General features: G+C 49.8%; 2 protein-coding genes, 1 long non-coding RNA gene and 1 pseudogene across 7 annotated transcripts in view; 2 read left to right on the top strand and 2 right to left on the bottom strand.

Moving 5' to 3' along the window:
- Nucleotides 1-4899: 4899 nt before the first annotated feature.
- Dkk3 (dickkopf WNT signaling pathway inhibitor 3) lies at nt 4900-46209 on the bottom strand. Its single transcript, XM_021627961.2, has 8 exons — nt 46075-46209; nt 45302-45537; nt 38031-38168; nt 35794-35877; nt 10363-10455; nt 9093-9237; nt 8090-8246; nt 4900-7297 (listed from the first exon to the last, which is right to left on the bottom strand). Exons 2-8 carry the CDS (start codon nt 45512-45514, stop codon nt 7084-7086), a joined length of 1044 nt encoding a protein of 347 aa, XP_021483636.1. The 5' UTR covers nt 45515-45537; nt 46075-46209; the 3' UTR covers nt 4900-7083.
- A 204-nt stretch (nt 46210-46413) lies between these two features.
- On the top strand, nt 46414-53148 carry LOC132647182 (uncharacterized). Its single transcript, XR_009585490.1, has 4 exons — nt 46414-46732; nt 49202-49287; nt 49869-50111; nt 50694-53148. It is a non-coding gene; the product is annotated as an uncharacterized LOC132647182 (long non-coding RNA).
- Nucleotides 53149-78845: 25697 nt separating this feature from the next.
- On the bottom strand, nt 78846-79456 carry LOC110540962 (small ribosomal subunit protein eS8-like; annotated as a pseudogene).
- Nucleotides 79457-111700: 32244 nt separating this feature from the next.
- The window catches only part of Mical2 (microtubule associated monooxygenase, calponin and LIM domain containing 2), a 179683-nt gene continuing 165116 nt past the window's right edge, over nt 111701-126267 (top strand). For 2 of the 5 annotated variants that reach the window (XM_060367023.1, XM_060367024.1), the window contains exons 1-2: nt 111710-111864; nt 121372-121449. The gene's annotated coding sequence lies outside the window, so the exon portion shown is untranslated. Of the gene's footprint in view, nt 111865-121371; nt 121450-126267 lie in introns of all 5 variants that reach the window. The other 3 variants (XM_060367025.1, XM_021627847.2, XM_060367022.1) reach the window with 3 other exon arrangements.

Below are 126267 nucleotides of genomic sequence, written 5' to 3'. Positions count from 1 at the left end.
GGACAATGAGTCTGGGTATAAAATGGATTTGTCATCTCTAAGTATGGCCCTTTGTTACCTATGTGGAATAAGTATTTCATTGTATGATAAAGTGTTTATAGTAGAGTTCTCAGATCAAAAGATGTTACTGTCTTACTTCCTGATAGTATTTCAGAATCAGATTTTTACCTTTTTTTTTTTTTTTTAAGAAATACTTAATGAGAATATTAGCAAATGTTGACTCTGATGTGAATATAATTAAGAATTCTATGTCTTAAAAGTCTGTTGTGTCTGGTCTAGGCCTGCTTCCTTGGGACTTGGGCATCAATCTGCTCCCTGAGACTGGCTTCCTGGCAAACAGAGGAAGCCAGCCTACCAGCAGAATGGACTCGGTGGCCTGTGGACTTGGTTGCCTTTGCTCTGGTTTGGCATAGTGTCCCTCAGTGACTGGCACAATTCTTTCCATCTGCCTGCCCCTTCTTGTGCCGCCTGTGTTGGGTGTGTTGCTGCTGTGCATGAGTCATTGCAGGCATGTTGCACATATCAGAAACAGAGGAGATGCTCCATAGAGAAGTAAGCTTAAAACTCGCCTCTCAGTGCATGGGAGTGAAAGCAAAGCTCAAGGATCTTTTCACAGTGAAGTGAGAAGTGGGAGGCTGCTGTGGTTCAGCCCCTCTAGGCTTTCAAGAATGGGTAGAGTCTGAAGCCAATGGCAAGCTGTCTCCTGAGCCTGAGGCAGGCCACATACATTGAGTTATGACTATTCTCTGGGGTCACAGAAGTTTTGAAGAGCCTTTATGTAGGGCACATGAATTGTGTCAACCAGGCATACACAGAGCTGCATGGCTGTGCTTCTGAAGCCCTGACTAAGGTGAAGGGCATTCTTGAAGGAATCCATAGCTCTGCTTTCACAGCTGTGCACCATTTAGCAGGCCTACAGAGGCATGCTTGCTCAAGGTCCACTTCTCAAACCAAGGGAATATATGTAAGGGATAGTTGTGACAAAGTTAAAGAGCCTACGCTAGAGCATTAGCACTTTGTAATGAAAAGTATGCTGCAACTAGAAAAACGGATGAACCAGGCCCCAGCTACAAAGTAAACAGGAGAGCCACTCATTGTCAGCCATGCTGTAGAGTGTGTGGCACACCCATAGTTGAAATAGGAGACAGCCTGATAGTCTGAGCCACTTGAGAGCCCAACATCATAGCAATGCAGTGGTTAGTAAATCTACACGTGACCTGTGACTGGGATACACAGATCCTCCCTGCTGGGTCATCCTAGGATTTCCTTTCAGTTGGGTATTGTCATTCTCCCACTGGGCTCCACCTCTGCTCAGCAACAAAGACCTCGCAATTCCCCAGCCTTGTAAATTAGTCTTGTAAATCAGTCTAGTATCTAATTATGTGGATCCTTATTCTATCTGAACAGTTCTGTATAATTTTGGAAACCAAAACTGTACTTCGGTTGCTAATAGCCTTATAAAAAGGCCATAAATCCTGAAATCAAATGCAAAATGGTATGCATGTAATTTTCTAAGGGCCTTACTAGATGGCCTGTGTCCCATTTGCAGCTCAAAAGAGGTTCTTAGACACCTCAGTTGAGTGGACATGAAGTCCTTCAGGGCAGCCAGTGTGAGAGGAGCCCTCATTCCTAGCTCTACGCCATTTTTCACAAGTTGGCTTTCGGGAGCTACCAAAAACCATTAGATAAACTCAAATTCAATGATGTGTGTGATCGTTTAGGAACTGCAGGAATCACCATGGTCAAGGTAGGAAGGCAAAGGGGGCTTCAGAGTTGTGTTGTCGCTGCTCCCCACCCAACCTCCCGCCCCTGCCACTACTAACCATCCCAGATAAGTTGGTCATGATTGGTTGGAACTGGGAATTCACTGGTGCACCCCCACCCCCAAATTACACTTTTGCCTACTCCCAGCCTCCTGCTGAAGCATACTGTGTTCAAGGCCACACTGCTCAGGTAGCCTAGAGCCAGTTTATGGAGACAGAAGAAATGTTTTTTCTAGTAAATGGACTGCCTGTTGGGTGGCCCTTCCCACTGGGAAGCCTGTTCTCAGTGCAGTCTGTAACTTGCATTGCTTTGCATTATTGCAACAAACTGATCTTAAATTTGTGTCATGTGATCAAAATAGTGTGCTTCTTCAGCAAACTGCAGTCTATTGTGCTCCCAGAAGCAGAATGGGGAGGAGAGATATGGTCACTTACCTGTCCGCTCTTCCGGTACCACTGCTAGTGGCAGGTGGGAAAGAGAGAACTATGTTCATGAGCAGCCATCTGCAGCGAGGTCATTGTCCCCTCTTAGAGACTTAATGGTAGATGCCTGTAGGTCCTATCAGCCAATGGCACAACTATTCAAGCTTGACCTCATCTTTTGCGTCCATATGTGTGCGTGCACATCGATGCATACATCCATATGAACACTTGCGTACACATACTATTGATAGTTGTGACCAGAATTGCTTTTGTTCTCAACTTCTAGGCCTCAAATTTTTCTGGGCTAGACAGTGTAACTCTCCCAGAGATGCCCAGGGCCCAAACAGTCCCAGGAACCTGGTGCAGCCGTACAGAGGCCGAGGATGTGATAATGGTTAGGAGACTTTTTCAGGGTAAAGGTTATCCTGTCCATGTGGGTTACATTCACATAAGCCCTTGAAAGAACTTTTCCGTGCACAAACCCAGAGCATCCCATTATCACTGCCTTTAAAGAAAGGACCCGCTGTGGTAGTTTGAATGTAAAATACCACCTGTATTTATTACTTTTCCGTTCCTGTAATAAAAAAGCAGGACCAAAGGCAACTAAAGAGGAGTTTATTTTGGCTTACAGCTTCACAGCCCATGTTGGCAGAGTGGCATGACATCAGGAACAGGAAGCTGGGAGCTCACAACTTTGTTTTTTGTTTGTTTGTTTGTTTGTTTTGAGACAGGGTTTCTCTGCCCTGGCTGTCCTAAAACTCGCTGTGTAGTCCAGGCTGGCCTCAAACTCACAGAGATCCGCCTACCTCTGTCTCCTGAGTGCTGGGATTAAAGGCGTGCACCACCATCCCCGACAGCTCATGTTTTTGAACCAAAAACATGAGGCAGAGAGTGACAGACAAAGCTGTACAATCTCAAAGGCTGCCTCCCAGTGACCCGCTTCCTACAAGGCTGCATTGCCTAAACCTCCCCAAACATGATCACCCACTGGGGACCAAGTATTCAAATGTCTTAAGACTGTAGAGGACATTGCTTGCTCGTTCAAACACCCACCACCTGTTTGTCTTTAAGCAGTTGGTCCTCGGCTTGCAGCCCTGTCTTGGAAGGTTGTAGAACATCAGGGAAGTGGAGCCTTGCTGGCAGAAATGGGTCACTGGAGGCAGACCTTTAGGTTTGCTCCACTTCCCGTTCACCCTGCTTCCTGATAGGAAAGTCATGTGACCAGTCATTTCCACACCTCCAAATTCTAAACCCTTCCTCTCTAAGTTGCTCTTGTCAGATAGTAATAGCCACAGAAATAAGCAAAGATGGGTCAAGGAATGCCTGCCAGCTTAAAGACTAACATCACCTAAGAAGTGAGCACCTGAGAAGCTTTCTGCAGGCTCACGGAGGAAGGTAACCTGGCAGTCACTTCCCCAGGGGCTGTGAAGCCGAATATCACATCCTGAGCACCTGTCCTAGAAACCATGAACGGGGCTGGGGTCAGAAAGCGGGAGCTCTTCACGTTCTGCTTGTCAGGCAAAGGGGAAAATCCCTCCTTGGCAGCTTGGGTTTTACCTGGGATTACTGCTAAGGCGCCAGACCTATAGTTCCTGCCACCTATTCCATGGCATAAACTGGATCCAAGAAAAGAGCAGGCATAAAGTTGAGAGCCACACTCTCTTCAGCTCTTCCCATGGTCGGTTAACAATGGTGGGGTGTGGTCTCAGCTGGGCATGCAGGCCTCTCACAGGGTCCTTATATTTTGGTGGTTAGGCCCAGGAAAGGACCCTAGTTATCCCTCATTCACAACTCACTCTGGCTCTCGAGACAGGGCCTGATACATGATGGCTACCCAACAAGGCTATTTGTTTACTATTTTTGTTTGATAAAACAATTTTCAGCCTCATCTCTAAACATTTCCTCAAGCTCGCCTCGGCTTCCAGTCACCCTATCCATTGAAAATCCTGTCCATTTCCCCTCTGCATCCCCCTTCTGGCTTCCTGGTAAGCCTGCCATCTCTCAGCCCATTTCTATGCCGGCCCTCCAAGCTATATACTTTGCTGGGCTCTAACACTCCATACTGGATTAACTGTTAGTCATTGCTTGGTCTAGCTGTGTCCTGCCTTCTACTGCGATGATTTCAGAGCTGTGACTCTCATCTGGGGCACGTCACAACCCCTGGCTCTGAGGGGTTCCTTGGCACATAGCTGTCAGGCGATCCATGAGATAGAGTGGCTCTGGTAAGTTTTCACACTGAATCCAGAACCACCTCTGTGTCTGATAGTAAAATAATCAGTGTACCCCGGATGCCATTTCATCTGATTTCTACCTCAATCCATCTCTTTGAAGCGCCACTTCTTCATCTGTTAATATCTCATGGAATGCAGAGACGTCATAAATAAGTGTCCGCTGCCCTGCTAACCTAAATACACAATGACCTCATTAATCTAGTCCTTAAAGAGCTTAATGTGTCACAACTCTGTTACAGGCCAGGTAAAGTGTCCCCTGGCCAAAGACCTACTTGTTAAAGGCTCGGTCCCCGTGGCACTATTGGGAGGCTACAATAATCTTCTATATCAACCTGAGTGTATTTTTTAATATGTTGTTCAGTTATTCAGAATCATAACATTTATTAGAAAAACCAGAGGATTTCGCCATAGCAGATAAAAAAAAATACAGCAAATCCCAACCAGGACAGGTTTTAATGACAAATGGACCCATACCATGAACATAGGTGATCTCATCAATTACATTTATTGTTTTGCTAAACGTTTACATCTCTTTACTGTGGTATCTTCAGATTAGATTTACAGGCTTTTAAGAAGTGCACAGTGCTATGTGGAAGTTTGTACATAGCACTTGCATATCTTAGAACCAAATGGATTTTGAGTCGTTCAGGGGACACACCTCTTTGCATGTCTATGAGGCAAGGAGTTTCTGGAGAGTTCTAACCAAGGAAGGAAAACTCATCTTGATCATGGGAGGCACCATCCCATGCCATGGGCTGGGGTCCAGGATAAAGAAAAAGGGAAAATGGAGAAAGCTGAGTCCTGCTTTGCTGTTTCTCTGCTTCCTGGTCCTCCATACTGCCGGAAGCAGACCCAAACTCTCCCACCATACCTTCCCTGCCACAATGGACTCTGACCCCTGAACCAGGACCAAAATAAGCCCTCACCCCTCCGATTGCTTCTTGTCAGGTATTTGGCCACAACACCCAGAAAAGCAGCTAAAACCAATGTGGCAGAGCTTTCCACCTTTAAGGGCTGGGGCCTTGTAGAGGGCCCACATCCTGAGGGGAAGTGTGTGTCCTGGACAGGACTGCACCATGCCCTCTCTCCTCTAAGCCAGGAAAGGAGCTTGACCCTGCCAAGCCCTCCCCATGTGGTGCTACCTCTCCGCAGTTTCAAAGCAGTGGGATCATGACCGAAACCTGAAATGGTGAACCCACATACGCCCTCTTTTTAAATGTATAAGTTAATTACTTCAGAAATTTTGTTTGAGTAATAATGCTAACACGGGCCCAGAACTGCATTTGATTACAGAGAGCCTCCAAGAGAAGACTCATATATTCCATTTGCTCTTTCAGGAGACGGCAAAGTATTTTCTCTCTCAGAACTAATACCCATCCAGACAAGAATAAGAGTTACAACATTTTCCGATTCTAAAAGAGGTGAACTGCAGATGCCTGGAAAATCTGCTTCTATGGAAATTTTTTTTTGTCTTTACACTACAGATTGTTTTATTTTATTTTATTTTGCATGAAGGGGGTTATGTTTATTGAAAGTAAAAAAAAAAAAAAAAAGCCCAAGAATTACCAAAGAGTAGCCGAAGTGATTCATGCATGATCTTTGACTATAACACATGTGTGTATACATAATTTAAAACTCGAAAGAAAGCATGCATATACATCGTGTGCAACTTTAAAATTTAATGACCCTGGATGAAAACAATTCCTGGCACCTGAGACCGTCATCTGAGGCCTGACATTGAGCCCGGCCTTCTGTCTGGATGTCACAGCCATAGTTTACACAGCCTGGCTTGGTTTTCATTTCTCTGTGTGATTGATAAAGGCCTTCCATTGTTGCTAAGCAACTTTGCAAATTTCATTTACAATCCTGGCCCTACAATCACCCAAGTATCTTTCTTGCAAATTAATTTACACAAACTGCACTCCAAACACTGACTTTCAGAGTTACCAAAGCAGATGGTGTGGGGACAGTGTCTATCACCAGCCTCCACACTGCTGCTAACCTTGGAGGGCATGCAGACTTGCTGACCTTAGCTCCAGGCATACCTCAGAGAAGTGAAAAAATAAAAATAAAAGGATTTCACACCCCTTCTTCTGGAAGCACTGTTGGTGGCCTTGAGGCTGGTGTGGGTTTGAGCAAGAGAGCATGGGGCTTAGAGAGGAACCATTCCCAAGCTGGGGTGACAGTGAGGTAGGAACTGGGAGGGCTGAGGGACGAATGTGTGGGAGGCCACAAGACCAGTATAGCTCCTGTGTAGCCACTGCCTCAGCCCGTGGGAAGGTCACAAGGCAAAGGCGAGGGCTACATTTTTGCCAGGTCCATTTTGCAAGGCAGGCACCCTCCTCCCTGTGTCCCCCAACCTCATCATGGACAGACATCACCTCTTCCCATCCTCTCCCTTCAAACAAATCCAGTCCATGAAGGAAAGAACCGCGTGTCTGGCAACAGAGCTGGGCGGCTCGTTGCTGCCCTCACCCACCAAGCCTGTCTTCCCCAAGCCAGAGAAGTGGGGCAGCTGGAAGAGATTTACTGCACTGCACCTTGTCAAGCCAGAGGAAAAGCTACCAGGAAAGAGCTGTGGCCACGCCACACCTAGGGGACACTCCTGGGAAAATAAATTAGCCGTTTCTATTGCACATCTACCAGACCAGTGGCTGGGGCTGGGTCTAAATCTCTCCACCCAGTGGTTCCACGGGGGCGGGCTCCTCAAATGCCATCTTCTGGGCCAGGCTCCTCTCTAGGTCTTCCAGCTCCTGGCGCACCTCTCTGATGAAGCCACCATCTTCATACTCATCGGGGACCTCCCTGGGCACCAGGCTCTCCTCATTTGGGTCATGGCTGCCAACGAAGGCTGGTTTGCACACGTACACCAGACTGTGGCTGGGGAAGAGGGGTGAAGTTTGGTCAGCGTTCTTTCCATCACCCTTGAGAGCGAAGCCAGGCTTGGAGCGTGTCAGCCTTGGGCCATGTTCTCCGTGGGCCTGTGGGCCTCACTAACCACTACTTCCTATTAGGGTGCTTCCTGTCAACATCTTACTGAGGAGTCAGCCGGCAGAATGTCCTTAAAGGGCACTCACAGGCCTGCTTATCTGTGTGACTAAGTATTGGCTTGTCTGCCTTGGAGCAAGCCCCGATGATGGGGATTTGGAAGCTCACCGCCACATGGGGTTCCCTCACGCTCTCCCCCATTTGGGTTCTAAGCAGGTGGCACACTGCAACCCCACATCTGCTGTACACATGGCGACCCCGGGCCTCTGTGGGGGAGGGGAAGGAAGTCTGTCTATCTTCCCTGTGACCCTGGATTCTGGTAGAATGGAAGGCTCAGTAGAATTTGTGGGCAGGACAGAAAGATGTAGAGAACAGTCCTGTCAGCCCTGAAGCTTCAGGGCTCCGACCCTAACCTACGGGTGCCTTTCCCCTCCTGCCTGTCTGTAGCCTCTCCCACCATGATGGTATGCTCTGCACTCATTCCTTCCACACCCTCCCCCTAGAGCACCCACTGGAAGCTTCAATCATCTAACAGAACCCCAACCTACAGATCTCATGCTGCCTGGACCCCCTTCGTCCTAGTGACCTGGGGACACCTCCTAGCCAAACCTGCTCCTGAGCCCCCCTGGATGACATTTTGACTGCTCTCAGCCCCCAGTACAATCAATAAGGAAGGGACCTCACCTGTGGGGCTGGCAGAGGAGGCCACTGGCACAGGGGCATCGGTCCAAAGCACCTTCAGGTTCCAGTTCCCAGGTGATGAGGTCCAGCATCTGGCTGGTGGGGTCATGGCAGAGCTCCCCCTCCACGGGCAGAGGTGTGCACACAGGGAACAACAGGCCTGGAGCCGGCCAAGAGTCACCATGAGGGTGGGCAGGAAAGCAGATTCGGCCTTGCCCTCCGCCCTCAGCCTCAGGTGAGGTTAGAATTGAAGGAGTGGAAAGAATAAGAATGGCAGAACACACTCAGGGTGGCCTGAGGACTGCAGCAGCTACGTGGTCTGCTGGAAGAGGGGAGCTAGTTTTCCAGGCCAAACCACCAGAAGAAATGAAGTGTGAAACCAAGGCCCCTTCAGCAGGGGCAGAGTGCCAATAAAAGGCCTGGGTCAGCGTAGTGGGAAGAGCCAGGCCGAGGAGTAGAGATAAAGAGGGCAGAGCACTGGGTGGATAAGGCCTTACGGGTGGGAGATTATGGTGGGGGGGTCCTAGAGGAGCAACTTCTAGATTGTTGTCCTCCAAGCAAATCACTGAGGTGGTAGGCCCCTGCAGGTGGGTCTGGGAAAGCGGAGCTGGGAGGCAGCTGAGAGCATTCAGACACACTCCTGCCAAAGGAGAGGGCTGTCCCAGCCCACAGGGGGAGGCACTGAGGACAGAAGCTGGGAACTGAAGAGAGAATCCACACAAAGAACCCAGGCCAATGGCGCCTGGAAGGGATGGAGGAGAGGCTTCTGGAACCCCCACCCATCTAGGGTGCATGCATCCTGAAAGAACTTAACTCAAAGGGTCAACACCTGGAACGAAACCAAAGCAGGTGCTTATCTCCCGGCTCTGGTAGGAGGCTGTGGGGCTGGGACACACCGTGAAAGCAGCGGAGGTGAGAAGGTTTGGGTAGTGTTCTGGGGCTGAGAAGGCCGTTGCCTTTGAGATTGGGACACATTTTCCCAACAGCCACCAGAGATCCAACATACCTCTTTGGAAGGCACAGCACAGGCCAGGTTGGCAATCCCTCTGGTTGTCACAGATGGTCCCATTGCTACCTTTGGTGGCCTTTTTGGTGCAGTGTCCCCAGACACACAGCTGGTCTCCACAGCACTCGCTGTCTCTGGTGCATTGCTGCAGAGAAGGGAGGAAAACATAAGGCCCAGGTTCTTACTAGCCTACAAGCCTGGACAGCCTGGCATGCTGCTCTAGCCTGCTCAGACCAACCAAAGGCGGCTCACCCCTTCCCCTGTGGAAAGAAGAGACAGGCCCAAGGTGGGTGGGGCATTAGCGGAAACTAAAGGAACTATCAGAGAAATGTGGCTCTTGGTACAAGAAGAGTCAAAACTCTGGGAAGACGGCACCTGAGAGGTGGATTCTAAGTCTTTTCCACCCAGATCAAGACTTCACAACAAACACCTATATATCTTTGGCGCCTCCATCCCACAACTTTCATCTTTCATCCTTTTAACTTGCCCCAGTCAGAAGGGAAGGCAGCTCAGGCCACCGGTGGAGGCAGGGGGATTTTAAAAAGCTGCTCAGTCAAGGCAGAGCCAGGAAGGCCCAGGCTGAGGACACCATGCTGGGAGCAGGAACTCAGAGCCCCCCAGGGTCCCTGGGACTATGCTCTATGGTGTGGCAGTGGCCTGCTTTATGATGGACTGAGCAAAGTCACAGGGATCCTTTATTTCCTGAACTTATTGTGGTTTTTTGTTTGTTTGTTTGTTTGTTTTCCTGTCAAAATAAGGAAACTGCCAAGAGTTCATGAGCTTTGTCCAAAAGGCCCTGCTGGGTGGGTGGGCTGGAGGGTTTCCTTTGCTTAGGCTCCACACTGGGGGAGCACTCCAGCCTCCTCCTTCCACACACTTATTAATCCAACTGGAAGCTCAAGGGATCTGAGAAGCAGCCCAGGAGGAAAAAGGTGGCCCTCTCCCTTGCCTGGGACTGCGTGTGTGCGCACTGCTGTCTGATGCTGTTCTTGTTCCAGAGGAAGGGACCAGCGCAGGCCTCCCATTCTCTCCTCCCTCCCCTTTGCTACCTGTGAGCCACACAATGTGGGGTGGGGTGGAATGGGGTGGGGTGGGGTGGAGTGGGGTGGCTGCAGCTCTGCCGGAATGCTATCCTGATTATTCCAGGAATAAGGCCCTCTGGGACTCCTCCCCATCACTGAAAGGCTCTTGCAAGCAGCCTAGCTGAAAACCCCTGGGACTTCTAATCCTGTCCCCCTGGCACAACAATGGAGACCACTGGGATCTTTACCGTCTGCTGGTCCCGGCATGGCTGGCAGGTGTACTTGAAGCTCGAGAACTGGCAGTACCTGGTGGGCCCGCAGTCTTCATCAATGATACATTCCTGGGAGAGTGAAGGGGAGGGAACAGCTTGGTCTGTAAAACTCAGAAGTAGGTAGATCTGCAGAATCTAGGTCCATCCCAGTCCTGAGTGAAGCACCAGGCAGAAGTGTCTGCTGGCTCCAGCCACCCCAGAGCCTGACCCCGCTGGTGCCTTTGACCTACCCCTCAGCTGCAGTTCCCATGGGGGTCTATCTTCTCAAGACTCCCAGGAGCCTTGAGCCTCGTACAGCCACCACACAATCACCGTCTGTGTTTAGTGTCCTCCCACCCCCTCCCCACCCAGGGCAGGGAAGATGGGGACTCAAAGTTGCTCATACATAGAGCAGATGGTTTTAATAAAAGGTGTTAATGAGTTCCAGGCCCTGTGTGACTGCACAGGAAGGGCTGGAGGCCAGGCCCAACAGCCCCTGCTGCCTAAGCAGATACTGGAGACCTCCTCCTTTGGCACTGGCCCTGGAAGCTACAGGCCTGCCTGAAGAGGGCCCTCCAACAGCTCCGAGGTTCTAAAGAGCAGCCAAGAGGCAAGGTGAGCTGGAAAGTGAAAATGGGGTGACTGGAATCCTGCCCTCCCAGCCCAGGGGACTTCTCATGGCTGTCAGCTCCACTCAGCTGAGACCATCTGTCTGTCAGTGAGTCAGACCCATGGTCAAGCTCAACCCTAGGAAATGGGGGCAGGAGAAGACAAAAGACAGGCAATGACACCATTCATTATCCGCTTCTCTAGGATAGAAACTCTCAGCAAGAGGCAGCTGGCAGCACGGGGGCCGGGGGGGCACTTTTATGTTGCCAACTGGAAATCATGGCACAGAAAGATTATGGCATCCTGCAAGATATGGCCAAAGCAGGGTTGAGGGGTTATTTTCCACCACAGCCCTTGAGTGGATGGGCTCCAGGCCCCAAATCCCCAAATACAATAAGTAGAGATGAGGCAGGCTCTTGGAGACCTGGTGTCCTGGCAAACATTCTAGAAGGGTCTCTGTGAAGAACAGGGCCTGCCTTGCCTCATCTGTGGGTGTCTCCCATCCTAAGACCCAGTGAGGAGCCCTACATACATACAAAAGCATGCTGTGTCAGGCAGAGACCTCAGTGCCTAGAGACGGTCCTCAGTGCCACCCTGTGAGCTGAGGCAACTGTGCCAGTAGGTACAGAGTGTGTCTGGCCCTGAGCATGCCCAAGCTGGGTCTCAGCAAACAGGCCCTGGGTCTCTTACTATTATTGAGTGCTATGACTGAGAAGTAGCTGGTGTCCTTACCCAAGTCATACTGAGTGTCCCCTGGCCAACCCCTCAGGTCTCGGGAGATGGGTGTTTGGTTCAGAGCAGCCGCAGTGCCCACCAGGGGGAGCTCGGACTGTGCTCTGCACACCAAGCAGGGCTCCCTAGCCAGTCACCTACATCATCTCCCAGCCCTTTCTGAAGGCTGACAGAGAGACCTGTCACACACCGAGCTAAGCTGTGGCTCAACAGTGGCCCAGACCAGGAAATCATCAACTGCAATTTCTCAACAAAATGCCAAAGGAGACCCCACCACCCTACACCCCCAAAACAACCTCATCTCACTCTCCTGCGCATGGCCAGGAGTCCTGTTCAGCTGGCTCGGAAGCTGCAGGTGCCCGCCCCTCTCCCACCAGTGGGCCGAGCGCTGTAGGAGCCGACGGTGCAGCCTAGGTCTCACCCAGCATGGCGTGCTCTCCTCACTCGCTCAGCACAGCAGCGCAGAAATGGCGGGAGGGCCACATTTTGCCTTATACCAGGAAAAAGGCGGACTATCTCATGTTAGGAGCTGAGCCTGTAGCTGCTGGATCCAGGACCCCATAGTGGCAAGAGAGATACATGAGGATGCGAGATGACCCTGTATCCCTGGGGGATTGCATCCAACCTTTCCCCTGACCACCCCTCAGCACCACCACCCACCCACACATGTGCTCACACCCTACAAATGTTCAAGTCCCTTATATAAAAGGACATAGGATTTGCATCTAACTCACACATATCCTACTACATACTGTATCATCTCTGGATTTAATACAATGCGATATGAATACTGCGGAAATCACGGTTATGTTGTACTGTCTAGGGGAAAATGACAAAGGGTTTGGTACAGATGCTATTTAAAACGGGTTGGCTGTGGTGGATGTGGCTCCTGGGGTACTGAGGCTGGCTCTAAATCACAAGGTGTCCTTCCTGGCACGCCACCAACCCTCTCACACACAGGCAGCTTGGGAGGCACAACAGGATGCTCCTGGTATTCTTCCAAAACCCAAGATCAAGAGAACATAATGGGAGGAGTGACACTTGGGAAGGAGGGAGAACCAGCAGGCTCAGGGGCAGACATGACTGTGAGGGGGTCCTTTGCCTTTAAGACATTTTTAATTCAAGTCGGGCTATGATGGTACATGTTTGTAATCCCAGCACTCAGGGAGACAGAGGCAGGTGGATCTCTGTGGAGTTTGAGGCCAGTCTGGTCTACAGAGGACAGCCAAGGCTACACAGGAAAACCCTGTCCCGAAAAACAACAACAAAAGAAAAAAGAAAAAAAGAAAAATAAAAGAAAGAAGAAAAGGAAGGAAGGAAGGAAGGAAGGAAGGAAGGAAGGAAGGAAGGAAGGAAGGAAGGAAGGAAGAACGGAAGGAAGGAATAATTCAACCATGAGAAAGAACAAAAGAAAAGAATCCAATCCGGAGGTCCCACATGAGGAGGCCAGGGCCTCTAACCTAAGTAGAACTGACAAGGGAGGGTTGACACAGCCCAGAAATCCAGCTTTTCATTCCTCTTCAGCTTCTTTCCTGTGTGATTATATCTACATTAGAGCCCACCCTACAACGTCCTAGGAACCCAGCTGTGCCTAGGCCGCCAGAGCGGCTGTGATCTGAGGTAAAAGGGCAGGATGCTGGGAGCCTGTGCCGCTTCCTGTCTAGGCCATGAACTCTGGGTGCTTTGATTTCTGAGGGCTGAGGACCTCACTGGCCTCCTACTGCTTAGATTTCAGAACTGAAGGTGAAGTGCTGTTCAAAACAGAGCCAGGGCTGAAGACCAAGGTCAGAGCCAGGGAGGGCACTGGCCTCATCAAGCTGCCCAGCAGGAGGCATGTGATACCAAGTTGCCCAGCAGCAGTCTCCGGGGCCAGCCATCTCAGCACCACACACGGCTCTACCACAGCAAGCTGAGTGCCCACCCAACAGCACGGGCTCCCTGTAATCCCCTCAACACAGTTAAGATCCTGGTGAGCTGAAGTTCTCAGAACAAAACCGTTCAAAAACAAAACAGCCACACCAGTGAAGAGGGTTCTGCAGGATAGATTCTCTGACCAGACCTTAAGTGACTGCGGGGAGTCAGAACATTGCAAATGCAGAGCCAAATTGTCCCAGGCTATTTTTAGTCCTATACCTTTCGGTCCATTCCCACTTCTATTATTTGACCCATCCCTGTGACTGTTAGCGAAATCTCTCTGTAATGTATGGACTGACCTTTAGCCTCCAATAACCCACAGGCTGTTTTCATCAGGTAACAACTGAGGCCTACAGCAGATTTTTTCCCCACTTTGCTGTAACTCACCTATGTGTTATACCTCCCAATGTATTTTAAGGAGCCTTGATTTATGACTGTCTTTTTTTCCCTGCTACTACAAAAAAAGATAAAATGATGTTCATGAAACCATCACCACATTAGAACATGAGATAACCTGAACTCGTGTTCCTGGGGCCATGGTCCCTCATATCTGGCTGCCAAAAAGCTTCTACTCCCTCTGAGGTGTTGGCTGGTTTTGTTGCTGTTTGTTTGTTTGTTTGATGTCAACATCTCCATCTCAGTTTTAAGGGCTCGAAGGATCTGCCCAGGGTCACCCTGGGCACAGGCGTCTCCTTACCTCTGTGTACATCTCAGCTAGGCCCTCCTCAGTCCCAGCCCGTCTCCTCTACCTGAGCTGCAGCCGATCAACACCCGCCTGCACCAGGGCTGAGAACAAAACCAAGGCTAAAGGCTCCGGGCACCTGGGATGGCAAAGGTGGCATAGGCCTTCCAGGCTTCTGTGCGGCTGTAGCCAAGCCCTGTCTGTCTGTCCTGCTCCTCCCTCAGCCTGACAGAAAGCCCAAAAGCTGGTTGTGAGCTACAGCCATTCCACGGAGTTTTTTTTCCCCTGCTGTCTGGAGCTATATTTAGAAAGCCAGGCAGGAAGCCTGAAAGTGGAACTGAAATCAGTGTAGCCTGGGCCAGGACTGCCTAGAAACTGGTCCAGTGCCTTGATACGACCCTGAAAGGGTGAGAAACAACACGGGGTCACTTGGCATCACTGTTAAGCACACAGTTTATCAACAAGGAGATTCTGGGAAACAGTGGTCAAAGCCTGGGAGTTGGAGGACAGCAATGGGTCCCTACAGAGCCTCTAAGGCATCCATATGGAGCCATTGGCAGGCTCCCTCAGCTTGGGCTTCCTTTACAAAAAAGAAAACTGAGCCTCAGGTCCTGGTGGGAGGCAAAGTGGAGATTTAAACACAGGTCCCTCAGACCCTCAGGGGATCACTCTGCCTGCTGTTTTCAATAGTCTCTAGATGTCCCATGTGGGTCAGCAAGATGGTTCGGCCCATAGAGGCACTTGCCACACAAGCCTGATGATGACCTCTGGTTCTATCCTGAGGATCTGTGCAAAGGTGGGAGCAGAGAACACTCCAAAAGCTGTCCTCTGACCTCCGTGCTCATGCCATGATCAGTGCACTCTCTCCCTGCAACCATAACCAATAAATAGTCAATGCCTCATTTCCCATCTGCTCCCCCACCCAAAATTCCTATGTTGACACCCTAGCTGCTGAATACTTTAAAACGTGTCCTGCTCTGGCGATAAGGTCATTGCAGGCCAAGTTAATTCAAATGAGGCCTTGAACTGGACTCCCTAGGAAGGGCCTCCCCTCTGTTAAAGATGCTACAAGGTTGACGAATTAGAACTTCCGGGTGGCGGGGTGTGGGAATATTGCATGCCTAAAGGCACATTCTCTCAGACTGTCTTTCGCTCCCTTTAGCATCCACTGGCCACCTCTGTGTCTAAATAAACACCCTTGTGACCCACGGCCCCCCACCTCTGCCCTCCAGGACCCACACCTCAGGGCAGGAGCACCACTGACACCTCAGGAGGACTCCAGCAACCTGAGTCACGTCGGTTTGGGCTGGTGGGCCTCGTTCTCGTAAGTGGGAACTTTTTTTTTTTATGGAATGACCAGTAACATGGGGCCAGGTTTCTGCCTAGTATCAAAACTCAACTTCTCAGAGCCCTCTGTGAGCAGACAGGGACACAGAGCAGACAGGACCCAAGACTGCTCAGCTCACCGGAGACTAAGGCACGCCATGGACAGCAGAAAGTATAAACCAACCAAGCAGTGCTGCAGGCCTACCCCCGCCTCTCACCTCCTATCACCACCCGTCACTCGCCACCCATCACTCGCCTCCCACACACCACCTTCTCTCCCACACTGAACACAGAAGCCCTGCTTTACACACAAGGAAACTGAGGCAATGAGATCATCAGTCCTTTGTCAAGGGTCACCAGGGAGTGGCAGGGCTCTAACTTGACCCTAGGCTGGGGCTTTGGACATGAGGGCCAAGGACAATCAGGGGGCAGGAGGTGACAGTGTGAGGCAGTGAGTGTTCTAGAGCTCTCGAGGAAGGGGCACCCTCCCTGCTGGCTGTAAGAGGGCAGGCTCTTTCAGGCTGGTCATGGTTCAAGGTACCCAGGAGAATGGTGGGTGGCCTCTTTCTTCAGTTGATTTCCACATTGGCAAATTCTGAAGTGTGAGTGTTCGTGCGAGTATGCGCACGTGTGTGTGTGTGTGTGTGTGTGTGTGTGTGTGTGTGTGTGTGTGTGTATGCAGAGGCCTCCAGTTCAGTCTTCACCCACTGCTGAGAGTCCTTTATTCTGAGAGCACAGAATAAAGCCAGTTGCAGGAGCCTGTAACGGAAACCTGCACATCTGTCTCCAACAAAATGAGGCCTGCAGCCTTTCCCAGCGATGGGGCTGCAAGCTGTTTGCCAGCTCAGGGCTTTGGGGCAACTTCACTCAGGGCTCCAGCCTGGCCCCTGCTGTAGAGACAGCCCTGTGGAAAATTCTGGGCAGGAGCTGGGGGTCAATGCCAGCCCTTATTCTCCTTCAATGCTAGCATCAGCAAAAGTCTGGGTGGGTGGCCTGTTCCTGCCAATTCGCCCTCCCCCACATTCTGCAACCCAGGGAAGAGGAGGGTAATGATCTATGCCCACCCTGGTGAGACACACCCACCACCCTGGACTTGGCTTATCACCCTGAAGTAAGGGGTGCACCCTGACCCTAACCCACATCCTGCACCTGGACTCCTCTCACAGCCTCCTTTGCGTCAGCCACAGGTCCTTAGGTAAGGAAGCACGTCCTGTATACAACAGCTAGCATGCATCAGGACCTGGTCCCAGTGTCTGGCTTCCCAGAACATTCCTTGAGCCTGAGTCCTCCAGTCAGCACTTCCTCTGGAGAACTATGCCAAGATTTGCTTTAACCAAAGCCTCTTTCTCGCCCTCCATTTAGTCAACAGATTGCTTTCCTTCTCTCCCTATGTTTTACCTTTCCTCCCTCTCTTTCTTCTCTCCCTCCTTCCACTTCTCCTTCCCTCACTTTTCCCTTCTCTCTTTCTCTTCCTGCTTTCCCCTGGCCATGATGTGAGTAGTCCTATGCTATCATGTATGTGTTTCTCGCCATGCAGTTCTGCTCCTTCACAGTCCCTAAAAAAGCTCACTAGACACTGAAACCGTGAGCCAAAATACACTTCCTCCTTTACAATTGATTTCACAGGGACAGCCAACTGATACCCTGACAAAAGGGCAAATGATGCCAAAAAGAACCCCTTACCTCCCCAGCCTCTTGTGTCTTCACCCCACTTCTGCCATGCTTCCCCACCCACAGCAAGGCCCACTCATGCTCCCTTAGTCCAGCAGAGGTGACCTGGGTCAGGCCTTCTCAGGCTCTCTCCCATGCCATTGCCTCTGCTCAGCCCCTGTCTGAGAGTCAGTGCTACAAACCCTAGACTGTAGGCCCAGCAAATCTCAGAGCCATGTGATCAGGTAGGTCTAGAAATGGCCAACAGTCAGGTTCTTGCCAGGTTCCCAGTAACTAAATCCAGACCTGGGTCCCTAGAGAAGGTGTGGAATACCAGAGAGAAACAGGAAAGGGAAACTTCTGCTCACCTGACCCTCCCAAAGGGGCTCTTTGATGGCCAGGTCCTCCCAAGAATGGCATTTGGGAGAGGGGCTCTGATTATGGTTCTCGGATTCAGACATAAAAGGAGGTTTCCATACATATAGCAGACGGAGTGTTCTGAGACCTCACGTATCCCAGACTTACTAGCTAGCCAAGAATAAACTTGAACTTCTGATGTTCCTGCCTCTACCTCCCTGAGTGCTGGCATTGCAGAACTGCATCACTGTAAAAGGCCCCCAGACCTTAGCACAACTGACGTCATGACGGAGGTACCATTCAGGCTTTGGAACCCAGCAAGTAGGCAGCAACACCCACCAACAACAAGAACAAAGACCTAATCCACCAAAGTCAATAAGTCTGCAAAAGTCCCTAAATGTACTCACCTTCTTTTTGGCCTCTGTAGTTCTGCTTCTGGCTAAGCGTTCTTGCTAACTGAGGTTTGTGACCCTAGGATGTGATTTTTGTGCTTAAAAGCTCACCCTGAGAAACACTTGGGCCTCTGCTTAGCTCCAGAACATCCAGTGCAGTCACTGGAAAGCTGGTAAAGACTTTCTATCGTGATGAACCTGTGTCTGGATGGTCTTCTCCAGTGGATGCCTCACAGTGCACCAAGGTCACCAGGCCTAGTTCACATGGTGCTGGGAATGGAACCGGGGCATAGACTCTACCGACTCTGCTCAACTTACCCATAGCTTCAGCTCAGTGGTGAGGTTTCCTGTCCTCAGAGAGGGTTCTCAGTCCCCTCCGCTCATATTTAGTTCTCCACATAAATCAGCAACAAAAATGCTGACCTCCAGCCACTAGCCACCCCCTTACCCACAATGCCAGAGTCATCCTCTAAAAAGACAAACCTAATTATGCATATCCCTGATCATAATTGTTCTGAAGGTGGAGGGTTGGGGGCCCTGGAGAAGGCAGAGGCTGAACTGATTTCAATCAACACGTAATTGGAGGAGACAGCCGTCTTCCTGGCCTCAGGAACAGCTGCATCTGAAATGTTGTGTAAGAAATTGATGTGACAAGGAGGACCAGAGTGGAAAAAGAAAAAAACAAAAAAAATCACTTCCCCCCAGTGACCAGGAAGTGGGAGGCTGCAGTTCTACAGTTGAGGAGCTATCTACCCTAATAATTCGAAGTCCTGAAACCCACAATGTGTGGGTCAATCTTTTGACCCCCTGTGGCTTTAATCCTCACTCACCCAACCTGCAGAGGGACAACCTTGTATCCTTACCACTAACATCAGACAGGGGGCATGTGGGAGAGACCCTCACAGTCCTGTCACTCAAAAAGGGAGCTCCTTGCCTCTGCAAACTGGTTGCATGTAAGGTCTGAGTTTAGTTAAACAGAGGACTGGGGATATGCAAGGTTTGGGTCTGCCCAGCTCAGGGGACCTGTCTAATAAAGTTCATCAAGGCAGAGCCTCGGCAAACCCTCCATTCTGAGGGTACCACCTACCTTCCCCAGCAGGCACAGCCTGGAATCCAAACTCTGTGCTCTTGGCATAGCTTCGAGGGTCAGTTCCCAACCTTCTGCCCTACCCGATTATCTGACCTCCCTAGGATCCAGATTCCGGCTCACACATCTAGAATCCTTCACTTGCCTGTTCTGCAGTTCCCCTCAAAGACTAGCACAAAGAACAAGGCATGGTAACATGTGTCTGTAATCCCAGCTCTTGGAGAGCTGAGGCAGGAGGACCACTGAGAGTTTGAGGCCAAACAAAACAAAAGGAGACTCCATTAGGTATGGTTCCTAATACTTGCTATATCAGTTGTTTGGTGGCCAAGTGGGGAGGATGTTTGAGACTGTCCTGGGCTACATAGCAAGACCCTATCTCAACAACAACAACCAGAGGAGGAGAAGAAAACCTCTTTGGCAGCTGGCTGAAGCCTCAGGACACTCTCAGAATACTGCATTTAGATAGATAATGGGGCATGATAAGGGTTAGGTAGGTCATTCTTACAAGCAAGAATGACCCCAACCTAACTAGAGTTAACAGAGTTAATTTTTCAGTGTTTGTTTGTTTGTTTAATTGGTTGGTTGGTTTGGTTTGGTTTAGTTTGGTTTGGTTTGGTTTGGTTTGATTTGATTTGGCTTTTTGAGACAGGGTTTCTCTCTGTAGCCTTGGCTGTCCTAATTTCACTTTGTAGACTAGGCTGGCCTCAAACTCACAGAGATCTGACTGCCTCTGCCTTCTGAGTGCTGGTTGTGCCATCACTCCCAGTCAGAGTTAGTGCTTTATGGCTTATTTGAATCCCAGATGGTAAGGTGCAATGGCAGCTTTTCTTTTTGAGGTAGGGCTGAGCACAAATGCTGTTTGAAAGTGGCTGCAGGGGGCTGGAGTGCTGGCTCAGTGATTAAGAGCACCAGCTGTTCTTCCGGGGATCTGGGCTCAAGTCCCAGCACTCCCACAGCTGTGACAACAGAGGATCAGACACCCTTACACAGACAGACATGCAGGGAAAACACCAATGCACAAGGAAAAATAAATAAATCCCAGCACTCAGGGAAGTAGAAGCAACTGGATCACTGTGAGTTCCGGCCAGCCGAGTCTACCAGGCGAGTCCAGGGTAGCCAAAGCTACACAGAGAAACCCTACCTCAGAAAACAAAAACAAAAAAAGTGGAGACAAGCTCCAGGAAGGGGCATGTCAGAGGATTGGAAGTTTAAAAGATTCTATCCTTGCATACGTAACCTGGTTCAAGGCTAGCCTATGAATAGGGGGATTCTACCTCAAAAAACAGAACAGACACAAGAAAGCGCTAAAGGGTTTGTGATGACATCAGTACCTGATAATACACAGCTGGTGGGCTCCCTTTAAGACATTCAAGATTGGAGGAAATAATTTAAAAACTAGGGAGGCCGAGGAGATGGCTCAGTGGGGGAAGCGTTTGCTGTGTGAGAACACAAGAACATAAGCTGGATCGCCAGCACACACACATAAAACAGGTCTTAGTGAGGCACACCTGTGAGGCCGGGGCTGGCGAGACAGACGGATCCCCGCAACTCAGTGGCCGACCGGCTGAGCAGAACTGCTTCCGATTCAGTGAGAAACCGTCTCAAAAGCACATGTGCGGAGAACAAATAAAAAGTGGGTGGAAACAGAGACATGTTCTTTCTCTGAGGAGATAGGGAGGCTGGTGGGCACCCATGATTAAGAACCCCTCCGTATAAGTCACCAAGATGTCACCCTCCTTTGAAAAATATTCCACAGGGAAGGATGGCTCTGCAGGTTAAAGGTGCTTTGCTGACCTGAGTTCAATCCCAGGACCCACAAGAATGAACTTCAGTAAATTGTTCTCTGATTACGCACGCACGCGCGCACACATACACATACCCTGGCATGTCCCCCATATACACATAAAAAAGAAACAAATGTTTAAAAACTACATCACAAAGAATTTCCTCAGCTTCCTTGAGAAGAAAAGTAGGAAAAGATGAATAAAATTCAAAGCTACTCAGAACAAAAGCAAATTGCTTAGCTCTGTACGGAAGAAAGTATGTCCCCAGGCCCCTCGTGTGCTTGAAAGCTCTCCAGCTTTCCTCTGCACCGTGATTTTTTCCTCTCCCAGCCTCTACCCACAAAATTCTTCCACAGCAAGGCGCATAGGGGCTCCTGGAATTTCTAGACTTTTCCACGTAAGCCACATATGTTAATGAGCCTGGAAAAGGTTTTAATTTGCTTCTGTGGTGGAAAATAAAACCGTGCCTGACTTCATTTTTCTCAGAAGTGGTTGAGTCCTTTTCACCCTCAGGGGCTGGTAGAGAACACGGGAGCTTTGCCTCAAAGGAGAAAGCCACGTGCAGGTGGCCCAGGGCACACCCAGGAGCCTGGCCCGTTCTCACATGCCTGATTTACTTTACCACTTAGGCATTGGCAGGAGTGAGGGAAAACAGCCTGGCACATAGTTGGTGCCTGGGAAAATGAGTTCTCCTCTCCCCTCACCTTAGAAATCCCAGCACGTTGTAGGGGGCAGAGAAAGTGTTCTACACGAGGTGGCACTGAACTGACTGGACTTGGCCCTTCTGCTACAAGATGCATGTCCTCCCTGGCGAAGGAGGTCTCCAAAGACAGGGACCCTGGAAACAGTGGAAGAAGCAAAGGCTGCTGGGAACTGACCTGAGCATATGGCCTTCTGCTGCCAGGCCGGAGAAAGACAGGTTTACGCCTAGTTTCAGGCCCAGGGACCCTGCGTGTGGGACGTAGCTTGCTTCAATCTTTGAACTTAGATGTCCCTCCATTCTGAGAAGTCTTCTCTCTGCCCCCTGGACCTGACACCTCTCTTCTCAGAGGTCCTAACTGATGAAACAGGAAAATCCAGGCTGACCTCCTGTGGCGGTGTTTTCCATATCCCACTGTTGCAATGCTGTCAGTGGCCAGAGTCTTCTGACACTGACAGCACTCTCGGAAAATTCCCTGCCTCAGTGGCTGAGAATGTCCCTCGGCAGCAAGAGTTAAAGAGAGACAGAAGAAGGCAGTGAAGCACTCACTCTCCAAGCATTTGGACCTGAACCTGAATTTGGATCCTCACACTGTTGGGACAGAGACACAAAGAGTCCTGGGAGCTCACCGCAATCTGTGAGTTGCCAGTTGGGTGAGAAACCTGTCTCAGAAAATGAGTAAGTGGGGAGTGACTGAGGAAAACACCCAGTATTGACTTCTACATGCCCCCACATGTATATACACACATGTGCGTGTGCACACCCAGGAACAGTATACGCATACACAAAGAACAGCAGCAGTATGAGAGAGACCATCGTTTGTCTTCTGTGATCCACAGGGCTTTGCCACCCTGGGAAGGGGGTGACACGGTGATGTTGTTTCTGGCTATCCTTCGTGAATTTGTCTCCTTTTTCCAGAAGAGGAGAGAACTGGCGACCGGCGGAGCTTGAGCTAAGTGACGCCCATTGCAATCAGGCGGTAGAAGTTCTGATAACCCTTCCAAGGTTACCCAAAAGTACAGCGGCAAGTGCCGTGACAGTTTCTATCAGAAATACACACTTTTAATTAAGATGGCCAAAATTTACAGTTTTTTAAAATTCTAGTTCTACCATTTAACACTGTGTTGTAGCTTTTGATACTTAACTTCACCAAACTCCTGTTTCCTCTCCCCAGAACAATACCTGCGGAGGATTTCAGGGATTGAAAATAGAATATGCCACAGCCCGCAGGGACACCGCTCAGCGAACAGTGATGCCAAGGAACAAAGAAGTGAGTGAGTCCAGGAAAACAATCCCTCAGAGTGGACGGTTTTCTAATAGGTGAAACCCCTCCGCAAAGCCGGAGAGGCGCTTGGCGTGTAAAGTGCTTGCGACGCAAGCAAGGTGAACTGGGTTTGCCTCCCCAGCACCCACATCAAGGCCAGGGTGCTGGTGCACACCTGCAGCCCCAGAGCTGGGCAGGCAGGGAAGGTGGGCGCGGGGGCTCTCTGGCCAGCCAATCTAGCTGCACAGGCAAACTCCAGGTCCAGTGAGAGACCAATGTCTCAAAAGTAAGAGGGAGAATGAGAGAAAAGAGAGCTGATGCCAATATCTGGCCTCCACACGCACACACACACACCTTTTCAAATACTCTCTCTTGGCTGTCGTTTTCAAGAATTCTCCTGTTTACATTTCCCAATTCATCTACTAAAAGTGTCCCCTCAACTGCTGCATGCCCACTTCATTCTAAGCATAGACTGAGAGGAGCCTCCTGATTTCCTGGGATTCGAAACTATTCGGAAAATTCTCTCACCTGTACTTCACGAAACGCCCATTCTCCCTAGCCAGAACTCCCCAAAAGTCTCCTTCCTCGGCCACAATATCTCCTGTATTATCAGGAACCCCATTTTCCTTGTCACTAATCCTCAGTGACAACCCTAGACTCACCCTCTGTGTCAGGGAACTCCAGGCTTAGCAAACCCTGAACTAACCTGAAATGAGGTTCCATGTCTGATCACTGATCACTCCTGAAGAAAACTCACACCCCTCAGCTCTGTACCTCATCTACAAATGGGGCGTTTGCCCTCAAAGAGGGATGAGAGGTGAGTCACAAATAGAATTTCTTCAGCTCCCTGTCAGCAACTGCTTATAGTGTTATCTTAGTTCAAATACTGATATATCTGCACTCATAAGGGAATGACTCTGAAATGTATTAGTGATGTCTGCCATGGTGTGGGGCATTTCAGAGTTCTGTCTGAAGTGCTTCCATTACATCTTCTTTTGTTTGCTTTGTTTTGGGGCAGGGTCACGAATAGCAGAGGCTGCCCTCAAAATCACCATGTAGCCAAGGATGGCCTTGAATCCCTGAGCCTTCTCCCAGACCTCCAGAATGCTAGATCGCATCACCTCCCGGGGTTCTTACAGCACTGGGGACTGAACCTGGGGCTCTGTGCATACCTGGTAAACAGTCTACCACTGGGCCACACCCCAGCCCCTGGTTCCTTAAAGAACTTGAAGTGAGGCCAGGAGGCCCTGTGGGTTCTCCAGCGTATACCTGCCAGATCCTGTGAGAGACTCCATTTTCTTTGGCACAGGGCCTGTCTGCACACATAGTTTTTCATCTGTTTGTTCTGGCACCTTGGCCACTGTCACCTCGTAGAAATTCATAATCACTGCATTAGAAGCAACCTTACAGGAAAATAAACACCATTCCTGATTTATCACACTCATCCTCTGTAGTCTACTGCCTTCCTACCCTGAGGGGCCGAGAATTAAGTCATAGGTGGAAATTCACACCATATCTTATTGTGTGTGTATGCTACATAGCCCAGGATGCCCCTTAACTCCTGACCCTTCGCCTCAAGCTCCCCAACTCCTAATCCTCATGTCTCAGGCTCCCCAGTGCTGGGATTACAGGTGTGTGCGCTCTGCCAGCTCATGGCTTCCCTCTCTTCTCAGGCTGTCAGAAAATGGTCTTCTCCTCGAAGCAGGCCTGACACGCAGAGGTGAGGGATATTGGCCACCCAACAGGGCTTCTTCTATGCACGGTCGTTCACGTTCCAAATGCCAGCGCACTGTGCCGCGTACGTGAACGACTGTGCCACTCTGAGATGCACCCAAGTGTCGTATCCCTTCTCAGTGCTGTAGAAGTGAAGATGGCAGTGACAGCAAGTCTAGAGAGAGCAGTGAGAGCTGTGACTTCATCTCCATCCATCACTTCCCTTCCCTTGCTGGGAGGTGACCAGAGTAGCAGCATTCTGTCTGACGTGGGATACCAGCTAGCCTTGTCCAACCATGACACCATGGCCACTCCTCAAGGGCATGAAATATGGCCTCTGTCCTGTCCACCCCATCCCAGCCATCCCCTTCCACTGACCCTTCGTCCTACTCTGAGGGAAGAATGGACATGACTGAGGCCTCAATTGCTTCTGTTTGGGCCCATTTTCTAAGAAGCCTCTGCTGACAGGAGTCAAAACTTCATTGGCACCACAAAATCTTCCCAGGGACCCAAAGCCCCTGGGGTCTGGCATCCTTGGCAGAAAAATAGGTGCGGGGTGGGGGGAGTGTGTTCTTTCAGGAGGCTGGAAAGTGGGTGAGGGGCCTCACATGGAGAGGTTGGGGGAGTAGATTCCTAGAAAGCTACCAAAAGTTCGTCTTGGTATTCCAGAGCTCAAGTCATGGACCTGCGTATAAGACAGAGTCTTGAACACACCAGCCAGAGACCCCAGTGCCGGCTCAGAATGCAGGGACTGCAGTGCTGCTCGGTTCTCCTGGGCTGCCACAGTGGAGAGGCAACCTCCAGAGCCAGAACTAGAAAGCACTGCCAAGGGCTAAAGAGATCAGGAGTTATTTGGGGTTTGGATTTTTTTTTTTTTGCTTTGTTTTGCTTTGTGTTTTGTTTTGTTTTGTTTGTTTTGAAGAAGCTAAAAAGCAAACGAACAAACAAAAAAAAAACCCCACTAAAGAAAAATACATGTTTTAGAAGTTTTTGGGGTGAATAAGACCTCAGTTCTTTATCCCTCCTGTTAGTACTGCCATCTGTAAAATGGGGTCAGTGGGTGCCCTCCTTGGATGGCTGTCATGCAGATGGTGGGACGGGTACCAGAGACCCCTCATGGGTACCTGGCACACAGCAGGCGGTGTTTGCTTTCATTGTGTAGAACCCTCAGGCCGTCATAATCGCTAGTTATTAGGAAACACTTAGTCACCTCTCCACAGCCAGTATTCACCCTGGCTCACAAATGTCCGGGGTGGGGGAGGGGTTGCTTAATCTGATGTCCTTCCCAGTCACAATGGCCAAATGAGGGGCCTTAGGGGAGCACAGCAGACCCCACTATTATTACATTTGCGGTATTATTTTAAAAACAAAGCAAGATGGGCTCACAAGCTTTGTGAGGTTTTCGGAACAACGACCGCCAGGAGTGAAGAAGGGCAAGACTCCACAGATCTGACAAACAGGATGTGAAGGTCCCTGGGCCAGTGCCTGGGAGAATCCCCAAGTTCCCAGGGCAGAAGACAGCCACACGCCTGCACGAGACACTGTTTGGCCTCTGCATGTCCAGAGAGCACAGAACTCAGCTTGTTCTGCAGCCGATGGCATTGGGCTAACCAGATTAGAGGCACGATTGGTGTGACTTCTCTGGTGCATGCTCCACTTTCAAGTCAAATGTTCCAGACTTCTAGGCCCAAAGCCAGGCTCTTGGAGACACAAGACACTGGAGCCCAATAGAGACTTGGGTCTTGAGCTTTAGCTAAGCTGCGACCTCAGAGATGGGCTCTGCCACCCAAACCGTGTCCTCTTTGCTTTCTGCCTTTGGGATCATGTGACAGCTCATGTATGCAATGCAGGAAGTGGTAAAGGCTTTCCAACACACAGTGTGCCTAACTCAGCATGTCTCCTGACTCCTTGGCTGGGTTCTCCAAATCTCCTGACCCAAACCCCACCCCTTCCCAGCTCCAGCTGCTCTTTCCACCAGGTTCTGGCATTCCAAGTAACTGCCCTGCAGCTCTTATATCCCAGTGTCTTCTTGACTTTGAACAAGGAATGCCCTTCCTCCCTGCAACTGATTCCCAGACACCATTGCAAATACAGCTTAGCCACCACCTCTTCCAGGAAGCCCATCAAGAATGCAAAGGGCCCGAGTCTCCCCTGCTTTCAAGGTGAAGGGAGCCCTCCTGTTTTACACAAGACTCTAGGGTGGGAGGCAAATATGGGCTTTGATGGCAGCTGCACGGAAGCAGTGTGAGCTCAGAGCCTGTGACAGTCCTCTGGCTCCCTAAACTGCACGCACACACTGGGAAAATGTCACCTGTTGCGCCTCCTACCTGAAAGGCCGGAAGCTGAAAGAATGAAACCTTTATGCTAGAGCGCATCAGTCTTCTGTCATGCTAGGGAGAGCAGCCATCTCCTCCCAAGTCTACACACCACCCTTAAAGTCCAGAACAGCTGGGCAATTGGTGTCTCGGCTTACGGAGCAAACAGAAACATGACAGCTTATGCAGAATCCCTCCCAACCACCCTGCCGGGCTTAAGCTCTGCTTTAAACATTACATATCTGCGGTATACACCCATAATCCATAGCATTGAAGAGGCTGAGGCAAGGGGTTGGCATCAGATTTGACTACTACGGGGATGGCAAGACCCTGTCTCAAAAAGAAAGAAACTGGCTGGAGAGATGGCTCGGCGGTTAGGAACATACACTGCTCCTCCAGATCTCAGTTCCACGCCCAGCGTCCATGCCGGGCAGCACATAACTACCTATACCTCCAGCTCCAGGGGATCAGACGCCCTCCTCGGGCCTCCTCAAGTGCTTCGCACACACAGGCATACACAATTAAAATGAATCTTTAAAAAGAAGTAAATTATGGGCTCATATTGCAATTACTTATTTAGTTGGTTGGTTGATTGAGCCTGGGTTCCCTTTGATGTTAGAAATGCTATTACACTTTCACCCGCCAGTAACATAATAGGTAGTCCAAAGAGCATGCTAGTGAATAAGTAATGATGAGCTGAGTGAATATCACAGGGAATTGTGATAGGCATGGACTGGAGGTTGTCAAAATATAAATAAAATATAAATAAAACAGTAGTTGAGCGATGATCTAGCTACACTATTTTAACTTCATGAATACACGTTGAACAAATTCACCGTGTGTGTGTGTGTGTGTGTGTATTTAAAAAAGGGGGTCTCATGTAGCTCAGGCTACTCTTAAACTATCTGTGTAGCAAAGGACTACTACTCTTGGCTGGAAGGAAAGTTGAGGAACTCATTTTTACCTATGGAGAAATTAAAGTATGACGCAGTTAAGCCACTAACCAAAGTCACACAGCTAATAAGTACCAGGAGTGTTATTTGAACTGACCTACCTGTGGTCAGCCCTTAATGAACTTGTTAAAGGCCTTCTGGCAGGGGCATCTAAACTCCTATGGGAAGGGGAAGAATGGGGCGCAGAGCAGAGGGAAGGAGGGCTTTCTGTTCTTGTTTTCCGGAGGTGGAGGCGGTAGCCTCTTAAGTCATCTCTTCTCCCATGTGACTCAGCCCATGAGCTCACAGACTGAGCAAACAGCTGGGCCCTGCTGGGACTTCCACCTCCTTATCTGCCCCACACGGGGGAGGAGAGGGGAGGAGGTGGTATTTGGTCTTGGGATAGCCAGCAATGCAAACCTGACCTTTCCCTGACACCGCGAGAACTTAGAGGAGTGAAGCCAACTTCAAGACTCTATTTGCTTCAATTTATAGTCCCAACGGCCTCCTCTTTGACCTTAAACACACACCACAGACAAGCTCTTCTTTCTTCCTTCTCCTTGAGCCTCCCCGAGAACACCCACTGAGACCCCCAGAGTAGCCAAGGCTGCCCAGGAACGAGCCTGAGAGACTGCTGAGATGTCCAGCACAATGCTCAGGCGGTAAGTTTTGCAGGAAGTTCTCATAACGCTAGGAGTGTTCGCCTTTTGCCAAAGTGGGTTGGCCTCCAAGCTCACACGACAAAAATACTTGTCTGTACTGAAATTATGAGTAATCTACAGGGTCTTTAAGATTATTTTTATCTTATGTGTATGCCATATGTGAGCAGGTGCCCACAGAGAAGGCCAGAAGAGGGTGTTGGATCCCCCGGAACTGGAGTTACAGACAGTTGTGAACCCTCTGAAGTGAGAGGTGGGAACTAAATAGGACTCCTCTGCAAGAGCAGCAAGTGCTCTTACACTAAGCCATCTCTCCATCCCATTGTGAACACTTTCAAAACAGCAATCTATAAAGTCTACACAAGCTGAAATTCCTCCAGTGCTTCCTGCTGTTAACAATTTAGTATATATTTTATCAAGCTTTTCACACATACTTTTTTCTTTAAAATCAGATATTTTTATATGTTACACATATATATCTTATATAATTTATATATGTACCGCTCTGAAACTGATTTTCTTAGCAATTGACATTAAACTGAACTAAAACTTATTTTGCTTTTTTTTTTTTTTTTTTAAAGACAGAGTCCCTGTCATGAGAGTGAGAGATGTGGCCCTGCCCCTCACTCTCTGCAGCACTCAGGAGAACAGGCCCTGTATCTCGCCTTGGCAGCACAGTAGAGCTGGCTCTGGTGGTGAAGGCTTGGGTGAAGCAGCCGTGAGGGCATGATATAGGGAGAGCTGACCCTGACCCTTCTGTGCTTCAGAAAGACAGCAGTGATGGAGAGCTTGCCCTGGTGGGCAGCCATGGGAGAGCTGGTAGGCTGGCCAACTCAGCTAACACCCCGGCCCAGATCCAGGGTTTCAAGTCAGCCCACCCCAACATCTACTCCCTCTGTGAACTGCTGGGGCACTGAAGGGGCCTGCTGGAAGATGTTTTTTTGTGTGTTGTGTATCCAAATGCTGATTTCTGTACCCAGAGATCTGGTTAGAGGCTGGATGTTGGCATTGTAATTATTATGAACCATCTCCTATCCTGGTATGTCGTATACATTGTTCTCTGTCACCTTCTGATTGGTTAATAAAGAGGTAAACAGCCAATAGCTGGGCAGGAGAAGGTAAGGCAGGACTTCCAATCCCAGTGAGGGGTTCTCAGGTGGGGACCAGAGAGGAGGGAGTCACCATGAGGACATAGATGGAAAAGAAGCAGGTGCCAAAGCGAGACTAAGAGAGCAGGTAACAGGCCACATCACCAGGCTAGTGTTAGAATAACTGAGTACCTGCCCAGCTGTAGTACCCAAAGCCTTTAATAAATAATATAAGGTCTCCATGTCATTTATGAGCTAGAATGGACATAGAGAAAAAAATACTTTGCATTTAACAGGGGGTAGTCCTGCAGATCCAAAGCTGCAGGATCTCCATGACCCAGGGCAATGACAAGAGTCCGGGTAAGAATCCAATATTGATAGTGTAGCAGAAGCCAAAGGGCTCGACCAGATCAGTGACTCATTGCAATGAACAATTGCAATTACAGATCTGTGAACAAAAGGGAATGCTGTGGGACACACTCTAACACACTATAGCTTCTATAACCAGATTGTTTGTTTGTTTGTTTGTTTTAGCTTTTTGTGGGGGAGGTTGCAAGGGCAGAGAGCAGATATAAAGGGACAGGGAGATGAATGGGATTGGGGTGCATGGTGTGAAATTCACAAAGAGTGTGCAACGCCACGCCCCGTTTACCCTGTGGTGGAGATGGAACCCAGGCCTCCATCCATACTCGGCAAGCACTCTACCATTCCAGATCTGACACTCATCTATTAAGACCACAGTGTTTCAGTTCAAGACGTGGAATCATTTACAGATGATGGAGGGTTTCTTTTTAAAGGCATTTTGGTTGAGGACATACCAACCCCATGAGTATGTCTCCCCCACATCAAGTGTATTTGGGGGTAATTATCCATGTCTCAGAGTGGCAGAGTTCCTCAGTTTTCCATGTAATTTTCTTCATTATGGTATTAAGTGAAATACCTACTCTCCCTGATGTAGGAGCCTGTTGTCACACTCTGTGTGGGTAGGGGATGGCCATGGAGCACCACAGCAGCCTAAATCACCTCTCCATTGAACACCAGGTCCGTTTTCTTCTACAGAAGCAGGCATACACCTGCTCTAAGGACTCACACTTTGCGCCCAGTCACCTGCCCATCAGCTCCTCTCCTTGTCTGCTGCCACATGGACCAAGCACACAGCACCAACAGAACCATCAGCTTGCAGCTAAGACTTCCAGCAAAGCACGTCGACTGGAGAAGAAACTGTCCCACAGCTGCCTTCTCAGACAGAGGCAGCGGAGGCTTCCAGACAGCCTCTGCTTGCCGCTTAGTCCCGGTCTTTTTCCCAGCAGCAGATTGCTGGGAACCAGGGCAGTTACCAATTACAGCCCAGCTTTAATTGCTTTGCCTTAACAATGAGAGTGCTGCAGAGCTTTTGTCAGTCTTCTGCACGGATGAGGGCACTGTGGGCCTCCTGCCTCTCTGTGTACCATCCTGCCCCAGGCCAACTGAAGGAAAGGGCTACACTTCAGTCCTCCAAGCTGACCTGGCCCAGCAGGACTTCCCAGGAGGCAAAATCTCTAGAGACTGCCTCAGACTTTCATGTACCCTCCTCAGGGGTACATGCTCAGTCATGCAAGCATGAGGACATGAGTTCCCAGCACTGGGAAGGCAGAAAGAGGTGGATCCCTAGGTTTACTGGCCAGCCAGCCTAGCCTACAGGGTCCAGTTAGAGACCCTGTCTCAAAAACAATGAACAACAATTGAAGATCCAAGGCTGGCTTCTGGGCTCCACACATACTTGCACACATGCGCACACACACATCCCCGGCATCTTGCCATCCATTAACCTGACAGGCAGGCAGCAGCAGAAATCCAGAGTACGGAGAGAACAAAGCCACGCCCAGGCAAGCCTTTCTTCTGGGGGTGTGACCAGGCTTGCCAGTGGGAGAGGCCTGAGCAGGATTCAGGTCACTGGACACACTTTCCCCTCCCATTCATTTCTGGTCTCTGTCTCTCCTAGGGATGGCATGTTTACTTTCCCATGGGAAGAAAATGAAACATTTGCTGAAGTTCTGTCAGGCTGTAACATTCCATCCTCCCTGGGATCCAACAAGAGCAACAGGCAGGGTGACGTCCTGCCAGGGCAGCCATTGGTTCTGCATTCACAGCAAGGGCACACTACCCTAATTCATGCCCTCCATCAGAGGGGCGGCCTCAGCACTGGACACTGTCTTGAACAAAGAAGTGACTGAGGCATTCACATTTCTACTGGCTGTATGGCTTTGATGATGAAATCCACCCGTGAGTATCTTGGAGTTTATAGATACAAAGGAACCCATCACTTCAAACTAGGTGTGTTTGTGAGGAAAACAAAAAAAAAAAAAAAAAAAAAAGGCTCACTCTTATACCACCGAGGAGAACGAGACCCGAAAGACAGTGAGTGCACCGGGGGCCTAAATCATGTAGCTGCAGGATGTTTTCGTCAGAGGAACACAGCCTTTCAAAATGGTGGTCAGACACTTCCGTGAAGAAAAGCTTCCCGAGAATGCACGGTGGCCTGTCCTCTCCAGCGCCTAACTGCCACTTCCTCCTGGTCCTCTATCCGGCAGAAGCACAGTGGTCAGCCTGGCCCCTGGCCCTCAAAGGGGCCTGGCTGAAGGCTCGGCACAAAAGCCCCTTACAAAGATGTCAGGCCCTATCTGCATCAGGTGAAATTACATGCCTCTCACATCTGAGTGCAAAAACAGACCAGTGCCTTCCACAGACTGTGAAATTTCTAGACAGGCATATAGTGTTACTTAGGTTACTGTCTGGAACTTTCCACGAACCCTCCTCGGGTTACCATACATATTTATATGCGCACCTCGGTTAAAGAAAGAAAAACACATTGTGCCGGGTGGTTGCTTTCAATTGAATTCATCTGGGAACTTTAAATGCAAAAAAAAAAAAAAAAAAAAATTAGCCCTGTTTATGGCAGATGAAGGCTTGAGGGGGCTGTGACTATTACTTTTTGGGACAGGACAGTTTCTGCAGTGTGAAGTATTGTTAGGGCCACCTGTAAAAGTCATCAAGTTGCAGAACTATGAAATGGGACCAAGTGACCCAGCTTCCTGCTCAGAAAAGGAAACTTCACATTCCTGAGGCTAGCCCTCCAGGGCAGGAGAGACAGCTCAGTGCTGAAGAACGCTCGTTGCTCTTGCTGAGGGTCAGGGTTCGCTTCCCATCATCTACATGGTGCCCATAACTGTCTGTAACTTCAGTTCCAGGGCATTAGACACTCTCTTCCAGGAGGCAACACACGTGTATTTGTGTGACGTATTTACATAAATGCAAAACACTCACACGCATACAAAACTAAATTAAATTAAAAGAAAACATAGTGAATGAGAGCCAAGTGTGATGATGTACACCTAGAAGCCCAGCATTTGGGAAGCAGAGGCAGGAGGATCATTTCAAGTTCAAAGCCAGCCAGGGCTGCATAGTAAAACCGTGCCCCAAACAAACAAAAAATAAATACATAAATAAATAAATAAATAAATAAATACCTGACCCCCAGGAGAGCTCGGCAGGTAAAGGGGCATGCCATCAAAGACTAATGACACAGTTCTATGCCCAGAAAGCTGATTTGCACAAGTTGTTCTCTGGCTACCATGCATGTGTGCATATGCATTTTCATGTGCACACACACGCACAAAACAGACAGACAGACAGAAAGACAGACAGATAGACAGACAGACAAATACATAGACAGACAGATGTAATCATGCCACCCGACCTGGTTTAATGTTCACCATGGTAAGCCAAGGATGGACAGGAAGTTGAATGAAGTGCTGCAGGTACTGGAAGCCAAGTGCCACTCTCTTGACACTTGACATGCCTTTGTGACCCTAACCAGGCCCTATAATGAAGTAGATGCATCATCTCTGTCACATGCCATCCCTTCAAGGGAGCTGAGAAAGCCTCCACTCTGATCTAAAGCCCTGTGAGACTGACAGCGGGCAGGAAGAAGAGCCAGCTCTGGCCAGCCATGCACCCACTCTCAGGTCTCCCTTCTGGTCAATCAGAGTGACACTTATTCTCACAGAGAAACTCAGCTCCTTCACCTCCTAGGGCCTAAGCAAAAAGCAAGGAAAAATTGTGATGAGCCCCCACCCCCTGGCTTGGCTGTGTGGCACTCCTCTAGCATGCTGCCTCCTGCAGGCTACCACACAAAGGGGTTCCAATTACATACCACACGAAGTGCCGTGTTTATGTCTGCTGTTACCTGACGAACAGGTGCCAGGTGGACTTTTCAACTGAGGACCCAAACTGGACCACACAGACCCACCAGGCCAGGCACACTCAAGAAATCTGGCATCAGTCACAAGTGCCCAGCACAGCTGTCCTTTGGCCTAGGGATGCTATGAGCATCTTTGAGGTCTTGCGGTTTTACCCAGCCACAGCTCTTAGAATCACAATTCCCCTCAACAGTACTCAGATCTGTTATTCGGCCCTCACTGGGGCTGGAGGAGGCGAGGGGTATGCAAGGCTGTGTTTTGATTAGGGATGCCCCTGTATAATGCATACATGTGCACCACTGAAATCTGAACAACATCCTTGGGTCATCTTGGAGTCAAGAGGAACTATCAGTGAGAACAAAGGCCTTCTTTCTGACTGACAGCCCTGTGAATTCTGTTGCCCTGCAGTTTCTCCTCTGTTGCCCTGCCGTTTCTACTCCATTAGCTTCTACCCAGGCTCTGTTTCCTATCAGCCTGAAGCACAGCCTTCACTCAGAAACTCTCTCTAATGTTTTCCCTATAGGAAGACTGCCCATGCTGTGCCATGGCTGGCTGGTTTAAGTGTTCTTTCTCTCTCTCTCTCTCTCCCTTCCTCCCTCACTCTCTGTCTCTGTCTCTCTCTGTCTCTTTCTTTCTGCTTTAAAAGCTAGTCCTGGGCCCATGACTCAGGAAGTAAATCATTTGCCCTGCAAGAATGAGGACCTGAGTTCTTACTGCTTGGTATGATGGTCCATGCTTATAATCCCAGCACCAGGGAGCCACAAGGAAATGGGAGACTTGCTGGCCAGACAACCTAGCCTAATTGGTGACCTTTAGGCCAAAGGGAGACCCTCCCTCAAAGGAGATGGACAGTGTTCCTGAGGATGACAACCAACATTGTCTTCCTCTGGCTTCCGCATGCATAGACACATGTACTGAAAAGAAAAGAAAGCTGGCCTCCCCCCCACCCCATTCCAGCCTTTGTTTGCCCTGTTTTTGTCTTCTGTCCTTTTAAACCAAGAGACGGTACAAAGTACGAGCTGATAACTAGGAGACGGAGGTGCCCCGATTTATAGAGCGTGATAAGCTCATGCTTTTGGCCCTGTGGCCAGGCCCCTCCAGTTCATGGCAGAGCTCATTCCACCTCCCAGCAGTCTCCCTTGAAAGGTGGTAGCCACTGTCATACAGCCAACCAGCCCCCAAGCCTGTGCTAAATGTCTACCAACTCCTCCCACATTGGAGTGCTATGCCAAAACAAGCAGAAAAAGAAACAAAAAGAGAGTGCTGACTGCCAACCAAAACACCACCACCTTCCTAATAACCCGCTAGTTCAGCAGTGAGGTCGAGAGTGGGCACAAATCCTGCATGCCTTTGCCAGGGCTATGAGAGACATCTGGTCAAAGAGGCTGTCCTGTTTCCCCACAAGGAAGGGTACTGTCTCCCGGTGACCACATCCACTTGTGGGACTTCTTCTCTAGCCTGGAGGTTTGATCTGTGACTCCCACTGGGTTCTCCCTGACTTGAGAGCACGTCACATCCCTGCTAACTTTAGGGAGTCCATAATCCTATAAAATCCAGCACACCTTTCAACTAAGCCACAGAAAAAGTGCAAAAGCAGTTATGGAAACCAGAACCTGACGCCAGAGATGACAGGCAGTCCTCTTCACCTTTAGGCTCACCAAGCAGGGTTACAGAAAGCATGAGCCATCCCGTGGTCTCTGGGCATTTTATCCTCTGGGATACAGGGTCTGTCACCAAATGATATATATACCTGGCACTTGCTCTCCTTTTGAGTTTGAGGCCCAGATCACAGCTGGATTCAAGGGCCCCTGTTTCTGACCCACATGTCTGAAGGTGTAGTCTTCCCATAGAGGGGAGAGGGCGGAATGGGACCGGGGCAGTGACAAGGCTGAAGAGGAGTGGGAGTCTGCACCCATCCCCCATGGCCTACACACTGAGGTCGGCAGACTGAGAGGCACAGAGGTAGATGGGTAGATGGGAACTTACATGGCTCCTCTTGCTTTCTTCATCCCCTACAGATGTAATGACTGTCTCAGAAAAGACCATCTGTCCCGTCTGGTTGTTGGTTACCTAGAGACAAACACAGGGGTAGTAAAAATGAAACAAGGAATTCTGGGGAAAAAAAAATCTCAAGACTTTGTTTTTCACTTTCTGAAGTGGAAGTCCCTGGAATGCCCACTCCCCCTGATGAGTTATAATCATGGCGCTGCCAGAGGACAGAGTCCCTTTAGATAGTCAGAATCCACATCATCAGGTGACCATGCAGAGGGCACAAGGTGTCAGGGGGATAGCACAAGAGTGGCGCCTGTGTGCAACTCCAAGCTACTCAACACCAGCTATTTTTACCACCCTTGGGGCTCATCACTTGATACTGAGTGTCAAGATTCTTCTTGACAAAATTCCAGTCTGACCAGCCTGAGAGCAGAGGCCTGTAATCACAGCACTTGGGCTGCGGAGGCAGAGGGATAAGAGTTCAAGGCCATCCTTAACTATATAGTAAACTAGGGTCACACCAGGCTGCATGAGATTCTGTCTCAATAGATAGATAAATAAATAGATATTCACTCTGTGTATCTAGCCAAACAAATGCCTTCATGAGAGGCAAGAAGGTGAAGGTTCCGGCCACTCTGCCAGCTTCTGATTCTATAAAGCTATGCATCTCACTGAGATAGCCCCGAAGCAGCCCCTGCGCCTGCTTGTGGGCTGCCCTGGGTCTGTCCTGCACCAGTGAAGAATCAGGGCCACTCCTGCCTCCTCCAAGGCCAGGAGTAAAGATGGGTCTGGCCTAGGACCAGGAGAAGTCTTCTCTGAGCCCTAGGTCAGTAGCCGGCAGCTATCTAGTCATTTCCCTTCCTGGTTCAGTTTTCTCACTTTGGCATCTTTAAAGTCGGTGCCAGCTTTAAAGGGTAGAACCAAGGCAGAACCATGCGGATAGGTCCAGTGTGCAGAAAGGGACCAGCTTCCCGGGCAGCAAGGGACGGTCTCTACAACTGTGCTCTCCTTTGCTTTTTCTCTCTCTTTCCTCCTCCAAGGTCTCAAGTCATCCAGGCTGGCCTCAAAGTCACTAGATAGCCAAGGCTAGCCTTAAACTCCTGATCTTTCACTTTCACTTCCCAAGTGCTGGGATTATAGATGTGAGTTACTACACATGGTTCATGCTTTGGAAATTTTCACCTAAGTATTTCTTCCCTGTGAAAAGGAATGATGCCTTTCTTCTTCTTCTTCTTCTTCTTCTTCTTCTTCTTCTTCTTCTTCTTCTTCTTCTTCTTCTTCTTCTTCTTCTCCTTCTCCTCCTCCTCCTCCTCCTCCTCCTCCTCCTCCTCCTCCTCCTCCTCCTCCTTCTTCTTCTTCCTCCCCTTTTTCCCCTTCTTCATCCCCTTCTTCTTCCCCTTCTTCTTCCTCCTCCTCTTCATGGTAGTTTTATGTAGCAGTATTTTTTTTTTTTTAATTTTAAAGGCCCTTTTGGTGTTTTCATTATTACAACATGCACTTCCTAATCTCTAGAAAAAAGAATGTATGCTGCTTTTCTGGATATATTTCATTGCTACTGTGCACCTCCCTCCTTAAGTACTATACAGGCTGGTGCTCCATGGAACCCTTTGAGAGCCTGTGCTGGTAGCAGCTTTCCCCTCCGTATTACTCATGGGTCAGGCATACACCTTAGAAAGAGGGAGGGAGGTGGATCCCTGTGAGTTCAAGGCCAGCCCAGGCTACACTGTAAGAACCCTATCTAAAAAAAAACGTCTCTCTGCTTTGCTTTTGTTTTGTTTTGTTTTTTTTTCTGAGAGGGAGGCTCTGTGTTGTACTGGCTGTCCTGTAACTGCCTCCACCTCCAGAGTGCTGGGATTAAAGGTGTACTCCACCACACCCAGCTGATGATTTCCCTCCTTGAAGGGGGATGTGTCACCAATGAGTTGCTCCTAGGGGAATGGTGAAGACCCGTCTACCATAAGGTCTCTTCAGACAGGACAGAGGCTCACACCCATGAGCACCTTCTTCCACCTGTGATAAAAATGCAGTTGCAATACACTGTAATGAGTGCAGGCGCTGATTCGCGCCTGGTACACACCCCTCTCCCTTGGACAGTACTCTCTCTTCTTTGGTTTTTAATCTGCTTTCTATAGCTCTCACATAAACACTTGTGGCATTGAATGACATGTGTCAACAAGCCCCCGCCCTTTTCTCAATGGGACTGCCTGGAGGAACAAGACATTCACCCTTACCTTGTGAATTTCTTGATGCACATGGCCTGTGTCATTCCCAACCCTGGTATCTGTGTTGGTCTCGTTGTGATAGTTGGCAGGTAAACTTGACAGGTTCACCTCCGAGGATGCTCTAGCAGCTGCTTCTTCTGCCTCCATCTACCAAATTGAATAAGCAAAATCATTTCTTTTAGTATAATGGAGGTGGAGAAAAAGGGCCACCGTCTTTTCTCCTCTTCTGTAGGTGCAAAGATTGGTGACAGTGGCAGGCCACTGAGTAGCCATTAGACTCAAGCTCCAAGTGTTTTTACAGGGGCCTCTGACAACCTCAGAAGGTGAAAGTGCTTACGCAGCAAGCCTGAAGAGTTTTATCCCTGGAACCCACATGAAAGAGTTAGAATGTGTTGACTCTAAACTGTAATCCCAGCATGGCTACAACGGTATCAGGGGAGGAGAGGGAAGAATAAGCAGGGAGCCTTCAGAGCCGCAGAGAGACCCTGCCTCAGCAAGGCGAAGGAGAGAACTGGCGCCTGAAAATCTGTTCTCTGATCTGCTGCACATTCACGTGGCACACACATGCATACACACACCTCTCCCCTTAAACACTCCCTCAACTCCTCTGCTTTTCAATCTGCATTCTATTGATCTCATTTACATCTGTGGCTTGGCGTTAGCCATGCCAATCTTTTTGTCCCCTTTTATTATCACAACCTCCCAGGACATGAATGTTAATATCCGTATTTTGCAAGTAGGAAAACTAAGGCTCACAGAGTCTAGAGACATTCCCAAGATGTCCATTGTAGGTTGGAGTTGAAATCTGAGCATTGGTACCTTGCCCAGGCCCTGGTGGCCTAACCCAGAGCTCACCTGCATTAAATTCCCACAGTCAGCCAGCACCTAGGGCTCTCTCTGGCCACAGAAATGTACTCAGTCTCTGGAAGCCTCATGTGCTAATATCTTCAATGAGGAACAGGCTGAGTGGATGTACCCCAACTTTCCCACTTTTAAGACAAGTCTCTTTGTGGGCCCTAGTGGGATTAAACCCTAAGGGCCAAGGCAGGATCCTTCTCAGGGCCAACCTTTGCTGTTTTTCTCCTTTCCACCTCTTTTTTAATCCCTGCAAGAATTTTCTGGGGTTTGTTTCCCAACTAAACAATTTTCTGCCAAATTCTTGTTGCAGGGTCTGGTGTATATATAGAGAGAGTGAAACTCAGATAGAAAGAATATCCTCGAGATATGATTCCCTTCCCCACGCCTTCTCCTGGTGGCCCTGGGCAGATCTTCTATGGAATCAATAGATGGGTTCCTGGACCCACATCCCTTCAGGTTCTCTGGAAACATTTATCAGCTCTTCTTGGGTGTCAGGCTTCTGAGGTCATGCCCTCAAATCCTCTGGTCTTGGGAGCCTCACTGACACCTGTGTCACAAACAGCAGTCACACGTGTTTACACCCACTTTTTCCTTCCAGACCTGTCACGTCTCCAGCCTGGTGAGTGGGCAGGTCATAGAACGACCATTCACAGCTCCACAGACACAAAGGCAGCCCAGGGCATGGACTACAGAGCCTACCAGATGCTGTATCTAGAAATCTCAAATGCAAGACCCCGGAGAGAACCCTGGTTAAGGGCTGAGGACTTTCCAATATGCTGTCTGACCTATTCTGATTCTGGAAAACAAATCCTCAAAAAACATTTTCCTACTGAAAACAATCACTTTATCCCCCTCCTTCCCTTCCTCCCTTTTCTTTTAATTTTTCTTTCTTTCTTTCTTTCTTTCTTTCTTTCTTCCTTCCTTCCTTCCTTCCTTCCTTCCTTTCTTCCTCTCCCCTCTTCTTGTCAAGGTCTCATGTAGACTAGCCCTAGCATACTCAAGATATGCCAGAGACCTGCTTTTAACTTCCAGCTTCCACCTCCCGAGTGCTTTCACGAGCCACAGCATCCTACCTACTCTCATTTCCTAAAATACTATAACAACACTTTCCCACCTCCCCCGCCCAGAAGGCCAAGCCAATGAAAACAGAGACAACACACACACACACACACACACACACACAGCTAGTAAAGGAGAAACCTGTTGAGCATACACAGTTCATCCAACAGTCTCAGGTACCTGCCTTGGACATACTGTGCTGACACTCTAAAGGTGAACCAATGCCACATCGCGGGACCACCACTGCATCCTAGTAAAATCCTAGCCTTAGTCTTGGGTGTGGCCTCTACACCCGGCTCTGTGCATATTCACAGCACCGCCTGCGGGGGAGGGGTTGTTCACTCTCCTGTTAGTGCAGAGAAAACGAGCCTAAGAGAGATCATCACAGCAACTGGCAAATGACAAAGCTTGGATTAAGATTTAGGTCTTTCTGATTTCAAATAGCATGCCTTTCCTAAACAGTCCAAGATGGCCTCTGCCCCGGAGACTTACACATTTATGGGAAGAATCCCACACAAACCAGTTTAAAGGGGACTGCGGCCCCTCTCACACAGTGGTGTCTACCAGCAAAAGAAGTAAGGCTTCAGGAGGACGAGGAAGAGGTCGCAGGATTGGGTTGGTCCCCGTGGGTGACAGAGGGGTTGAGAACGCTACAGAGTTCAGAGGCAAAGCTGTAGCATCCTGAACAAGCAAGCATGGTGCATGCTGGGAGCTGGAGCAGAGGGACCCTGCTGGGCACAGGAGAAAATTGAGTAAGAGGTCAACAGACATATCTAAAGAGCTTCTCTAATACAGATGCTGGCCTGGTTTTCAACCAGAGGCATCAAGGTCATTTGAAAATCTTAAATAAATAAATACCTGGTATCTTCCTAAATGTACTGAATTGTCATTTCTAGAGGCAGGGCTCCACACATCAGTGAGGTTTTTTGGATAACTGGGAAGATTTTCTTCTCCCTGCTCCTGGCAACTGAGGGCTACAGCAGGTTCTGTACTATTTGTGAAATAATTTGGAGACCAGGTTAGGAAGAGACTGGAGTCAGGGGATTGGACAGAATCCAGTCTGGAAGGAGGAGCCTTCTGGTAGCAAAGGCTTCCTGTAAAGTCTAGAAGGTCCAAGATGAGCACTGAATTAGACAACCAACTGCCACAGCATCACCAAAGGGCGGCCTGAGAGGACGGGCCAGGGTTCTGGAGCGAGACAGAGTGAGCTTAAGCCCTAGCTTTACCCCAGATAACCACAGAACAATACTCCTGGCCCCTCTAACCACAGCTTGTGCAGTGAGGAGGCCCCCCCGCTTTGGTCAGCCATCCCCATCTGAGCACTGAACCTGCACCTGTTGCAGGGCTAACAGGCGACGAGTTGCTCTGCACTCCTTACAGCAGCATCCTGTAAGAAAGAGACGGTGAAGCCGCCAGCTTGGCAGAAGTGGGAGGGGCAGACAGCCAACACCGAGCTTCTGAAAAGCTCCCATTTTAACAACTCGGAGAAGAAAGAGAAGGAACCTACCCATCCTGGATGGGCAGGAAATGGCAATATTTTTAAGATAAGGACCTGGTATGTTTAGCGAGGACCAAGGTTTAGCTGGGAACAAGCAAAGCAAGGTACTGGAGAGGGGGTGTCTAAAAAAAAAAGACTATCTTAATCTGTTCTAAATCCCATTAGAATTGGAATTATATAGTTTGGCTTTCAGAGAGCTGGCAAGTCCCCAAATCTCCAGGCTACTGTTGGCTGAGCAGTCCCCCCAACCCCCAAACCCTATCCCCTCTCTGCCAGTGTCTATTTCAACACAATGAGCTAAGGACTATTTAATGAAACCATAAACTAAAAGTACAGTTTACCATGGAATCTTCAACCACAGTGATTACTGCCACCAGCAAGAGAAACTGAAGCCTGGAGCAAATGTTGCTTCACAGCAGAAGAATGTGAATGCTGTTAAAAACGGCACTCACAGCCCGTCAGATCTGTGTGTATTAAAGGAGCACAGGAGGAAAATGGAACAGATAAACCCAGGCTTGGTATTGGGGCTCTTCCTAGGACTCAGTCAGGCCGTAAGAGTGCGCTACAATATGACAATTACAGGCTGGGAGGCGGCCCTCAGGTAAAGGTATACCACCAAACCTGATAACCAGAGTTCAATCCCAGGGCCCACACAGTGGAAAGAGAAAGTCTATTCCCTAAATTGTTCTCCGACCTCCACAGAGAATGTATGCAGTGGCACACACACACACACACACACACACACACACACACACACCACACCACATCACACCAAGTTATTACATATACAAAAGCATTTCAAATATACCAATACCGGATGTGGCAATGAGGGCAGAAGGGATGAAGTACCTGTATCCTTAACATGCACTTCTTAATGACACGGGATAATAAAACAAGAATAACAGGAACTTCTAAGCTCAAAGGGGTTGTTAGGACTTGCTTTCTCTAAAGATAATCCTAGAAAATCCGCTACTTTGTGCCTTAAGACACATCAACAGCCTGAGACAGCTGGAAAAAATAAAATGCCAGAAAGTTACTTGAAAGCAGATTCATGATGCAACTATGTAAACATCAGCTGGCCCCGGTCCTTTCTCATTCTCTTGGACAGCAGCTAAACAGCACGGTCCTGTGTTTATGACATTTAAGGGCTTTTGTTCTGTTTTGTTTTTGTTTTTTTGAGACAGGGTTTCTCTGTTTAGCCTTGGCTGTCCTGGACTCACTTTGTAGAACAGGCTGAGACTGGCTCTGAACAGAGATCCGCCTGCCTCTGCCTCCTCGAATACTGGAATTAAAGGCACAAGAGTCACTATGCCCAGCTCTAAGGGGCTTTCTTAAATAAATTAAAATAAATGAATAAATAAACTGTGTTGGTAGATGTTCCGGAGAGTAACGGTGTTTCCTATGGAAGCCTGACAGCCTAAATTCAATTCCTGAAACCCACACAAAGGTAAAAGGAAAGAACCAACTTTGCAAAAGTTGTCCTCTGACCTCCATACGCTCACTGTGGCACACAGGTATGCGGATATGCACACACAGAGACACATACATCATGCATATTTACAGTAATAATAGATAAAAATAAGTTATGTTTTAAAAGCCCACAGCCACCATCTATTGAAATCATACACTGCTTTAAGACTGACTCTTAATACCTCACATTTTTCTTTTCTCTTTCTTCCCATCCCCCTCCCGTCTGGGGATCCAAATTAAATTCAGAGCCGCAAGCATGGTGCTGCTGAGCTAAACTCAGAGCCCAAGACATTTCCAAGATGGACTCCACCGAGAATCTATCAAATGCTGGTAAGTAGCATGTTATTCATGCTACTACTGTTTTGTTTTTGTTTTGTTTTGTTTTGTTTTTGTGTGTGTGTGTGCGCGCGTGTGTGTTTTGTAATATAAGGTCTCACTATGTAGCCTGGGCAGGGACTACAGGTGTTTACCACTAAGTCTGGCCAGTATTACCATGACAATAAAGATAGCCACTATTTCCTGAGACACAGCAATTCCCCATGATCCTTACAATGACCTATGAGGAAAACACCTGGTTTATATCTACCTGCTTTTCTTAGACCAGTCTTTGTCCAGGTAATTTTCATTCTAGAATCTTCTCTTTGACCTACCTAGAGACTGGCATTTTTTTCACTTCAGACCCTCCTCTAAGAGATGGCAGTGCTGGAACTAAATGAGAGAAAGCTGGTCCCTACTGTCTAGTATTTTGTCAGGAGAGTGCTCAATCCATTTTATCCCACCTCCACAGGCTGTGAGGACAATCTAGGAAAAAGACCACTGACTTCAGTTGACTGATGTCTTTGGTTTTTCAGCCAGTCTGCACAACTCAAACAGAGATCTGTCCAGATGGGCAAGAGTGGAGCCATGGCATTTCCACAGGACAAGCACAGCACTAAGGGCTGATAGGGACCCTGACTGCACTGCGATGCAGAGACTAAGCAGAACTCATCGGAAGCTGATGAGGCCTGCTGCAAACCTTCTGAACTGTGGCAGGCACTTTTCAGTGAGCTAAAACATGAAAGCAATGTGGTCAACATTCCTGGGAATCCATGTGCATGGGGGAAAGTCCTACAACCCAGAAAAGGACAGCAGTAACCGTACTTTGAGCCAGAATGGTCAGGAGCTCCTTGCAATCTTTAGCTACAGAGTTAGGGGCTGCTGGGGTCAGGCTGCCCCCAACCCCAATCACTTTACACGCTGTGTCATAAGCTCAGAACACCCACAGAACTTGGGACCCAGGTCTGTCTGGTAGATATTCATAGTCACTACCTCTCAATGCAGTTTTCCCATCGGGACAAAATATACTCAAGCCACAGAAGGCTGAAGCAAAGCAACCTATCCCAGAGGACAATGCCACCATTTAAAACTGCCCCAAGGGGTTACCACAATAGAGCCGGTAAAGAGCCCAACCCACGTTTCCGGTTCACTCCAGTCCAAATGCCCATCTCACTAAGCGCCAAGGACAGCTAGCTACACAGTGATCAACAAGGCCCAGGCAGCTTTCAAGACCGTTGGAGCCTATCTTAGAAAACAGAGCGGGGCACCATCCGAAGTGTTGGCACCTGGAGGATGAGCCAGGTGCCCACATTTTTGGCATTGCATCTAATTGTCACAGAAAACTGAGGGCCGGGCTGCTAAATGATTGACCACTGTCCACCTGCTGTTGAGTGGCAGAGACTGCGAACCTTGAGTTCCAGAACACACGGGGCGTTGGTGAAGTCGGGTCGCTGCTCACGTTCTCGTCCCTACCTTCTGGCCAATCCCTACGGCATGGGTTTAGGACTTCCTTCGGCCTTCCTTTTCTGCCCCACAGCACGTTTAAGGGAGTTCGACTGCCAGGAGAGCTCAAGACTCTTTATCTTTCCTCCACCACCCCCACCCCCAACTCCGATTGGCATCCTACGTGTATACTGGGGGAAATGATACAGGCTCAATGCCCAAGGGACACGTTAGAACTTGAAGCCGCCTGCAGCTCCCCCAGCCTCTGAAAACCCGCTGTGCTTGGGACACCGGAGTGGCCCCAATCTCAGCTCCGCTCCGACAGGGGAAGAAGGCGGCCAGCTGCAGACCCAAAGACATCTGCGACACAGTGGCCCCGGCTTCCCAGGAAGGATTCAGCCAAGAGCCCCGGGGTGGACAAGGATGCATCCAGACCTTTTGGCAGGCAGCAGGCAGAACCAGCTGAGAGCAAGGATCACCCAGCGCTGCGCTCAGGGAACTCCACTCTGTCAGGCCCTTTCCAGCTCTGCACAAAGCCAGGTCTTTGGCCAGAGCTGCGACCATCGCTGGGCACGCTGCTTCCCCCAGTCCCACTCCCTTACTCATTCTAGCCCTTTCCGAGTCAGGGCGCACCCACCTCCTCCACCGCGCTGCGTAGTTTGTGCTGCGTGTCTTCCATCAGCTCTTCCACCTCTCGGAACATCTCATTGAGCGTAGCTTCCTCCTGCGGGTAGCTGAGAGCCGGGCCCGGCTCCCCCGGAGTCCAAGTCGCCGTTGGGGCAGGAGCGGGGGCGCTGGGGACAGCCACCGCCAGCAGCAGACACAACAAAATGCCCCCGAGCCGCTGCATGTTTGCTCCGCGCTGGCCGCCGCCTGTATGTCCCGGAACGCTATCAGAGACTGCAGGACCACCCCTCTCGCCCGCCCCGCCCCGCCCCGCTGCTCTGCCCGCCCCCAGATGGAGCGAGACCCAGCCCCCTCCCAGACTCAGCCCCTGCTGGGAACAGCGGCAACCGCAACCGGCTCCAGCCAGGATGCCCCCTGCATCCTCCAGCCCCCGCCCCCCACCCCCAGGGGAAGCGCTGCCTGACACGCTAATGGAAATCCAGCTCCCAACCAAGAAACCCAGGACTCTACTCTAACAGCAGCCCCCCTTCCACGGACCAGGATCACCCTGGTTGAACTACAGGTTCGAGTCCTGTCCCTTCCTCTACTACTTCACAGAGCAACTCTGCTGCTGAGGACCCCCTTGCCCCCGACTCCGGCTCTAGCCTCTCCCAGGACCCAGCAGAGCTGGGCAGAGCCCAGATCCTCCTCCTCCCATCACGATCCAACTGCTTGACGCCTCCCATTCTACCTGGGGGAGACCTAGCTGCGCTGTTCCCACGAGGATGACCGCCGCGCACCCACCTCAAAGAGACAGAGCTGAGCTGGGAGCAGGATCCGGCCACGACGGGTCACAGGGCTGCCACTGAGCAGCCGGAGCAGAATCAGTACTGCGCGGCAAGGATGCAGAAGCGCCGGTACCAGGGATCCTGCAGCCTGCGCCCCAAGTCCACCACGCCTCCGCCCCGCGGGAGGGGCGCTCGCGCAGCCAATCGCTCTCTCGGCCGCGCGCGACTCCACGCCTCAAACCTGCCTCTAAATCCTGGGAGACCCCCTCTGCAGAGACCCACCCTCTTCCTGACAGGCCCCTGCCTCCGCAGCCCGGGTTTCTGCTTTCTGCTCATCTGTTAACAGCTTTCTTCGTTCGCACTTGCTGGCCCTAAGCCCGCCTCCGCCTCAGACCCTCGGCCGTCACTGGCGGGTCTAGCCGGGTCTCCTGCCAGGAAAATCCACTTAGGGCCCTTAGAATGGGTCAACGGAACGCCAGCAAACCCCTAGACGGCGACATAGCAGAGTGGCTAGGACCGACACCAACAGCCCAAGTCCTGCCAGACTAGACTGGTCTTCGCCATAGCGTGATGTACGCTGCAGGCTATTGCCGTGTACTTCCTACTTGACATGCAGGCATGAAGAGAGGTCGGGATGCCGGAATGGGCTGTGTGACAGCCTTGTCTGTTGGCAGGTATCTCCTCAGTGCCTTTCTAGGTACTTTTTTCTCCCACTTCTTTGATTATCTAGTCCTGATTCTTGCCCCTTGGCTCCCCCCCACACACACTCCCCGTCCCCCAGCCTAGCCCCTCAACCTTTCCCATTTCCTCCCTGTGCGGGTTAATTTTTTGTCAGCTTGGCACAAAGTAGGGTCACCTGAGAAAAGGGAACCTCAACTGAAAAAATTGCCTTTATTGGATTGGCCTGTGGGTATATGTTGGGGCATTTTCTTTTACTTTGTTATTAAATTATTTTTATTTCGTGTGCATTGGCCTTTTGCCTGCGTCTATGAGCGTCTGAGGGATTCCCTGGAGAACCGACAGTTGAGAGTTACCATGTGGGTGCTGGGAACTGAACCTGGTCTTTTGGAAGCGCAGCCAGTGCTCTTAACCAGCCGTGGGGCATTTTCTCAGTTGCTAATTGATGGAGAAGGGCCCAGACACTGTGGGTAACGATCACAGGCAGTTGGGCCTGGGCTGTATAAGAAAAGTAGCTGATCAAGCCAGGGGAGAAAAAGGCCGTAAACTGCCTTCCTCCATCATCTCTTCTTCAGTTCTGGACTCCAGAACTAGGGCCTTGAGCCCCTGGTTTGGCTTGCTTTGATGGGTAGGTGTGGCCTGTAAGATGTAATTAACCCTTTCCTCCCCAAGCTGCTTTTAGTAACCATCTTTATCCCAGCAATAGAAAGTCAAACTAGAACACACCCCCTCTCTCCTCTGGTGTAGCTGCCCCCCCCCATGCTCCCAGGTCACTGACTTGCAGGGGTCTGTTCTCCGGTCCCCCTACCCCCACCCACCAATCAGGAGCCAGGAGCTCCTCTGTATCTGCGGGGCCTCAAGCCTACACATACCTGGTCCCTGAGCAATGATGAGGTAGTGGTTATATCAATGGCTCCTGGTATACCAGTACAGTGGTGTGGTTAGTCGGCAAGCATCATTTACTCTATCTATCTATCTATCTATCTATCTATCTATCTATCTATCGTTTATTCAGTTTACTCATTGAATTCTCAGCAGCCTTTTGAGGTTGGTGCTGCTACTTTTTGGTCTCAAACAAGGACTCTTTCATAAGGTCCCAAAGTAGTAAGGACTTAATGAGGATTTGAACCCTGGAAACTGCCTCCAGAGCGTCCACCTTCAACTGTCACCCTCCTCCACTGCACTCCAGCTGGGAAGTGTCTGAGGTGGCTCAGGAGCAGGAGATGAGCAATTTCCTGGAAAAACATAGAAAGTAAGTGTTGGAGATGGTGGCCACTGTGGCGTGTGCCTGCACCTGAGTCCACAGCAGTGGCGGCTGTGAGGAGGCGTCCTCACACTAGGCAAGGCTCTCTGCTGATCCAGGGAGAGATGTCTGCCACTGCTACACAGGCAGAGAACGGGAAGTTACTCAGAGAAGGTCAACAGTCGATGACTGCACACCTGCCTCTGGCAGAGCTAGAACCTCTAGCCCCTCTCCAGCTTCCAGACCAAAGAAAGGCCTCATCCCCAAAGATGGGAGTCCAAGGAAAGCCCCAACCCCAGCATGTCTTGCTCTGTGCCCCTGGGTGTCTGGCAGGCCCTGCTCAGCTACTTGTTAGCTTTCTGAAGATGGCTGAACCCACGCAAGGAGCCTCCTGCTGAGCTTCTAGATGCCCCGCCTGTCGCCTGTCGCTGTAGCTCAGTGTTCACTCACCACCAGCAGAGAGGAAAGCTGATCTGGAGGGTGTGTGTGTGTGTGTGTGTGTGTGTGTGTGTGTGTGGTATATCTATCCACAGTTGGATGAGGAACTGCAAGAGGCCAGATTCGCTCTCCAGGCCTCTGTGTGGCTGTAAAATTCCGAGAATCTCCCCAGATAAGCCCTGTCTTCCACCTTAAGGTCTACTACTAACCAAATTACAAAGTCTCTTTTGAGCTGTTTCCAGTGGCAGCCGAAGGGCTGTGCTTTCTCATAAGGGGGAAATCTCAATTTTCTGACCATCATTCTTTGCAGAAAAATCATTATTAAGCGAAATCATCACAAAAGAAAAGAATCTAGACATGACTCAATTATAAGTTCTCTACCTGCCTAGCCTTGAGCCAATCTAGCAAATAGTCCCCAGGCTGGCAGCAGAGGCACTGAACAAGCTGTAGCGATGGACACCATCTCAGTCCAGGCATGGTCTTGGCTCTGAAGAGCTTGGATGGAGGCAGAGAGCCCAGCAACTCCGGAGACTGGTAGGAGAGCCCCAGTCTAGGTGGCTTTTGTGAGATGGGGCAGGGGCAGGGACTGTCGTGGAGAGGAGACAGATTTGCACAGATTTGATGGAACGAGCCTTCTAAAAGCCCACGATTGCAATTATGTCGTTGTCCGAGATCTAGGGGCATCAGGAGCGACGGCAGAGGTTTCGTTACCACCTCGCTGCTGTGATGAAACACCTCGGCCAAAGGCAGCTTACAGAAGAGAGGGTTTATTTCTGGCTTACAGTTGCAGGGGGATAAGAGCCCATGATGGCAGAGTGAAGGCCTGACAACTGGGAGACCGAAACGGAACAAGAACAAAACACATTGCAGGTGAACAGGAGAACAGCACAGGAAATGCATGGCTTGCAGGCGGAGGGTTCTGCATGCAGTTAAAACAGTTAGGATTAAGTTCCTGTTTGTCCTCTGTTTGCTTGCCCCATCCACACCGGATGTCCTTGATCGCGTGAGGGCAGGAGGTACATCAGGATGAATGCTTGCCCCTGATTGGACCTGATGGGAAATGTGGTAATGGTAGGTTTTGCCTTTTTAAGCCCCTGCAAAATGTGACTTGGGACCATATCCTGGGAACCCAGAGATGGACCTAGCCAGAGTCCATCCTCCTGGCCAGTATTTAAAGCTTGCTTCAAGTTTGACTCAAAACTGTAGTGGTGGTCTTATTCTTGACTGATGGGCTTAACAGAGCCAGCAGCAGGAAACCAGAAGCAGAGCGCTCATGCTTTTAATTACATACATGAAGCAGAGAGAGCAAACTGCAAGTAGGTGAGTGTATGTAATCTCAAGCCCAAGCCCACCTGGGAACCAAGTGTTCAAATACCCAAGCCTGTACGGGACATCTCTCATTCAAACCACCACAGGGGTGTTGTTCCATTTATTTGTCTGTCTTCCCTCAGGGTACTGAGAGCACTTTCTGAAGGAATTATGCAACATTGTAAATTCTCACATGTTCTCTCTGAGAACTAACCGTGACAAAAACATCTCACTTCACGAATGAAGAAGTGGTCCCAGCATGCTCGTCACTCATTTCCTAGAGAGTTAGATGCTGCTCAGCAGCTCTGCATCTCACTCTCCGCCCACTGGAAACCTGAACCAAGGAAGCCTGCACGGTGCTGCTCATCAAAGCTTTCTGTGTGCTGGTAAGCTTCCAAAGGCCACTTACTGGCAAGTTTCAGGAGGAGAGAGGATAAACTGTGGCTCTTACACACAGCCCAATGCTGTGTGCCAATAAAAATGAGTGACACTTAGAGGCAACAATGTTACTAAGTCCCAAAAACACTATGAAGAGTGAAAGAAGCAGTTTGCAAAATGAAATTCACAGACTACTGTATGTGGGTATTTTAAAAACACAAAATAATAGCAGATATTATGAAGAACCTTTGCTTATAGTAACAAATACAGATATAACACAGGCTTGCACAGCCTGCTTTTATGTGGGAGGCAGTGGAAAACACAGAGACTCTCTCACTAAGTAGCTGAGGTGTTTGCTAAGTCCTAATTCTCCTGCCTCTACCCTCCAAATAAAAGGACTGTAGGCATGCAGCACCACACTTGGCTCTCTCCTCCTGAAACAGATGATGGTGCGTGCAAGTTGGAATAATTCATAAGGTTAACATGCTTTGCTGAAATTGTCTCATTTTGTAAAGTTATTCCAAGTGTGTAACAGACAATGCACTTGTACAGAGCTAAGTGTATTCACTCCATAGTTTCTGACTCTTCAGACAGATCCAGCGACGGTGTCTTCCTAAGAAGCAGAGGCAGGTCACCAGGAGCGCCTCCCCTTCACTAGCCAGCCTCTGCTCGGCAATGCCAGCCACACGGTTTCCCAGAGCCTTTCCAGATCCTGCCTGTAATGTACAATTGTTCAGAAGAAACTGATGCCAAGATTTTTCTGAATGGAAACTCCAACTGCCCTTGGAAAGAGTGTCCACGTGGATTCAGGGTTTCCATGAGTAACAGCCACTGAATATCCAAAATACATGTTTCTTTTGCCAAGTTTCCGTGGACGGGTGCAAAAGAGACCCAGAGGACCTTATTCCTGGCCGTCACCCTTGTAGCACAGCACAGAAGGGGAAGAACCTTGAGGCTGGTTGCCCTGTTTCTTTGGCTAGCAGGTGGATCAGTGGGCTCTCTGTGTTCCCGCCTGTGTCTGAAATACAGGATGACTAACAAACACAAGGAAGATTTTGGTGGAACTAGTTCACACATAAAAACATGTGGAGTCTAATGGCAAATACTTACCATTATTGAAGTCCTCCAAGCAAAGCTCTACAAAGACCATAGGGAACAGGCCTGTTGAGTCCCCTTAGAGAAGCAGGAGGTGTAGGAGAGCCAGGATGCTCCTTTGTGATTCCAGCCATTCCCCACCCCACCCCACCCCCACCCTCCCCAGCCAGTTGTGTGCAGTTCTACCCTCAGGGCTCAGGGTCTTAGAGATGCTCTGTTCTGGGGAAGCATCATCTACACTGAGTGAAGACTTCCCAGTGTGGCTACTTGGAGATCTCACGCTGAGGCAGGCAGCCTCTCCCCTACGCTCTGTAAAGAGGCTCAGTGACCTCCCTGGTTCCCCTAGGGTGAACTTTGGTAAAATCCCGCTTTAGTTTGTCACCAGGGCCTTATAGGGAGGGGTAGGTGTTGCTCATACCTCCCTGGGGAAGGAATATCTGAAACACCTATTTTCTTTGCGCTTAGCAGATGGAGGCAAGAGAATGGGAAACTCAAGATTATCCCCAAGCTATTAGGTAACTGTCTAGGAAGAAAACCTAAAAATGTGTTTACCCAGTACCCTCCACTCTACTGCTTTGGGATCTGAATGACATCTTTATTTGTTCTCTAGAATAGTTTATCTGTTTGGTTGTTTTGTTTCATTTTATACTTTTTTTTTTTTTTTTTTTTTTTTTTTTGAGACAGGGTTCTCTGTGTAATAGAGCCCTGGCTCTCCTGGACTCGCTTATGTAAGAGATCCTTCTGCCTCTGCCTCCCAAGTGCTGGGCTTACAGGCGTGTGCCACCATGCCTGGCTTGTTTGATTTTTAAATGCTGGTTGAATAGGAGCCATATCACTTATATAGCTTTTGCTGAAAAACCAGGTGCCTGTTGCCGTGTTTAGAGGTGCTGGGCGAGTTGGTGAGGTGTGGTGGGCGGTTCCTTTTATGTTGTGGTGCAGTGTAGCTCTGCAGGCCCCAAGGAAGCATCCTTACAAAGCATCCTGTTACACTTAGGCCTTGACACAAAGCCCTTCTGCTGTCTTCCCATCAGCTTCTCAACTCTCTGGTCCACCCCAGCAATGCCACTGTTCCCCATGATGTACTTGGAGACTGCTGGAGAAGCAGGAAGAGGAGTGGGCTTAGAGCTGGACAGTACCGATAGGCAGATTAGTCCCCAACATCTGGGCTCCTAACCCTACCAGCTAGCAGTCACCTCACTACGGAGGCCTCTAGGAAATGCTTGTGCAGCTAAGAATCAGTCTTGTCTTTTCGTCATATCATTAGCACCACCACCGGGACGACAGAGCCTTTCAGATACTGAGGCAGGACCCACCAGCCACCGCTCACCTGGTAAATGGTTCCAGAAGAGCGAGGGGGCGAAGGACTCCTGTGGGTTTTGTGACCTTCAGATCCTTGCCGGTCAGCAGCTGAAAAGAATAAACTCTTACAGCTTATACACAGAATATGAACACACCTCACATACATTACACTAAGAGAAAGAAGCTAGGTTTAAAGCAGCAAGTTCTGCTAGAATGTTCTAGAAAAGTAAAACTATTGGGCCTATGAACAGATGCCCTGTTGTCAGAGGCTGGTGTGAGGAGGGTTTGAAGAGGAAGCTAGAGCACCCTGGAAGATTCTGTACCTTCATCTTGATGGCAGGCGTGTGACTTCAAAGCCTATACACTGAAAGGCCCAGACAGCACTGGCCACCAAAGAGAGGAATTTTTTGGCTGTGAATCTGTGATGGTTAGCTTTAGTTGTTGATTTGACCTAACCTCAAGTCACATAGGAGGCAGGTCTCTGGCTATGTATAGAGCAGGGTGTCCTTGAGTCCATTAATCAAGTGTTGAAGGCCTGCTCTCCATGAGTAGCGCCTTTCCATAGGCCAGGGTCCTGGACTGAGTGAAGCAGAGAGAGGGAGCTGAATGCTAACACACACACAAGGCCCATAACCTGGAACTGTGAGCCAAATAAACCCCTTCTCTGGAAATTTTATTTTGTCTGGGTATGTTGTCACCAACAGGAAACAAATCGAAGACAAAGTATATGTGAGTGCATGTGTGTGCGTGTGTGTGTGCGTGTGTGTGTGTGTGTGTGTGTGTGTGTGTGCACGTGTGTGTAGAGACAGAGACAAAGACGGAGCACACCAGATACAACAGGGTGATGCTTATTCAGCAGGCCTTCTCACAGAAGGGCTCGGCAGCTAGGCCCCAGGTGCTATTCTACAAACCCTTCTGGACTCATAATCTCGGATAAGGCACTGTTTATAACCCTAAAATCTTTTTTACTTAAAAAACAATACTGTTTCTTTCTTATTACAAAAGAACAACAAAACCTACCTTAAAAAGAAGACGCTCGCCAGGAGGTGTGGCGTTTGAGGGTAGGGTGAACGCAGTTATGCGGTGCGTTTGCGCATGTGGATTTTGAGGTCAAAGGGCCACCTCAGGTTCATTCCCCTGGAGCAATCCAAGTGTGCACTACCATGCTTGGCTTTTTTTTTCTCTTTTTTAACATGGGTGCCAGGGATCAAGCAGTTCACTCACAGAGCCATTTCCCCAGTCCCTTACCCTGCACGTCAATTCTAAAAGCACGGCCCAAGGCCATACTATTTCCTCGTCTCCCCGGTGACTGGACAGTTTTCTCCGCTTGTAGGAGCTAGGCTGGCCTCCTCTATAAAAGGAAGGCAGGAACTCAATCTCCTGGGTCTGTTGTGAGAAATAGCTCCTCAAAGCACACAGCAAAATGCCTGGCTCCTAGGGAGCCCTGGGGAGCCCTGGCCAGGATTATACAGCCATCAGCAACATCATTACCAGGCCTGGCTGGCAGGGCTTTAAGCCTTTTATCACAAATGGACGTGGGCAGGAACAGAGCCCCTTTGTGTGGGTCCAGCCAAGCTCTGGGGAAGGCCGGCAAGGGAGTGTCCACATTCACTAGGACCACAAAGGGTTATGGAGGGTCCAGCGGACAGCCCTTTTTGTTTACGCAGGCAAACCTTTTATCTGCCTCCCAGTCCAGAGCTGCCAGGATAGCCGGGTCAGAAGTTCATGTAATAAACAACTTTGGCATCCAGAACATGCTCCCATCCAGTCCTGGGTGCTGCTGCTGGGGGGCTCACAGTGTCAGGCTGCTACACTTGAACCAGACATGGTGATACTCGCCTGAAACTCCAGCACTTAGGAGGTGGAGACAGGATCAAGAGCTCAAGGTCATCCTCCATTACACAGTGAGTCCAAGGCCAATTTGAGCTATGTGAGCTTCTGTCTCCAAACCCCCCCCCCAAAAAAAAAAAATACATCCAGGACATAGCTTCATTAGTAGTGTGCTTGCCTAACATCCTTGAAGCCCTGGGTCTAAACTCCAACATAAAATCTGACCAGGGGATTCTAGCCTGTAACGTAAGCACTCAGCAAGGTGAAGGCAGGAGGATATGGAGTTCAAAGTCATCCTTTACTCCATAGTGAGTTCAAGGACAGCCTGGGCTACTTGAGACCATGTCTCAAATTTAAAAAAATAAAATAAAATAAAAAACTTCTATTTTTGAAAGTATCTTGAGACCGCAGCATCCTTTCCTGCAGGAGGAGGCCCATCCAACTGTCTGATGAAAAATGAGCAGGATTCAAAGGAAAAGTTTTGTCCAAAGTCCCACTGTGAATGAGGAATAGACTTCCTACCATTATAATGATTTGGCTAGACACAGCTCAGCTCCTGCCTTCTCGTTTTGAGTCCTGTCATGGTCTTGCTCTGATGACTGTAGTGGCTCTATGTGCTTCCCATCTCTGAAACACCACAGCCGCTTGCCTGTTTGGTGGGGCAGCTTCAGAGAGTTGCCACTGGCCTTGAGCTGGCCAGGGTTGCCAGGAAAATATCCAGGCTGATGGTTCCCAGACCTCAGCAGGCATCAGGAGTGCCTGGAGAGGCCGCATTAGTATTCGACACAGGCTTTGAATACAGTCCGGACTCCTAGACCAGACACTGCCAACCTCCCAACTGATCAGATATGAACCTTTGTTCTTAACTCCTGGCTAGATTTACTGGGTACAAAAGAGGGAAGGGGTTGACAGGACCAAGAGAGGAAGTGGTATAGAATGCACCAGTGCAGAAAGACCCTGAAAACTGGTGGACAAAGTCAGTTGCAGAGCACAACTGACACAGAAAACAGAGCTGGGCAAACATGAGTGTCACATGGGGGGGGGGGGGAGCAGCAGGGTGCAGATTTGAATCGGCCTGGAAGGTGGCTTCTAGGCAGTTTGGAATGAGCAGTTGAGGCCCAGTTATGCAAAAGGCCTATAAGGTGGAGGAGAGCAGGCTGCCCTGATGAGCTGCTGGCGTGGTGAACCCTAAAGTAGGTGACCAACGGTGAATGGGATCCTGTAGGCCTCAGTAGGTCTTGAAACTTCCCGGTTGAGCTGGCACAAGAATGTGATCTCAACGCTTGGAGGAGGGGGCAGAAAAATACGGAGGCACAAGGAGCAGAGTTCCATTCCCAGAACTAATGTAAAAGTGCTGGGCATAGTGGCATGTGTTTTGATTTCATCCTTGGGGGAGACACAGGCACAAGAATCCTTAGGGCTCACTGGCCAGCCAGTCTAGCCTAATGGGTAAGCTTCAGGTAAAAAATAAGAGCCTGTGTCAAATAAAGTTTATAAGGCTGGGGATGGTGGTCCATGCCTTTAGTCCCAGCACCCAAGAGCCAGAGGCAGGTGGATCTCTGTGAGTCTGAGGCCAGCCTGGTCTACATAGCAAGTTCTAGGACAACAGGGCTACACAGTGAGACCCCATCTCAAAATGATGATGATGTTCATGAAGGAAGATATCGAGGGTTGCTCTCCCTATCCCCCACCTCCAAATAATAATAAAAATCAATGCAGAATATAGAGGCTAACTTGGGCTAAAACCCCAGCTCTGCCCTCAGCACCCTGCCAAGCTAGTGACACTGTGTTTCTTCCTTTCTCTTGATGTCTGGTAGCATGTATGGGATTTGTGGTTAATACCTGGGCCTGTTCTCCAGGCTTCTAAGACAACTTATATGATGATGTGGGTGAGGGACCTGAGACTCACAGAAAGGCGTGCGACCTCTGTGAGGTTTCCATGACAACACCACCTTCTCCAGCTCTTCAGATCTGGGTGGCCTACAGTTCAGTCTAATTCTAATTGGAGTTACATGGGTTGGTGCAGCACCCCCTACCCCCCTGCCCCCCAAGTCGGTCCTGTAAGAACAGCTCTACTAAGGGTGACAGATGAAAGTCTCCAGTTGTCATCTGGACTTCTTGTAATTAGAGGTTCTGGCGACTCATTCCCAGAATTTGCCAGAACGTTTCACAGAAAGACACTTTCCCTATTACCTTCTGTTGTGCTTCACTCAGTACCAGAAGAATGGCTTACTTCCTGTTATCAGTTCATTGTAAAGGATAAAATTTAGAACCAAAAGCAATGCTGAGGTCAAGGAATGGGGAGGGCGTTGTCACTGTCACAAAATACCTGACACATGCAACTTAAAGGGGAAAGGGGCTTATTTCAGCCCACGGTTTCAGAGGTTTGGGTTCATCGACGTTGACTCTCTTGACCCTCTGGTGGTGGGAGCGTGGGGCAGAGGCTGCTCATGTCACAGTGAACAGGGGGCAGAGAGAGGCTGGGTGTGACCCAAGCCCTCGTCACTGGTTTCTTCCAGCTAGTCCTTCTAGCCAAAGTTTCTAGAACCTTCCAAAATAGTGCCAGCCACCGGAGACTAGTTGTTCGAAACCATAACGAATACGTGGAGCTTCCTCATTCTTTCTGGGCATGCCACCGCCTCAGAACCTCAGAGGGTCCACCGACTGCCATGGTTTGGACCTTAAACGTTCCTTTAAAATGCATGTGCTGGCTGCACGGGCCTAGGACCCGAGTCTGAGTCCCTAACACCTACCTGAAAGAGTTGATGTGGCTGGACAGATGGCAGGCACAGCGGCCGAGAGAACATGGGTACTGGGCTGTGGGTGTCTGCCTTACTTCACATACTGAAACGAACTCTAGCACCATGCATTTTCCTGAAAATAGATGACTTGTTTGTTTCTTATGCCTGACTCGCTCTCTGTACGTTTATATACCACATTCTCTTTGCTTTTAAATCACCTGATGGGTGCTAAGCTAGCGTTCATGAGTGCTGCAGTGATATGTGGCTATTCCGTAGCAAACAACCCTGTGAGCAGATACTCAGGAGTGGCGTAGATGAACCATACAAAATTCCACTGTTGCTTTTCCTTTTCTTCGAGACATGGTCTCATCAGGTAGCTCTCTCTCACAGGTGGGGCGTAGATTAGACACGGGTCCCTGGAGGAGCAAAAGCAATAGAAGGAAGACATGTTCTGAAAAGCCATTCACAGGACTGGCTTACGAAGGCTGGGTCCTCTGACAATAGCCGCCTGCACGTTGGAGATGCTGAGAGTCCAACCAGGTTGCTCGGTGCAAGCACCGTGTGCTCCAGCAGTCCCAGTCTGGTGCTGAAGGGTTTGTCAGGAGTTCTTGGTCTTCAGCTCATGTTTGAGGGCAGAGAAACTGGAGTCTGACAGCCACGAAGGATGGTGGCCGTAGCAGCAATCGAAACAGGACAGACACTCTTGCCAACAAGAAAACAGGCAGGCAAGCAGCGTGGTTTTTCCCTTAGGCCTCTTTTGCGATTATTTTTTGAGACAATGCCTCACCATGTAGCCTGCCTGGAACTAGCTATGTTGACCAGTCTGGAGCTCATAGAGACCTCCTGCCTCTGTTTTCCAAGTGCTGGGATCAGGAGTGTGCTCCCCCACACCCAGCCTCCTAGCAGATTCTTTTTTTTTTTATCATTTATTACAATTTATTCATTGTGTATCTCTACTGTAGCTCCCTCCCTCATCTCCTCTCAATCCCACCCTCCCTCCCTCTTCTCCCCCTGTGGTCCTCCCTTAGTCCACTGATAGAGGAGGACTCCCTCCCCTTTATTCTGACCCTAGCCTATCAGGTCTCATTAGGACTGGCTGCAGTGTCCTCCTCTGTGGCCTGGGAAGGCTGCTCCCCCCTCAGGGGGAGGTGATCAAAGAGCTGGCCACGGAGTTCATGTCAGAGACAGTCCCTGTTCCCCTTACTAGGGAACCCACTTAGAGACTGAGTCTATGGACTACATCTGAGCTGGGATTTTAGGTCCTCTCCATGAATTGTTGGGGTAACAGTCTCTGCAGGGCTCCCAGGGCTCAGTTTATTTTTTGGCTCTATTGCTCTCCTTTTGGAGTTCCTATCCCCTCCAAGTCTTTTTATCTCCCCCTTCTTTCATAAAAGTCTATGTCCTCTACCCAAAGCTTGGCTATGAGTATCCGCCTCTGCTTTGATAACTACAGATAAACAAAGGCTCTGGGAGTCAGGATGGGCCAAGTGATGCCTCTGATTGGTGGAGGTAGGATTCTAATGCCTTCCAAATGGAGGGCAGCCTGGGCTAGCTACACAGAGAGACATTGTTCAAAACAAACAAAAATCAACCAAGCTGAAACTAAGTGAAAAAAGACACCATAAGCAAGCAATTTAAAAATAATGAGCAAGGCAATACAGAGGCTTTCTTCTTTCTGTGACAGCATTCCAAAGCTCCCCCAAAGCTTTTTCCTTCCTTCTTTCTTTCTTTCCTTCTTTCTTTCTTTCTTTCTTTCTTTCTTTCTTTCTTTCTTTCTTTCTTTCTTTTCTTTCCTTCCTTCTTTCCTTCCTTCTTTCCTTCCTTCCTTCTTTCCTTTCTTTCTTTCTTTCTTTCTTTCTTTCTTTCTTTCTTTCCTTCCTTCCTTCCTTCCTTCCTTCCTTCCCTCTCTCTCTCTCTCTCTCTCTCTCTCTCTCTCTCTCTCTCTCTCTCTGCTTTGTTTTGGTCCTGTTGTCTTCTTTCCTCTCCCTGGTGCCCTTCTCATTCTGGTTTGGGAGCCCCTGGGTGTGCTCACTCAGCACCTAGGCTGTGTCACCCTCTTCCAGTTGTCTCCCGCCTCCAGATCTCTGGAGCACCATCTGGTTAGTCTCCTGGGCTCTGGCATTTAGCAGGAACTAGCGCACAGCATTGCCTGGAACCACGGAACAAATGAGTAAATTTGGTTCAGTGCTCCATCACTCCATGTGAGAACTCAAGCAAAAACAACCCAGTCTGTGTCAGCCACGTGTCCTTCCTGCCCACGCTGTCCTCGCCTCTGCAGTCACACAGCAAGGGAGGCTTAGACCTAGCTCTGCCAAGGTGTGACTTGGGTGGAGGCTGTGAAAGTGAGCACGAAGGTCCAAGCTGAGCAACAAATGTGGTAGATGATGTCCTGAGCCAGACTCCTTCCTCATCGCCGGATGCTTCTTGTTGGTTTGTCTGGTTGGTTGGCTGAGTCAGGGGCTCACTGTGCCATCCAGATGGTTTGAATGTGAACCACCACCACCCCAGGACCCTTGCTTGGCTTGAGCCTGTTGTCCCCAGCTGGTGGTGCTGTTTTGAAAGGTTGTGGACTATTTAGGAGGTGGCTTGTTGGAGGAAGTGGCTCACTGTAGGTCAATGTGTGTGTGTAAGACATGTCAATCTCAGATGTCTTTCTTGATAGCTCTCCACCTTACATGTTTTATTTGATTTGAGATAGTGTCTCTCACTGAGATGAACCTGGAACTCACTGATTGGTTAGACCGGCTGACCAGTGAATTCTGAGGACTGCTGCCAACCCCTGCAGTCCCCAGACCGGATTGAAGACTTAACCCTGCCTTGCTTCACTTTTTAAAAAATTTACTTTTTATTTTATGTGTGTGAATGTTTTGCCTACTTATACATACACACGCATATGTGTGTGCATTCATATCTATCACTTGTGTGCCTGGTTCCTGAGGAGGCCAGAGAGGGCAGTGGATCCTATGGAGCTGGAGCTACAGGTGGCTGTGAGCCATGTAGACATTGGTATGGAATCCAAGCCCCCTGCGAGAGCGGCTGTGCTCTTGGCCACTGAGTCATCTCGCTAGCCCTTCTTGCTCAGCTTTTTTGTGGCTGTTGACAAGGCCTTATGCTTTTGTCACACATGCTGGGTCACATGCGTGCATCGTAAGTGCTTCACCCGCCGAGCCGTCACCCCAGCTCCCCACCGTCTCTTTGAGAGGGCTGAGATTCTGGGTCTCTCCTTATCTTCCTCTCTGGAAGCCCCACTCTCAAAGACCACAGAACTTTTAGAAAGCGTGTATAGCACAGTTCCGTGCTAAGTGTGTGGCAGGAGTCTCCTTGCAGCCAATGCCTTGTCTGATGCCACAGACAGTCGAGATACAGCCCAGCAGGGTGTAGCTCAGAGGCACCCCAGAGTCCACAGGACTAGAATCACGATGCTGCAGTAGCTGATCAACAAACTGTCAGAAAACTGACACCAGCACTGTCTCCATCAGTAGAAAGAGTTCCAAAGGTACATAGAAGAGGAAAACAGCTTCCTATAGTGTACTTAGATGGAGCTACCTGAGAGCAGGGACCATGTTTTACCCCTCATTACAGGGCATTAGCCTTATAGCTGGGACAGGGAACAGAGTCAGGGTGATTGACATGAAGGGTCTTCAGAATGAAGGAAGCCGTTCGCAATGTTTTAACTGGGAAGGCCCTTTGGAAAGTGTGTGTAACACACGTCCATTTGTGTAGTGAGGATGTACTACGCTTGCAGACAACGAGCTTGGTCTTCCAGCGACAGTCAAAATGTGGGGAGCAACCACACTGCTAATGGCTCTAGATGCTTCGCTTGCAGCATTTCACTGTCAGCTGCCTTCAGCTGTGGCTCTTTATGCACTAGTCTTGTCCATCTGTCTACTGTCTTGTCTTACCCCTGCTTCTCTTCCGGTCTGTGGTATTTCCTGTTGCTATAGCTGAAGCTGGACACTTCATAAACCAGAGGTTTGTTTGATGTTAGGAAGGTCCAAATAATATGTTACTGGTGCGTGGGCAGGGGATCATTGACCTTGTGTCACACAATGAGGGAGAAATGGACACAGATACAGCAAAAGAGATCAGCTACACTGGAAAACCCCCACTGTATAACGAACCATCCCCCCTTGAGGCCCAACTCACCCACAAAACTCGAATTAATCCCTTCCGAGGCACACCCCCAGGACCTGAGCCCCACCTCTTAAGAAGTCTAACACTCACACTGTCACACTGGGGCCCAGGCCTCAGGACCCAAATGATTGAGGAAGCCACCCGAACTGTCCCCAAACCACAGCAGACATCTACCAGCTCTTGTTCTGGGATGTGATAGCTTCTAATTTATATATTGTTACAATATTGAACTGTGAATCATTGCCCCCTTGACCCCATGCCCACTTAACTTGAACTAACATCTGTTTGGCCTCAAACTCACAGTGTTTCTGGCTAAGCCTTTAGAATACTGAGATTGTAGGCATATTCTGTCACCACACTGAGCTAACCCTTCTCTCACTCTTTTGAAGATTATTTTAAGTAATTAATTAAAGTGTGTGTGTGTGTGCATGCACGTGCGCGCAGGTACCTGTGGATACCAGAAGAGGGTGTCAGGTCCTCTAGAACCTGAGCTACAAATGGTTGTGAGCTACCACAGTGCTGGGAAGTGAACCTGGCTCTTCTGTAAGAGCAGCACACACTCTCAACCTCTGAGTCATCTCTCTGTCTCCTAAATGTTTTCATTTTAACCTTGTATTAGTCACTTTTCTGTTGCTGTGATGAAAACACCATGGCCAAGGCAACTTACGGAAGAAAGAGTTTAGTTTGGCTTACTGTTCCAGGGGGATACAAGCCCATTGTCTTGGGGAGACATGGTAGCAAGTGGCAGTCATGAGGCAAGAATGGGAAACTGAGACATCACCAAAGGCCCCAGCAGAGAGAGGGAACTAGGTATGGGGACTACACACTCTCCAAGCCAACCTGAGGGACATACTTCCTCCAGCAAGGCCACACCCCTTAAGCCTCTCCAAACATCCTTACCAACCAGAGACCAAGGGTGTGAATGTTTGCCCCTGTGGGGCATAGTTCTCATTCAACCACCCCAAAGTTTTGGTGTTGACCTATCACGTGACTGTGCACCCTATCGGAGCCACCTCCTGTATGTTTTTGGGGGCTCAGGCGTAGCCATCCCGAGTAAGTAGGAAGAAGACACTCTCTGAATGTAAGAGCTGAACGGCAGCCATACTGCAGGGAGCAGCACCGTTGAAAACCTGCCTTCGCCCTGGCTGCTGTCCTCAGGGACACGAGACAAAGAGCCACAGATCCTCAAGGCTCTCTCCTCAAGGCTTCCAGGGAAAGCATCTGTCTGTGTGGGCGATAGAAATGGCAGTGACTTGGGCAGAATTTTAATTACGTGTCTTAAGGACAGACTGCGTTTATTTATGGGTCTGTGTCATATTCTTTAGTCACTGGGTGGCTGTGTGGAACACAGCGGAGGTGCCATTATGCTTGGCCCCGGAGACATAAGATACAAGAGGGCGGAGAGCCTGGTCTCAGCAAGGACAGACTCTGGCCCCACTTCTTTTTCATTAATTGTGTGCCAACATCGTTAAATTTCTTTTATTTGTTTGTTTGTTTTTATTTTTAGTGGTTCTATTTTAAATTCAATTTTAACGTTTTTTGGTGCATGCACACACATGTATGTACACACTATTAGCACACCCATTGAGACGAGAGGACAGCTTTCAGTAATCAAGTCTCTCCTTCCACCATGTGGCTCCCAGGGTCTGAATTTGGGTCTTCAGCCATGGTGGCAAGTGCCCTTAATTTTTGTTCTTTGTTTTATACATTTTATAGTTAGTTATGATTCCTTCTCATGCATGTTACCATTTCTAGCCCCCTCTCCTGCTGGAACCCCATTTACAAGTATTCTCCTCTTTGCTGCATGTGTTGCCCACCGAGCGGAAGTAGCGCTACCTGTGTGAGCATGCGTGGGAGGTCATTCACTGGAGCGACGTATCAGTGGCTCCTCCACTGAGTAACTGAATAAAAGGACCCCTCCCAAAGCCACCCTCAACTATCACTTTTTTTTTTTTTTGAGACTGGATCCCACGTAGCCCAGACTGTGTTCAGACTCAACTGTGGATGACCTTAAACTTCTACTGCTTTTGTCCCCAGGTCCCGAGGGCTGGGATCACAGGCGTGTGCCACCACTGAGCCGTGTGCCCAGACCCTTTCTTAATGATTTCTAATGTTTTTCCGTGAAGTCCACTTTAAATACAGCTCTAGATTACTGAGTTATAGGATTGTAATTATTGAATCATAGAATTGCTACAGGAGTACCACATGCTAGTATTTGTGTGTGTGTGTGTGTGTGTGTGTGTGTGTGTGTGGTGGATATGTGTGCAGTTGCCCGTGTGTCTGTGCACCGTGTGAGGGGGAGGCATGTACGCATGTGCGTGCAGAGGGAGGCCAGAGGCTCACGTTGTTGTGGTCTCATTCCGAGACAGGCTTTTGTGGTAAACCGGACCTCGCTGGATAGGCGGGACTGGCTGGTGAATACGGGACCCACTTGTCTTTATTTCCTCTCCCCAGGGCTGGGCCGACAGGGCACAGGGCCCCACTTTTTACGTGGGTTCTGGGGATCCAGACTTATGTCCCCACACTCTCAGGGCAAGCACTTTGCCAGCTGAGCCATCGTCCAGCTCGATGCATGTTGTTCTATCTTAGTTTTTGGAACAGCGTCATACTCCGCAGCCCAGGTCAGGCTCCCAAGTGCTGGGACTACAGGTGCTTAATAGTTACCCTTTTTTGTAGACATACTGTGTGCTCTAAAGTGAGTCTGTTTCTGTCTTTGTGCTTCGGCTCTCCCTTCCCTCCACACCCGCAGGGGTTCTGAGGGGCCTGGAGGATAAAGAGGCTGAAGGAAGTGGGATGGACAGAGAAGAGTAGGAACACCAGATGCCACTGCCACTCTGCTGTGCACAGAATAATCCAAGGACGCTCTGGATACAGGAAAAATTAGGGGGAAAAAAAAGGGACAAAACTTTAAGTTGAAATACCTACCTACTTTCACAGACTTTGACTTAAAAACGAAGCCACTGTAGAGAAGTATACAACTGTAACAGTGAGCCTTTGAGTCTTACCTTCCCCCCCCCCCCCCCGTAAGGCCTGTGCCGTGATTCTCAAGCCATGTTCCAGAAGAGGCCGCAGAGGCAGGAGAGCCTCTTAGCTCACGGCTGTAACCAAGAGCAGTGGTTACATCTTCAATCTCACTCTGTTTTTACATGTTTGAGTTCTATAAATAAGCTATAAATATTTTAACATAAAAACCCCATGGTTAGGTGCGGTGTGGGGTGCAGGTCTACAATCTAGGCATTTGGAAGGCTGGGGTTGAAAGATTGTGAGTTCAAGGCCAGCCTGGACTGTGTGATAAAATCTCGTCTCAAGCCAACCAGCATCCTTCAGGAAGGAAAACACCGCACGGAATCATCTGGGGGGTCATCATCCATCCTTGCTCTGCCCTTCTTGTTTATACCCGTGACGGTGCGATGTGGGTGCTGATTGTGCGATGTGGGTGCTCTTCTCCCGAGTATTAAGCATGGCTCTGGTTACAGAATTCATTTGCAGCAAGACTTGGTCCTGGGTCTAAAACCTGCTTAACCTGCACTCAGAAGAGCATTTTTCAAAGCAGAATTCCGAAAATCTGAACAACCTTTGGGCAACTGAAGGCTGAGAGGAAAAAAAGTCAGCAACCCATCTTAGAGCCTTCTCTCGAAGCTGAAATGTTTATGTTGGGTGAAAATCGAGGTTTCTGGAAGTGGGTGGGGGGACTCAGGGGTGGTGGGCCGTGGAAACAGCGCCACCTTGTGGTCATCTTTACTTTGGCGGGCAGATATGGGTGCCGAGCAAGCTCCCTCCCGGCTGGGGCGGAAATTCTTAAGTCGGACTTTGATTCCGAGATTGGGTAGGGGCCTGGGGACATCTAGACTAGAGTTTAGCTCCAGTAGGCCCAGCTGCCTGACTCGAAAGACTTCGTAAAGACTACTAGGGCACCACTACGTGGTTGTTGTTGGAGGAGGGAAGAAGGGCTCGAGGCTGGCTCTGTTTGGATCTGGAAGGAACGGCAGAGCGTGGAGGAATACTGGAAGGTTTCACAAGGGACGTGGCCACGCCCAGTCTGGGGAGCTGGGGAACCAGGCCGCCTGCAGGAAGGCAGGTGGGTGACTCCTCCTTACCTTAGCCCTGACCTAGGCTTTCACGTGGCCTCTCCCATTGCAGCTGCCCACCGCCCCCAACAGAGGGTACCAGGAAGCTAAAATAAGATGGCAGTTTCCTAGAACACTGGAAGTCCGCAGGGGCACCCGGATCTGTCCGTCCTCCTCCTCAGTGGGAACTCACAAGGACAACACAGCTCGGTCTGATACAAAGATGACCACCCACCGCAGGCAGGGGACACTTAAGGACCTTTTGCTTCTAGCAGCTACATCAAAATAAAATAAAATTAAAGAAGCGGGTAAAACTGATTTCATCCATCAGATCTGATGCCTGGTCGTTCTAGCATGCTATTAAAATAGAATCCATTGTGGTACACACCTGGAATTCCAGGGGCTTGGGAAACGGAGGCAACAGAACTGTGAGTGGGAGGGTGTCCCGATCTAGCACAGAAAGACCATCTAAAAAGATAAGCAAAAGAGTAATGCCGTATTTAAATCCAACCTCCCCACCCCTGTCCTAAGGCTTTGGAATTCGGTATGTATTTTACACGTACAATACACTTCAGCCTGAATGAAGTGATCAGTAGACCACACACACACACACACACACACACACACACACACACACACGGGTTTGGAGGCCTGAGGACAACTTCAAATGTCCGTCTTCAGGCATTGCTCACCTTATTTTTTTCGACAGGATTTTTCATTGACTCACCGTGTAGTCTAGGCCGGCCAGGGAGGCCCAAGATCCACCCATCTCTGCTGCAGTGCTGTGATTCCAAGCACACACCACCACACCTGCCTTTTTAGCAATTTAATGAGAATCACGTCACTGTGACTCTCATTAAAAACAGGGGTTCTTCATTGGCACAGGAGACAACTTCCTGAACAGAACACCAACAGCACAGGCTCTAAAAGCAACAATCAATAAATGGGACCTCATGAAACTGAAAAGTTTCTGTAAATCAAAGGATACCGTCATCAAAACAAAACGACTGCCTACAGATTGGGAAAGAATCTTCACTAACCCTTTATCTGACAGAGGACTAATATCCAGTATATACAAAGAACTAAAGAAGCTGAAAAGCAGCAATCCAAGTAATCCAATTAAAAAATGGGGAACAGAGCTAAACAGAGAATTCTCGACAGAGGAATATCGAATGGCAGAAAAACACTTAAAGAAATGCTCATCCTCATTAGCCATCAGGGAAATGCAAATCAAAACGACCCTGAGATATCACCTTACACCCATCAGAATGGCCAAGATGAAAAACTCAAGCGATAACACATGCTGGAGAGGTTGTGGATAAAGGGGAACCCTCCTCCACTGCTGGTGGGAATGTAAACTGGTACAACCACTCTGGAAAGCTATCTGGCGCTTCCTAAGACAAATAGGAATAGTGCTTCCTCCAGACCCAGCTATACCACTGCTAGGTATATACCCAAAGTTTGTTCAAGTACACAAAAAGGACACTTGCTCAACCATGTTTATAGCAGCTCTATTTGTAATAGCCAGAACCTGGAAACAACCCAGATGTCCATCAACGGTGGAATGGGTACAGAAATTGTGGTATTTTTATACAATGAAATACTACTCAGCAATCAAAAAGGAGGAAATCATGAAATTTGCAGGCAAATGGTGGGATCTAGAAAAGATCATTCTGAGTGAAATATCCCAGAAGGAGAAAGACAAACATGGGATATACTCACTTATATAGACCTATAAGATATGATAAACATAATGAAATCTATACACCTAAAAAAGATAATCAATTGAGCGGACATGGGATAAGATGATCAATCCTCGTTTAGAAAGACAGATGGGATGTGCATTGAAAATATGACAGGAGTCTACTGAGCACATCTGAAAGACTCTAACTAGCAGTGTTTTCAAAGCAAAGACTCATAACCAAACCTTTGGCAGAGTACAGGGAATCATAAGAAAGAAGGGGAGTTAGTCTGATGGGGAAAGGATAGGAGCTCCACAAGGACCAAATATATCTGGGCACAGGGTCTTTTCTGAGACTGACATTCAACCAAGGACCATGTATGGATATAACCTAGAACCTCCACTCAGATGTAGCCTGTGGTAGCTCAGTAACCAATTGGTTTCCCAAAGTGAGGGGAACAGGGACTATTTCTAACAGGAACTCAATGACTGGCTCTTTGGTCTCCCCACCCCCGAAGGGAGGAGCAGTCCTATTAGGCCACAGAGGAGGGCTTTGCAGCCAGTCCTGAAGATACCTGATAAAAAAGGATCAGATGAATGGGGAGGAGGTCCCCCCTATCAGTGGACTTGGAAAGGGGCACGGTGGAGATGAGGGAGGGAGGGAGGGACTGGGAGGGAATGAGGGATCGGGACACGGCTGGGATACAGAGTTAATAAAATGTAACTGATAAAAAAAATAAAAATAAAAAAAAGAAAAAAAAACCAAACAGGGGTTCTGGGGCTCCTCATGCTGTCAAGCCAGTAGGTCGCTGGCTAAGCCACGCCCTGGATCTTTAAAAGGTTGACAAAAATCAACAGCGGAACCTCTGTGGGCACCTCCTCTGGATGCTGCCGAAAAGTATTTGAGGCTGACCCAGTGACCCTATCCCATAAGCCCCTGGGACCTGTCCCTCAGCAAACCTTTCATTGCCAGCCTCACATTCTCCAAACCGCAAGCGAGTTCAGGTCACACTCTCTTCCAGTTCTTTTTACAATTGCATCTTATGAATTTACTTTGAGTTGGGGGGGCACAGGTACAGCTTATATGTGGAGGTCAGAGGACAAATTGTGGGAACCAACTCTTGCCTTATCACGTGGGTGCTGAGGTTTGAAGCTAGGTGTCAGGCTTGGAATAAGTGCCTCTCCTCATGAACCATCTCTCCAGCCAGCTTCAGTTCTCTAGGGCCCAGAATAACTAGGCCAGAGTTGGTAGAGACCACAGTTCTACACTGTTCTGGTGGGGAAACTGAGGTCCACTGAGGGAAGGAATGTTGCTAGGTAATGAAACAAGATTCCCATCTGAGGCAAGTGAGACAGCTCAGCTCAGAGGGTAAAATAATACACACACACACCGCATCTACAGCACTCACCACCATCACTACTGTCATCATCACCATCATCATCAACATCATCTTTAACTTCTCTCTCCACTTGTGTCTCCCCCTTCCTGTATCCACTGTGGCCTAAGGCCCTGCTGGATGCTCTCGATAAAAGCAGTCACACTCTTTTATCTTATTCATTAATACACAATAATTCCTTAATTATTAATAATAACCCCTGGGGAGCGGCAGGTGGGGGCTGACGGACACCTTTCTTCCTGGTCTCCTCTTTCTGGCCACCCCGAGTGCGTCACTCCTCCCTGCTCACACTCAGGGTTTATTCTCAAGGAGGACACCTCCGCACCGGCTGCAGTGGTCACACTGCCAACTCTCAGGAGCACAGGAGAAGCATGCCCGTCACCGCTCCCACCAACCCCTGCAGGTTCAGACACATGTCTGGCTTCCCCGTGTAATCATAGCCTGGATGTTTATGCAGCAGGGGTGATCAGGAGCGCAAAGGCTTGGGTTCTGGAATGTCCCCATTCTAGACTCGCACAGTGACAGAGCTTCTGTGTGTCCCCCTCCTCACTGCTAGCTGGAGATGCTGACCGTTGACCCTGGGAAGGCACTTCCAGTTTGGGTTTGTAGCCACTTGCATTCTGGAAGGTGCCCAGGAGGTGGCGCCAAACCAATGCCTACGACAATCGCCTTTAGGTGCTCGTTGTGAGGGTGGCTCCTGGGTCTGTGGAGGAGGGAATCTGAGACGGTGCCGGTGCTGCCTTTCCAACAGATCTAGTTGGCCATGGCCCTGGGTCCGTTCTCCTTCTATAACAGGGGTCCTGCTATCCGTGGTGAAGGCCAAGAGGCTCTGCTCATTACTGCTGTCCAGTGCTCAGTGGTGTAGTGGTGTGTGTGTGTGTGTGTGTGTGTGTGTGTGTGTGTGTGAGACCTTAAATGTCTCATCTCCTGCATCCACCTCCCAAGTGCTGGGGTTACTGCCTACAGGCAGTGCTGGGCAGAGAACCCAGGGACCTGCCAAGCAAGCACTCTAGCTCTACATCTCCAGCCCTAAGATGAAACAAAGTTAAAATTCAGTTCCTGCCAGGTATGTTGACACATACCTGTAATCCCAGCCCTCAGGAGGCCGAGGCAGGAGGATTGCTGTGAGTTTGAGCCCAGCCTGGGATACATTGCAAAACTTTGCTCAATAACAATATCACTGAAGTGAAAAGGCCAGTTTCTTAGCTCCGTTTGCTGCATTTCAGTCACATGTGGTTAGTGGCTGCCGCTGGGCCAGCATAGAAATGAGTCTGTGCAACCACTGAAGTTCTACTCGGCAACAGGAACCCAGAACCCAGCTAGTGTCCCACCCACAGGGCTGCGTCTGCATGCCGGAGTGTGCTTGACTCTGCACACTGCCTTCCATGGAAGTGGTGCCTGCAAGGTTCTGAGAGGCGGGACCAGGCAGGCCCAGCCCAAATGCTTGAATCCGACGCTTCCTTTACTGGAGCTTTGGGCAAGCCCCTTAGCCTCACTCCAACTGTTCTCACCTATGCAATGGTGACAGGATCACCAGCCGTCACAGTCATTATTAAATAATCACAGGGGAGTCCCCAGCTCAGCTCTGCAGCCTACACGCCCTCAGGCTGGCTGGTCACCATGGAGACTTGCGTCTGGTTCACAAGAATCATTCTTGCCCAGAAGGAGATGGCCATCTAGGTGAAAGGTAAGATCCATGAACGACCAGCCCAAGACCATTCCCAGGTCCCACATAGGGCTGGATATGGCCCTGTGGTCCAGGACCCACAGGAGAGGCACCCGCTTTGGAAGTTTATGTGTGAGGGCCTGTACGGGTTTGGAACCAACAGAGATGACGAGGAGAGAGCAACGTCATGGCATGGTATTTGGCCAGGGAACAATGTAAGGATGGAAAGAGACTGGGAGGTTGGGAGAGGGCCCGAGCTGATGCAGTGCAGAGTATGTGGGGTGGGGGGGATCCAGAGGGAGGAGCGAGGATCAGAAACTAGGCCATGTTGCTGCTCTTGGGTAAAGCAGATGGCTTTGAGGAGGCGGGGGTGGAGTGGGTGCCTGGTACCAGAAAAGGCAAAGCTTGGGGGCCGAGTGTGTTGGTTGCAGAAGGAGGAAGACTCTGGGAGATTGTGCAGCAAAGGTGACCTCTCCTTGGTGTGTCTTCCCTTTAGCCAGCACCTCCAAGGCTTGAGAGCTGGGGCTGACACCGGGCTGGCAGCAGTCAAGCCAGGAATTCCTGTTCATATCTAGTGGGCACTTTGCCTCCAGACCTTGCCTGTAAACACTATTTATTTTGGAAAGCCACCGCTCTGTTTTCAAATAAAATGTTGGGACATGCGGTATTAGATTTCCCTGATCTGACACTGACCTAGAAAAATGTGCTGGCAGAAACAGAAAATGTGGTGATGCCCCACTGTGCTGGCAGGCACAAGTGTCTCTGCTGTTGGCTACGACTGCAAAGGTTAAGATGCAGGCGAGGGGGTGGGGCCTTCTGCGTGCTGGGGACAGCTGAGGGCCGGGTGACAGTGTATGCTTCTCCTGTCCTGTTTATGTATGGTTGTGAGGAGCAGTGAAGATGGGGGAGTGGGTGGATCCCAGAGAAGAAGCTGGGGCAGGAACAGCCCTAGGATGTGCTGAAGGCAGACAGGACCCAGTTCTCAGGAAAACGGCCGTTATGACTTGAGCCGTAGGGGAGGTCTGCAGTTCATGCCTGTCTCTCAAGGGACAGCCTTTGAGAGACAGAGTGGTCAAACCCAGCTTCAGGAGGAGGCCGAGGCCTGTTACAGGCTGGCAGGAGACTGAACAGTTATGTAAGCGGGGAGAGGGGCACTAGGGAGCAAAGTTCACTGCAGGAGCCCCGTGCCTTGATTAGGAACATAGGCATCTGGGGCCGTGTGAGGCACAGGATGTTATGTTAGAGTCTCATTAGCAAAGGAGACACAGAGAGGCACGGGAAACTACCACTGAGTCACTAGACTTCCCAGAGTCCCCAGCCCATCCAGGGACCTTACCCCGTGCATAGTTCACAGAGTAAATACTGCACCCCTTCATCATCCCCTCCAGTGGGATGAACTGGGAGCTGTCCACAGCAGAGGCTCAATAAATGCGGGGTTGCACGCGGCTTCATCACTCAGCACCGTAGGCCTTGATTTCCTCATTTGTACACTGCAAATAATAGCCAGACGTGCCTCACAGAGCCATGAGAGGGCCAGAGATATGGCCCAGCTAGCAGAACACCTGAGCAACAAGCAGGATACCCTGGACTTCATCCTTAGCACCGTGGGTGTGGTGGCCCATGGTGTAAAACTAGCACTAGAGAGGTGGAGGTAGGTGTTCGAGGCTGTCCTCTGCCGCATAGCCAGTTCAAGGCCAGTGTGGGCTACACCAGACCCTATCTCAGAGCAGAGCAAAACAACAGAAAACTGTAAGGGATTAGATGAGCTCACTACACACAAAGCATCCAAAGAGTTCCGGCACTGAATAACCACAGCCGTTCGCCATATTAGATAACATTATGCTCCTCTGTCTCACCATGTCATCCTTTCACTTCCTCGTGTCTCTATGGAAAGTTTGCAGTGTGCTAGTAACTAGGGATGCCCCAGGGAGCAAAAAGAGGCCAGGGGCAGGTAGCATGACAGCCCAACTGGACAGTCGGCTGATGGGAGCAACCTCAGAAAGAAAGGCTCACAGTCTGAAGAGGGTACAGTCCATGGTGTCAGAGAAGGCAGGGAAACAGGAGTGGCTACCTTCCTATCTGTAGGGACACGGGGCAGCTGTTTTACGCATGGCGACTAGGCCCAGAGGAAGCCACAAACAGACCTGAAACGGGGCCAGGCTGCAGCCCTCAAAGGCTGCCTTGACACCCCATGCCTTACCTCTGCCAGCCATGCCTCTGGTCCCCCAAATTCTACAACCCCCCAAAACAGTGCCAGCATCTAGGGAAAAGGTGTTCAAACACTTGAGCCTACTGGGAACATTTGGCACTTAAACCGTAACAGTCCTCAGACCATCCGTGTTTGTGTTCCGATGTCTGGATTTGGTGAGCGTGCTGAATCAGCTGGCCGAGGAACTCTGGTTACAGATGGAAGGGAGGATAACCTGGGATTGCTAGGTGTGTCCACCTCATCATGAAGGCCCTTATAGGGAGAACAGGAAGGAAGGAGAGCCAGAAGGCAAGCGGACGGATGACCTGCTGGCAGAGGGGCAGAGGTCTGAGTGAGGTGACTGTGGCTTTGGAGATAAGTGCCTGAGCCTGGGCATCGTGGAAGCCACTGGACCAAGAAAGGGAAGGAGATGGAAAGGGGCGGGGCTGCCCTTCGTGTTAGCTTCATGAGACTGGACCGTCCAGAATGGTATAATTTCACGTGGCTTTCAGCCACTAACCTTGGAGAGTTATAGCAACCCAAAGAAACTAACACAAACCCTCCAACACAGAGCCGCTCTCCTTTTAAGGAGAGACAATCATTAAGGAAGAGAAGGCGGGGTATGCTGAACACAAGGGTTGCGTGTGGGGGCAAGGGTCAGACTGTCTGACAGGCCTTCCCTTTGCCCCTCCCGCTCAGCCACCCCCAGCCTCATCCCCCTGCTCTCGCTGCCTGCAGTGCCCAGAGCTTCCCGGCTGGCCCTGTCTGGAAGCAGCAGCACAGAGAGAAGCAGGTTGTGGGGTTCTGGGGATAGAGAGGGGCTAGTGTGCAGTTTCTGGACCAGGAGTGGGTGGCACCTGTGACCCAGGTCTAAAGTAATTAGCCTGTCCCCAGGTCCCTGGCTGGAAACTCTGAGCTCTGATTTGTCAAAGCCAGCCATTAGGGAGGGGCAATGCTGGCAGGCGACCCCAGTGGCTTCCTAGGTCTCTGTGGTTACGAGCTCCCATTGCTATAATAAAAAGCACCTAGAACCCTCCGAGTCAGAGGCTGTGAAACACGGCCTGGGCTTGCCTTTCATCTTGCCAGGGTGCAGGGTTGCTTACCAAGTCTCTCTCTCTCTCTCTCTTTTATCTCCCTGGCCTTTAATTGACAGGTCTGAGCCCAGGGTGCCCGACTCCAGCCGACCTTCCTGGCCTCTCCCTGCTCACGTCACCACACAGGCCTCTGCCCCACCCTGGAGCAGCTGGCTGAGAGGCCTGTGCTGGGCAGAAAGGCAGGGAGGAACTTAGCCCACTAGTGGGCCCAGGAGTAGGTAGGGCTTGTAGACACAGCTGGGGTAATTAGCCTGTTTCCTGGTCCCTCAGGTGTTACTTGGGGGATATATAGAATTCACAGGCCTGGAAAGGACAGTGTCTGTGGCCCACGTTTAGGAAGTCAGGTGGGGCACTGCTCAAGGACACTGCTTCTAACAAGAACTGTTCACACGGTGGACATTTTAATGCGTAGGGACATGCTTGGCAGAATGCCCCTCGATCTACCTTCACCGTGATACTCAGGAATGTGTGCAAACTGATGCACCTGTGTGCCCCCTGTCTTACGTGCATGAGAGTGGTCAGAGGTCAGGTGGAGCAAGGCCTTTGCTCTTGCAAAAGGGAGATTTGGCCTGTGGGACTAATGGGGCCAGACGCCATGGCCAGCTTGATCCTTAAATATCTGGACTGTGATTCTGTTTGTTTGCCTCACCCGAGGACTACTGGGGTGGGGAGATGCAATTCATGTGCTGTTGGCAGCCCCATAATTCACAATATGTGTGTGTGTGAGAGAGCCAGGCAGCTGCCATCTCTGTCCACCTTCTCCAGGAGTGACAGACAGTTTGCTTCTAGGGTCAGCCTGCGCCTGACCCCTCTCATCTCATTCCCCCACCCCTGAAGCTGGCCCTAGCTCTGCAGGCTGCCTACTGTGGTTGCTTACTGTGAACAGCCTGACTGCCTGCCCTCAGAGGACCCAATCGGGGAAGCAGGGTGTAGAGGCGGGAGGGAGGGAGCAAGGTTCTTCCTGAGAGCAGGCCTGGGACAGCCGGCCTTGCTCATCCCTTATCCTCTGTCTCCCACAGTTACTTCCCAGTCTGGGCTGCAAAGTGACTCCCAGGCCAGCCTGGGCTACAGAATGAGACCCTGTGTCAAAAGCTAAACACCCACCCGTACTTTGATTTCTCAGGGGCCGGGTGCTTGCTGTGGGTTTGTGCTCCATGACAGCTGGAACTCACACAACGGCCCTTAGATGAAACTGGGCTGTCCTCTGCGCTCATGCACAGATTCCTAGAAACAAGTCTAAAACTTCATGAATGAAAGTTAGGCGCAGTTTACTTTTAAAACTTGATAATATCTCTTGTCATCACGGATGATGCTTGTATTTCAGAAATAAAATATGCTCCATAAATAAAAACTCATAAATCAAAACACTGGTTGGGTTTTTCCAGCTCTATTGAGGTAAAATGAATGAAAAGAATATATGTACACACACACACACACACACACACACACACACACACACACACATTGGTGCATGCCTGTAACCCAGCATTCAGGAGGTAGAGGCAGGAGAAATGGAAAATTCGGAGCCAGCCTGGCTGTTGTGAGAATTCTTTTCCCGCGGAGACTTAGACTGAATTTTTCCCCTTTCTCTTAAGACTCCAACATCAAACTGAAGACCACACCATCGCCGCTCATCCTGGAGACGCAGGGAGTTCACTGGGCTTATTTACAGAGCACGGGTGAGAAGTCACTGTCAGGAGTAGAAACTCTTCACCCGCTCGGGAGCCCACAGCCACTGAGATGGACTGCCCCTCAGTTAATCCTCCACAGCCTACACACTGCAGCAGTTCCCCAACTCCTAGGCCGCAGGCTGCTAGGGCAGAATTGCACATGAATGGCTGAGGTGGGGTGGGCACAACAATTAAGATCTCAGGTGAGGGGATATGGACCCTACCCACCCGCTTTCATAAGGGAAAGCTCACAGCAGGAGGATACCATTTAAAGACCCCCAGATGGAAAACAACCATACACATATGCTCATCTGGTTATACTGTATACTCTGCATTCACAGCACAGATTCAACTGTTTAAAGATGCAGGCTGCAGACATGGCTTAGTGGGAAAAGCCCTTGCCGAGGAAGCATGAGGACTTGAGTTGATTCCCAGCACCCTTGTAACAGCCAGATGTGGGGGTGAGTATCAGTAAACCCAGTGCTGGGGAGGCAGAGACAAGAAGAACCCTGAAGCTTTCTGGACAGTCTGGCCAACTCTGTGAGCTCTAGGGTCCATGATAATCCCTGTCCCAAAAAAGTTTGCTTTTATATACAGATAAGTGTTACTGTCTATCATTTAAGTATGTAGCATCTATCTATCTGTCTATCTATCTATCTATCTATCTATCTATCTATCTATCTATCTATCTTCTACCATCTATCATCAGGCTACAGGGTCTCACTGTATAACTCAGGCTGTCCTTGAACTTGTGATTGTCCCACCTCAGCCCCCTATGTGCTAGGATTACGGACATGAGTCACCACACCTGGCCTTGACTAACTGAGTGTGGCATTGGGTGTGTGTGACTCTAGGGCCTCATGCATCTTAGGAAAGTGCTCTATGACTAATTTATAACCCCAGACTCTTATGTTTTGGCAGAATTTCCCTGAGCTGCGTAGGTTGCCCTTGAACTTACTCTGTCACCAGGGCAGGCCTTCAGTGTGCAATCCTCCTGCCACCGTGTCACAAGGAGCCGGTATCCCAGAGCTGCAAAACCAAGCCCCGCTTTGACAGTAGACCTCCTACTAAAGTTGGTGTCAGCATCTCTTTGTGGTTCGAACTGACAGTTTTCCAGGGGCTAGTAACACTGAGCATCTTTTGTCATCTGCGGTTCTTCTTTGGAGATGTATCTGGTTAGATCTTTCACTTGTTTTTAAAAACTGGGTGTTTGTTTCACTGGTGCAAGAGTTCTTCCCTCTAGAAACAAACCCCTCAGCAGTTATATGGTTTGCACGACCCTCCCACTCTGCAGCCTGCCACCATCCCTGGCCTCTTCCTGTGAATGACTGTGTGCTGGCGGCGACCTCAGCCTCTCCTCCTCTCTGTGTGAGTGTGTGTTTGAGATGGGATCTTCCCAGTGTGTGTTTGAGATGGGATCTTCCTGTGTTGCCTAAGCTGGACTTCAATCCTGGCTCAGGTAACCTTCCCTCTTAAGTCTCCAGAGTAGCTCTGTCCATACTTCTGCTCATGGGTGAGTCTTCACCTGGAGAATCTCAGCCAGAGGCAGGCTTAGATTCTAGAGTCTACTGTGTGGGGCCCTTCGTGGGTGAGAGCTGCAGGCCGTCTCTTCCATTGCCTAGACCTCTGGAGGCAGGTGAAGAGTAGGTGGAACTTTCCCCAAATGAATTAACCATTGTTTACAGCTCTATCTTCTCCCCTGTAGTAATCTGAAAGAAAATGGTCGCCATAGGCTGCCAGGGAGTAGCACTACTAGGAGGCGTGGCCTTGCTGAAGGAAGTGTGGCCTTGTTGGAGGAGGTGCAGCATTAAGGGGTGGACTTTGAGGTCTCAGAGAGATATTGAGTCACGCCCAGTGTGGTACACACTTCCTGTTGCCCGATGATCCAGTTGTAGAACCTAAGTTTCCCCTCTGAGAACCATGTCTGCCTGCTTGTTATCATGCTTTTCACCATGACTAAGCCTCTAACCTGTAAGCCAGCCTCATTTAAGTGCTTTCCTTTAGAAGAATTGCCATGTTCATGGTGTCTCCTCACAGCACTAAAACCCTAAGCCCTCCCCCAAACAGTGTTGAACACAAATGTGGTGAGGGGCAGAGGGGAAGGCTCAGTGGTTTAAGCACTTGCAAATGCAAGCTTGAGGACTGGGGTTCAAATCCCCAGAACTCACATAAATGCCAAGTGGCTGTGGCAGCCTGCCCATAATCCCACCTTGGATGTAAGGACAGGGAAGCCCCAGGGCAAGCTGGCCAGCTGGAGCAGCCGGAATGGACAGCCCTGGGTTGACTGAAAACTCATTGAATATGGTTGTTGAGTGATCAAGGTTGATTCCTAAAATCAACCTCGGGTTTCCACATGCATGAACACACACATGCACACTTACCCCCACACACGTCTGCCCAAATATATGCAAACATGTATGGTCAATACATAAGCATACATCAGACCACATATTAAAATGGAAAAAGAGGAAAAAACTAATGTAGTCCATTTTCTTGACTCCTGGCGTGGAGTCAGCACCCCGAGGCCCTGCTCAGGCAGTTCGGATGGGTGAGGATGGTACCTGTGCTAACAGAGCCCGGGGAGTAGACCGGCCCTTCCCTCCTGAGAGGCTGATCCTGCGTGCCTTTTGCTTCTTGGCTCCAGAGCTGCTCTGACATCAATCTCTCGATCTCCGGGCCACTTTTAGATGCAAGCCTGCTGGTGTGGGGACTTTATGAGAACAGGACTCCCTGGCTGTGAAATCACTGGCATTTTATGGAGCAAGGGAAGGTTTTACAAGCCCTGTGCTGAGCTGGGCTCTGAGCACAGGCCAGGCAGTTATGCAACCAGCCTGGGAGGTACAACACGTGTGGGTTGGGGAGGCAGGTGGGAAGAAGGGGGGTCCTAGGTCACCGACTGAGGAGCCCTGGCCCCATCCAGACACAAGGGTGAACCCCATGTACTCCACAGGTCTCCCGAAAGTTGTTAACGGCTTGGTCATTTTTAATTTAATGTTATATGTGTGTGTGTGTGTGTGTTTGTGTGTGTACTCGCGTGCCTATCTCTCTTTGCGTGTTCACATGTGTGCCATGCACATCCCTGTCTGTCTGTCCCCTCTCTCCCCATCATCTCCACCAGCATGCAAACTTCCTGAGCTTGGAAGCTGTACCTGCATGCTGCCTTGCATCCAGACATAGCAGAGGAAGAGCGGTGAGGTCCTGAGCTCCCTGCTTCTGGAAATATCCAAACACCCATTCACTCAGCATGTTGACGGTTTGACCTGTGCACCTACTCGGGTCTCCTAAGTTCACTGGCAGCCTCAGGGCTCTGAGGTTCCGCTTTTATACATTGACTCAGTGAGTGAGCATGTTCGCACACATCTGGGCCGGGCAAGGAGCCATCTGGGTCAGCCCACACTAGGTCCAGGTGGCCTGGCTCTTGGCTCTGCCTGGGGTCAGCTGCTATGACCTCCAGGTGGCCATCCTATATTGTTCCCACAGTAGAGGGGGCCTTTCTGTGTACAAGCGTGCCCGTTATCACCAGGATCCCCCAAGGATTTAAAAGCAGCACCATGTGCTGTTCAGGACAAGTGTCCCATGTCCTTGAGCTGTCTCCCATGTGTCATTGCTAGTCTAGTCACTGTCCTTAGAAAGGTGCTGGTGAGTCACTGTCCCCTACTAAATGAGTGACGTCTTAGAGACCTTAATGAGTCTTGGCAGTTTATGGATTTTTGACATACTGTTCTTCCCCCACTGTAGCAAAAGTTTAGGTCACTCTTCACATTCAGACTTTCTGGCTAGAAAAAGAGTTAATTAACCGAGGAGCTATATTAAACATGTGCACCAAGTGTGGAGCAGGACCCCCTCATCCAAGATGTCACCCCATTTATTCTCTTATTTATTATAGAACAATAAACACCTTGATTACATGAGCTATGGATGGTGGTTTATTTGCTTTCATCTTCCTCAGACAGAGCTCCAGTTCCTCTGCTGGGCCACACTGACCCTCTTGAAGCAATACAGGCGGGAAGCTTTCCCTGCTGGAGCTGTTCCTCCAGGAGACTGCTGATTTTGGCATTCTTTTTTTTTTTTTTTTTTTTCTTTCGTGGTATTTCTTCTGAATTTTCTTTGATCACGTTTTGTTTAGAAGCTCTTCCTCCTCAGGCGTCGGCTGGGCCCCCTTCTTGTGGCCTCGGGCAGTGCGTAGCGGGACTCGTAACATGGTCATTATGGTGTGCTGTCGATACGCACAATGCGGTTCTTCGCCGGCATCTCGGTGTGGGCAAGGTCGTTATTGGATGCCCTGCAGACAACATCAATGATCCTTGTTTTGCGAGTACGACACTCAGAGCCTTAGGAAAAGTTCCCCACCTTCAATCTCAGGGCTCGGTGCAAGGGTCAGCCCTCCTGTCGGCAGCAGGCCATCCAGCTGCTCTTCTGCTTCATGTGGAAGGGCTCTCTCTTACCCCCGGTCTTGTAGCACTTGTGCCAGTTGCCCCAAGAGATGCCCATCGCTCGGCTCTGGCTGGAAAGCTACTTACTTATTTTCAGACAGGCCTTCCTTTTGCATACCAGTTTGGTTGGAGACTTACTTCTGTAGCCCAGGCTGGCCTAAGACCTAGCAATCAGTCCTCTTAAAAATAATCATGGCTTGGTGATGGAGAGCCGAGGGGCAAGAAAGATTTGGGGCACTGCTCTAGCAAACAAACAGACAAATAAACAAATAAATAAAAGCAGAGCTGGGCCTGCTGGCCCAACATTTAGGAGGTAGAGGAAGGAGAAGCAGGAGTTTAAGTTTGTCGTTGGCCACATAGCAAGTTCAAGCCTAGTGTGAACTTCCTGAGACCCTGTCTCAAGAAAACAAATTTTTAGTAAAAAGAGGCAGCCACCCAGCTCAGCAGGCCTTATTTTTTGTCGTACCTGCTGTGCAAGCCTGAGGTGGGGCGCTGAATTCAGTGCCCGGAACCCACATAAAGGTGGATGGAGGACAGTGACTCTACAAGCTGCCTTCTGACCGTCACAGCACACATGTACACGGCGTGCTTGTCCACACACATAGGTCAGGTCATAACCACAGTAACAATGATAACAGCCTTCGACATTCCTGGATGGGTGGTTGGGTGACCTCCAACCACAGACTGTCACAAAGCTAAAATAATGACGGTGATGATGATGATGATGACGACGATACACATCTCAGCTTGCACCTGTCGTCTTGAGGGTGAGAGAAGGCCACACTGTGGGTGTGCCGAGCAGTTTCCCACAGACACATTCTGGTACTTTCCAGGGCTGTCCACCAGCAGGGTCCAGGAGTCTGGCCATGGCCATCTGCTCTGCTCACGTGATCCACACTAAGGCCAGGGGTCTCACATTCGAGGACAGCTTGAGGGACACGTATCCTACATGTCAGCATCAGACACTTCATGGGCACACTTGGGGACCCCAAGGTACAAGTTTCTCAACCCTCCCCAAGTTGTGAGTCCCAGTTTGAGTGCCAACTTCTCAGAGCCTCGTTTTTTCCACTTTTCCCAGGATGGTTGCACAAGGACTGACCGGGGAGGCTCCCAGCAGCCACTGATGTGTAAACAATGAGAGGTTCAGGGTGTCCCGTGGGCCCTGGTGTTATTCCAGAAGGTATGTGTCAAGGAGCCTGTGAAATCTAAGGACCAAAGTTCCCAGTGAACACAGAGCGCCTTGTCCCCTGCCATCCTGGTGCGGACTCCCTGTACCTTGGCTTCCCAGCTTCTGGAGATGTCGCACTTCCTTCCAGCCAAGGCCAGTGGTTTCACTCTGTAACATTTATAGCTGCCGCTGTGGCAGTGAGGACCATAGCACCTCTGCAATCTGGTCTATTTCAGTCAGGGCCGAGTAAGGAGGGGCAGCTGACTGTTGCGGCTCCTGCAGCCCAAAGGTTGTCTGGGTGCGTGGCAGCTGGGGATCTTACCCCAGCTCTGCTGCAAATGGCCAATGGCCGTGAGCTCTTTAGACCGACCACGAAAACTCAACTCCTCGTTTATAAATTGGGGGCTAAGATCCGCCACTACGTGGGGCTATTGTTTTAGGTGAACTATATCTACAGGGCCCTGCTCCATACTTAGTGCAAAACAAGGGTGTTGCAAATAAGAGTGTCTTGCCTCCCCTAGGGCTTCCTTACTGGCATGGCAGAGGTGTGAGCTGCTCTGGGCAGGACTCCCCTTTCACCCAGTCCTTGTATACATCCTCATCTATGCCTGGAGCATCAGATTTAACCCAGTATCCCCTTCATACTCGTACCAGGGACCGGGCTCTGTGGCTCTCTGATGACAGTCACAGAAAGCCCCACTGTTGTTCTAACCAGTCATCTACACAGGGCTTCTGAAATCTTCTCAGCTCCTTACACCTAAGAAAATCTTACGTGACCCCAGGTACATAGTGTTCTAAAATGGAGGTGCAAATCAGACATTTTACTGATATCAAGTCATGATGAAATTTATTTGAAAGCAACCCTCTGGGGCTCGGTTGGTGGAATGCTTTGCCAGCATGCACGAAGCTCTGGGGTTGAACCCAGAAGCACATAAACCATGCGGAGTGGCACACACCACCGCAATCTAGCACTTGGGGGGTAGATGCCTATTCTACCGTCAAGTTCATTTTTGGCTGCATAGCAAGTTGATGGCCAGCCTGGGCTACATAGGCGACTGTGTCTCAAAATCTAGAACCAAACCAAACCAAGCCCAATCATTCTTTAGTATGCATATGATTTTAGCTATAAAAAGAAGAAAGAAAATTTGCATACTAGTGAGGTGGGTGAACTTGTTTGTTTTTCCAGAAGGACGTCAAGACTGACTATTGGATGCTGTGGGCACAAAGCACCTTCAACATTTTTCAGAGTTAATCAACGTTTTCATTTGATTTTTATAATCAGTGCTGAGACTACTGCCTTTGAATGTTAAGGATTTCTTGTCATTGTTTTAAATTATGTGTGTTGTGTGTACACACATGTGGGTAGGGTGTTGGTGTCCACAAAGACTAACGTCATCGGATCGCATAGAGCGGGAGTTATAGATGGTTGTGAGTTGCCATGTGCATGCTGGGAACTCGGATCCCCTGGAAAAAGAACAAGTTCAAGATGCGACTTTTAAAATCAAATATTCTAATATGAGTACTAAAGATATTTGACACTTATGTGCTGAGGTGCTCAGGCATGATGGTAGGAAAATATCAAAAGTCTTTGCCTTCCATAATTAAACCATTGTTTCTAAAAGAGTGGAAAACTATACAATAAAAACACTGCAGTCCATAACAAACAGTAGTCTCAGACATGAGCCAAAGTCTATCGCCCAGTATTCGTTGAAGCGGTCTGGCGTGACAGCATTCAACACTGAAAAGTTTGAGTGTTTGCACGTCCAGAACCAAGACCAGAAACATATGGAGGCTGTTAGGGATATGATTTTGAATCAACTTGTCCGGTCATAATACACACAGAAACCTTAGACTACTGTCAATTTTTTTCGGCCCACACATGTTGCAATTCACAATTTAAGAAGCTGGGCTCTGGATAAATGATGTTCAGTCATCATTGGAGGAACTGGTTTGAAAAAATGACTTCATGTTTCTAAGACTACAGGATCTGCCTAACTGGGTCATCTTTGCTGTCCCTCGGTCTCTCTCCCCCATCCATTTTTTTTTAATTTTTTTTCAGTAATGAGGTCAAACCCAGGGCCTCACACTATACCCCTGAGTCACACACCTGCAGTTCCAGACATCACTTGGGAGATGGAGGGACTGGATCCCTTGATTGGATCTAGAATCACCTAGGAGACATGTCTCTTGGTGTGTCCTTGAGGAAGTTCCCAGAATCCTTTAACTAAAGAAGGCAGATCCATCCTGAATTTGGGTGCACCACCCCATGGGCTGGGCTTCCAGGCAGAATGAAAAGAGGGAAAGGAGAAAGAGAACTGAGCACAAGCATTCATGTCTCTCCGCCATCTGGCTGCAGATGTGTGACCAGCTGCCTCACATGCTTGCCCCCATGCCTTTCCCTCCATGACGGACTGCGTCCCTTTCAACCAAGAGCCACAGTTACTCTTCCTTAAGTTGCGTTTGTCACTCTGTTGTCACAACAATGAGATTTATTTGGTGAGTAGGAGACTAAGAAGTTCAACACCCAAGGAGGGCCTTTTTGGTGCATTGTAACATGGCAGAAGGCATTGGGTAGGCCTCTGGTATGGGCTGTTGGTTGCACTTGGCCTATCTTGGCTGTCACTCCAGTCCTTGGTGTTATCCTGTGTTAACCCAGCCCTCTGTCCTCTGTGGTGTCTTGTGGAGTCACATTCACATCCCCCGTGTGTGTTATCTGTCTACCTCCCAGTGTTCCCTTTTCATAACAACAGCAGACATACTAGGCTAAGTCTCTCCTTAATGACCTCATTTCAAGTAGATTCCTTTTGTAAACTCCTTATTTATGAAAATAGTTGGCTTCCATGCTACCTACCTTTATTGTTGTGACCAAATACCTGGCAAGAAGCAACTTATGAATGAGAGGATTTATTTTAGCTTATAGTTCAATGGGACATAGTTCAGAACATGAGGCAAGGGGTCCTTTAGGCTAGGAAGCAGAGAATTGTTAGTGTACAGGCGATTCAGCTGGCCTGCCTTCAGGGGCCTAGCAATTGTTTACATCATCACTTGCCAGTGCTGCTAGGTACCAGTGTGTAGGATATAAAGATCCCTGCTGCCCAGCCCTCTCTCTCCCTCTCTCTGTATTCCAGGTCCCCTCTGCCCCCATGTTCTCTTTCTCTCTCTCTGTCTGTCCTGGGGGCTCTCTTTTTCTCTGCCCTCATGGCTCACTCACTGTATCTATTCCTTCTCCAGCCCTGCCAGCCCCCCAGGCCCCCCCCCGCTCTTTCCACAATACAGTTCCTTATACCATCTGTTGTGTGACACATAATTGCTCAAGGAGGTACACCTTGGCATGGGCATGCCATGTTGCCATCCTGCTGGTGCCAGTGCACATGATAAAAGAGATAATGCATATAGGAAGTGCTCCCTAAAACTGTCACAACTTTCCAAAACAGCAGCACCTGCTGGGGACTGAGTATCTAAACACATGAGCCTATGGGCGATACTTCACATTCAAACCACAACACATTCCAAAGTATAATGTTGATATACCATTATGGGAGAAGACAATTCAGCCATAACCATAGCTTAGAATACTGATCTTTTGAGATGAGCTAGATGTTAGAGGAAGCCACAATGGCCCCTACAACACTCAGATGGATGGATAGGTAAGTGGAGAGATAGATGAGTAAGTGAGGGTATGAATAGGTGAGCAAATGAATATGTGGATGGATGGATAGATGAATGGATGGACATTTGAACAGACGAATGGATATGTGGCTACATGGATGAAAGGGTGGTTAGATGGATGGATGGATGGATAGATGAATGGATGGACATTTGAACAGACGAATGGATATGTGGCTACATGGATGAAAGGGTGGTTAGATGGATGGATGGATGGATAGAGGAATGAATGGACTGGTAGATGGATGGATGTGTGGATAAATGGATGAGTGAGTAAACACAGATAGGTCCAGTGTAAGCTTGTGGTAAGGCTGAAGTGCAATTTCAGCTATGGAACTCACAAAGGGCACCAGGCACGTGTGCATTCAGCTCACAGCAGCCGCTCAAGGAGACAAATGCTGTCCTCTGGGAACTTTCGCCTGCCCATGACATGGTGTCAGAGAATGCAGCATACAGAAGCTTAGCAAGGAACCAACCAGTACCACTTCTTGCACACACAAACCATCATCGCCGGGGCAACCCAGGACAGCAGCATGCTACCTAGAAACAACGTCTCCTTTCTCCCACATCCCTTTTCCTTTTCCTGCCAGGTACCCTGGGGACATCACTGCTTTTATGGTAGCTGTGGGTGGGATGATGGTTGTTCCTGAGATGGGGACAGTCCTGCTCTTAGAACTTACTGGTATTGCCATTTTCTAGTATCGTTTTGTTTGTCTGTTTTCAAGACAGGTTTCTCTGTGTAGCCTTGGCTGTCCTGGACTCTTCTTTGTAGACCAGGTGATCCTTGAACTCACAGCGATCTGCCTGTCTCTGCCTCCCTGAGTGCTGGGATTACTCATTCTGTTTTCTTTTGATGCTAATGAGGAGTGGCCACAGTTTAGACCAGGCACTGAGTCCCTTGCTTGAGTTCTTTTGAAGAGATGGGGGACAGAATGAAGCAGAAGTTCAGAGAGCTTCTGAAAGGTTCAGAGTTTAAAATCTAATCAGAAATTCATGTCTGTATATCTTTTGAAGACTGGCAGTTAACTGCACAGAAAGCTAACAGTTGCTTTCAATTATGATTTTTAAGGATTACTGATGATGTGGCTGAGTTGGTAAAACACTTGCCTAGCATGCAGGGGGGCCTTGGGTTCAATCCCCCCACACTGCATAAAATGGACATGGTGGTGTATGCCTATAATCCAAGCACTTAAGAGGTAGAGACAGGGGCATCAGAAGTTCTAGGTCATCCTTAGCCACATGATAAATTGGAGCCCAGCTTGGGCCACATGAGACTTTGTCTCAAAAACCCCAAAACTATAAAGACGGTCTTTTTAGCCTATGGACTGGGCATGAAACTGGCAACTCTGACAGTCTGAGGGAAGCCTGCTCCCAGTGAAGTGTGTTTGGGGTCATTAAACGGAACAGAATGGAGATGGGAGGAGGAAACCCAGATGTGTGGCATTTCTGCCCAGAGCAGAGATAGAGAAAACATAGAGAAACTGCCTTCCCCCCTGTGGGAGCTTTGCTGCCTGGGAAGACTCATTTTTGTCCAATGGCAGCCCCTTCTCTTAGACTAACTGCCTGATGGGTCACCGTCCACCATCCCCTTTCATCCCTATTGTAGATAGTGACCTCTTTCTTATTTCTCAGTGTTTCTCTTCCTCCTCACCTCTCTGGAGGGTCTTGCTGAACCATCCACCATGTTTAGGACACCATTCTGTCTTGTCTCCAATATGTCACTGGTTGCTGCAGACCATGGCAAGCCTCTAAGCCTCCCCCACTGAAGGTCCCAGGTGGGGGTACAAGAGGTATACTGAGGCAGATGGCTGGTGAGTAAGCCTGAATTTTATTAATAGAGTTACTAGTGTCACAGACAGACAGACAGACAGCAGATAGACAGACAGACAGCAGATAGACAGACAGACAGACAGCAGATAGACAGACAGGCAACAGCATGATAAGGGCTCCAAGGAGAGTTCAGGACCTAGTACCAGAAACAAAAAGCGCAATGGGGTCTCTAAAGAGGAGGCCAGAGTCTACACAGCAGAAGTGGGAGTCTTTCCTCAGCCCTGAGCCTGGGGAGATTTCACAATGTTAGCCTGCAGCCAGGCCCTCTGATTTCCAGGCAGGAGTCAAGGAAGGGGACAGGGAGTAGGCTGTGTGGCCACTAATACCTGCTTTGCTGGAAACTCACGTCCCAGACAAGTCTCAGGAGCAGGACTGTTTGTGTCTGAGAGGGGGAAAAAGAAGGCTGTGGCCTGAGCCGCATCTTGATCCTAGCTTCACATTCTTATGTCTGACTTAGGGTGGGTCTGGCCAGTGAGTTCAGGGAGAGGAGAGCCAAAATTTGGCTTCCTCTGGGTACAATAATCCGGGTCACAGCTCCTCTCAAGGTTACTGCTTCTTTCCTCAGCCCGCCTTTTTGGAACATCTTTATGCAGACAGTACTAGACCACGTGGTCAGCGCTCAGTAAACAGCTCCTCGTGGGCACTCTCCACGAGCTTTGTTGCTTTGTGCTGAGTCCCTCAGCGAGTCAGCCAAACCCTTCTGTGGTTGCTGGGTTTGAAAGTACAGTCCATGTGAAGGGCTTGGGAGGGAGGTCTCTCATCCTGCAGTCCCACCTGGCCTTGTCCTCCACCCCACCCCCACCCCCGGCCAAGGCTCACTGCAGAACTGAGTCACCAAGAGTCCCTTTCTTGCCTTTGTCCTCAGAAATTCCCATTTCTCATACTCTTTTTGGTCTGTTCACCCTGTTGGGCTTCAGACCCCAAACAAGCAGCTGAGGTGCCTTTTGAGCCAAGGTGGACCTGACCTTCAGGTTCTCCCAGCATCCCTTGATCCCTATCTACTGCAGGGTTTGGCTGGAGAACCCTGCCCTTTACCTGAACTCTCCAGACCAGGGGCGGAGCTCTCCCTCCCCCCCCCCCCCCCCCCGGGCTCTTCACTATGTAATCCAGACTTTGTGGCCCCCCCCCACTTCTTCATTCTGCATTTCTTCTCTCTTTTTCTACATTTCCTCTTCTCCCCCTCTCTCTGCTTTGCCTTTCTCCTTCTCTGCCCATGCTTCTCTCCCCCCACTTTTCTGTCTCCCATCACAAGGCAGCTTCTCTGTTCTTTGGAACCAGTGAACCCGCTAAGAGCTGCGCCCAGTAAACCTGCGTTTATATACTCTAACTTGTATTGAATTAGCACAGCTTGCCACCTAACAGTTCTTACCACACTCCTCTCCCTTCCTCAGCTTCAGGAAGCATGCCAGGTTTTAAGGTCTCATACAGAGGTGCTAACAGCTGGTACAGGGTCCACAGACTGGCAAAGAGTCGGTAAATACAGCATGAATGAGCAGTCCTCAGTAGAGGTCTGCTGAGTGAGAATTTTTGAAAGCCTTGCACTTTCCCTTAAGGCCCAGTGTCACTAAGAGGCATGCTTAGATGTGGCTGAATGCATTTTATTGTATTTTATTTTATTTTGGGACAAGATCTCTGTGGTAGTTTGAGTGAGAAATGTCCTGTAAGCTCAGATATTGAACACTTTGGTCTCCTGTTAGTGATGTTATTTGGGGAGGTCTTGCTGCAATTCCCCACCTTCGTGGACCCTTCTCTCTGGAACTGTAAGTCTAAATAAATCCTTCTTTAAGTTGCCCGGTGTTTTATCACCAAGTAATTACTACGACAGTTCTTCTGTGTGGCCCTGGCTGACTTGGAACCAACAGAATGGCCTTGAACTTGCAGCAATCCTCCAGCCTCTGTCTCCTGAGGGCTTTTGCTGCCACCATCGTGCCTAGTCTAATGTAATGACACCCTCAGGCCTGTAGTTTTCTGCCTTTGGTTTTCAGGATGAACAGCAGTGAGAGCCAGTTTCTGAGCCCAGATCAGCACGAGGAAGTTATGTAACCCGGATCAAAGCCTGGGCAGGGACACAGGCATGGTCCCCATCAGCTGCTCTGATGACTCTTGGGTGAATCACTGTTGGAAAAACAGAGTGGGAGATAGTCTATGTAATCAAGAGATCCTTCCTGTGGGGCATTCTCCCTGAGGCTGTGTGTGATCCTTTGCCTGGCTGCAGAGGTGATGGGGGCTGGGAGCTGCCTGTAGCTTCACCTGAGGGGATGGACTAGGAGGCTTGAGGATACTTCACAGCGTCCTCCTCATGCAGGAGGGGACAGCCAGCCAAGCAATCTCTCCCATCCTCCTTTGCTCTTATACTGGGCAGCTAAAAACAAATTTCTAGAAGAAACTCTCGTCAGCCCTGCTGCCTGGTAAGTCCCTGTGGGAAAGGGATTAAGGGAGCTGATTTGGTGTTGTTTTTTTTTGTTTGTTTGTTTGTTTTGTTTTTTAAAGAGGGGCAGGAGGGGAAAGGTGGGGAGGTGAGAAGGGGGAGGAGGGAGGGTGGAGGAGCTTGGCTAAAGGTGTCCTTTTCAGATGTGTTTTGCTTCCAAAATCCATCATCATAGCCCTAAGGAAAGAGAGTTTGTGCTAGGCCCTCACACCCCTTCTCCCGATCTTACTCCCCAAATATCCCTCTCTCCTGGGACTCAGTCCTGGTTGAAGCAAGCTTGTCCTTGACTAAGCCTGACTCAGCCACCCCTGATGGCGTCTTCTGAGCTCTTGTCCTTCCCAAGATGTAATCCTGTGTGTTCTGTGGGAAGACAGCCTGTAATAAATTTTCTAGGATGGAAACCAAATGAATATAAAAATAGTTGGGCCAGATTGCTGGCATGCGCCACGGCTCAGGAGTGGCCCTGGGACGTCTGGGTCCAAGCTGGTGCTTGGCAAATGAGATTCATACCCACTTTCTTCCTCTTCTTCCACTCAGGGTACTCATTTGCATGCCAGCTCCAAATGGGAGCCAAGGGTGATGTGAGCTCAGGCACCTTCTTAAAGGCTCTTTCTGAGTATCTATTTCCACAGCAGCCAGGAAGCTGCCTGGTACAGAATAGGTGCTTCCCTGGCTACCTGGCCCACCTGAGGTTGGCTTGGTACGTTCCCAAGATCCCAAGGAGATAGCTTGAAATGAGTCATTTCCCAGAAGCTTTTTTCCAGGGACCAGTCCCTTTTTGGTGGTAAAGCCAATTTAGAATGGTTTTTGTCTCTGAAATGCTGGCCACCTGAAGATAAGCTTTTCAAATAGACGTTTCCACTTCTTTTCCCTCCTTGGAGAGCTCAGGGTTGGAAGCCCTGCTCTGTGCTCCTTCAGCAGGGATCGAGGGTGGATTTAAGACTCAAGGTGGCTAGGAAAGGTTGGCAGCTGTGATGGGTAATATTGATTGTCAGCTTTCCAGGATATAGAGTAATCGAAGAGACAAGCCCCTGCCTGTGTCTGTTATGGATTTTCTAAATTAAGTTAATTGAGGCGAGGAGACCCATCCTGACTGAGGATGCCACTATTCCTCCTGCACAGAAAAGGAGAAAGCCAGCTCAACACCAGCATCCTCTCTCTGACTCTAACCGCAGATGCAGTGTGCTGGACCTATCATGATGGAATGAGCCAAAAGAAAAACAAATAAACCCTTCTTTCAGGTTGTTTTTATCAGGCCTTTTGTCACAGCAAGAAAAGTACCCAATGCAGTGGCTTTGTGGAGAGTTTTGGCAATGGATACCTTGACACATAGTCAGGATATTCATTCAAGGCCAGAGACAGCTGGGGAAAAGACAGAAGAAAGCAAAAAGGATTTTGGATGGAGCTTTGCTAATCCCTGGCTAGAGTCCCCTCCTCCTCCCTGGGTGCAGGAGCTGCTCAAGCACCTGTGGGCACAAGAAGTCAGCTTGTCAGGGAGTTCCCATCAGAAGCAACCGGTTAGTTCCTGGCACCAGCCATGCATGAAAAGCACTGGGTATAAAGGTTTGTCTGCTTGCTTGCTTTTTCACAAACCTAAGGCAAGGGAAGGAGAGAGCCAAGCTGGCAGCATCCTTTAGCACTGCTGCAGCATGAAGCCTCAGTTTGTGGGGCAGTGAAATCACCATATATGGCTAGAGAGGAAATCCTCAGCAAAGATGCAAATAGGTCATCAAGTAATGGCAAAACTATGCAGTTGAATGGAGGTGCTCAGCAGCTTCTGCCGCTCCAAAGGCTGAGCAAACCCCAGGACCAAGAGCCACAGTTCACAGAGAATGGGGGACAGGAGACACTCCCTTGTGCCCTCCAGCCAAGCCTCTACCCTCCTCTTCCTATCTCCCCACTGGGATCTGCCCTAGTCTGTCCAGCATCCCTATGTTCCCAGTGGCTGAGATCAGGCAGGGACGGGAGATTGCTGGAGACTCTTTCTGGTGACTAATTCAGTACTTGAACAGGAAACAGACTGCAAAAGACTTAGGAGAAGCTATAATTAGCTCATGTCCTAAAAACACTCACTTGGGAAGAAATGGAATTAACACACTGGCAAGCCCAGGCATCATCCCGGAAGTGAGCTCTCCTCCCAGGCAACAACTCCAGCAGCCCTCAGAGGCTCAGCCGCACTGAGTGTGCCCAGCTCTGCTCCTTGAGTCGACCACCAAACCCCCGCTTGCTGTCAGCAAGATGTCCTGGTTTCTGGGTAATCCAGCTTTATAGGGACCATGATATAATATGATACGCTTGGGGACGTTATGGATTGTATGTAAAGTGTTCCTCAGAGGCTCAGGTGTTTGAGCACCTGGCCCCCAGCTGGTGGCAAGGTTTTGGGGAGACTTTGTAGGGGCTGTAACCTAGAAGGAGGAAGCAGATCTCTATAGGCTTCCCATACCCTTTTCAACAGGTTCCCCTCTCAACTTCCTGTTTTTGTTATAACCCGCTAAGTATAGTTAAATGTATGCAGGTGTGGGAGCCCCCCCCCCCCCCCAGCGCCTGGGAAACCTACCCGTGGCCACATCCTTAAGGAAGATGGATTCACACTGCTGTGACCAAACATCTGACAAAAAAACACCTGGTGGAGGGAGAGGGTTATCTTGGCTCACGGTTTGAGGCTGCACAGTCCGTTACCCTGGGGAAACCTGCAGCCAGGTTGGCCCACGCCCGCGGGAGCATGTGGCAGCCGCTTTGCACGCAGTGCTAACTGCAGAGCACATACAAAAGCCCTCCTTCAAGCCTCAAGGCTCTCTGCCCAGAGGCCTAGCGACTTCAGCTGGACAGTTTCCGGATTCCCCCAGCAACGATCAACTGCTGATAACTCTTCAGCCAGTCCTGGACCTGGGAAATTCTGGTTGGTTTGAGCCTGTGCAGGTAACCACAGCTGCTTTGAGTTCACGAGTGCAACAGCCATGTCATGCCCAGATGGCAGCATGCCACAACACTCCTCATCCTCCAGCCTCCTCTTTTGTGATGTTTCCCTGAGCCTTGGGCCACGGGTGAGGGGGTGGGGGTGGGTTGATATAACTGTCCCATTTGGCATTTGGTCACAGTAACATGAAAAAAAAATAACTAATATCCTGAAGAAATGGAAAATCGAAGCGATGAGATTTTAAGAAAATCCCTTATGATCGCCTCAGTTTCCACTTTATGCCAGGCTTCGTCGATCTGACTAGCTTGAATCGGTGATGGAGGAGGGAGTTAAGTCAGGAGAATTGGTATTGGAAGAAGTGCAGTTTCGGGTTATAACAGTTGCTTGGATACTCGGTGACTAGGTCCCTTATAGTGGACATTTGTAAGACATTCGTTTCTTTTGTCTGAGATGTCAGTCTAAATTGCTGGACCTCAAATCTATTTTTTCCTCAAAGCCTTGCAGCAAAGGAAACCCCAAGAAAGGGAGAGAAAATAGATCTACCCTGGATAGGGCGGGGACCCACATTTCCCGGCATTTGCACAATGCACCCATTCCCCCCTGTGCCCCGGGGCTCCACAGAGCACTGTTTGAAGACCACAGATCTCAAGTCCTGACCCTTAGGGCTGACCACCCAAAACTCTTTCTCATGGTCCTTTTACTTCCTCCGCACAAAAATTGTTGCCAAAATAGTGAAAGGCCGTGACTATTCCTGTAATGGCATTGTGTAGGGATGTCAGTCACACAGAAGGACGATTCATGTCTCTCCAGCCCCTGCCAGTCTCTTAACAGCCTCGGGGTCTACGAGATGAACAACACGCAGGCTACACCCACTTTCCCTCTCCCCGCTGAGCAGCCATGTCAGGTGTTTGGTCACAATAACAAGGAAAAAAAGGAAAAACCTAACATCCTGGAGAAGTGGAAAATGGAAGCAATGATGTTTTAAGAAAACCCCTTATGATTGCCTCAGTTTCCCCTCTATGACAGGCTGGCATGGAGGCCACCCTGGACCAGCCACCTCCAGCTCACCTGCCAGCTGCCTACAGAAGCATGAGGCACTAGAGTCATGAGCAGCCATAAGTGCTGCTCCGAGGAGGCCTGTGTTCCTGTTCCAGCTATCCATTGCTGGGTTACAAACCACCCGCTGCTGAGCATATTATACTAATTGCAGTCTGAATGTGAAATGTCCCTTACAGACTCATGTGTTCAGAAGGCTGGGCCCTCCTCCAGGCAGTGTTGATTTGGGAGGTAGGATCCAGCAGTAGACCTCTGGGCCAACAGCCTTGAGGGTTATAGTTCAGCCTCTGTTCTGGCCTGTACTCTGATCCCTGTCCCAAGCAGCAGCTCCTGTTACCATGGGCCACCTGCCACACTTTTCCTATCACAACGGACTGTGTAGCCTAAAACTGTGAGCCAAATGAAGCCTCTCCTTCGTGAAGTTGCTTCCGTCAGATACTTTGTCAGCGATGAGATAAGTGGCTAATACAATACTTAAATACAAGCCAGGCTGTGGCTCAGTTGGTGGGGTGCTTGCCTAGGGTGAGTGTTAGGTGTCAACTTGACAGAATCTAGGATAATCACCTTGAGTTAGCCTCTGGTTAGGCTTATGGGAGATTGCATTGATGGCATTAATTGAGGTATAAAGTTCTGCAAGGGTCATGATGAGCATTGCCTACCAAGAGCAGCGTGCAGGAGGCGGCCACCTGGCATGGGTGAACTTCTGCCCTTCACCTCTCTTTGCCTGGATCGCTCCTACCTGCTCACTCCCTAACTTTTAAGGTCTTTTTGTTGTGGGTGGGAGGAAATTCAGCTCTCTGGCTTCAGAAGTGAATGGATACAATCCTGTTAGCCAAGCCCTCTGCTAAATAGTGGGAGAAATCAGACCATGAACAGGTTCAGTTAAGATTCACTCTTGATCCTTGTCTAGTGAGAAGGACAAAGGTTGTCAGTCTTTTAGCTCCAGCCATGCCCATCTACAAGGCTGTAAGATTTTCAACTCTCCTGTTTAGCTTCTCCCAGCCTCATGTACCGGTGACAGCAGGCTGGCCCCAGCAGGACAATAGAAAGAAGATCAGTGCTTGTTCCCCAGTTCTAGACAAAGCTCCCCTCTGGGTCTGCACCTGTGTTCTGCTCCCCAGTCTAGCAATCAGAATTCTGCCTGAGTTCTCATGGTGTCTTAGTCACTGTTCTATTGCTGTGAGGAGACACCATGACCAAGACAACACTTATAAGAAAGCATTTAATTGGGGGTTTGCTCATTGTTTCATAGGGTTAGTTCAGAATCCCACGGCAGGGAGCATGGTGCTGGAACAGCCGGTGAGAGCTCCATCCTGATCTATAGGCCAAGAAGCAGAGATAGAGGAAGGGGGTGGGAGAGAAAGAGAGAGAGAGGGTGTGGCCTTTTGAAACCCCAAAGCTCACCCCCAGTGGCACAGTTGCTCCAACAAGGCTACATCTCCTAATCTTTCTAATCCTTTTAAACAGTGTCATTCCCTGGTGACTAAGCATTCATATATGTGAGCCTCCGGGGGCCATTCTTACTTAAACCACACACATGGTTTTCTCTGCAAGGAGGGAGTCTCTTGGCTCCCATTTGTCTGGGACTCTAAGGTCTTGCCATCTTCCTTTATCTTCTGTCCTTATTCATCCCAGACCTGGTTCTAAATCCAAAAACACTTCCTGTTTCAAACAGGAAGTCCTCTCAGAAGTGAGATGCCCCTGCCCACCTCTGGCCAAGTATGCTTGGCAAATGTCAGAGCCTCTTCCTGTCCGAGATCCTGCCAAGAGACCTGCCAGGTCCTCAAAGCAGGGGGCTAACTCTCTTGAAAGCCTGAGGCCTGACACTCATGTCCTGGCTGGCCTTCATCTGGGCAGTTTTGACAGGAAACTGTCAGATACCACTCATAGTGACTTGGTTTTTGGCTTGCTTTGGCACCAACATCCTGTCTGCCCTGTTTCCTATGGAAGGGCAAGTGAGTGACTTTTAATTAAGCTGGTATATCATAGAGCTTCGAGGAGAGCTGTGTTCCTATGACCCCTCCAGCAGCTCTCAGGAGAGGAAGGCATCTGGTCGCTGAGGTGGGAGAAAGGGAAGCAAAGTCACAGGGCCAAAGCAAAGTCACAGAGGCTTCCTTTTAGGCTGAAGATACCCCCTCCCACCCCGTAATGTAAGTTCTGTAGCAAACCACTCACCTGAACCTGCAAGCTCAGGAATGACGTCCCTCCCTGAAGGGGCCTCCCCACACCCAGCTTTACCCTGGGCACAGACTCTCCTTTCTGTCTCATCCATCTACTAAGCAAACAGGACCTTTGAACAACCCTGCAAATTCATCAAGGTGAAGGGTATTGTGTCTACCCTGGCACAGGCATGCAAGAGAGCACTTAACCGGAGTAAATCACCCCCAGTGCCGCCTGCAGGGATCCTGGGAAAGCGTGCATATTTATTTATGCTTACCAAGCCCTGCTCTTTAACTCGGGCATTTCCTTTGGTCTTGAAACAAGTCCTTCTGCCAGGCTGACAGGGGATCACAAGGTACTGTGTCTTTTCTGTTCCCATAATAAAGCTTGGCGATCCCCAAGGTCATTCACTGGTCTCAGGATTCTCTTCTGTACCCACCAGGCTTCAAAGATCCCTGTCTGCCTTTAGGGAGGATCCTTAGCTGACAGTGGCTGTGGTTGTCTCCTCTTCCTCCTCCTCTTCTCTTTTTCTTCCTTTTAGTTTCCTTCCTCTTCCTTCCTCTCTCCTCCCCCAGACACATAAGATTACCCTGGACAGACAAGAATACTCTGGAATCTACGGCCAGGCCGTAGACCCTGGGAAAGAGAGGGACTCTCTCTTTTTCTGATAGGCCCGGGGCTTCCAATTCCCACAGCTCCCCCTCTCCCTTCCTCCCATCTCATTCTCCAAGTCTTTCAATGTCCTCTGTTCGCTTCCTTGCACTGTCTTTCTTGCCCCCCTTTCTCCTCCTTCACCCTCCCTCCCTCCTTTCTTCTCTTTCATAACGAGCAGCAACCAGCTAGCTCCCATAGTCACAGGTCTGTCAATCCTGGGTCACAATCCTATCAGAGACAAGCTTCCAGGCTGGTGGGATGAGCGGCTTCAGCGCCCTGAGCCTGTGTTCTCATGGGCAAGGTGGGGACCCGCTCCCCTGCTTCTGTGCTGAGGCCCAGAGGGTTCATACCTCTTCAGCACAGCACTCAGGGCTGGGCAGGACAGATGCTCTGCAGTGTTCATGCACCCTGTGGGAGAGAGCAGGTGTGCTCTGTGTGCTGGGTGCAAAAGGAAGAGCGCTAAGCCCCGCAGAGGATGCTAAACAAACCCCAGGTGGCATCGCTGTCATAATATATGATAATTATCTTTTCATAAGCATACGAGGAGACACAAATAGTTCTCATGCAAAGCTCTGGAGGGCAGATTTTTAAGGGCTGCATATTTGAATCAAAGCCACACAGTGGCTTTGAGAAATCAACTCTACATCCTGTGTGAAGACTTCTTTACAAGGTTTGTATGGGCTGTGAGATTGCCAAGAGACTTCTGTTTCTTCCTAGGCTAGGAAGCAACCTTTAAAGTGTGTGTGTGTCGGGTGGGGGTAGGGAGTGGGGGAGGTGGACTTCAAGTCAGATGTGACTACTCTCTGCCTGTAGGGCCAAGCAGGCTTGGAAGTACTCAGACCAGAGAAGCCCCTGAAAGCCACACACATGGGGTCACCACAGTGTTTCAGCAAGCATGTATCTGCTTAGAGATGCTGTGGCTGCGTGGTCTCCCATGGCAACGCCTGGATGACAAGGAAACTGAGAGGCACAGGGCAGGAAGAAGACACTAGTGATCAGCAGAATCTGCCATAGGAGGCTTTAGGACCTGGAGCAGGGGCCATTCCAGGTCTGTGCCATCTCTGAGTTAGCTGACTTTGGCCTGCCTCCCTTCCTGCAGAAAACTCTCAGACTCTCCATACTTTGCCACTGGGATTCCTGCGGGAGGATGCTAAGGTTCATTACCATATCCTATACAGCTGGGGAGCTGGCTCAGGTTCACAGGTGAGAGAGACTGTCTCTCAGGCATGTGAACTTTAGTAGGGGGTTCCTTAAGCCTTTACAAGATTCATAATGGGAGGAAAGAAGGGTGAAGGGAGAGCTTATGTGACTCTGAATGACCAGGAGAGGCTGACATTGGCAGCCACCAAGACCGGTCACCAAGGCTTAAGTTTAGGTGCAGGCATAGAGGGCAGACAATGGGATAGAGCGTATGAGCTTTAGCAGTCTGGATGATAACACCTAGTTGGAAGGAAAGGCATGGATGCCGCTGGGGCTCAGATTATGCACTGACCGCCATGTTGATTTGGTTTTTGGTTTTGGGTTTTTGAGACAGGGTCTCATGTGGCCTAGGCTGGCCTTGAACTCCTGATCCTCTTGCTTCAACCTCCAGAATGCTGGGATAACAGACACATGTCACCATGTCAGGCATGCTCTGTCTTCAGAAAGGACAAAGAGAAGAACGTGACATGAATGTCACAAACGGTCAGAGCTGTGAAGCTGTAAGGCAGCGTAGGCGTTGTGGCTACCTCATTGCCTTCTGTTAGGAACATTAGAAAAACTAGCCTCATTTCCTCGGTCTCTGGTGTTCCCTGAAAAGCTGGTTAAGGGCCAAAGGGCAGACATGTTTTACACATGCCTTGTGTATGACAGTCACCCACTTCATAATCCTTTGTTTGTTCGTCATCATCTAAAAGTGGTGCACTGAGAAAACAAAAGCAATTAAAGTCTGTTCTTCCCCAGATGCATAAGATACAAGAAAATAGCCACACTGTGATACATGCTAAAATGAAACAAGTATATTTGAGAGCCTTCAGGACAGCACAGTGGAAGGAAGCTTCCTTCTGTCCAGTGTGTGGGAACTGGGCAAGCATGGAGCGGGGCCTTGAAGGGTGAATAGGGGTTTGCAATAGACTAAGAGTGGTGTGAGGAAAGGTCTAGAACGTGGGAAGGTCAGGTACGCCGTGGGGCTGGCGGCCAGCGTGAGGCTTGACATGTGCTTCAGAGGGAACGTCTGGCAATAGAAAATGCTGGGAGGCAGGGAGATGGGTGATTCAAATAGAGGCAATTTCAGCACAGCCTGCAGCTGAGGGAGCAGTTCGGGGTACACAGTCAGGCCCTGCATCTGTGGCTTCCACATCAGAGTCAGCCAGTTTAGGGAGAATACACACACACACACACACACACACACACACGTGCATGCACACACTTTATACAGAATATTTATGTTCTGGCTGGCTATTGTCCCAAGGGAGCTGAAGTGATGGCTTGGCAGCTAAGAGTACTCGCCAGAGTTCTGTTCCCAGAACCCACCACAGGGGCATTTGTGCATATACGCATACACTTAGTTAACAATAAAATAAATGTTTAATTTTTTTTTCTTTGTTCTGAATAAAATAGTCGCCTTCCCCCGTCATTGTTTCCAGAATAATACAGTAGGCTAGTGATCACAGGCTGTTTGCCTTGCGGTAAGTGTTTTATTTAACCTAGCAATGCTTTAAAGTACACTGGAGGCCAGGCACAAGGGGTGATTGAGCACCCAGGAAGATGAGGCAGGAGGACCGCCATGAGTTTTGGGCTAGCTTAGACTATAGAGGAAGATCTTGCTTTAAAGTATCTCAAAACAACAGCGACGGAAACAGACCGAGAGCTGAGGAGACACAGTGAGTGCTGTGCAGGCATGAGGGCCTCATAATGCAGTGGTCCCTTGCGCCCACCATCCCAGAACTAAAGGGTATGAAGATAGGAGGATCCTTGGGTCTCTCCAGTCAGCCATTCTGGCCAAGAATCAGTGAGCGCCAGGTACAGCGAGTGTCCCTCTTTCAAAAAGTGATGTGGAGCGTCACGAGGAAGACACCATTAATGACATGCACATACACACACACACACACACACACACACACCATATATCACAACTGGGCTCAGACAGTAGAGGAAAAAGAATCAGGAGTTCGAGGTCATGTTCAGCTACATAGTTTGAGACCAGCCTGTGTTACATGAGCCACTGTCTCAAAAAGCCGCAATAAATAGAATAAATATGGCAAGAGGATTTGCGTAAGTTATGGGCAAACACATCCCACCATTTTACATAAGACCCTTGAACATCCCCAGATTTGGGGACCCGAGGGGCTCCTGGCTGTGGAACTGAGGGATGTTTGTGTTTTTCTGCAAAGCTGCACATTCACACACAGAGGGACAAGGGCTTGCTTCAGCTTGGTTCATCTCTGTTGGGTTTGCTTTAATCAAGCTGTGTTTATCTCCTCGCTGCACCCACAGGCCTCCCTGTCTGCTGGAGGAGCTCAGTAAATACATGTTGGTGGCCATGCAGGAGGGAGGGAGGGAGGAAAGAGGAAGGCAGGGAACAGAGCTGGAGAGAGGAGGGATTTCTCAAGAGCAGCCTGAGCACTGGTTCTTAGCTTGCTCAGTGCCTCCGTCTACCCAGCCTGCTAAGTGTGTGCGCACGTGTGTTTTTAATGAAAGGCCTGCACAGGTGTGGGCCTATTGCAGTGAGTGAGTCCTGTCATAAGGTGGTGGTGTTGCATGGTGGCATGTGCCTGTCAATCCAGCATGCAGAAGGATTGTTTTGTATTCTAGGCTTGCCTGGGCTACATAGCAAGATCCTGTCTTTAAAAAAAAAAAAAGTGGTGTTATTTCTAAAGAAGTGCCTACTTTCCTCCCAGAGCAAAAAGACCTCACATAAAATAAAAACAAGTTCTCTCTGATGAATAATACAAAACAATAAGGCCGCAGCTGGCTGTGTTCCAGCTGACTGGCTCTGTTCAGGTGGTTGAAGGCACCTACCCTGTTGGCATTATGGGAGGGGCAAGGCCGGCAGAAGCCCAGGCCTTTACAAGTCTTTGCTCTGCTCTCCTGAGTCAACTCCAGTTGCCAACCACAATTCGCTTCAGTTAATAAACTGGGCCCAAAGCAAACAGGCCCCCAGGGGCGCACAGAGGTGACCATATGGCTACCCATTCCTCACTGCCTGTCCATCCATCACCCAGGGAGACCCAGGCTCTGTGCTCCAACGCTCCTCCCACCTTTTCTCCTTCTGTCCTCTCTGTGGGCCTTCTCTGTCAACTCTCCTGTTCTTCCCCATTCAGCCTCTTTCTGGGACAGCTCCTTTTTTCCTCCATCTGACCACACTTGAAGGAGGTGGCCAAAAACCCAAGACACCCAAACCCTTCCTGTTCTGTTTCCTTCCTTCTGTGTCCCCTTCTATCAAGGGAGAGTCAGTAGAGCGTCACCCCCATATTGGTTCACTTCCTGGTCACCTCTCAGCCAACTCAGGGAGCCCCAGGGTGCCACCTCATCTCTAGGGATTTATGAACAGAGATGTTGGCATTACTGCACGTTTGGTGAATTTGACACGGATTGATTTATGAGATCCCACTAACCTCTCTGCCATTTCTATTTCATAGAAGAGGGAAGAGAGGCACTGGACAATCGAGTATTTGCCCTGCATATGGAGTCTGGCTTCAGGGGCTGCCTCTGTCTTGTTCCTTGAGGGTTTTGCTTGTTTGTTTTTGTGTTTTATTGTTGTTGTTTTGGTTTTTTTCCCTCTCTTATACCTAGTAAGCAGGACAAAGTACCTTGAAAGAAACATTGCTCAAAGATATGACTTGGTCCCACCTCTTACCTGTTTGCTCATCAACTCACACTACTTCAGGTTCTAGCATGACCAAACAGAGGGTCGTGTATCTGCCTTTACCATACTTAAAGTGGAACCATTGTAGATGCTGAAAAGGATGGGGTGGGGTGGGGTGGGGTGAGGTGGGGTGGGGTAGGGTGGAGGAGCCCAGAGGAATCAGCTCGATTGGCTTGTAGCAGGGGTTCCCTAACTGTGCTGTGCGCTACAGTATCCTGTGGTGGCCATTCCTATAATCCTAGGATTTGGGAGGGACAATCTAGAGTCCAAGGTCATCCTTGACTACAGAGTGAGTTCAAAGCTAGCCTGAGTTACATGAGAACATGTCTCAAAACTTATTTTTCTTTCTGATGCTTGGCCAACCTCTAGATGTTATGACCCAATTGGCACTGAATGTTTTGGTTTTCCAGGTGACTCTACTGCTTTAGTAAAACTGGAGAAACACCAGCTTCAATACTGATAATAACTAGCAAGTTTGGATTACAAATGGCACAAAGCCAGTCAAGCCTGGTTGTACACACCTATAATCCTAGCAACTGGAAGTCTGAGGCAGGAGGATTGCCTGAGCTGCTTAGCTAGACACTGTCTCACCCTCTCAAATAAATTATCCAATTTATATTATCTTCGGAATGAAAGAAATCAGGGAGAAGATATTGTATATTGTATCGCATTTAAACAGCAGAGGATGAGTTGATAGCTCTGAGTGGTAGGGTCTTGAGGGGCTCTAGAGAGATGCCTCAGTGTTTAACAGTACTGGCTGCTCTTCCAGAGGTCCCAGGTTCAATTTCCAGCACATAGCAGCTCACAACTGTTTGTAACTCCAGTTTTGGAGGCTCCAGAGTCGTCTTCTGTCCTCTGAAGGTACTCCATATATATGATACACATATATACATTAAGGCAAAATACCCATATACATTAAAAAACAATCTTTTTTGATATTTTTTAATGTTTTAAACTTATTACAATTTACTCACTTTGTATCCATCTATGGCCTCCTCTCTTGTCCCCTCCCAATCCTGCCCTCCCTCCCTGTTCTCCTCCCATGCCCTACCTAAGTCCACTGATAGGGGAGGTCCTCCTCCCCTTCCATCTGACCCCTGCCTATCAGATTTCATCAGGACTGGCTGCACTGTCTTCCTCTGTGGCCTGGTAAGGCTGCCCACCCCACTCAGGGAGAGGTGATCAAGGAGGCAGCCACTGAGTTCATGTCAGAGACAGTCCCTGTTCCCCTTACTAAGGAACCCACTTGGACTCTGAGCTGCCACGTGCTACATCTGAGTAGGGGTTCTAGGTTATCTTCATGCATGGTTGGAGTATCAGTCTCAGAAAAGACCCCTGGGCCCAGATATTTTGATTCTGTTGCTCTCCTTGTGGGAACTCCTTTCCACTCCAGGTCTTTCTATATTCCCCTTCTTTCATAAGCTTCCCTGCACTCTGCCCAAAGTTTGGCTATGAGTCTCAGCATCTGCTTTGATATTCTGCTAGGTAGAGTCTTTCAGAGGCCCTCTGTAGTACAGTCCTGTCCTGTTCCCTGTTTTCTCCCTCTTCTGATGTCTATCCCAGTTGCCTTTCTGAATGAGGACTGAGCATCTTACCCAGGGTCCTCCTTCTTGCTTAGCTTCTGTAGGTATACAGATTTTAGTATGTTTATCCTATATTATATGTCTAATATCCACTTATAAGTGAGTATATACCATGTGTGTCTTTCTGCTTCTGTGATACCTCACTCAGGATGATCTTTTCTAGTTTCCACCACTTGCCTGCAAAAACAATCTTTAAAAAAAAGAGCTGTGAGGGTAAAGGGTGACTTCCTCTTTCTCTAGGTGGCTGCAGTCCTACTCACCATGCTTTCAAAAAGCCATAGTTTTGTCTCTGTGTCTTCCTTCTTTACAACCAATGCAAAGAGTCTGGTTTCTGCAGACCTCACACAAAAGTCCAGAACAACTTCATAGGCTCTGACTTGGTCAGAGCCAATTCCTGTGCTGAGTGGAAGCAGCTGATTGGCTTGTCCCTGGGCCAAGACTGTTTTCCAGGAAGCATACACATTTAAATAGAATGACACCAGCAGCTTTGCTTTTACTTTTTAATTTTTATTTTTCGTACATTGGTGTTGGTGTGAGGGTGACAGATCCCCTGGAACTGGAGTTACAGACAGTTGTAAACTGCCATGTGGGTGCAGGGAATTGAACCCGGGTCCTCTGGGCGAACAGCTAGTGCTTTTAACTGCTGGGCCATCTCTCCAGTCCCTGCTTTTTTCTTTTTATAAAGACAGGGTCTCATGTAGGTCAGTCTGGCCTCCAATTTACTATAGCACAGGCAAGCCCCGAATGCCTGACTATCTTCCCTCTTACTGCTGTGATTAAAAGGATGTGCCACCATATCCCGTCACTTTTGCATTTTAATTTCTTAAAAATTAAAAATGACATTTATTTGTTTGTTTTTGTTTGTCTGTTTTGGTGATGGGGTGGAGTGTTTGCCCCAGGAGATGTGTGGAGGTCAGAGGACAACTTATAGAAGATGATTCTCTCCCTCTACCATGGGGGTCCTGAGGTTCTCACTCAGCTCATCAGGCCTCGAAGCAAGAACTGAGCCATCTCCCCCGCCCTTAAGATGCCATTCTTGGGTCTGGAGAGATGGCACAGTAGGTAAGAGCACTGGCTGCTCCTGCAGAGAAGTCAAGTTCAGTTTCCAGCACCCACAGGGCAGCTCACAGTTGTTTGTAACGCCAGTACTAGAGGACTCAACGCCCTCTTCTGGCCTCTTCAGGCACTGCATGGATGTGCCACACAGTCTTTCACATAGGCAAAATACCCAGGCATAAACAATTTTTTAAAAAGATGTAAGTCTTGACAGTTATGGGAAGAACATTATGACAGACAACTGAGCTCATTCAGGGAAAAGATTCTGGGGAACTGAGACCATAGAAACCCAGGTAGATAAGTGGGGAAGGGCGTTTTGAGGATTGCAGTTGATAGGGCTTGTTAAGAGAGAGAAAAAGTCATCCACAGATGACTGAAAGCTCAAATTGGTAATCAAGCAAGGACTGGCCAATCCAATTTGAATAAGTCAACTTTGAAACCTTGTCTCCGTGTACCTTTATTGCTATATCAGGAAACCACAAGCTGGGTACTTACTAGAGACAAGAAATTTATTCACAAATTTCAGGAGGCTGAGAACTTCAAGATCCCAGTGCCGGCGTCTGGTGAGGGTCCTCATGCCTTTATCCTGAGGCAGAAGGTGAGAGGGCAAGAGAGAGCAGAAGGGGCTGAACTTACTGTGTGGTCCCCTGTCCAAACTCACTTCTGTGACAGGGACATCAGCCTATTCATAATTCACTCACCTTCAACAGTCCTGCTCGGGGCTTAGCCTCACCACACGCCAATTTGGGAAGACATTTAAAGCACCCAGAGGTCTTGAAGATGAGCAGGGGGAGTCACCGGCGTCCAGACAACTGAGGAAGCAGAGGCCATGGGTGTGGTCCTTGAGGGAGAGAATTAGGAAGTGGGATTCCTACAGCCAGGAGCCTGGTGGACAAGGGAGAGGGTGGAGGGTGGCAGCTACTGCCTTCCAGTGAAAAGAAATGAGGCGCAGGGGGAAGGGCGGGGGTGGCAGTGGTGGTGGTGGCTGGGGTGCGTGGCAGGAACTGGAACTAGAAAATGGATTCAGCTACGAGGAGGTGGGTCTCACTCTAGCAAGAGCTAGGATATAGGATTTCCATGAGTGAGATGAAGGGTGCGGAGGAAAGAAGGAAGATGTTCGAGCCAGATGTGGTGATACACTCTTGCCATCTGAGTACTTGGAGATAGAGGCAGCAACAGCAGGAGTTCAAGACCACCCATGGCTATGTAGCAAGTTCAAGGTCAACCTGGGCTCCATGAGAGCCCTGTCAGAAAACAAAATAGTTTGTTGCTGAGAGGCAAGGCAGTTTCAAAAGAGTGTGTAAAGTGACTTCTACAAGTTTGGCTTTTAGTTTTGTTATTGTTTTCTTGTTTGTTTTCCTTCTAGAACTTGATTTTGTTTGCTTGATGAGAGAAATTTGTCTGTGATTAAAGCTACCAGCAAAAACAAAGATGGAGAGAAAAGATGATGATTAGAGGCAGTTATTTTCCACAGACCAGGAAAGCAGATTGTCAGATGTTGGAGGCTAAGAGGAAGAGGGCAGGGGAGTGACTGCCCCACGGGGTGGGGTTTCCTCCTGGGGTGATAAAAAATGTTCAGGAACTAAATGAAAGTTTTGAAGGCTGTGGATTTAGGACATGCTCCTGGGTTTTGTGTTTTGAAATGGGTGGATTATTTAAAAACGTATATTTTATCATGCTCACAAAAATAGCGGTCTTACATATGCCGTGCTTGGCAGATTTTACGTTTTATCTAAGCAGATTCCCACACCATTAGATAGGGAATCATACCCATTCTATGTGGCTAGATCACACAACTGGATTTAAGATTCTAACTCAAGCTGATTTAACTGCAAACACCAAACTTTGAACCGCTTTCTCCCACTGTCTCCATAGCACATTTCACAGATACCTGTTATTGATAATGTGAATTGATTCATATCTACGGATGGCACTTTTTTTTCATGTTGGTTACTGTAACAAAATACCTGGTATTTATTTTGGTTTACAGTTTTTTGAGTTTTAATCTGTGGTTCGTCGGTCCTTTTGATTCTGGTCATGTGGTTGGGGTAGCATTCTGAGGTCGTCCTATGTGGTGGAAGAAGCTATTTACCTCATAGAAGTCAGGAAAAAGTGAGACAGAGAGAGAGATGGGGGAGAGGCACCTCGACAGACAAGAGAGCAAGAGAGGAGAGAGAGCATTGGTTTGCTTTTTAAGATAGGGTTTCACACCCATACGTAGCTTTAGGTGGCAAGGAGCCCACAACATAGACCAAGCTGACCTCAAAGAGTTCTGCCTGCCTCCACCTTCTGAGTGCTGGGATTACAGACGTAGCACATGCACACATGCACACACACACAGTTTCTACATGTTAAACATTGTCCTTCTTCTTTGCTGCCTTTTAGTGGGGACAGCTGTGATTTTAGAAGTTACTATAAAGTTCAGATTAAACACAGGGAGGAAAAGGAGAGGCCTGTGGAAGAGCACAAACCAGGTGATAAGGGAGATTCTCCAGGTGGAGTGACAGTTGTCACTGGGTAGGGAGGAGGAGGGAGGGCTGTGTGTGTGTGTGCGTGTGTGTGTGTGGTGACACCAAGCAGTATTTTAGATCTGGCAAGAATGGGGAGCAGTGAGCAGCAGCCTGGATCCCAGGGGTCTGCTTAAAGCCAACTACTCCCTGCCCTCCCCACCCCTTCTGCCCCATTTGGCTACCATACCCTGTTCCTCTCTGTCAGACCAGAGAGAACCCCTGTGGCATGAACTTGGCTTTCCCTGAAGGACGAGCGACAGCCTTGTTCCAAGATAGCCCCCTGCCCCAAGTTCTTTTGCTTTGTTCTGGGATCCGGTGACATCCCGGCACACCCGGAGCAGCCCCTACTGGACTGCTTCTTTGACTTCGTCCCAGCTGGACTGCCTGGAACGGTTGGTTGAGGAGGATGCTGAGCGAGGGTCCTGCAGAGACTTTTAGCCTCGTTCTGCCCAAAGTCAGGAACGGCCTGCACCCAATGCGTTCCTGCTTGAGGGCCAGCCAGCCTGTCATTTCTCCTTCTCTAACAGGTTTGAAGGCATGTAGGGAAGTGGATTCCATTTGGGAGCCTAGTCTGTTATGCTTTGACTACGTCTCCCATAGGCACATGTGCTTGTCACGTGAAAGGTTGTGGAACCTTTGCAAGTAGGAGTCTTGCTGAGGTAGGGGTCTCCGGGGGCCGTACTTGCTGCTTACTCTCTGCCTCCGTGCCCACACTGCTGCCATGCCTCCCGCGCCACGTCACTGTTACCCCTTCTGAAGCCATGACCCAAAATAAAGCCTTCCTTCTTCAAGTTGCCTTTGCAGGTTTTTTTGTTTGTTTTGTTTTGTTTGTCACAGCAACAAAAAAGGAACTGATGGTCCCGTACTCTGTATCTATCTCTCCCTGGTTCTTGGTGCGCAAACCTTGGGCCTCGGGTCTCGCGCATGCGCAGCAGCAGCTGTTCTGCCCCCGAGCCAAGTCTCAGGTAGAGGCTTGTCTAATTGAAGACCCAGCTCTGTGAGGAAACGCCTGGACCGACGCCTCCTGCAGGTCACATTGATCTGATACAGAGCGGACAGTCCCTCCTGAACCCCCAGGGTCTGGGCTGCTCTAGGGAGTCGGTTGTCGTGTGAGCTGCACTAGGAGAAGGATGAGGAGGAAAACAGACGGGCAGGAACTTACTGCAGTTTAAAAATATTTACCCATTACAAAATGCACCGAAGGCTTATCTGGGGTGCTGGTGCGGGGGTGGAACAGGAATGCAGAACGGATCACAGGGAGAGTGTCAGGGTGACATGACATTCTGAGATGTCAGAAGCATAAATCTATTCCTGAGAGACCACACAGGCCAGAGCTGTGGGTAGAGTCCAGGCCGTTAGAGAATCGGCATGTGGCCGCTACAAACACCTGACTCAGTGGTTCACTTCCGGTTCTGGGGATTGACCCAAGGGCTTTATGCATGCTAGACCAATGCTACTGTTGAGCTTTAGCCTTATTTGTTTGCTTGTTTTTATGTTCGTTGCCTTTCAGAAAACCGGTGTTTTAGGGCAGGGAGTGGGCCACACAACCGTGGAGGCCACGGTAAGAAGTGGTTTCCTCGTTTAGTCCTCCACCAAACATACAGTCACAGGCTGGCTACTGTTCAAGTAACACGCGCTTACTGCTGGTGACTGGGGTGACCAGGGTGAATGCTCCACTGTGACTCCTCTCAGGAGGTTTGATTTTGGGAGCTCAGAAGAGCTGTGTGACAGACAGCTTTCCGTGGCCGTGAGGAAACACCCGAGGCAATGCACTTGCGAGGGAGGAAGGTTTGTTTGGGCTCATGGTTCCAGCCCAGTGCTGCTTGCTTTGTTGCTTTGGGTCCGTAGCTGTACACTACAGCAGCATGGTGGGAGCACACCACACAAGGGCCTCTTCACTTCATGGCAGCTGGGAAGCAAAGAAAATCAGAAATGGTACGGGCCTGGTGACTCAGGCCTGTAATCCCAGCTCTGGGAAGGATGAGGCAGGAAGATTGCCACAAGTCTGGAGCCAATCTGGGAGACACAGTTCTAGCCAGTATAGAATGGCACCCACTTCTCCCAGATGCCATTGTCTTACCTCCCGAATGTGGATGATAATGGTACCTACCCCAAAGTAAGCTGAGAACTCTAACACACACCAGGTATGATGCTGGGAAAACGACCAGGTCGTTGACCTAGAATTGCTTACCGAATCTGTCCCTCTTAGAGACAATTGATTAACTCAAAGGAGCCACATCCATCACTTACCTCTCTTCTATGCCTGGATCTCCCTGGCACTATTGCTCTTTTGTAGGGGAGGTATCTGTTACCCAGAGAAGTTACATTTCTTGTTTGGGGCACACTATTAGTAGAATTGGGATTCATTCCAGGCACCTTGACTTGGAACTTGCTTGGCCATATGGCTCAGAGAAGCATGCCGTATATGCTTTGGGGTGGATATGTGATGGGGAGACAGAGAGATGAGGGTAAATCTCCTTCGTGGACCAGAATGAAGAAGATAGTTCTTTTCCTTGGCCCATTTAAGCTGGCGTGTGGAGGGCCAGGGAGCACGGTCGAGAGCTGTCTGCAGGCTCCATTCAGCTACTGCAGTGTATTCTGGAATGGGCATCAGGTGTGTTTTAGCAACCGAAGCCCAGCACACCATGAGCATCCTCAGAGTTTAGAGAAATTGTTTCATTTCTTGTGTCTCTCAGAACCATAATGATGCCCTCGGAGTCTACACTTGGCTTTGACGATCTGTATTGACGTCAGCCATGACAGTGCATGCCTGAACTCATGGCTCTTGAGAGGTGGAGGCAGGAGGACCCAGTGTTTAAGTCTTCCCTGGGTACATAGTCAGTTTGAGGCCAGCCTGGACTACAGGAGAGCCTGTCTCAATCAGCAAACAAATGGAAACAAACAAACAAGAAAAGAATTCACAAAAAGCCCAAGATAAACAAAGAAAGAAAGAACACGTTGCTATCTTCATTCTATTTGGGGCGGAGGCTGGATTATGTGTGAGGCCCCATGTCCTTCAGGCTCCCCCACACACCCATGCTGCACCTGTTTGCTGCAGTCGGCACCCCTAGTTGGAGTGCCACTTTCTGTCTATAGCAGCATCCCTCGGCTACCCCGGCACTGGCTTTTTCACATTCCCAGCCATGTGCATACATTCCCCCAACACGCACCCCTATACTGGTTCCATTTCTTCCCCACATTGTCAGAAAAATCTCCTTGAATGTGTGGTGGGCCTGATAGGTTCCTGGCGGCCTTGAATTCATGCGCTTGTATCTAGGAACAATGGTGCCGCCTGCAGCCTGCGGGATGATAAGAGGCTAGAACAAGCTGCTGTGATCTTGTTTCTCACACACTGCGAGGTATGCCCAAGGGAGGCACCACGGCTCCCACTCCCTGGCTTAGAAAGTCCTCCGAAGATAGCTGGCTGTCAAAGCAGCCTGGGGCCCATCAGCCTCTTTTCATCACTTGACAAGGTCGTTGGGCTCTGTGGAGCCTGCCTCTTCCTCTGAACACCAAGGCGCTTTGATAGCAGCTCTAGAGAAAGCCTGGGAACCACACACTTGAGCACAGTGTCATCCCTGCTGGGAAAGCAAGGGGAAGGCCCCGGAGCAGCCTCCGTGAAAAAGGCCCTGGGGAAAACCCTTCAGGCTCCACGGCAACCTTGTTTCTAGCACACTGGGAGGCTGGAAGTAGAGGGGGCATGCCTGGTATCTTGGCAGCTCCTTTGGAAGGTGTCAGGTGGATGCTGATCATGGCAGGACCACCAGCTGGGGCTGCTTTGGAGCTGTGGAGGCTACTGTTTCGGTTGGAGACGAGGATATTTTTAGGGCTGAATCTGGGTCTTCTTTCTCTCCCTCCCTCTGATGCTAAAGCCATCTGTGTCTCCCGGGCAACCTCCCCAAGCTCCATCCTAGAAAAGCAAGGTGGGGAAGTGACTGCTGTTAAATACAGAGTCTGCTTCATTATTCACTCACTCATTCATTCATTCACTCACTCATTCATTCATTCTGTTGAGACAGGAGCTAGATACCATTTCTCCCTAACACGGAATAACGCTTTCTTTGAAGCACAGTTATATATCGCCCCAATGCAGTAGGCCACCTTCTAGGGACTGTTCTGAGTTTTGAGTTTTGACACCTCTGTCCCGGTCTCTCACTCATCTCTCATCCCCAGGGAGCGGTTCAGCAATGGAAGTCTGAAAGATGATAAGGGTCTCTGGCTCCAAAAGCCACAAGACTTAGCTAACTCCTCTCCTGAGCCAGCCCCATCAATGCCCAGCTGATCCTATTTCCGAGTTAAAATTCAGTCCACCACACCTACCTAGCAAGACTCTTTCTCAACAAAGCCCCATGAGTTAAAGGCCTGGGGTGCAGCAGAAGAGAGGCACAAGGGATGCCAGGAAGTACTGGTCAATTCTTATTTTTGTTTGGTCAGGGCTTCTGTGCTGGCCCAACATATGATACCTGCATGTCATCCCATATTTGGGAGGCTGTGACAAGACAGCTGTGAGTTCAAGATCATCCCAGGATACACTGTGATCCAGACCAGCCTAGAATACACACTGGAATCTTGTCCCAAGAGCTTCCGTGCTAGGCACTGCTATTGCTGTTAGACTTAGTTGGCTCACAGTGTTCCTGAAAGTGTCAGGTTTGTTTTCATCTGAAGGCAGAATGTTATCATAGTGTAAGACCATGAGGCTGAATAAAGAATAATACAGAATATTCCTCCCATACCATCACCTATGTCTGATCAGCCACTCGCTACGGAGCGATGGGGACACAAGAAACACATCTACTTAGTTGGTTAGATGAATGACTGTCCTCCATCTTTCTCTCCACCTTGCCTGGCCTGGGCTCAGGCAAGTAGCTATGAGCCTCGTCCATTGAGGCCAAGCTGTGGATAAAGGTTGCGCATTTTCCTCTATTACATTACATAAAAGGCGGAGCCAGGTCATTCAGGTCTCCTCTCTCTGACAGCAGCCAGATGGGAGCTCTACACAATGCTCCAATCAATTGGCAGTTCTTTTAGAGTCAGATCTTTCCTGTCCAGGGTCACCAGATGTCCAGGAATGGCTACAGAGGCCCCACATGGAGTTGTGTATGTTGATTTGGAGTCAGATCCGGGTTCAAAGCCAGACACATATTAATATGCACATGATCTTGGTAAATGACTTTTCATTACAGGTCTCAGTCTTGCCATCTGTGAAAGGGGATGATATCAAAAAGGTCTATATTTAGGTCTGCATTTAATTGAAATGATGCATGGAAGGTGCCCATTGACTAATGGCGTCATGGTTGGAGTCCCATCAGAGTAGAGTGCCATCCCTCTTAGAGTCAGAGACGAGCGAGTTGTGCAAACTGCGTGGGGTCGGGTGCTGTGGATAACTGAATTGGATTCTGAGGATGCTGAAAGAGAAACCCTAAGGGCTGGAAGGAGGAACACACATCAAAGATTATAGAAAAAAAATGAGCCCCGGGTTTGGGGGTGGGGATATTGCTGCCTGCACTTGCCTGGCCAAGGAGCATGGCTCTCCAGAGGGTGGTACCCGGGGAATTCCAGCACCCTGGAGTCATGGTACTGTTTGCCTTCGCCGCCCAAGCCTGCCTGCTTTCCTCCCCCTGGATCAGCTCAGTTCCAGGAACATTTATGGACGCTATTTGGGCCAAGCTGGGTGATGGACTCTGGGCCTCGGGGCTGAGTCAGCCCTAGCGCTTGCCCACTTGAATCCCATTTTCCTGGTCTCTGCCATCACAGAGTCTGCACTAACTTCTCAGAACTCCCAGCCCCGAACCATTCATTCATAATTTTCTCTGTAATTGTTAGAGGTATGGCCACTCAGGGAAGCGGGCAGAACAAAGGTTAGCCATCCGACATCCAAGAGACAAATGCGAGGAACCCAGATTAATGCAAGTGGTCTGGGGTCACCACCCACTTTCCCACAGCTTTAGCCAGAGCAAGGCCAGCTCAACGGAGGACCCAAGCAGGGAAGATTGCATGCGGCAAAGCAGGGCATGAGGGCCCAAGAGGGCCAGGCAGCCCTAGGAGTTCTTCGCTGCTCCCTCCAAAAGCAGACAGCGAGGCTGGCTTTGCAGCTGCCTAGGCCCAGCACCGCGAGGCCCTGCCCTCCCCTTTCCCTTGACAGCCGAACACCAAGGTCGGGAGTTCACCTCGCAGAGCTGGGTCTTCGACCCGCGGCCAGGGTAGGGGCGGCAGCCTGCTCCCGCGACTGGGCAGGGCTTCAGCCCACGTGCGTCTTCAGACTGCAGTGGTGACAGCGGTCCCTAGCCCGGTACCGACTGGGAGGGCCCTAGGGTGGGTTCCGCGCCGCACGACCATTGGCCGTGCGTCTCAGGCTCGGGGCGGAGCCTCGCCTTCGGAGGCCTTGTTATTGGCGAGCCTCAGATGGGGGCGTGCCCCAACCGGGTCCTCCGCAGCTCGCAGAAGCGCAGGCACCCGGCCGGCTCAGCCTGCGCGGGGCCGCCTCGCTCGCTTCGGGCTCGGCAGGCGGCCCGCGGAGCCCCGGATCTCCGCGCCCTCAGCCAGAGGCCGAGGCAGGCGCCGACCTGAGACCCGGAGGCCGACGAGACCTTCGGTAAGACGGAGCGGGAGTGGGCTCCAGGGTGAGCGGGGGTGGGTGGGGACTATGCCAGTCCCGGCTGGACTCTGCGCCCAGCCGGATGCCCCGGAGGGTCAGGTGCCGCCGCCGCTGCGGCCGCGATCTCAGACCCACCTGCGGGGCGCGCCGTGGGTTCTCCACCAATCAAAACTGCCATTCTAGACCCAGAAAACCCAACACACCAGCGCAGAGTGGGCGCCCTTCGGCAGCAAGGTCGCCTGTCATCGCTCAGGGGAACGTCCCCAAACTTTGTTCCACGCGATCGGGGTTCCCGTACCTTTCCCATCCTCTCACTGAGCCTCTTGTTTATTTTTATTTTATTATTACCTTTTTCTGCCTCCCTTCTCCTCCTCCCTCCTGGATAACAGGAAGTTAAGTTGGGACAAATGTCAGTGGCCTGGCCGGCGGCGGGCTGGGACCCGGGCTGGGACCCGGGCTGGTTGCTTGGCCCTTGGCGACGCTCCGAGGTGGCGCGCTCCTGTCCCCTTTGTATCCTGTGACCCCTGACCCCTGGCAGCCTGTCTTCGTCCCTGCCTAGGAACATCCCACCCTGGCGCCCTTGCCTGGTGCTGGCTGGCTGGCCCTGGGCTGGGGTCTCCGGTGCAGCCTCTGCCCCGCCGCAGCTGTCTGGAGAGGGCGGGGTTAACTTAATCCCAGGCCAGCCCCAGTCTCAGCCTCACCCTCACCGGTGGGCAGAGCTGGGAAGGGCCTGTACTGGACCGGGAAGAGGCGTGTTGAAACCAGAGTACTCTCGTGTCTCCTTCCACATTGTTTATTCTGGGCCTGGGTTTCTAAAGCGGAAAGAGCTCTCGTTTGCAAGGCCTCTTGCTGCCCACTATGCCTTAAGTGGTTTAGTGGGAGGATGAAGTCAGTAGACAGTCCCCTCATGGACAGGTCCAGAGGGGAAAGAGCCAGAAACTAACTGGCCTTCCGCATTCGTCTCCCCGAGTTCTCTGGCACCTGTGTCTTCTGTGTGGCCGTCACCTCCGCGGGGGCAGTGGACCCAACAGTGGGCCCCCAGGACAGCCCCTGTTCATGTCCCAGGGATTTCAGAGGCAATCAGGTGCAGGGAAATGGCACAAGTCAGGTCCCACTGGTTTCTCTCCAGAAAGCCCGAGTTGTGTCCTCTGTGTTTTAGGGACCGGGAAAGCGGTCCTGGCTCTGTGCCTGCTTCCTACCAGTTTGCCCAGTGGCTGTGGGAAGGAGCTCTGTGGGCATGTCTGGAGCCTCTGGCGTTTGAGAGATTCTGGGAGTCACAGGAGTTTGCAAAGCACAAAGCCCTTGAACCGACAGCGGGATGCACCTGTCTCACTCTGTGTGGTCCCACGGAGGGGCTCGGGTGGTGTTGGCTATGATAGCTGCTTCAGGGGAAAGCCTCCTGCATTTGGCCTTACCTCTGTCCAGCTGGCTTTTCCAGTACTTTAGAACTGTATCCATTGAAATAACTTTGACCCTTAGGAACTCCAGGCTCGGTCTTTCTGCGGTGGGGGTGGGGCAGGCTTTGGTGTATGCTTCTTTGTTTGCTGGGTGACTGAAACCCACAGCCCCATTCCTAGGAGCTGCAGAGAGCAGCACCAATCTTTTCCTCCTGTGATGCCAGGAAAGGGTGTGTGTGTGTGTGCGGGTCTGTCTCCAGTCTCTCCACTGGGTCCACATCTCTACTGGTTTGCCCTCCAGCTGGCGGCCTGACTGGGCTCATTCTCCACTGCCGAAAGGTCTCTCTCTGCCTTCCTTGGCTGGGCTGGAGGGGGCTGAACCCCACTAAACCGAGTCTGCGGAGTGCTGACAGTCCCTGTCCTCTAAAGAGCCTGGAAGAGGATGCTGCATTCTGGGACTTCTCGTTCTTCACTTCCTGAGCATCCCACATCAGCCCTCTGTAGTAGTTGGAGCTATGCCCATTTTACAGATGAGAGAACTGAGATGCAGACTGCTGGAGTCTCACGATGATTCCAGCTTCCAGCTATTGGGGAAAGGGGATTAAACTCTTGGGTGCCCTTGGTCTCCAGGGGCTCAGTACAGACAGCCCCTGTTCTGGACTGAACAGTTCCCTAGTGACGGGAGAGTGAGTCTTCTTACCCGACTATGAAACGGCACCTGAACCCTACGTGAGGGCATGTCTTCACAATCCTAGCTCTCTGCCTAAGCCCTGTCCCTTAGCCTTTTACAGCAGTCTCACTGGGCCTTCAAACACCCTACAAAGCAGTCGCCCATTAAAAACTACTACAAGGAAGGCAGAGAATCCAGGGTTCGAGGCCGGCGTGGGGTATAGAGTGAATCTGAGGATAGCCTGGGCTACACAGCAAGACCTTGTGTCAACAATAACAACAAAGAGCACTGGGTATGAGGTAATCCCAGCCCTAGGGAGGCAGGAGCAGGGGATTACTCAAAAATTGAGGCCATTCTGGTCTATATAATGAGTTCTAGGTCAGCCATGACTGTACCAAAAAGCAAAATTAAAAACCAAAACCAGCTGGCCGGTGGTGGCACACACTCCAGAACTTGAGAGGTAGAGGCAGGTGGGTCTCTGTGAGTTTGAGACCAGCCTGGTCTACAGAGCAAGTTCCAGGACATCCAGTGCTGTACAGAGAGATCCTGCCTCGAACCCCACTCCCCAAAAGCCAAAGCAACAAACAAGCAGACCAACCATCCAGCCAAGCATTTATGCTTTTATTTTTTCAGAAGAAGAGGATAGCGTAATGAGCCCTGCTTGCACCTTCCTCGGCTTCCCCAGCGGTTCAAGTGATGCCGCATTAGGCTAACTCTACGGCTTTCTCTTTTCCTCTCCTCTCAGTTCTTTTTTGTTTGAAGCTGCCGTTTATTTGTTTCTGTGTGCGTGTCCATGTGTGGGAGTATGTGCTGCAGTCCCTGTCAGAGGTCAGAGGACAATTTGGGGGGAGTCGATTCTCTCCTTCCATCAGGATGGAGGTCCCTGAGATCGAACTCAGGCCATCTGACTTGGCAGCAAGCACCTGTACCTGCTGAGCTGTCTTGCTGGCCCTTTTGGATTTTTCCTTCTAAAATATTTTAAAGCTGATTTCTGATGCCATTGTTTATGTCATTTTCCCCTCTACACAGTCCAGCACATGTGACGTAAGAAGAGCATTTCCTTGTAAAACTAGGGACATTATTGCATAGGACAGAGACATCAGTAATCTTATGGTGTCACCTGTCCACATGGAGATAAGCACACAGGCCTACTTGTCAGGAACCACATCTCCAGCAGTCGGTTGGAGGGAAAATCCATGCTCATTCTGTATTTGGTCACCAGTGTGACCTTGCAGCAATGTCTTGCTGCCTGCTGTGACCTGGAGAAGGTCTCCACCTTTCTTTGAGCAATCAACCTTTATTTCAAGAGTTTGTCCCTCAGAGCAAGACCCTGGAGACTGGAGTCCACTGCGGTTCCTCTCTGGATCCTCAGGAACACAGCCTGCCACCGGGGACACACAGCAGAGGCTCGGCGAGCGTCTGCTCAGTGGCACAGAGGCCACTCAGGGGGGCATTCTAAGTGAGGGGACTGTCATAGGCTCGTGCGACCGCGGTTCGTGATTGAAATGATCGCTCCCGCACGTGTGACTGTCAGCACCGCGAGCGTCAGCCCAGAGGCATCCTGAAATAATAGGAGAACTATTTACAACACTTACCCTCGCCACTTTGGTCTGTGCTGTGCAGCCCAGATGGCCATGCGTGTGCCGTCAGCAGCAGCTGCTCTTGCACGTAACACGTGGCTGACAGAGGCTGAGGTCATTCTCTTCAAGCTTGGAGTTCAGCTCCGTCAAGACCAAGTTGTGACTCTGACATGGGGCTGGGTAGAGAACAGGGCACATCTTCTCCCCTTCCCTTCTTTGAGCAAACCTCTCTCCCAGGCCAGGCTCTCCTGCCACTGCTGTCTGAGTGAAGACTGAAGAGCTTTGCTTCCTTCCTTCCTTCCTTCCTTCCTTCCTTCCTTCCTTCCTTCCTTTCTTTCTTTCTTTTTCTTTTCTGAGAAAGGGCCTTATGCAGCTTAGGCTGGACTTGAACTCAGTATGTGGCTGACAATGTTCTCAAACTCCTGATCTCCCCTGCCTCCACTTCCCAAGTGCTGGGATGCCAAATGTGTACCTATATGCGGCTCATTTTATATTTTTATTTTTCAGCAAAGATAACGTTTTAATGCTCCTGCAGTGTCAGCATTTGAGCTTATTTATGTTTTAGGGTCTTTGGTTGGTCGGTTGTTGTGCTGGAGACCAAAGCCTGAGCCTTCCCAGGGGTGCTAGTCAAGCCTTCAAGCCCCTGCCCTCTTTAATGTTTTTAATCTTGAACGAAGGTCTTTCTGAGTTGCTCAGGTGGACTTTGAAGCCTAGGAAGCCTTTGAACTTAAGTTCTTCCTGTCTCAGCCTCCTAGATAGCTGGGATTGTAGGTGTGTATCACTAGGCATGGCATTCCTCTTCACTTTCTTTTCCTCCCCCAAATTTTTATGTAAAAATGTTTTCATGATAAGGAATCCATATTGTAGTCTCTTTAGAAACTAGGCCCCCAACTACATGGGCACCTGTCGACAAGCTTGAAAGTCTGTAGACAGGCTTGGACTCTAGCACGTGCATTGGTAGTGTATCGACACTACCTCAGAGTTGTTGGGATTTTGAGATTTGCTCGGATTCTATTATTGTTTGTATATTAGGTTCATTTTTTTTTCTGAAGGCTGAGCCACCAGAGATGACAAAAGAGCAGTCAGGCCAGCCTCCAGGTTCTATTGTACTGGTCTGTGCTGCCTCTTGGGAAAACCTTGAAGGACAAACACCTATACACCTCAGTCTAGGGTATCCTGGCCCTCTCCACTCTAGCTTCTCTTTTCTTCTGGGCACCTGCCCCTGCCCCAGATGTACAACAGGACCCTGATGATCAGGTACCCCTTCTATGACACTGACCCTCCATTTGCTGGTGGCCAACATTAACGCTGGCTGAAGTGATGGCGATCGGGCCACTCTGATCATAAACTGGAGCTGCAGGATTGCATCTGCCGTGAGCCTGATTTGGGAATGCTCCCTTCTCTGTCAGGTCCTGAAGAATCATCATGCCCCCAAGTACACAGCCCACAGCCTTTTGTGGTGCCAGGTGTGGTCTGGTTTCTTTCTTGCTTAGTCCCTCTGTGCATATCTGAGCATTGCTGTAGTTGCCATGGGAAAGCTTCCATGAGCGTTCAGGCCATTGTGTCCACAGTTAATACTGTGTTATGTTGGAGATTTTTTAGGGTTGTTGTTGTTGTTTTTACAGGGTTTCATTATGTAGCCCTGTCTGACCTGGAACTGCATAGACCAGGATGGCCTCATCCACAGACATCTGCCTGCCTCTGCCTTCCAAGTGCTGAGATTAAAGGGCTTTCCTATCACTCCAGGCTGGTTTTTACTTTAAAGACAAGGTCTTATGTAGCCCTGGTTGACCTCACACTTATTATGTGTGAGAGAATGAACTTGATCTTGTGATTCCCCTGCCTCCACATAATCCCCAAGTGCTGGGATTAGAGGTTATGTACCGTGGCCATTTTATACAGTGCTGGAATTCACACTCAGGGAATTTTCTGTGTAGGGGCAAGCAGATTGCTGACTGGGCTGCAGCCCGAGCCTCTTAGTGCCCTCTCTCTGTAGATTAACGTTTCTACCCAGGGCCGTATTCCTTCCTCCCCCAGATCTCCACCTCTCTATGGCTGCCTGGATGCCTTGAAGCTCTAGCTCTCCTCCTATAGCTTGACTGCATTTCTTTCAGGGGAGAGAAATGTTACAGCAGACCCTTTCCTGGGCAACAGGGTATACCTAGAGCTCATGTCCTCTGGCTGGCTACAGGAGCTAGACAGCCAGGAGCTAGACAGTTGTTGCTGGCCCCTGCATTGCTAGAGACACAGGTTAGTGGAACACTCTTGGGTCCAAGTTTCGGACACACCCAGCACAGAAGGCCAACACGTGCCAGAAACAGGAGTGAGTGCCTAGAACACTCTGTGCTGGCCTTGACACCGTCATATCGATGTGCTGAGCTGCGGGGACTTCGTCTTCGCTCATAGACTAAATGCTGGCCTTGGACACTCATTTGAGCACTGATTGGATCTAGATCTCACGGTTGCTGGGAGCCAGGAGGGTGAGGAGTAGGGGAGGATGATGACGTGCACAGAGAGGAGTTCTTCAGATCTTAGTCACTGAAAAGAACTGCTTCGCCGAGTAGAGTAGACCTGGGTCTGTGAGGGATCTGGCTGCTGACTCATGCTAAGGTGCCATGTGCACCTTAGCTATCCTGGAGCTGATAGCTCCATGTGTGTGGACAGTTGGACCTTTCACACTTGGATGCAAAGATGGTAGACGGACAAGAGTTTCTTCCTGAAGGAAATGGGTGTCTGACAGCCACGTGAAAGGGCGAACATATGGAGGGGCATACATTCTCTACAGGTGCACACAGGTGCATACTCACCCATACACGCATGGATGCACAGTACTCTCCCCAGACACACACACACAGAGACGGTACTGGCCCATACACACATATAGATTCATGGTTCTCCCCTCCACACACAAGGTTGTGTGGTATTCACCATCACAAACATACGGATGCAGAGAACCACATCATATGCACACACCGATGCTTGACAAAACACCCCATACAAAAGGAACTATCGAAAACCCACAGGGCAGTTTTTCCTGTCAGCCTCCATCTTTATGCTCTCCTCTCACTTTGGTGGCTGCCGTTCCAAGCCTCCTGTGGACATGCTGTGGGCACAGTCTTCTGCCTAGTACGTGCTCTGCTCTTCCTTTTTGTCTGCTAAGAAGTGACCTGGATGGGAAGAAACTGCCCACAGGACCTCAGAGAGTCAGCAGTGGGTTGGCCAGGACTCAAGTATTGCCCCCTCAGTGTGTTTCGCCACGGCTTCCTGTCAGAATCCTCTTGTGTTAGAGCTGCGGAATTCGGGAAATCTAGGCACTGGGGAGAAGCATCTCCATGCAGGTGATAGAGGCAAAAACAAGCAAGCAGACAAAGCATGCTAGGACAGATGGGGGTTCGAATACTAACCATGCAGCCTTGGAACGTTTACGAACCCTACGATCTAGCCTATAAAGAAAAGGTAGTCACGTTTATCTTGAGATTGTAGTTTTCTCTTGAGACTGATGTGGAGATGAAGTTAACCTGTTTACAGATTGCCCTGCATAGACACGTATTCCAACCCCTCTCTTTTTTCAGTTTTAAAGAGTGGCCAGTTTCCATAACGAATGTCATGATTGGACTCCTCCATGCTGGGCTTGCTCTGGCGCTCAAGCTTTGGTTCTTTGCAGAAGTCAGCCAGTTCTCCATTCCCCCTACCCCCACGCCCACCCTCGACCAAGCTGATCTCCTCCTGTCTGTTTGACTACTTGCCCCCCAATCCCTGCTCTTATGGTGGCACACTCTCCATCCCACCCAGCCTCTCACCACCCCATCCTTCTCTGCCCTTCACCCTCCTCACTTCCGTCTCTTCTTCCCTGGCAAGCAGTAGCATCCTGGAGAGGGCTCCATGTTTATGATTGCTCCCTGGGGTGTTTATGCAGCCTCTCTTCAAGAGCTCCTAGCAGATGTCTGTTTATTGCTGAAACTTCATCTTCAGCCAGAAAGAAGCAGCTTTTTTTTTTTTTCTAATTGTGGTGGCTGTACAATACGGCTTAGATTGCCTCCAAGTCTCATTCGTCATCTCTCTCCAGCTCTGCCCATTATGAAACCCTTCAGATGCAGGCGAAGAGACCTTATATGTCCTGATTTCAGAGCGGCATTTAGATTTGGCATCCAGTTGTAATCCCTGAGAAAGGTAGGCCAGGGGAGTGGAGGCAACCAACAGTTTGTCTTCTATCCTGGCTCAGACAGATGGTGTGAATGAGAGGAGCATTTTTTGTATCCATAGCAACGGCAGCCCTCCCTCACCCCCCCCCCAGCCACCTGCTGGACTGAGCAGGCACTCAGGCTGCCGTGACATTAGCTGGCAGCTCGGGATTTGCTCTTTCCCTTTGGACTCTGGGTGGGGCTTGAGGTGCTCAGGGGAAGGGAACTGGGGTGGCTTTGGATGATTCTGACGTCTCTGTTGGAGGAGGAAGAGAGAGCATGAGTCACAGAGCCCACGGGATGCCAAGTTGGAAGGGCCTTCCAATGACATGACCATGAAGTTCTCAGCGTGCGTGGAGTTTATGTTGTAAAATAGGAGGCTCAGACAATTTTTTTTTTTTTTTGGAGGCAGGGCCTTATCATGTAGCATTGGTTGGCCTTAGTTTGCAACTCCCCTGTCTCAGCCTCCTGACTGCTGGGATTTCAGGCATTCACCAAGCTCTAGCCTTCCTTAAGGAAAGATAGTGTACTGTAGGGTGCGCTGGCCTTGGCCTCAGGATCTTTCCCTATCAGAACACATCTCCAGAGCCTTGGGGACAGAATTTCAACCATTGTTTTCTTGGTCTCTGATACAAACCCAGATTTTACTTTGTGCTTGGTTGGTTGGTTGAGACAGGATCTTACTATGTATCCCTGGCTGTCCTGTAACTCATTATATTGAACAGGATGGCCTCCAACTCACAGAGCTCCACCCACCTCTTCCTCCCACGTGCTGGGATTAAAGGTGTGTGCCACTACACCCAGCCCACAACCCCAGATTTTAAACTGGGAAGGGCAACTGTCCTTAAAGATCTCTCTCCAATTGGCTATTGGCTGCGTCTTGAGACAATGCACCAACACTGAGCCAGCTGGGATCGTGGAGGAGGACTGCAGAAAGGGTTATAAATAGGTGCTGGTGTGGCCACCAACAGCTGTAGGCTCAGGCTTGTCAGTGCCCAGCATAGTGTGCAGCTGTTGTGCCGCAGCCCAGATCCAATTGCTCTTCTACTGCCCAGAGTGAGGTAGGTAGGACCAGCTTCTTGCTGCTGTCTGCACACCAGGATTGGGTGTGGAATGCACATAGTGGGGACCAAGCAGGGGACTTCTTGGAGGAGGAAGGGGTAAGGGCAGCTTGTTGGTCACAAAGCATCTTGGAGGATGAATAGGATAGTCTCAACAGAAATGAGCACAGGCGAGAGCATTCAAAGGTGTGGACAGATGGCCTGTGCAGGATGTGAGCAAACCCAACAGGCAGGAGGAAACCACCAGAGAAGACAGGGGCACCTAATCCTCAGGCCAAGTAAGTTTAGGAGGCCTGTGCCTCCCACCTGGACTGAATGCTAACCAGATGACTACCTTTTGTCTACACTAAAAGGTGGCCTAGAAAATGAAGTAGAGCAGTTAGGGCAAGGCCCACGGCAGGCTCCCTCTGTGGCCTGGCTTTGTCTTGTAACATCCTTTGTGGCTACAGGATCTGTGCAAGCAACCCCATCTTTCCATTCCCAAGTACAGTGACCCATTATGAAACTCTCCAGTTAGGGGTTGTAGGTTATGCTTGATGCATCCTTTCCTGCAGCTTGTATTCTATAGAAAAAAAAAATAACTGCCCCCTTACATCCTTCCTTCCCTTTTTCCAGGTCATTTTTAGGGGAGGAAATGCAGACATAGAGGGTACTGACCCTGGAAACGGATCGGGAGGTTCCTGCTTGCCTGCGGTAAGTCAAAGCACCAAAGCTGGGGTGGGTCTGAGCCTGGGGGATACCTTCCTCCAAGGGAGCAGCCTGTGCCTCATACAGAATGATTCCTGTAGGGCTAAGAAGCTCCCAGAGCCCAGCATCCCATCTGAATGCTGCTGATTCTCTAGCTCTTGTGACTTCACAGCCAAGAGGCTCCCTTCCCATCCACTGCCCTGTGCTGGCCAGGAAAGGAGGTGAAGGCTGAGCTCAAGCTCCTCCTGCTGCTGGTGTTAACCCTGGCGGGCTGGTAGCATGGCAACTTGCTGTGTTTACAGCTTTGACATTTGAACAGGGCTGCAGGCACCTCTCTCTCATATAATGTCTTGGGGGACATCCTGGGTTTATGTCAATGGCTCCTGCAAGCTGCAAGCAGAAAGAGTTGAGTACTCATGGTAGCTTTTGAGGGGGCTGGGGCATGGTAGGGAATGCTCTCTTCCTCTCTCTCTTCCTCCTTTCTTACTTCCTCCGCCTCTGCCTTCTCCTTCCTCTCCATTTCTCCTCCCTCCTCCCTCTTTTTTCCTTCTCCCTCCCAATCCCACTTTCTTTCTTATCAGTTGTCCTGATGGGAGCTCAGATTGGCTCTTCCTTGACCAATTGATCACTCAGGACATTTGAAGTGGTATTTGAGACCACTGATATATTGTCTATTGGAGGCAAGGTGTCACAGGCAGAATTGGATTTTTCGTCAGATTTAGTGGCACAACTTCCCTTACAGAATGCAATGAGATCAGCAATACCCATTGCACAAATGGAGTCACTCTTCTGCCCACTCTGGAATTGGCCCAAGAAGTCTTGAAGCACAAATGGGGTCAGAGTTCCTCCTTCCCTCAAGCCTTCTACTTGCATTGTTCCCCAAGTGACTTTTGCCCTCAAGCAGTGGCCTTTTAAGGAGGGTTTCAGTTGGAGCATCATCATAGGCAATGAAGAGATGTGGGAAGCTTGCCTTTTTGTTGAGACCAGCTCCTCATGGGACTCAGAACTGTAGTGAGGAGAGTCCTGATTCCACTTGATACTTCATTTATTTCCATTTGCTGTCACTTAAATGTCTATTATTCTATTAGGCAGGAGATAGACGTCTCTATATTGTTCCAGAATTTTGCTTGTTTAGCTTTTGGAGAGTAAGAATGCCATCCTGTAGTCCAGGCTGACCTGGAACTCAAACTCTGTGTAGTACAAACTCCTCAAACTCATTCACTATGCAGACCAGGCTGGCCCTGCTCCTCCCACTTCAGCCTCCTGCCTGCTGAGGCATGCACCATCATACTTCCCTTATTTCAGATTCTGCTTGTGTGCATATAAAGAGAGAGCAAAAAGGGTTATAGCACTTCTGAACCTTTTCCACATTCAGGATCCAGGTCTCCAGCCTCTCATTTGGCCCTGCCTTAGTCAGCATTAACTGTCAATGTGACACAGCCTGGAGTCACCTGAAAAAGCTCTTAGTTGAGTATTTGCTTTTATCGGGTTGGTCTGTGGGCACATCAAAAAAGATTGCCTTGATTTCTAATTGAACGGTCATGTTGGCTAATTTTTTTAAGTTACATTTTATTTACTTATTTGTGCATATGTATGGGACTGAGAGAGTCGACTGCAGGGCATGTGTGTAGGTCAGAGGAAAACCTGCAAGAGTTGGTCCTCTCTCCCTACCACGTGGGGCCCAGGGACTGAACTCAGGCTTGGTAGCAGGTGCCTTTACCTCATGAGCCATCTCATGGTTACCCATTCTGGTTAAATCTGGACTTTGTTGTGTTTATCTTGAGACACGGTCCCCAATATGTAGTCCAGGCTGTTTGGAACTAAGAGTCCTGAATGCTGCAATGCAGGCATGCACCGGCCATCTTAAACGCTGACTTGTTAAACTCCAGGCAGCCTTGCTCTGTGGACCATTTCAGGTTTGCATGTCATGACCACAGCATCACCTGAGTCACCACCACACAGGGTTCTCCGAGAGCCCTGCAATGCATGCAGTGCTAATGAGCACCCTTCAGGGGCCTCACGCTTTGGCCAGCTTGCTTGAGAACACAGAGTCCACATGCCCTGTTGGCTCCCCCATTTCCCTTCCCTGACCCAAGACAAGATCTGACCGTTGCAGCTCTCCACCTGCTTTGGCATCATATGTCCTGAGTTCCCACAGGGCTCCAGGACACCTTCAGGTCTGGGCTGCCTCTCAGATACAAAGGCCACTAGGCCACCAGGCCCTTCCTCTGCAGATGTGTGCAGTGCTCTAGGGTAGAGCATTTTTGGCCCGGAGGGCTTGAACTCATTAAAAAGTGTTTAGACATCTGTTAAAAACACAACAGGGCTGGAGATAAAGATCGGTGGTAGTGTGTCCCTAGCACGCTCAAGGCCCCAACAGTGAACAACTGAGAACAACAACCAACAATAAGAAAAACACAAAAAACTAAACCAACCCTCTGCCTCCTCTGAGTGTCGCATGTCACCTCAGGGTAGGTTCATGTGTCTGCCTTCTCTGTCTCTCTCCCTCTTCGCAGTCTAGAGGCTGGAATCACATTTCTGAGACTCCTGAGTAGTTTGCTTCCTGAGCCTAGGTCCCAGAGCCTCTCTCCCCCAGCTGTTAGGAAGCTGTGTTATCCTCAAATATCATATACCAACTTCCCCTTCTCTGGCCCACAAATTTCACAGGAAATGGTTGTTTTTCCTCCACACTTCCTGTGTCCTGGTCACTAGCTGGCTCTGGCCATTGCTGTGGGAACTAGGGAATTAGGCTAGTCCTGTTACCATGGGAGCTGCCTCCTCTTCTGTAAGATGAAGGTCTCAGAGAGACTTAGGTAGCCCTGGTCAATAGCCACTGGGGCCACCCACCCCTCAGGACTGCCAGCTTTCTCTGGCCAGCTGCACTCAGGCCAGCAGTTAGCTTGAGATTTCTACTCTGAGGCAGCTTCTTGCCTCAGTCCTGTCATATGTGGGCTCTGTGTCTCACAGGCCTCCACATGAAGAGAAGTTCTTCTCCTGCCCTAAGGCAAGTCTGTCTTCTACAAGGCTAAAGTGGCCACAGCAGTGTGGAGTCAGCTGTCAGTTACATGAGGGACTGGGGCTGAACTTCAGCTTGCAAAGCATGAAGACCACTGTTAGGAGGCAGCTCAAAATGGCTTCCTTGTTCGATTGGCACATGAGCCAGGGACCAAGAGAAGGGTAAATGTCTTTGTTGGACCAGGATTTTGGATTTGAGAATTCTGTGAGTATTTCCTGTAAAAAAAAAAAAGCCTCAGGTAATCTGGGAGTATGATTGGCCTATTGGAGTTGGTGAGGCCATGTGGAAAGGTGTGTCTTACACATCTGAGTCAGGCCTCTGTTGACTCCTGCTCACCTGAGCCTCAGCCGCTCAGGCGGACAGCGGTTGCTCCGGCCTTCTGACCTTGCAGAGGCAGACAGGAAGACCATTCTGTCCTTCAGTGTCCAGCCCAGGCCCTACCAGAGCACCTTTAAAACATGCCCTCCTCCACCCTACCTGACTCTTATCTCGCTGAAGAGCAGAAGTAACTTGAAAGCAGGTTTTGGTGGCTCACACTTGTAATCCCAGCACTCAGGGTGGGGTTGGGGGTTATTGAGGTAAGGGTGAGCCTGGGAGCCTTGTGAGCTTGTGCTACAGAGTGAATTCCAGTCTAGCCTGGGCTACAGTGTAAGATCCTGTCTGGGAAAGAGAAAGAAAAGTCACCGGAGTCTCTGCCGGTCTCTGTGATGTGGCTTGGCTGGGAGCTGGTGCCCAGCAAGCCGAGCCCCAGCATTGGTTTCTGCTGTGCGTCACCTCTACCTCCGCCCTGGTGGTTCCTCTGTTAGTCTGAAGAAACCAGCCCTCGAATCCCTGGTTTGCCACAAAAACAAGACGCTTAACTTTTCCAGACCTGTGGTGCTTTGTAAACCATCTAGAGAGCCCTGTCCAGTACCCTTTGAAGACATAGGTCTACAGCTGCCTGTGCAGATAAGCAAGCCACAGCCAGGCTGGGAGGAGAGATGCAGGGTGTGGGAGAGGCCAGGTCAGGGGGAGGCCAACGAGAAGGTGGCTTGTCTACATCCGGAAGTCAACTGAGAAACCGGCACCTACTGTGTGCCAGTTCCCTGGCTTATGGAGTACCGACTGTGTGTCCCTGGTTTATGCTGGTTCCCTGTACTGTGAGGACATTGGAATTCATCGGGCTTGGCAGCTCTTCCCAGAAGAGTCTACAGGGCCAGGAAAACAAGACACACGTGTATGTAAACAAGTGTGGCAGCAGCAGGGCATTTGAGAAACCTCAGCTCAGTCACCAGGAAGTCCATGACTAGTCCAGATGACAGAGGGGAAGGTCGCCGTGTAAGGAATGTTTTCTATGGGCTGGGGAGACCTGGAAAGTTTCCTAGGAGAGGAGAAGGCGGTGGCGGTGTTTGATGCGGATCTTGAGGGGGAAGCGAAGTGCAGATGGCAAGTGGGAGGAAGCGGAGAGCGCCTCTCCCTTTGTGCATGCTGGAGGAATGGGAGAGAGCCTGGAGGAAGGTGGGCTAAGCAGAGACTGAGTGGGTGAGTGACGTTGGACATATGTAGAGGACCTTCTGTTTCAGACGGGGTACCCAGCGACCCCTAGGGCCTAGTAAGGCAAGCCAGACAAGGCTTAGTTTCCATCTATTCTAATTTAGGCAACAACCACAGTACTGGGGAGCAGGAGGGCAGGAGGCATGCTTGCCACATTTTCACCATCGCTCCCCTGGGGTGATTTTATTTTGTTTGGTTTTAGACAAGTTGCTCATGCTCAGCCTGGTGCTGAGCTTTGCTATGTAGCCAAGGATACCCTTGAGCTCTTGATCTTC

Source organism: Meriones unguiculatus, chromosome 14 (genome assembly GCF_030254825.1).
Source record: "Meriones unguiculatus strain TT.TT164.6M chromosome 14, Bangor_MerUng_6.1, whole genome shotgun sequence".
Taxonomy (NCBI): Eukaryota; Metazoa; Chordata; class Mammalia; order Rodentia; family Muridae; genus Meriones; species Meriones unguiculatus.
Note: the sequence above shows the minus strand (reverse complement) of the source record. Positions and strands in the feature narration are given on the sequence as shown.

Coding starts and splice junctions, on each gene's coding strand:
- Dkk3 (XM_021627961.2), bottom strand. CDS start 45,514: ATGCAGCGGCTCGGGGGCATTTTGTTGTGTCTGCTGCTGGCGGTGGCT. Junction 9,238..10,362: donor CATGCCGGGACCAGCAGACG/GTAAAGATCCCA, acceptor CCTTCTCTGCAG/CAATGCACCAGAGACAGCGA. Junction 8,247..9,092: donor GTGCTGTGCCTTCCAAAGAG/GTATGTTGGATC, acceptor GGCCGGCTCCAG/GCCTGTTGTTCCCTGTGTGC.